The sequence below is a fragment of the Rhipicephalus microplus genome, chromosome 5, assembly GCF_043290135.1.
Source record: "Rhipicephalus microplus isolate Deutch F79 chromosome 5, USDA_Rmic, whole genome shotgun sequence".
Classification (NCBI taxonomy): domain Eukaryota; kingdom Metazoa; phylum Arthropoda; class Arachnida; order Ixodida; family Ixodidae; genus Rhipicephalus; species Rhipicephalus microplus.
Window position 1 is genome coordinate 79832219 of NC_134704.1, and position 122924 is coordinate 79955142.

Here is a 122924-nt window from a genome sequence, read left to right on the forward strand (position 1 = left end):
TTTAGTAATATAGAAACTCAGAGTTCATTCATATGCACCTGCATAGTGTGAGACGTAATTAAAGGTGCAGAAGAGGAAGCATTCAAAGACGGCTGAAATGGGTTGCGTATTTTTTTCAACTGTAGAAAATTCTTCTCGTAAAATTCACGTGTCCTGTCCTGCGAAGTTTGATGACGAAATATCCAAAGAAGAATATGAGCGACAACCAAGGATGAATTTTATTTGACATATATGTTTTTCTTCTCGATTCGAAAAAATTCTTTATATATGTTAGTGGATAGTAGGAAACCGCAAGAATATGAACGATTTTTTGTGAAGTACAACGCGGCTATTCTGCCTTTCTGGGATGCTTTGGAGGGCTAGAAATAAATATACAGTGGGAATTCATTAGGTACCTCTACTTTCTTCACACATGATCATCATCATGGGTGGTCGTCGTCTTTATCTTGTGTGGGAACTTGGCTTGCCTGCGTTCTGTGCCTCAGGTGTGCTCGCTTCATCGTGTCGCCTGGTGGGCCTAATAAATGATGCCTTCACCATTGCATCACATTTTCTTTCTTTCTTTCTTTCTTTCTTTCTTTCTTTCTTTCTTTCTTTCTTTCTTTCTTTCTTTCTTTCTTTCTTTCTTTCTTTCTTTCTTTCTTTCTTTCTTTCTTTCTTTCTTTCTTTCTTTCTTTCTTTCTTTCTTTCTTTCTTTCTTTCTTTCCTTCTTTCTTCCTTTCTTTCTTCCTTTCTTTCTTTCTTTCTTTCTTTCTTTCCTTCTTTCCTCCTTTCTTTCTTTGTTTCTTCTTTTCTTTCTTTCTTTCTTTTTTCTTTGTTTGTTTGTTTGTTTCTTTCTTTCTCTTTTTATTTCCTTTTTCTCAAAGAAAATATAAAGTACTAAACCTTACAAAACTACGCATGTACGTGTGTCTGATCGTCTATGAATGAAAGAGTGTGTGCGTGCGATGCACAGTGTGTGTGTCGATATATGTGAAATATAGTGTGCGTACGCTGGCTACAAGAAGCTTCTTCAGCGTCTTGTTCAGGACGAATGATTTAGAACAACAAAGCCAACAACAACAACAACAGCAATAGCAACAAAGACAGCAAATACAATGCAAAGAGAACGAGGCAATAGCTTACATTAGAAAAAGAGGAAGGAAGGCTAATAAAGAACAAGCTGAAAAGAGAACGAGAGCCTGTAACTAAAGGAGAAGTAAAGAACCACTTGTCTCTGGTTTTCGCGAACAACACGCCGCGCGCGTTTCCTCGATCGGTTATCGATCCCAGTTTGACAGCTTTCACAATTTACGGCCTTCTCGGTGACACTCACAGCGTCCCCCATTACTCTCGTTACAAAACAGCCCGCCTATCCGAATTCTTGCCTACACAGCCGCTAAGTAGGAACAAGCCACCAACGGTTACAAATACTAGGCTGTTTTTTTTTTCTCGGCTAGCACAACGAAAAGTAAAATGTTTTGAAAGGTAAGCGTGCAAGCTGCTAAGCTCACGTCTGTCGGTGAGCCTCATCTTTTTTTATTTTTTATGATGTGCTATATATGCGGAACCTAATTTTTTCAATATTTTTGCCGCTAGTCTTAGGCCAGGCGGAAAATAAGTTACCTGTTTTCTCGGCGTACAACGAATGAAATCGGTGCGACAGCTTGGCGTTTCTCTACACGGTGCTTCCATGATATGTGGCTCCTTTGTCGAAGGCCCACTCTCGTTTTATTTTAGTTGACTAACTCTTGGAATGGAATCTTGGGGATTGTTTTTGGAAACTCCCACCATAGGACAGTTTAGGCACTAAGATAGGGACCGTAAGAGCGGCTGGTAAAGCGAACGAAGCAGTGACAGATGGTCGCAGACAAATTCGGGATTGTACAAGCGAAACTTGGAATGGTGGAGGTGTGTCTCTGTGGCTCTCTTTTATTTTTGTCAGGGCCTTGCTTGATGGCTCACGTAGAGCAAATAAACGCAGTCGAAGCTATTGTACAGCGCTCGGAATGAGAAAAGAAAGACGATTCATGAAGACATACACAGAAACGTAGCCGCCACTAAGTGCGCATATATATATATATATATATATATATATATATATATATATATATATATATATATATATATATATATATATATATATATATATATATATATATATATATATATATACACGTTAAACTTTGGAAGCTCTCAGCCAAGTTTAGTATCATATTACCACAGACAGTTTGTCTTACCGGCAGACCAATTAAGCGACTGCGAACACATGCACCTAACTTTAGCTGCTTCTTTTAGCTTGGAACTGATGCTCTTACTTAAGGCCTCTGTGAAGGATGAACATCGCTGAGCTATGTGCGAAGGCTTGTTTTGGCGTAGCTGTCGCTTGAAACGGAATTAAATGTAGCTCTCACAACTGCTATTGCGACTAACATCGCCATGCTTGATGTAAATAAAAAGGCAAACTGCCGAACTTTTGTGCTCCACTGCAATCCGACCCATAGGTGGGAGGTTATGCGATGTTTGGCGGCTACCAGTAAGCTGATGAAAGGCTTTAGGGCAGTAGCTCTTCATGTCTTTCTTTCTTTCTTTTTCTCTTTCTTTCTTTCTTTCTTTCTTTCTTTCTTTCTTTCTTTCTTTCTTTCTTTCTTTCTTTCTTTCTTTCTTTCTTTCCTTCTTTCTTTTTTCTTTCTTTCGTTTTTTCTTTCTTTCTTTCTTTCTGTCTTTCTTTCTTTCTTTATTTCTTTATTTCCTGATTTCTTTCCGTTTTTCTTTACTTATTTCTCTCTTTTTCTTTTTCTTTCTTTCTTTCTTTCTTTCTTTCTTTCTTTCTTTCTTTCTTCCTTTCATTTTTTCTTTCTGTGCCAGTATAGAAAATGGAGCGAAAGCAAAAGGCTAAAAGCCTGACTAAGGGCCTTTGCTCCAGATGCAGTGAGGCAGGCAGGCCGTCATAAGAATTTTGCAGGATTCAAATGAAAAATAAAAGAATATACAAAATGGAAAAATAATAAAGGTACTAGTGCAAATTCCTTTATTTAACATATACAGCAATAAAAGTATTATTTCTAGTATGCAAATATATACACAACTATCGGAATGTTTTACATACCAATTAGAGTTTAGTTGCGATTTGTAATCGCTATGCGAAAAATATACAAAAAATAACAAAACACACATGGATGCTTGGGGAAAAAGAACACAAAAAAACATCAGATGCTAGATAGGCAAAGAGGAAACATAAAGTGATAGTCAATAAATTACATAGTTGTTTTTTATCAGTACCGTCCTGATCATGTCCTAGGAAACTGTGCAATTTTTATCTAGGAGGCTGCAGATGTTGTTTAAAAACGTGGGTATCTGAAAAGATGAGTGCTGTTGTCCGTATATCGTTCGAGTCTTCGGAGTACTTCGAGCGTAAGTACGAAAATCATACAGGGAGCTAACGTGGTTGCTTGGGCGAGTTGGTACGACATGATTCACATAAAAAACAGCGCCAATAACGAGAGACTAGAAAAAGAAGGAGACAGACAGCGGCACTGATTGTGATCAGTGCCGCTGTCTGTCTCCTTCTTTTTCTAGTCTCTCGTTATTGGCGCTGTTTTTTATGTGAATCATACAGAGAACCACGAGGATCCTGCGAACGATAGAGTCTATTACGTTTTATGTACTGAAATAACTTGAAATCGTAAATCTTGCTTGATTTGGGCATGCGATATTTCAAAAATAGCAGTTCCGTCCGCAAGTCACGTATAGGGCCACGAAAATTTTCAGATTCTCAGTACCCTTTTTCGCAGAATAACCAGTTTGGAATAGTTCGTTAGTGTTGTAGTCTTCCCCACAAGCATGCAGTAAGTAAGTCGTGAGTAGAAGTGTGTGTAATAAAGCATATTTTTTTAGCCACTGTTGTACGAAAGAGTTAAACCTTTATAAGGAGCCAATACTTTTACTTATATCTAACATTAACTTCGCTATATGCTCATTCCGAGATAAGTCTTCTTGAAACCAGACAATCAGGAACTTTTGGCTGTTTACTTGTTCTAATATATGGCCCTGGTAGCTAACAGTCATATTAAAATTTTCTGGCTTTCTTGGCTGATACGAAACGCCAACTTGCACGTGTAGTCCATCATGTAGAGGCCATCCTGCTTTAGACGACCTGAAGTACGTAGATACGGAATGATGTGGGTTATATAATGATCTTATGAAACTAAGCTTCATCCTGTTGGGTAAGGAGCAGGCACCGGCCTGATGCAGGATGTGATAAACCTTCCGAGAAAAAACGCAACCTCGAGCACCACGATTCATTCATTCATTCATTCATTCATTCATTCATTCATTCATTCATTCATTCATTCATTCATTCATTCATTCATTCATTCATTTTCGCACACACTTATAAGCGTGGTGATTTATTCGCTCGCATATTCATTTATTTCATTTAGTGAACCACCAATCATCTGAAGTAGCACGTCAAGGAAATAGACAGAGAACATCTCCAGCTTTTCATTGAAACATTTCTCCCCCTCAGTGACTTACACATGTCCCTGTTCACTCACGCCCTCCCTCCCTCCCTCCCTCCCTCCCTCCCTCCCTCACTCCCTCCCTCCCTCTTTCACTCACTCACTCACTCACTCACTCACTCACTCACTCACTCACTCACTCACTCACTCACTCACTCACTCACTCACTCACTGATGTACACGTTCAGGCAAACAGGTGCCAGTATGGACGATAAACGCTTTGGCGGTACGCTAGCCCATTTGTGCGCTGCATCTTTTAGCTCTCGTGCCCTGGCCGCCGATGGGCTCGGCGAAGCGCCCGTGCGAGAGAACCGCACGTCCGCTTTTCGCGCGTTACAAACTTATTGTCGCCAGTGCGCGTGTAGACATGGATGCTAGCTAGCGCACATGCGCAAATTGGCTCGTTCTTCCTAATCAAACAGAGCCCGTACCTCCTCAACGCCGGCGCTGGCTCAGCGCCGAGGCCGCAAGGAAAACAGCCGCGGTGATTTTCGCAGCGGGTGTAAACGCAAACGAGCGCTGGCATTAGCATGACGGCTCGCCGTGAGGCCCGCGGTTTTCGCACTCCTTCATAAACCTAATTAACCGCACGGTGCTCGCGCGGCACGACGACCTTCCCGGTTTTCAGTGTGCTGCTGTGCCTCCGTGTTCCACGTTGTTTCTCCAGGTGGGCCAGGTATGTTACTCGAACCGCCGAAACGTTCGCCTCTTGCCTCGAGGGCCCCGTTTGCGCTACGCTGAAGCCGAATGAGCAGTTTCTTTCATCCTCACAGGGCGCTGAAAGCGGAAGCAGAGTGGAAGGAGTCGTAGATTTGAGCGCTGCCACACTTGTTCTATTAGACAAGGCGTCAGGTTAGCTTTGCCAGTTGTGTCTATGGGTTATACTCATCTACCTCAAATGAACATATCAATTTGCGCAATACGTGTTGAGGTGCCTGTTTCCGAGGGGCTATATCGACGGAGCTCCGACACGTTCTGTTCAGTAAGCCTCCTTTCTAAAGATCGTAAAGGACCATGAGGAAACACACGCAAGGGTAGAGATGGTGAGAAGGAAGGAAAGGAAGAAGGGGTTGGCATTGCAAAAACATCATTAAAGTAACCACGGAGACTACCCTAATAACCTTGCAATAAACATGTCTTCAAAGTATCGTCTCTTTTCGTTTTCGTTGTTTTTCGAAGAAAAAGATTTTAAAAGTTTCGTATGTTGTCTGTGCAAGCACGCTTCTTTCTTACATACAGGCTGCAACTGTGCAATATATTATTAGTGCATTTTTTGTTGTTGTTTGTAACAACTGTTTACGCCAACATCCTGAAGGTGACCAAGACAGCCTGAAGCTTATTGATCAGCTTTTTTTCCCTCTAATGCACTGCCACAACACTATTGTTGTAAATAAATCAATCAATGAAATGTAGACAGGTATGGCGTAGTAAAGGTGCGAGAAAGGGAAGCGATGGGGCGGAGGAGAAGAAGAAGGAGAGAGGGTTAGAGCATCGCAGAACCATGTGTATGTCGGCCTGCTCATGTGGAGTGTGGTAGAGCAGGGTGTGGGGAAGAAAGTGGAGATAAATAGGAGTGATATGAGGGTGAGAAGAAAATGGAAAGGGTAAATCAAAGCATCAACAGTATAGCATAGGCGCGGGTAGTATAGTAATGTGAGTGGGAAAGGGTAGAGTGGGTGAAGAGAAGAAAAGACAAGGGGAGAAGGTAGAGCATAGCGTAACCGTATGTATCGCCGTAAAGCAAGAGAATAGGAAAGGAAGATGAGAGTGAGGAGCAGAGATGTGAGGGTGACGTAGAGAGATTAAAGGGGAAGTGAAGCTAGCATAGCTCTGTATAGAAAAGGGGGGGAAATGGAAATGAAAGGTACGAGTAGTTATGTGAGGGGGATGCAAAGGGTAAGAAAGAAGAGAGGGGAAGTCACTGCATCGAAACACGTTATGTTCTTTTCCTGCCATGCATGCCGAGTGGTTTGCACGCTTTGAACGCCAGCGCTCTCATGCGAGCGCGAGCGTTGCCGAAGGACTCACTGAACGCGATCTTCGCTGAAAAAAAGAAGTCTCTGCTCCTCGCTTTCTGCAGACATTACCATGAGGGAAACTTCAATTTCTTTAGTGTGTATTCTTTTTTATTTGCCATCCCCGCCACGTTGCACTTTTGAGTTACATTAAGTCAGATACCTTCCGCTCTCTGGTGGCAATAATGAATATGTTGCCGTTAACGTTTCGAACGAATGCTGTTATGTACTGGTGATAATTTTCGCCCTTTCGTTCACCAGACTCCTTTCGCGGGCTCGTCGTACTTGCCGCTGGTTTACTGGCATTCTTCGCGCCAAATACTCAAAACTCTAATTACAAGAATTCGACAAGTACACACGAGCGCATTATATAAGGCAGTAGAATAGAATATGTCTCCAAGCACGTGGCAAGCGTTTCCTTCTTGATTGATTGATATGTGGGGTTTAACGCCCCAAAACCAGCGTTTCCTTCTTCTCAACACATATTTTTTTTCAGGAATGTGGTACCTTAAGAAAAAAGTCAGAGAGCAAAATCTTTTCTTTCTTTTTTCTTTCTTTCTTTCTTTCTTTCTTTCTTTCTTTCTTTCTTTCTTTCTTTCTTTTTTCTTTATTTTTCTTTCGCTATCTCTCTATTTCTTTCTTTTCTTCTTTCTTACTTTCTTTCTTTCTTATCTCTTGACGCTCTCACTAGTCACACCCCGTTTCTTTGTCTCACAGACGCGGAGCCCCGCCGCGGTGGTCTAGTGGCTAAGGTACTCGGCTGCTGACCCGCAGGGCGCGGGTTCGAATCCCGGCTGCGGCGGCTGCATTTCCGATGGAGGCGGAAATGTTGTAGGCCCGTGTGCTCAGATTTGGGTGCACGTTAAAGAACCCCAGGTGGTCGAAATTTCTGGAGCCCTCCACTACGGCGTCTCTCATAATCATATAGTGGTTTTGGGACGTTAAACCTTACGTATCAATCAATGTCTCACAGACGCAATTCCGTATCGCCATGACGCTCTTCCTAATACCAGCACTAACGGCCGATGTAAAAGAAAACGTTACTTTAATTCAGAAGCATTTGATTCAGCGAAACACATTAGCGCTAGGTTGACCAAAGCGGCCAGTACCACGAAGTAGAAGTGCGTCATAAATCGTCTGCCCACCGAAGGTGACAGCAGTGAAACGGGGAAAGTAAAAGATAAAAAAATCCAAACTATGGCCGCAGGAATAGAGAGTTTTAGTGTCGAAAATCAAAGAGTGTAAGTTACAATGCTTGCAGGCACAAAACGAAAGAGAAAGAGAGCAGAGAGATGTAAAGCTAGCAGGTACAGAAAGCTCGGAACGTGAGCAACGAGGTGTGGTATACCTCTCTTGGGTGCGGTTATATACGAAAGGTGGTGCTGGTGGATGGTGGATGCTGAAAAAAAGGGGTTCTGCCAGGCTGGTTTAAGCGGTACCGTGGGCGGGCAACCAGCCGCGGAGGAAAGGAGCAAACGTGAGGCCTGTCCAGTGGGTCTTTGCCGTGCGTCCTCCAGATTTACGACTTCCGATGGCCCGACCGAGAAGAATGGCCCGACGCACGGCTGTCCCGCAGTGCAGACAGCGAGCAAGAAATATGAAACTAACGGAGCCGCGGGCGCTTCAGTCAAAAGCTGTATTTTTCTCTCATTTATCGTTATATTACGCAAATAAATAATGGAATATGGGCACCCAGATATGGCGTTGTCTGCTCCCCCCTTTTTTTTCCTGGAAGCAAAGCTGAAATATATTTTGAGTCGGCGTGACAATACAGCGGTCAAATGGAATGCTTTATGAAATGGCATTATAAAATGAAGCAATAAGGCGATACGGAAGTCAGCTTTCTATTTTGATAAGGATAGAGAGAAAAAAAAAAACGCGGCAGAGGTAGATATATAAATAGTTAGATAGATAGATCGATGGGTAGATAGAGAGTTAAATAGATAGATAGATAGATAGATAGATAAATAGATAGATAGATAGATAGATGGATAGATAGATAGATAGATAGATAGATGGATAGATAGATAGATAGATAGATAGATAGATAGATAGATAGATAGATAGATAGATAGATAGATAGATAGATAGATAGATCACTTTATGACCTCCGGCGTCGTCAAAAAGGATGTCATTGAATTCGCTTGACTCCCCGGGGTAAGGCGTCAGCTGTGCGCCAGAGGTTATGTGATCTCCCCCGGCCCGAAAAGCAATACTAACCGTCGCGTGGCGCAGTCAATCCGAGTTATGAACGGTTCTTTTCCGGCACGTGCATCTGTCCTCTCGACTGCAGCGCCTGGGGACGTCTTTGATTATATGTTTATTACGTGCATCGAATCAATTCACGTGGCCCATCGTCGTCAAAGCGCGTTCTCTGCGTGCCTCACTTCTCTGGTACTGTGCGTCCGCGAGATTGAGCGTCGCGACTGATGAAAACGGACGCCTTGTGGGTATGCGGAAAGCCCTTACGTTACGACAATCGTCACTCTGTGCGCCGGTGAAGCAAGAATCATTTAAGGTTTAATTGGGAGAGCAGATGTTGTATGCGTTTCCCTTACCAATGTTGCGGCATCGGCGGGAGAGCGAAGAGTGAGAAGTTGTTGATATAACGGCCTCGACGAAAGCGAGTGCTGTCAGGAAAGAGGCTCAGAGACCGGAACAGCTACGCCCAACGTAGAAGCTGAATATTTTGTCGTTGCTCTATACACCTGGAAGTGGAAAGAGAAAAATGTCCACCCATTTCCTCTGTTTGTTCTCATATGTCTGCGCATTCATTAACTACATCATTCAACTCTACTTTTATTGGCTACTACTAGGCACCAAAATTTTAATTAGTTTGATTTCCTCTGCTGAGACAGGTGAAGTTGTTCGCTTTGAAGCTCAAAGAATGAAAATCTTCGGTATGTAAATGGTAGTAACGCTACTAAAGTCACTAAATGACACATCTTTCTGCGATCACTTAGCGTTTTTTTTTCTTGTTTCCTGCAAGAGCTGCTTCATAATTAATAGTTCGCTTTACATCCGATCAGCGTACCCTCCTCGGTAGAACAGGGGTTGCGGATCTCTGAGCCGACCCAAAGGTAGCCCTTTCGATCCTGGCCGTGGCGATCGCATTTCGGTGGATAGTGAAATGCTAGAAGATCTTCCTTGGTACGATAGCAGTGCACGTTGAAGAAAATCCGACAATCTAAATTTCCAAAGACCAGCACTACGGGCTTCATATTAATGTCGTAAAACCACAGGTATAGTTGTTATTACTGCTGGTAAATGGTGCTTGGGCGTTCAGGCATGCTAGTATTGCTTGCACATTGGAACCATTGCACTTACTGACCGCACAGCCTACACTTCATGAAAATTTTGTACCGCTGCAAAGCCACAAGACATGTTTGTGTATGTGAGAAAGAAAGAAAGAGTGAAAAAAAAAACCTGCGCTTCAAGACCAGGGCAAGCAGTGATGGCAGCGAAATCAAGAACTTACAAAGTCTAAAAAACACAAAACAGCAACAAACGAGACGAATATTTCTGCGAAAAAAATCCTGGTTGCCGTGGTCCACTTCGGAGAGGCACCGACCGAGCTGTGGTAACAAGGCTGGCACACAAGCCCTCCCGGGTGCAAACAAGACCATACCACGCCGTACGTGTCCCAATTACAAGCGCCCCATCAACGCCCAGTGAAAGTCGTTGATTTCCCGTGTCCTACTCGCCGTGTTCTCGTAGAAAGCTCTAACGTCGTATGCGTAAGTAAGTAAACGGTTAATTAGACGAGACCAGTGCTAAAATTACCTCCATCCGCAAACATAATTTTTTTTTCAGGTGTTGTGTACGTGCGCCTTCCTTTACGCTTTATACGACAGTGGTTGGTTTAGATAATGATGATGATGTCTCCACTATGGCTCTTGCCTTCTAAGGGGGATTGGCCAAGAATGGAGGATATGAAATTTAAGGCCTTTCAAATGACACGTAATCAAAGATGCGCGAGTGTTTTCTTCGTTGTCTAGACACACGTGCACACTACATTTTTCAAAAGATTATAGTGTTGTTGTTGATGATAATGATTAAAAAGATGACAAAGAAACATACATTTCCTTCTGTGGCGAGAAAAAAAAGGGTTGCCGTCATGAAGAGTATGACGGGGGGAAAAAGTTAACCATCGTCTTGTTGAGGAGGCAGTCATGATGGTAGGGAAGACATGTTGTGGATGAAAATGAAGAAAAATGGTTTGTGATGGAGGATAATCGTCGTCATTATCATCAACCTTCGAAGAAAAAATCTTGATTTTCTCAATTTTAGTAATAATATCAGCGGACTGCGATTGAATACAGCGGACACGCATAACTATTGCCGGCCTGAATAATATAGAGAATAATACGAATTAGCTTCATACTTAGACCTGATTGACGGCAGGTGGTCGAATGAAAAACGTGTTGCTGGTCTTTCAACTGGACGCAACAACAGACTAGACCATTGAGGCTCTCAGAATTGTGCATTGACGTAAGCTTATGTTCAAGGCTTTTTGATTGGACCCACCGAGTAAGAACATACATTTCTTGTGATGACTGTCACTTGTCACACACACACACACACACACACACACACACACACACACACACACACACACACACACACACACACACACACACACACACACGCACGCACGCACGCACGCACACACACACACACACACGCACACACGCACACGCACGCGCACGCGCACGCGCACGCACACGCACACGCACACGCACACGCACACACACACACACACACACACACACACACACACACACACACATATATATATATATATATATATATATATATATATATATATATATATATATATATATATATATCTGTCTCTTTCTTGAGTGACCAAAAGCAGATTAGGAAACTGTTTCAAAGAAACATTAATCTGCATTTTCTCTTATACATTTGCTTTCATTTATTTCACTGGACGTTATAAATATCTAACATGATTGTATTCTATGCCGCGCCACCTAGCAACGGCTCGCTTACATAATAGTGGTGTACTGTGCTTTCTTCTTGCGCCGGCAGGGCTCGCTGACTCTCTTCAAAGGAATTCGGCTGATCATGGCGTTAACCAGCGCAGCCCAAGAGATGTCCAACCGGCCAGATCAACCACGCTCAACAACAGACTACGCAAGATGCTCGTTGAGGTCAGTGCAACGTTGTGTTCGTTTAAAACGTTCAAGTGCTTAAATAACCTCTGCGTACACCGGCTGCTTCGAAACGCTAAATAAGACTATGTGTCTTACCACAAACGTTTTGAGCACCGCTGCATATTTTATATATGACAAACTACTAATGTCAACGAATATGAACAGTCGCAGTTGTACGGAGTGAACCAGGCGGGTGAAATTGGCAGCCGAATTTCGTTATGCTTTTCACACCTGCCACATGTAAAGGCGTCCGTTTCGGCCGATTGCAGCCGAATCACGGGCACAAGCTGGCTGTTGTGAATACCTGTTTCATAGAAATGTACAGGTTTCTGTATGAATGGTGATTAGGGGGGGGGGGGAGGGTCGAGGTTTCACCTCGTAGCCCCCGCCCCTTGCCACCCTCCCTCCCGAATCCCTCCTATTGAAGCCCCTACAATGAGAATTCATTGCAAGGATGAGGTACTTGGAGTAGGAAGCGGTAAGCAACCACTCCCTCCTCCCATGTGCGCATGCCTTACACGCCATGGGGGTCTACTGGTTAAGGTTCCCTGCAGCTGACGTGAAGGTGCGGGATCGAATAACGGCCGCGGAGAAAGTGCTTGAAGCCCGTGTGCTCAGATATAGGCGCACGTTGAAGAACTCAAGGTGGTAGAGATTTCCGCAGCTCTCTAGTACGGCGTCTCTCGAAACCATATATCGTTGTATTGGGACGTTAAACCACAACAATTATTATACCTAAACTTTATCGTTACGTACAGAACAACCATTCTACTCTACTGTTTTCTTTTTTTTTGTTGTGACGTCGTGCAAGCTCTGACATCTTCTTTTCTTTTACAAGATTTGCTGCACTTTTCTCCATCTTTCGAGCAAAGCTGCTTCTCGTGAAATAAACGTGCCTTTTCGTTCAGGAAACGAGGTACGGTACAGGAGACTTGTATGTCCTGTTTTCATGACACAATTGTGTGAACGATACTTGAGTGTCTGAATGCTAGACGCTACGCAGCAACTACCCACCACGCTTCTCTAGACCGCCGCACATCAGCCATGCAGCTGGCCCACTGAAACTGTGCGTATCAGGTTCTGCACCGATAACGACGTAATGTAAACTAGGTGTAGAGTGAGGGAAGGTGCGTGGCTTCTCGAGCGGAGCTCCACTGGTTTCAGATAAGAAACGTTTTCGGCATGCCGGTCGGGCTCACCACACGGTAGGAATGGCGCAGATGTTTTGCAAGAAAGAGCTGACACATAAGTGCATAATATACAACACCGAAAGAGGTGTTGTATTAAAAAACACACAGAGGTAAGGTTTATTCAGCACTTTGCAAAGAATCCTTCCGGTGGTGAAGGTGCGTCTTCGCCAACTGGTGGTGGTTGGAGAACTTTTGTTATGAGTAGAGCCCACACACGCTGGCTTTCAGTCGGGAGCACATAGAGATAAGCGAAATTCGAAGCGGCAGTGAAATTTGAAGAAGCGTGCTTCCGTTTATCTTTGTTCCCTTTTTTCCTGCGTTCTTTTCTTTCTGCTGGACTCAGCAGTATTATAACGCTCAATTATTTTCGCTAGAGCTCACTCACAGCATGTGGCGGCACAGTCAGCAGTACAGGGACGACGCAAGGCAATACCCGAGTCACGCCAGGCGCAGGCACGGCACGTTGTCGAGTTCCTTCTTGAAGAATGGCCAGCAACATCTCCTCTGGCTTGATCTTGCGTTTCCTTTTATTTGTGCCCTCAATTCTATCAGCTACCAGCCTCGTCAGCTGGTAATTCTTTCTGCTTTGACGTCTTCCGTGCCCCGAAATAGTGTGGTTACTAACCGCAGGCGAGGAGGTTATCTGCCTGCAGATTTTTCCCGTATTTCGTACAAAAATTATAAAAATATTTGTTGATTGACTGCTACCTGATCAATGCAATTATTTTGTATTAGCACTTGATAGAGTGCCTAAAGGAACTGAAAACCAATATTTATGGTGCCATTTTTTTTGTGTACCAGAAAGCTTACTGGTAAGTGAGTCTAATCACGGAACGACGAAGGGGGAAACGCCGCGAAACATTTGTAATCAGAATTTTTTCTATCTACAGCAAACAGCAAGTCTTTACTCACATGCTGCTAACAGTTAGCCAGAGACTGGTTTGGGGTGAAGCGTGGTGGTTTACTGCGCATGCGTGCATTCGACGCGCATGCGCCGTGGCTTGACTTGGTCGACTGGTGGCTGCGACGGCAGCGCCGCTTTTCACCGAGCAACTTCTTGTACGTCGTAAGCAGCGCATGATTAAGCGGGGCTGCATAATAATATACACACTCTAACTCTGAGGATTGACGCGCATGACAGCCTCAAGATATACGCGGCTACGTACAAGATGGTGATCGACTCCATATTTCATAATCCAGCTTCAATTCTCCTCCACTAGGTAGCACCGCATGATGTTTTTTGCTATATTTAGGTACGATTTAAAAATAGAGATCCTACTCACAATGCGAGAAAAATATCGGTATCTGAGACTATATTTCATGGTCTTTTCATTTCTACTAGACTCTACATTTTCTGCCCAGTTGTCGCCCTCTTTGTTACGCGTTTTCGCTTCGTCAAGAGGTTCCCTATTTTTTTTCTTTTAAAATAAAGCAGTGTTTGTTCTTTTTTTCTATGGAGGGCACCTGTATTTATTCTAATTTATTATGGGTTGCGACAAAGAAGTAGCATTTTTATTGTTATAGTAACGTTTATATCTCTCTTGACGTCTTCCAGTTTATGCACGATTATTCGTACTCTCGAATAATCGCGTATAAACTGGAAGAAGGTAAGAGAGATATAAACGTTACTATAACAATAAAAATGCTACGCAGACATAAGGAATTGGTCATTCTAAAGCGCCAGAAAACAGGACCTACACGCAATGAATCACTGAGTGCGCATTACCCAGTTACGCCTGCAGCCCACACGACACTACGGGCCAACCAACCAGCTTGGACATCAGTTTTCGATCAGCTTGCTCAACGGATGGCCCTCATACAGGATTGCTTGCATCATGGCTATCTCTCTGCAGCAGCTGCCTCGTGACTGAATTCTTCAATGGAATTGTCGAGGCTTAAGCTCAAAGTTAGAAGAAATGAAAAGCAAGCTTGAATACAACAAGCTACATGTATGGGCACTACTTATTCAAGAGCATAATAAGCTGTGCTCTTTGTATAATTTTAATGCGTATCATAAACCGTCCATTACAGATAGGCGTGCTACGACTATGGTGTCGACTGCGGGAAAAGCCGCACTGTATGTGCCATCACGTATTCCTCATATAATGATTACTATGGCACCATGGTGCAGTGAAAATCAAGAAGTTGTTGCTGTTCTGACACGATCATTGAGGACTCCTGTCATACTAGTGTCTTTTTATGCCAGACCACAGCGTACACGTCTTAACTTGGAATGAATAGCACATCTGTGTTTTACGTATCCGGGGATTCCCATCCTCGTACGTTGAGATTTCAATGCAGCACATACAGATTGGGGATACAAGCACAACTGCCAACGAGGATGCCAGATTAAAAACATAATGACTGGTGCCACATTTACTCTGTTGAACCATCACGCCGTGTCTACCTGCTCTGTACGTTCAACATCGCAAACGCACGCTCCAGATCTCACTTGGTGGTTGGGTCGTGGGACGCTACAATGGCGAGTGGAGCCGGATACCTGGGGTAGTGATCATAAGCCAATAATTATTGGTTTATAAAGAAGATACATAAAGAAAATTCGACGACGTGTGGCAATCGCGAATCGGGATAAATTTCGGGAATCGTCAACTGATAAAGTTCCCACAGAGCCCACAGAAATTCTTCCCGCTTTGCAAGAGCTGCTCCGCAGTAACACAGTCGTGGCCACCGTTGACGAAGAACGACCTCAACCGGACCTCGCTCTTTTAAGACTCTGGGCGAAGCGACGTCAGGTGGAGCTGTATGCGTCGAGGAATTCAAATGCACAGGTAGCCGGCACATGCCAACCATATAGCAGCAAAGGCGCGTCGGCACGAAAAGCAGCTTTCTCGACAGCGGTGGCATGAGTGGTGTGAAAAACGTGGACCTGGCATGAGAAACAGACCCCTTTGGCGTACGTTCAGGTCGATGGAACGCGGTTACAAGCAACCTGACCCGGCAGCGAGCGTGAAGTTATCGATGCAAAGTACGCCACAAAAATTTGCAGAGCAGGCTGCAAGAGCATTTTTCCCAAAATATGATAGCACATCTTCTATAACCTGTCCTGAAATCGATGAGCTCGAGCCAAGTGCCAAATCCGATATATCTAGTCCTTTCTGCATGGCCGAACTAATAGCGGCGATTGAAACTTCTCACCAAAGAACAACACCTGGTCCAGATGGTATTCCATACGAGCTTTTCAAGAACATGGAAGGTGAAGCTCTGAATGCACTTCTGCAGGCTATTAATAAAGTATGGGTAACTGGGGACATGTCATCTGATTAGAAACGCTCAGTTGTCATCCCGATTCCGAAACCTGGAAAGTCTCCAAATAGCCTGAAATCTTTGCGCCAAATTTCATTGACTGCTACTGTTTGCAAGCTTGCTGAAAAGATGCTGGCCACACGTGTTTTCTGGTGGCTTGAACAACACAAGAAGTACCGTCCGGCTCAAATCGGGTGCCGTTCTCAATCGGGAACTGAAGACGGTCTTTCTATCTTGTCGGATGACATTTTACAAGTTTCTCCACACAGCCACGCAGTACGCACTGTAATAGCAACAGACGTAACGAAAGCTTACGACAACATAAACCATGACGTCATTTTATCCAACCTCATCGAGCTCGGATTTCCACTGCGGGTAGTAAAATTTATTTACTCTTTTCTTCACAACCGCACATTTGTGATAAGAGTAGACGGAAACCTGAAGGTTGCTTCATGTCCAACAGAGGTGTCCCGCAAGGATCCGTTTTGGCTCCTCTCCTGTTCAACATTGCTCTAATACCTCTAGCATGGCAACTACACCAAATTCCAGATGTGAGATTTCCGATATACGTTGATGACGTGAGTTCATGGTCTGTACATAAAAATGTCTGAAGACAAGCGCAACAGCTTCAGAAAGCCCTTGGCGTTCTTCAGAGCTACACTCGGAACGCAGAATTAGACATGTCCGCCCAAAATCATGATATGTTCAAGTATCTAACAAAGCAGGACGCAGAAAAATCAAGCAGTGCCCCTTTGCATTTACACTAGGTGCAGTGACCATTCCTGAGGCTTCGGAGGTCCGCATACTAGGTATTGATATTAACCAGTCCGGCAGTAGAGTGCACTGGCTTCAAAAAGTCAGACAGAGTTTCACAAAAAAACACTTCATCTGATTCGCCGCATCGCATCGAAAGCAGCTGGAGCTCGTACACATGTAGCTCGACAGGTCGTCTGCACAGTTCTGCAGCCAAGAATTCTATACCAGGCGCAATTTCAACGGTTTACTTTGGCCCAGTTGCACAGTTGGAGGCTATTAACCATGATGCTATGCGCACAATAACAGCGTTACCTCGCATCACTCCCATACCAACTTTACAGGAGCACGCCCAGCTTAACACAATTGCAGAGCTGGTGACGCAAAGAGAAAAAGCTCGTGAAATCAAAAGGCAGCTTGTACCGGTTGTTGCTGCGTTGCATGCTCACTTTCAATGTGGCTCTCGCATTGACAACCAGCCCGAGTCTATGCCTCCCTGGGAATTCACCATCATCACATCTAATAAAACAACAAAGTTACGGCGCTCCGATACATCATCTACAATTGGTGAACTCTCCATCATCGAGGCCCCACGCGCCAATAACTGCAAACTACAAGACGGCGGAAGGACATCATTCCTGAGTACTACGTATACTTTTGTCAGAGGCCACCAGCGTTATCTATCTACGGAAGCCACTCCTCTTGTGATGGAGCTTCAACCTATCCACGACGTAATCCAGGGTGCTACCTCTAAGCTGCCCACAATTAGGCAGATTGACGTATACACTGATTCCTTAGGAGCTATTAAGGAGCTCAAGAAAGTACACAAGGCGATGAAGATCTGCGAGGTGATTCATAAGCTGAACCATATTACGGCTACTTGCGTAAACGTACACTGGATTCAAGGTCATGCTGCGAACCCCCACAACATTGCTGCTGACCAGAAGGCGCACTGCCCTCCAGACATAGACCTTCCAGCCATTACCCTTCCACCTCAGCCCCTAAACTTACTCCATACCCGTAAAAATGTTTTCCTGCAGGATACACGTGCTCCCATTCCACCGTGTGTCTGCTCTCTCCCCACTCATCCTACTAGGGCGGAGGAAGCTGTGCTTAGGAGGCTTCGGGCAGAGGTGGCCCTTACACTGGCCGTTATATCGTCATCGAACTGGTCACATTTACGAGTTGGTGATACGTGTCCGTATCGTCCCACTCCTGCGATGCAAGCAGATACATACCACCTTTTATGGACATGTAAAGGGTTGCAGCCAGAACGCAGCCGTCACCTCGCTCAATCCGGCCTTCGCTACAGCGACACAGCCAGTTACAACCGCTGGATACATGAAAACAGATTCCACAAGACACTACACACACAACACCGGCCTAACAGCACGCATTTAGCACAAAAATATTATGTCTTAAAGGCAAGTGTCCGTCGCAATAAAAGAAAAACACAATTTTTGATGTTCGCATGCACAGAGCGCTAGATTGTATAAGAGGGACATGCACTAGCATGAAATATGTGCATAAAAATAGCTGAAGTCCAAACACTAGAGAAAATGGAGGCGGAAGGTCAACTACGAATTCCAGGGTTTCGCAGATAAGTGCCACATTTACCACATTGTCCGCCACTGTTCTTCTATATAGGTGATTGCCTGTCTTAGGTCATCTATTTATAATCCTCTCATATCTATGCTCAGAGGCAAGGTTGCTTGTTCAAATTTGTTTATGACGTGATAGGTACAGTGATTGGAGAATGAAACGCAATTCTCGAAGCGCGCGGCTGCCGGCGTTGACAGGGGCGGTGAAGGCTAGTGCATTCGTGATGGATGATGTCTGCATCCGGTAAAACGCCGTCTACTCTGTGGTTTTTGGTGGCACCGGTGGAGCGCTGTTGCCGCGGCTTCAAAACACTGCGTTCACGTGCCGCATCTCACGAAGCGGCTGTAGCTGGCAGGCGTGAGTTACGAAAGATTCCAGCGCATGGTCGGATCAACTGGGAAGCGTAGACGTCACGCTCGTCAACCGGATGCAGTCACCATGCGCCACGATCACTCTCACTCTCGCCGTCACCTATCGCCGAGCACTGTATTTGTCCCCCCCCCCCCTCCTCCCTTCCTTCAACCCACATCTAAGGAGGCCTTCCAGCGAAATCTCATTTACGTCAGCATTGGTGCTATTGTTGCTTCTATAGCGATACGTGTTGAACAACTAACAGCTAGTAGTCCTTACACCACCATTCCAGCAGGCCACAGAAATGGGTAATTATTCCTGCTCCAGACAGAATACAGCCACTGAGACAGATAGTGTCACCAACCACGTTCTCGCGACAAAACTGTGCCATCGAGGCATGAAGAAAGACCTAACGACAAACAAGGCAGTAGCCGAGTGGAGTGCCATGGGGTTATCGTCTCGAGCTCGCCCATCGATTGCCCTCCAGTTCCCTCTTCATTTCGGTAACTTCCCGGGGCCTCGGCCTAGTAAAGTTGGGTACCAAGGCCCAGACGTGGCCTACGCGCAAAGACGTAGGCCACGTCTGACGGATGCCCCTTCAACGAGAAGCCAGGTCACGTATCCGGAAACGGAGGAGATAGGAAACAAAGATACCGAGCCGCCTCGTTGCCGTCCAGATTTATATTCCCTAGGAGCCGCCAATAGTACAGTTTCCCGCCAGAGTCTTTATTATTCTCTCAGCGAGCTTACTTCCGAAGGGCTGTCTTTGTCTATAGCCTGCATTGTAGTGTCATTGTATGTTCTAGTTGCTACCCCATATCGCTATAAGGCAAGGATTGCCATCAGAAAAGAATAAACAAAGTATAGGACCCAGATTTGCCTACTCCGATTTCCTTTCCTTTCTAATTTTTATCTCCGACCTTCTTCGCATTGCTATTCCAAGATCGTAGTCAAGAGCACGCCATTAGGGAATAGAAATGCAGGGACCCCCGTTGTTGAATATCGCGTAGCAGAGCTGCCGCAAAAGCTGTAAGTTGGTTGAATTTCAACTTATCGTGAATGAAATATAAGAAATCGGGTGTTTCCCACTCTAGAAAATAATTTGAGGAATTTATAAAGAGCAGTCATGGAACGATGTGCAAGTGAAGGAAATGGTGAACTGCGCTCTTTAAAGGGACACTAAAAAGCAAAAACGATTTTTCGCGTATTAGTAAAGTACAATCTCACAATCACCAATATACCACACTTACCACGACATGACGCTTAGTAATCCAGAAAATGCTCGAAAAACAAATGAGGGTGCTGACGCCATCTTGAAATTCCTGCACCAAACGCCGCGGTGTGATAAATTTCGAAAGCGCCTGTTGGGTGCTACGTAGCTTCCTATCGATAAACATGAAGCACATCGTAATATGTGGATGTCATAGACTTAGCATACGAAGTTCCAAAAAATTTAATTGAGCCAATGCCACGGAAACCCGAAAATACATTATGAAATTTACTAAGTCACGTGAGTTTAGCACAAAATTTAAAAAACAAAACAAAACTTCAACCTTAATTTTTTCTGCTAATAAATAACTTATGACAGTGAAACATATGACATGAGAGTCCTCAGGATGCATTTTGTCAATCTAAACGAAGTCGCTGTTCTTCCTCTTTAAGGCCTTTTAAGGAGAACAGGAGTGCTTGCTTCAGCTAATGGGAAATGTGACTATGGGCTTCAATACCAGTATTAATATTGTGAGGAACTGGTTTATTCAGCCAGGCTCGAGCAAAATCATACTGGTGATGATATTTACAGTTGATGAAGATGTACAGGTGGTGATTATATCTAAAGAGAATGAAGAGTCATTCGCTTGTCGCACTCACACTAATTCTCCCACGTGGTGAAAGCGACCGCCTGGTCGCCTGAGAGTGTTATGAAATGTGTCACGCATAAGGCTTTAAACGAGATACGTGCACTATTTCTGTCCCTCTGCAAAGAAGATCAGGATTAGTGCTAAAAGAAGAAACGCGGTACTTTACAGATGTCTGTTCGACCACCATGTATGGCCCAATGAAGCGACCGATGGATTTGTCGCATAAGCCGGGGACGCGCAGTGGAGTCCATACAAGAACTTCGTCACCAGGGGAAAAACTCACAACATGGCGAGACGAGTCATAGCGAGATTTTCGAGTGTTTTGAGAGAGGCCGGTGTTAACTCGGGCAGTGTGCGAGACGAGAAAAAAATTCTTCAGAGAAAGGAGCCGTCGAGGGTGCAGGGGCCGAAAGGAAAGAGACGTCCACAGCGAAACTCGGCGAGCGACCATAGACGAGAAAAAATGAAGAAAAGCCGGTAGTGCTTTGAGCAGCCGTATTATAGGTGAATGTCACGAAGGGTAGAATTGCATCCAGTTCGTGTGGTTGGGGTGCATGTACATGGCAATCATGTCCGATAAGGTCCGATGAAAGCGTTCAGTCAAACCGTTAGCCTGCGGGTGGTAGCTAGAAGTGGTCTTGTGAACAGTGTTCGAGGCACGCAAAAGTTGCTCGACAATAGAAGAGAGAAAGACTTTGCCACGATCGCTCAGGAGAATGCGCGGAGCTCCATGGCGCAAAAAGATGTGGCGAAGAAAGAAATCGGCGACCTCAGTGGCAGTCCCAGATGGTATAGAAGCTGTTTCTGCGTAGCGGGTAAGGTGTTTGAAGGCCATGACAATACAGCTATTTCAAATGGATGATATAGGAAGAGGGCCATACAAGTCGCTTCCAATGACTTCATATGGCGAGGCGGGACAAGGAACAGGGTGCTTTAAGCCAGCCAGAGCAGCTATCGGTCGTTTTCGCCATTGCCTATGGACACAGGAGGCGACGTACTTAGCGACGGCTAAAGAGAAGCCAGGCCAAAAACAACGACTTCGTTTTTATCGCAAGTATTGTGATAGCTTAGATGAGTGGCGGTTGGACCATCATGAAAGGCTTCCAGAACTTCACGTTGCAGAGAACGTGGAATGACGGGTACTTACTTGTTGCCATTGATGTGGTAAATGAAGCGGTATAAAGAACCACCGACAAGCTTAAATTGTTTAAGTTGTCGACAAAGTCTGCCGTTTGGAGGAGTAGTAGAGCCGGTCAAGCGCTCAGCAATGGTGTGGCAGTATGGGTGGACACGTTGTTCTGAAACAAGGACGCATAGGGTGCCATGTGATGAACTTGGCGCTGCAATTGGAGAGGTACTGTTGTTTTAGAGTATTGATGGTGAGTGGCCTCCGCTGGGCAAAGGATAGTGTGATAAAGCATCAGCATCTAGATGCTTTTTCCAAGACCTATAGGCGACATCAAAGTCATACTTCTGCAGGCGAAGCACCCAGCGACCCGATAAGTTTTCGAGCGATGAAAGCCACCATAGGGCGTTATGGTCGGTAACGACTGGTAAAATGATAGCCGTGAAGATATGATCGGAATCTTTGCACTGCCCAAACAACACCAAGGTACTCCTGCTCGGTTATAGTGAAGTTCTTTTTTGCAGCGTTAAGAACACGACTTGCGGAAGCAACGACACGTTCGCGTGAGTTTTTGTCACGCTGCAAGAGTACCACACCTCGACCCTTACTACTTGCATCGGTTTGAAGGATGGTGGGTGTGGTTGAATCGAAGTGACGCAGTACCGGATTCGACGTTGAGGGCTTGCTTCAATGCCGTGAAAGTGCTTTCGCAGTCTTCGGACCAAACGAAGGTGGTGTTCCTTGCGAGGAGTTGATGGAGCGGAGACGCAAGTTCAGCGAAGCCATGTATGAAGCGCTGGAAGTAAGAGGATAACCCAAGAAAGCTTCGCAGGTCCTTTTGACGAAGTGGACGAGGAAAATTGACGACAGCAGCAAGCTTCCAGGGGTCCGGCCGAATTCCTTCTTTGTTGACGAGGTGGCTGAAAACCATGATTGTCTTGCTAGCAAAGGTACATTTCTTGGAGTTAAGCTATAGAACAGCTATTGCAAGGCATGTGAGGACTTCATCAAGACGTTGTAGATGCTGCGAGAACGTGGATAAAAACACTACTATGTCATCGAGATAGCACAGACACGTTTTCCTCTTCAAACCACGCAATACACCATCTATCATGCGTTAGAAGGTGGCGGGCGCATTACAGAGTCGAAACGTATGATGTTGCGTCGTAGCATGTCTGAGACGTTTTGCTCGATAATCTTTCGCTGCCTGAGACACGCGATATGGAAACCGATATGCAATACGAGAGCCGTCAGTCTGGATGCTGTGAGTAGCGGTAGTAGTCATGCTGAGGATGGGCAAGTTCACATCAAATAGAGAACGGTGTCTATTAAACAGGGTGAGCAAATCTTCAGTTTGAGCAGGTGTTAATCAGTGCTTATGGTTGCCGACACAGGTTTGGAAGAGGCATTGAATGACAGTGATTGTGATTTTGGGACATTGTTGTGGTTGTTGTTCGGAAGAGTAACAATTGTAACAGGCTCACTGTCAACCGCGCAAGATACTGTTGAGCCACATGGGAGCTGTACATACTAGGGGGTTTGATTTAGGCGGTTAGGTTGGTAGACCCATCGAAGAAGCGAATGAGCCCTGGTGTGATCACAATGCCCCTACGTAGGGTATGGCCGTAAAGGAGAATTAGTACGTCACCATCCACAACGTTGGTGCAAGATCACTTATAATTTGTTCAATGATGTCCGAAGTACATAACCTAACGTGGTGAAAAGGCGCATGCATCCATCGTGTTCAAGCGGCGAATAGTGAGTGGCATTTAGATGCAGGAGGCGCTCAAAACAAGATATGAAAGCGGACGCAGAAGACAAGAAATCCCACCCCAGAATGAAAGCGTAGGTGCACTCACGAAATACCGCGAAAACGATGTGATGACGAATGCCTTCTATTCAGACACGTACGGTACACTGTGCAAGTGGACGAATGAGAGCGTTGATCGCTGCACGGAGAGGTGGGCCGCCATAAGGCGTGGTGACTTTTCGAAAGCGGAAACAAAAATGAGCATGAATAATTGAAACGGCAGAGCCAGTGTCTAGAAGAGCCTCAACGCGTACACCTTCTACAAACACTACTATCAAATTCAATGGCCGCTCTGGAGGAATTGTTAGCTGTCCGGTAGATGCAGTTCCCCTCCGAACGCGTGAGCGTTCGTGAAATAGGAGGCGGGCCGCAGAGGCGACAGTGAACGGCGACCTCGCGAAGGCGAACTGCGGCGAAACGTACGGGAATTCCCAGGCAAGTCAATACGGTAGGTAGGAGACGGGGAACGGTAATAGGACGAGCGAGAGGGTAGTCGTAGGTAGTTCGTGGTCGGACGGAAGCTTCGATGTACTTCAGGAGCATAGCCGCGTTGCTTATCTTGTTGGCGCCTTTGACGAAACCGAGCGATATGTCTTCGATAGCCGCAGTAGTAATAGATTGGCCGAGGAGGGCGCTGAGGTGCGTAGTAAGGCGGTGCACGCACTGGCGGTGACAACGAAGCCACAGGAGTATGGTCTGCTGGTGTAGGCACAGAAACGGTGGGTGCGGCAGAGAGCGCGGAAACTTCTGCGTAAGCGGGCGTCTGGCGCACGCAGGGACCGTTGGAACACGTCGGACGCGATGGGGACGTGATCTCTTGTTTATTCAGGTCCACAAGCTATCTTTTGCAGAAGGGAGAGTAACTTCCGCACCGCAGGAAGAGCAGTGCCTGTGAAGCTCTTCCCGAACGATGTCACGAATATGCGCACGCAAGTTGCAGGCAAACGAATGTCGGTGGCATCGTAGCAGAGGCAAAGAGACTGAAGCTCGTCATGTCGCTGACAGATGGTCATCACGTCTTGGGTGGTTGTAGGATTTGGCGTGGCGAGGGCGTTAAAGGCGATAGTGTTGATGCCTTTAATAACGTGGCGTATTTGGTATTTCTGAAACATGCACACTGCAAGAACAACCTCAATATACGAGGTGTAAAATTCATCCGGCAACTATGTGCGTTCAGTGAGCATCTTTTTTGCTGCCTCAGCGTGAACGGTGGGGGCACCGAAAATTTGACGAAGTTGCTGCTCGGAAGTGTCCCAGTTAGGAAGATTCGGGTAATAGCTCCAGAAACAAGTTTTGGCAACATCGGACAAGTAAAATGCGACGCTGCACAACTTCTGTTGATTGTCCCACCTGTTCAAATCGCTGACGAGGTCGTAGTTCTTGATCCAATATTCTCTATCATCGCCTCGGTGACCGGAAAATACAGGTGGATCACGCAGGTGAATGTGTCGGTGGCTGCACTAGGACGGTGACGTTGGAGAGGCCAGGGTTTTCTTGGGCCGCCATGGCAGGGGGTTGTATGCGACGACCCGAGCGGAGCTCCAGCGAGAACAGGCGAGAGGACTTGGGGAAACGGAAAGCACCGCCAACCACTTGTGAGGAACCCGTTTATTCAGCCAGGCTCGAACTAAATCACACTGGTGATGATATTTACAGATGATGATGTACAGGTGATGATGATATCTAAAGAGATTGAAGAGTCATTCGCTTGCCGCGCTCGCAATATGACTAAAGTGAACTGCAAAGAAGAAGAAAAAGGCTGCTCTGGCTTTCGAGTCATTTTAGGAGCTTGTACAAATGACCCTGTGAGTTATTCACTATTGAGTTTTGTATCTGCTTCCGCGATGGTGGTATGGTATAGATGTTATGGTGCTCGTGTGCTGACCCGAAAGTCGCGGGTTCGATTCTGCTTCTATTGGTCGCATTTGGATAGAGACAAAATATTAGAGGCGGGGGCAATAAGCTGTGTCACTGCGAGGTAATGAACATTAGCTGGTTAGAATTTCCGTAGCTTTCCAGTACGACGTGCCACGTGATCACATCGTCGTATTGGCGCGTACAACCTCACGAATAGTTAATATTATTATCAGTTTTTGTGGGGGTGGGCAAGCTTGTGGGTTGAGTAAGCAGTAGTTGCATGCGTGATGCACGGTATAGTACGCTTTAGACTGATGTTCAATGGTGGTAGTTTGAGGCGTTTAAGAGCTGGTGACGAAAATTTTTTTCTGTACGCCAGGTATGGCAATGTTAATATTTGGCTGAAAAAGTCACAGGCCTGGCGGCAGGAGAGAACAATGTTGGAATAGATTCAGCATGTGCGGTCACTGTTGGGTACTAATATGTGCGTGAATGGTCCATACATATATACACTGACGGATCAGTTCTGCCGAATACCTGAACTGGTGCAGTCGCGACACGAAGGTTGGTCGCAACGATTAAATTCACGAAATCCCACGCAAAAACATCAATGGCAGCAGAATAGGCAGCCTTTCGAACTGGGTTACAATTTGTGATTGATCAACCTACATGCAAGTGGTCTATTTTCTACGACTTGAAGGCGGTACTGCAGTCTCCAGCGTCGGTCTTACGCCGTGGACCGTGCAAGCAGCTGCTACTAGGGATCGCTGAGGTTATACAGCACCTAGTTGAGACAGGGCACCAAATTAAATTCCAGTGGTTACCCAGTTACTGCGGTATTATCGGCAAAGAACGGGCCAATCAAGCTACCCGCTCAGCACACGCAGTAGATCATGAATTGCTGCTACCGCTTTCTAGGACCGATGCTGCACGGAAGCTTCACTGACTTGCTCGCCAGCAAAACACGTCACAATGTAATCAGCCGCACTTCAAGCATGTCCTACTGTACTCGTTTGACACTACGTTAAGTCTTGAAGTCCCACCGGGGTTCCGGCGAGCAGACGTGACCCTTCCATGTATAGGCTGTGGTTGGGCGTTGCGTTTACGAATGCATACGCTTTGCGCTTTGGGTGTCCGACAATGCTGCATGTGACCCCTGCGGTGACGAAGAAGCCATACGACATACATTTTGTGACTTCCTGTAGTATAGTGGAAAGTGACTATGCCTTCGCAATGAGCTCAGCTAATTAGATAATTAACCTCTGTTGAAGGAAAGAATTTGACAATATTGCCAGGATTCAACGTCACAGAAGAAGGTCATGGAAGCGCTACTGCGCTTTTTGCGATCGATTGGCTTTTCTGCACGGTTGTAGCCAGAACGACCTTCCTGCATGTGTGTTGTTTTGTTTTCTTCTTAACGCACATGCAGTTTTTCTCTCCCTTTTTGTCATTTTCTACGCCTTTTTTTTGCCCGTTTCCCCTACCTCGGTACTGGGTAGCAAACCGGATTCCAATATCTGGTTAACTTCACGGCCTTCCTCTTCTCTCTCGCCATAGGAGTGACCTTTCGTCAGAGTGTTTGCTTTGGTTCTTCGCGAAGTAGTTCGTACTAAAAATGCACGTACTACTTCGATCGTATATATTCATGCGAATGAAGTTGTACGTGCCCACGAGAGCCTTTTTGCTGAAATCACGTTTTGAATACCTCTCATGTGAATTTAGCAACAAAACCCTCCGTATTGCAAGGCTATCATCTTCACATTGGAGAACTGCGTATTCCGATGTTTCATTCAAACGAAAAATAAGTACAGTCAGATTTAGACACGTTCATTTACGGCTTTTATAAAATTACAACTATGTCACTTCGTTGTGTACGTAGAGCTGTATAAGGGCGGTTTCTCTGTCAATTTTTGTTTATAGACAAATAGTGAAGTACAGCTAACATGGATATCCTTCTGGCTTTGAACATTACACCTTGCCTTTACTCTCCCATTTCAATTTAATTCAACTCCACAAGTAATGCCATGACGTTATAATGCGTATAATTTACCTTCTTTTTGTCTTTATCACCACACAAACTTCCTGAAAGCAGTAGTTTACTTCGCAGCGTTACTGAGATGTTTGTGTTTTAGAAAAACTGCGCGTGTGTCTGTGTGTGCGTGCATTACGCCGTGGACTTTTCACGGTGAATCCTAACTCATTTCGCCGACGGTAGCTGGGAGACTGCACTCATTAACTTTACACAATTAACTCAATGAAACGAAACGAACTTAACAGAGTCCTTACACCTCGGAAATTAGGCAGGGTGCAAAAAAAAACATTAATTGCAACCGGATTAAGGACAGCGGAGGTGGTGCAAGTGCACGCGAACGGATAAAGGAGATGCGTGACATGGAACAGAGGCCAAGCAATCGATGTCTCCGAGAGGCTGAGCTGGAGAGCGCGAGAAGTGCACAGTCAGGACGAGAAATACGCAAGAGGGAAGAAGGGTCTCGGGTGACGCCACTGTTGCCTGTCGGCTATAGGATGAGATGGGTGTTTACGCTGACACCGCTAGGTGGCACGCAATCCTCGCGCGCCCGTTGAACACACCCTCTCAACACCGCTGAAGAACTCTCTGCTTTCGATCGTGCTCAAGGAAGCGAGGAATTAGCTGTTCCTCCTCGGAGCATCGCGTATACTCCCTTTGTGTTGCAATGAAGAGACCGAGACCTCTTTCTCGTACATGGTGTCTTACAATCCTTGGCTTCTTTTAACGCCGTTTACCGTGAACACACGAGTAGAGTAGGGTCGTGTCTTGAGTCTTGGGTTAACTCTGCGTGACCAAAAACACTACCCGCAGTCCGGTCTACTGTACACGAGATGTGAGAGAAGTTTGGATGGTTTTCATTCTGATACCTCTTACAGTAGCATGGCATGTTGTAATTCAGCTAATCTCTACTGTCTATCGAGACATTTTCGACCTAAACCCCCCCCCCCTCCCTCCGCCACTTCATGCCTTCATACTTCATAATGAAAAAAGGACTACGGAGAGGCTCTTATCCTCAGAATAGTTTCGCCTCAAGGTTTGGTTAATTCTTAAAAATGTTGCCTTGGGAAAATATCACTTTCACACCAAGTACAGGCGATATACCATTCGTTTTCTGCATGCCTGCTGAAGAACAGTGCGTTTCAAAAATGCTGGAATAGCAACGCTTTTAAGATACATTGGTTGTAGCTCGTTCACTGTCTTGCGGATGTGTGCTTCACAATGGGTATGCGAAAGCTGGAGGAAATGTGACGTCTGAAATGGTTTCGCTAGATTGTTTTGGAAACACTGAGGGTTCCATTCTCAACGAAGTAACAGTGTTTAAATCTGACAGGACGGAGAAGCACGTTTGCCCTATATACAACTGTCTGTCTTAGAGTAACAGATATAACCTCCGTAGTTTTGCAAAGCAAAATAATCCCATCCAGTTCACCTATCAATGTTTTCAGAGAAATCCTGCGGCTCACGCTCACCGGTTGGCGCTACCACCCTAAATTGCCTATGTAAGCATCACGTAAAATGTTTGCTTGCTTGCGAAAACCCAGTGTATCTTGATACTTCACCTATTAAGTGGCGGAGATACTGAGATTTTGCTCCAGGGCTATAGGGCGGCCCTATTTAGGTGTGTTCAAACAAGATGGTGACTAAATTACCGGCCCTGTAGTTCAACTGCCGCAGTTTTATCGCACGCGTCTGGCAGAGAGTGTAGATTTGGCCGCGACACGACTTGTGAGTCACTATTTTTTCCCATTATATTTATCCGTTATTTCTCAAAAGTCAGTCGATTTCTCGGGCGCAGTAAGTTGCTTCATTTTCTGTTCGTTCAATATATGATTCGTGTGCAAAAAAAAATTACGTTCCTTCATATTCTCAAAAAGTCGCTTCACGACAGCATGGTAACCTATTCATATACGTACGAAATTTCTCCCAGATGTCAGTGTATCTGATATGCATCTCTTCAAGCTCTCTGTTTCACTGCTGTCGCGTGAAAACATTTACTCATCCAATTTTCCCTCGCAACGCGATATTTGCGATCTGATTTTCTTTCTTGTACCAATATTACAGCGGCCTCCTACGCTTTCTTGTTTGCTCTCTTGCCCTGCGGGTGTGTGAAAGCCAACGCACGCAGGCAGTCTCTTTCTAAACGTAGACGTGACCTTTCGCAAACAAGGCTTGCGCATTCTGTGTTTGTCGTTTCGCTTTTGAGCGCTTCATCCCGAGCAACTGCAAACAATCTCACGTTGAGCCGAGTCCTATTTCTTTTTTCAATTAAATTCCAATGAACACTAGATGGGCTGGTGTGAAATAGGGATGCAAGAAAGCTCCGCAGGCTTGCGCGAGTAAGCAGCGCGCGTGAACGTTGGTAAAAAAAAAGCGTTGATCGCAAACGGGAACTTAATTCCGCACCCTTGCTGACGCACTTACTTTACGCCAATCATGAAGATTTGGTAACTGCATTCGCGTGTCATTGGCTCACTCCAAGAAGCGACGGGCAGGACTTCAAATAACGACGAATGCAGATTTATGTGTAAATTTCGGAAACATTTTTTTCAGTATGTTTTTGTTTTTACCACATACCACACTTGCGCATGTTGCAACCGAAGAAGTGGCACAAAAAGTTGCAGCGTAAAGCATTGGATGACGCGTTGCGAGCGTGTTTTAAAGCCTGTGCGAAATAAACAGAACAAGATAACGCATGCAGCGTAAGAAAATTTGCAGGTGCCACTTGTGTACATGTCCCTTCCCCACCTAAATTCATTTTCGCTGTTTTTTTTTTCTTTTTGCGCTTCGCATGCTCCTCCTGGTTGCATATGTAGATAGGACTCAGTGCGTTTTTGTAATTTTTTTGTGTGTGTTTCGTCTGTAGCCAACATTGCATAACAAGATCAAGTACGACTTTTGCCGATCCATATCGTCCTCGTGCTCTTTCGACCGTTAAAAATAAATCATGAGATGACAAATATTTTCTTCTTTAGGAATGCAGGCAGTCTTGTTTCCTCTAAAAGTAACAGCAGCAACAACAACTTCTAACAAAAAGCCAGCAAATACGACTCCCTCAGAGTGCAAATGAACGCCGCACAAATGAAATCAAAGATGTGCGTCGCTCTCTTTGATGTCAGAATGCAAAATAAACTCTCGCTCAGATTACCACCACGCAAAACCAGCAAAAGATGGAACGAAGAACGAAATAACGGAGTGGTGTCGCGATGTTGAGCGATGGTGGAGGCGCGAGTGCTTTGTCAGCTCCCGCTGAAGCAGGTATGTACTGAGAGCAGGCACCAGAGTGTAGGGGAGAGGGGGACATGTTAGGGGGCCAGGTTGCTTTTCGGGAAGCGGGGAGCAGACTGCATGAAGAAAGGGTGGTGGCAGCTTCGGGGACGAGTGAAACCGGCAGGGACAGTGACGCGGGGCGGTGACGACGCCGACTCGATGCAGATATTCCATTAGATGGAGCTCTGACCCTCAGGGGATCCCGAGGCAAATTGAAATGAGTCAGCAATCTGATTGAGGCTCCCGGCCACGATGTCGGGTAGAGGAACTGAGGAAGAAAAAGAAAACATTCTCGCGGCAAGAGTCTATTAAAGGACGTCGGAATAAGAGAGCGAAAGAGGAACCAGGAAAAATAATTATTACAGGTATGCGTCCGGCATTATAACCAAAAAGTGTTCGCCAGAGATTGCACGCACAAAGTTAATGAGAAGAGGCGTGAGCTTTAGGGGGACTGGGGGACTTCATTTTGGCTCCCGCGCAAGGAATTTTTTTTGTGTAGGTGATAATGGAAGGATGTAGCCAATCTACAAAGGTACGTCCATGACTGTCGTTGTTACGTTGGCTTTTCCTTGCCTTTCCTTCCGAGATAATGGTGAGGAATACATGCCTGCATTCGGTCGTTTTTTGAGCGCACTCACGCGGGAGAACGAAAGACAGCTGGAAACTGAAAAAAAGAAATAGGTTCTGTAGTCATCGCTGAAATCCTGGATCGGGGTGCGCCACATGAGAGAAACTGATTGACCATTAAGTTTTGCGGGCTCATTCGTACTTCATTGCTCAGCTACCACAATGTGGCTGGTCATGAGCGTCCGCAATGTGTGAGTCGAAGCTTGGAGCCCCCCTTTTTTGTCCCATTGCACTCCCGAAACGCAATTAATAGCAGAATAGGTAGATCGCGAGAGGAATGGAGATAGCCGCAGCTGACACCAGTCTTGCAACATAGCGGAGCCTTTAAGCTTAGTTTGCAGCGGCAGCATTCTTTCGGTTTTTCGTTTATATAAGGAAACCTAAAAATATTTTTTTTCTGAGTTGTCGACTGTCGCAAGCACGCTTTCGTCATTACAAGCAACGTGGCAAGAAACGATAAAAAAAAGAAAGGGCAATACGTTCACGTACGCCAGTGTGCTTGATCGAAGTCCCTGGCATTTTCGAAAGTTATATTCCAGAGAAGAAAGATAAAAAAATCATTTTTACTTTTCATAGAAAATTGGAGAAGGTATAGAGAGGAAGGTTTTGCCCCCCCAGTGTTTCAAACTAAGCGGTGTGCTTGTCATTTTTGTGGTACCCTGTTAGTTTGTGCAATAGTGTTCAGCGAGCATTGTACTATCAACACCAAAACTTCGATATTTGGGCAGCAGTATTGTGCGGGTCCCATCTGTCGTAGTAGATTAGCGACTGAGTTGTTCTGTTACGCTATATGATGCGGATACAACTTTCAGGCACAGTGGTCGTATTTGAAGAGGGTCATACTGTAGAGGCATCTGTCTACCTATATATGTATGAGCGTTAAAGAACTTAATGCTATGAAAAATAATTCGGTACTCATGACTACGTCGTGCTGCACATTATTATCGGGAATTGAGCACCTAAAAAACCAAATTAAAGCATTCAATCTTTAGCAAAAGTCTCGGCCATGTATCCAGTTTTTCTTTTTGAAATATTGCTTCCATTCTCATCAGTAACAGGAAAAGTGAAGAACGTCACTCCACCACAAATTTTCGCTTATAATGCATACATCTTACCGATCGTCACAACAAAGTTTAGACAAATAAAAATCAACCAATAGAAAAATAAAAATAATCTTCACGAGCATTAATGAGACCTCGATGTAACATGTCGGCCTCATACAGCTCGTTTTAGCGAGCATATACCGTGAGATCTTTACATTGATATGTTCTAATGGCGAGTCTTTGTTTAAGCTGTATCGCGGCTCTTAGCGCACTCCAATGTTCGTATCACTACCGCCTACACTGTAAGTTTCGATCTTCAAAAGCCTAATTTCGGTTCCGACAAGCGCGTCGCGAACGGTAGGAATGCTTTATGAATGAAGCGAGTTTCAAATGGGGACATGTCTTCGCAAACGAGACCTGTTTGCTGCGTGACCTTATAGGCGGCCGCTCTATGCACCAGTAAGTTTATCGGAACGCGAACACCGACAGCTCAGAAAGGCTCACCGTAGGAAAATTTCTGCGCTTTTCGAAAAACACTTAAGCCCCGGTTCAAACAGGGTCGAGTGTGAAAGAGCTGTGGATCTGGCGAAAAGGCTCATTACACGAGCGCGCCCTACGGTGGATACTGACGCTTTTAGAGTGCGTACAGGTCGACCTATAGCGAAGACACTAATTAGCCTAACAAGAAATCCTAGTGTTACCTTGTGAGAGCTTTCCCAATCCTAGTATTTGTCTCTATTCAGCACGGGCGTTTCCCGGTTGCTGAGTGTGTGTCTGTTCATTAAACGTGGTAGCTGCTTATTCCATGCTTTAATTTGTCATCGTCAGCTAAACCTAGATTATGAGTTCCGGTCCTACGTAGAAACATTCGTGCCTACACTCCCCACGCTCCATCTCTTGCTAATCTCCTTCGTTTTGGGGCCGAAGTAAAGCGGGGCTAGTTCACCTTCAGTGTCCGTTGTCACGACTACGTTTTATGGGTCAACACGCAGGTAACGTACGGTATAGTCGAAACATATTTCAGACACAAAAAAGGGTTTAAAGTATCAACCATGATTGTGACATAACAATACGAAACACCTGCAAACACAAACCTATTTTACTAGTCAGTGATTTCAACGTAGACATTATGAACCTTAAGACCCATCTTTGTCGGCGAATGTTTATTTCACTCAATTTACATTATATGGTGAAACGCTCGTTCAGTGTATGTTTACTCACTCATGCAATACTCAGAGCTTCGTCTACTCATCATGATCTACATCATGGAGATGCGTGGACGTTTTTTACACGCAATAGTTTTATGCCGGGGTCTACCACGGCTCAATTTACGTACTTCCGTCACGGGTAGTAAAATATAAACAGACTTAAAAAAAAACCGAGATAAAGCTCCGTCCCCAGGCGTTGAGTCTATGACCTGTCATTCCGCAGCACGTGGCGTGAAACCACTAGACCATAAAGTGTACGTTATTTAGCTCGCTGAGGCGAGCTACTTATATACAGCATATACCGTTGGTAATCCTCAGAGTTCAACAACTGTTTTTCAGCAATACGGCGCGAAGGATTCACTTTGTGCGCGCTATTTAGGTCATCGCCCCGCATGTTACGATGCGCGCGCACTTCTTCAGGGCGCGGCCCTCTCGTGCACGTGAGATTATCTCGTGTATGGGGCTCTTTGCAAGTCCTGCGCTTCCACCATAGGTTCAATTTGAAGTTATAATGACCAAGAAAGCATGATGGTTACCACACTTGCTGCTGCAGCCATGTTTATGAAGGAAGTGCGCTGCTCACACACCAATTAAGATTGTGACAGTTGATCGCACTCATTCTGTGTATACTTGTCGGTTTGTTTCATGCGTTTTCGTGTATGGGCAGTGCGCTTTAAGGGTGGAGCTGTGATAACCATTAGTTTGCGCCAGTACTCTGTATGCTAATTTCGTGCGCGCTTTTTCTTTAAGGTGCGCGCTGCAAGTTTCGAGCTGGTTGTTGTTCTTCACAAGACATAACAATTTCTTGCTGTAACATTCCTTCCTTCACCCTTGTGTCCCAACAATTCAGAACAAACACTTGACATCCTCTGTGAAGAGACGTTTCACTTTCGTTTTATACTGAATGCTAGACAGTGGGACCAGCCACTGTTATTCCCTGTATTACGCGATATTAGCATATATCAGACACTTCGTTTCCACTTTCGTTCGACGAGACTTTGTGAGTGACAAAAATACGTAGTTTTGTTTTAAACAATTACTTCATTGCATTTATTTGGACCAATATCCTCTCTAAAAAGATGCCCGGGACATGAGCTGAAAAGGTTCGCTCCCATCTCCTTCTCCTTGAAAGTAAAAGAGAATCAGCTACATCAGCTGTGTTGTGGGGGCAGTTCGAAATATTCATGGCTCCAAGTGAAAAACAATGTATATCAGTCACTGAGGTAGCGTCTGCCGTAGACGCTGCTCCAGTGGTTGGGATGGCGTCACTTCCGATGCTTACAGAACTAGAGGTGCGGATTACCAGTGCTTCTTGCGGAGACTACACTTAACTATGAGAGACCCCACTACTAAGCACATAGTAAAGGAGGCACTGTTTCAACGCTAATGCTGTCAGTGGAATCCCAAGGTAATATTGCGGCGGCCCCTTCTAATGACGAAGAAATAACTATAGTGTGTTTCTGTATTGAATGCAGCAGACAACAAAACTGCTGATATATGAACCGAGATGGTGTACTTGAACGTCGCAAAGAGGATGTTCATTCGAGAGCGCCCTTGATACGGTGTGTCTCGCTTACTGACATATGCTGAGTTCATACATAATATTCGCTTCATACTTTGCTAGTGGCAGCAACAAAAAAACATGCTCTTAATTACTGATATGATTGCGTAAGTCATAATTGTCTGAAAATTTGCCCATTAAATAAGTATTACTGTTTGATGGTAAGTACGCAGTTTCACACTGCCGCCAATTTTCTCACTTTTATGGGCGAAGCTCCTTAAAGGGGCACCAGTTCGTCCCTCGTAGTAGTGCGTAACATGTCTTACGTTTTGACCTGCAAGGTGGTGCCAGTGGGAGATTTGTCCTTTGCGTTGTTGAACAATAAAAAATTCGCAGCGTGCGCGTTATCTAAAAGATGAATTCTCCTGTCTCTCATTCACCATTAGCAGCCATTGGCATGTACATTGAGCATTATCTAACAAGAAAGGGTTGCTATGTTATACTCGCTGGGTGTAACCTCCTTAGATTTAGGAAGGTTTAGCTGGTGTTGAGCCGCAGTGCTATAAATACAATGAACTAGTATATACCATGAACTCGAGGTGGTTACAGGTGGGAAGTAGACCCGAAGCGCAAGCCGTAAGAAAGTGTGCGCGTACCATCTCTCGTTTAGTTCTTGGAATGTCCGCTGAATGGCGGTGCTTCTATATGCGGAATATATAATGAAAATATGCGAAATGGTGGTACTTGGAGTGTGGACTACATGGACGAACGGACACACAGACAGATGCATAGACGGACGCATGGATGGCTGCACGGACGGATGGACGCATGGACGGACGCAGGGGCGGATGCATGGGCGAACTGAGGGATGGACGCACAGATGGACGTGTGGACGCACGAACAGATGCACGCCAGGACGGACGGATGGACGCACGGACGCTCACACAGATGGACGCATGGACAGATGGAAGCAAGAACGAATGGACAGAGAAAGGTTTAGCGAACGTTGGTCCGCAGTGCCATCAATACAGTGAACTAAAATATACTATGAACTCGAGGGAGTTAAAGGCGGAAAGTAGACACGAAGCGCAAGCCGTAAGAAAATGCACGCGTGCCACCTCTGTTTGGTCATGCGAATGTCCGCTGGATGGCGGTGCTTCTATATGCGGAATATGTGATGAAAAGATGCGAGATGGTGGTACTTGGAGGGTCGACTAGATGGACGAACGGACACACAGACAGATGCATCGACGGATGCACGGATGGCTGCAAGGACGGATGGACGCATCGACGGTCGCAGGGGTGGATGCATGGACAAACGCAGAGATGGACGCACGAATGTACGTGCGGACGCATGAAAAGACGCACGCACGGACGGGTGGTTGGACGCACGAACGGTCACAAAGACGAAAGCATGGACGGACAGAAGCAAGAACGAATGGACGGACGGATGCTTCGCCCCACTCTCCATCATTCACCCTGTAGATATGCTGCCATTTTTTTCTGTACAGAGACGAAAAAGAGCAACTCGTGGCTTAGATAGATAGATAGATAAATAGATAGATAGATAGATAAATAGACAGATAGATAGATAGATAAATAGACAGTAACTTTTATTCTGTTCTAGAAAAATCTTTACCCCATTTTAAAGGAGCATGACTGCGGGCCGCTGCAACGTTGGAACAGGGAGGCTTGATTGCCTGAAAAAATGAACAGTGTCACATTTCAGGTGTCCATAGTGGTATAACGTGAATATTTGCCCGTCATAAACGTTCTCAAAACCACGTTTACGCACAGAAGGAACTTTCTCCTAACAGAAAGTATCTACAGAGCAGGAACATATTTACATTAGGAACGCTTTTCAGCACCATACACTACAAAAATGTACTCGGGTAAAAAGACTACACAGATATTTCGGCAATAGATAAAAACATAGCGATAAGAGCACCTGTGCCTTCAGTGACAATCAGAGAGCCAAGCAGCTTATTTTAGTCCCGTGAATTAGTGAGGTGAGCTGAACCCCACCGATAGGCACCAGCTAGAAAACCTGAAGTCCTGGCGACGCCTTTGTCTGGCCGGACAGTCCAAGTCCGTAGTTGAACTTCTGGAGCCTAAAAAGCCTGGTCTCCCACGGCCCCCGGTCCTAGTCTGCGACTGAGTTATGGGTATACCCGTGCCGACAAAACATCGCTTAGGTCAGCCCTAGCACTGAAGTCTCTTGTTTAATTTTACATATCAATAAAAACATAAGAAGGTAGGCTATAGTATAGCCTGATACTCCAGCAACACGACGCAAGAATAAAAAAAAAACGCTGCAATGAATAGGCAGTAAGAAAACAGACAAGTGATAAGAAGCACTAGGTACACATGCAGTATATGATATATAAAGAGTCAGCTGAGTCGGAGGGCACACTCTAGTACACTCTAGTAGTTTGTGTGTACGTAGGGCAGCAGGACACCGAATGTGACTGGGTGTAATTACATTCTAGTTCGTTACTGACGCCGTGCGACATGACATGACAGCAACTTTATTTGAACCCTGAAGAACTGAGATAAACACCTGACTTCAGTTGAGCCGGTTATCGAGGGGGAAGGTAGATCCCACTCGTTAATCTGCAATGTTGCCCATTTGATTTAATAATGATAACAATATTACTACTAATAAATAGCTTATTTACCGTGCCGAGAAACAGCCATAAGGTCTTTGTCTAGGCCTACGCCAAATACAACACTAAAAATAAACAGTACGATACAGTCTACAAAAAAAAAAACGAATAAAAAGAGCGACAACGCATAGACAAAAAGAAATAAACGTTAAAAGAGAATAATTAAAGACATCAACGAGGATCATAGAGTGGCGTTTAAAATGATAATAATATTAACAATATGTATGAATAGTTGCATTGAGCACCTCTTTAAAATTCGTACTGCCTCCAGAGGCAGCACTGTCTCTCTTGATCCCACTTTCCCCATCGCCTCTGCTTCACTCTGCTCAGCTTGAAGAGGAGCACCTTCGACCTCTTCGCGAGTCCAGCCGCGTTGTCGTGGTGCGAGGCCACAAGGCGGCCATCAGCCGTGACCTACCACTCATCGGCACCGTCCTGGCCGAACGCGGATGGCAACTCAGGGCGCCGTCGTGGTTTCGTCGTGCTCCGTCCAACACTGGCGGCGGTGGCAGTGCTCCGGCGAACTCGGTCTCAGGACTTGGATCAGCAGCCGCTGCTGCTTCTCCACTGGCTAGGCTTAACAACACTGCGGGCAATGACGGAGGTAAGAGAGCTCTCTCTATATGCAACAACTTAATTACAGAAAGAAAAATGGTAGGTGTAACCTCAAGAGACAAAAAGAGAGCAGAGTGGATTAGTGAACAACTAGGGGTTAAGGATATCATAGTTGAAATCAAGAAGAGGAAATGAACATGGGCCGAGCATATAGCGTGTAGACAGGATAACCGCTGGTCACTAAGGGTAACTAACTGGATTCAAAGAGAAGGCAAGCGGGTAAGGGTGAGACAAAAGGTTAGGTGGGCAGATGAGATTAAGAAGTTTGTGGGTATAAATTGGCAGCAGCAAGCACAGGACCAATTTCACTGGCGGAACATGGGAGAGGCCTTTGTCCTAGGAAGAGGCATTGATGGTGCTTTCTTTCGTATGTGCGGAACGGACAGCTAGTTCGGCCCATTCATCATGGACAATTCTATATAACGTGACGGCCAATGAAATTTAATGTGGTGCTATTTTTCTGTTATGTGGTGTAGCATTTCTGCCGTCTCAAAAAGCAGCTAGTCATGCGAACCGTGGCGTAGACTTCACAGAAGAGACTGCACTGCCGTCTTCCAGTCGCAGAAGATCATCCACCATTGCATCCTTTGGTAGTCAACAATTATTATCTTGTATACTTTTTTTGTACTGATTAGCGGCTGCTTTTCAGTAAGGTTATACGACATAAGGTTATTCCTAGGAATTTAGATGAGAGATTCCGTAGAATTATTCACACCGATGATGCCTACATGCTTGTTTTCTTGTTTTTCTGCTGGAGCACGTTGATAGTGTGTATTCAACCTGAAAAGTGTGCAACCAAACTATTGGCAGTTCGCACATGACGTCATGGACGCACAACATGGCTCCGACGACGTCAAGATAACCACGAGGCGATTCACTTGCTTCACTGTGATCACGACCTCTATGGAACGCCATTTGGCCTCTACGCATAAATGACGAAAGAACCAGCATGTTATGCACCGACAACGCTAACGAAACGTCACAAAGTACGCGTCCCACCATGTTAGTGCATTAACGTGGCTGTTTCAGTAACGTGTCAATGCGAGTTATGTGTAAACGTGTTGGCATAAAAAAAACTTTCGCAGGAGGCGCAGCGTTCTTATTGTAAGCGAAGGATAAACTTGCAGTCGAAGCATCATAGTTTCTTTTTCTGTACGCAGAAAATGTGACTCACTTAGAGGGGTTTTCCCCCTTCTTATTGTTCTTTTCAGGTAACATGTTGCAGCAGTCCTCCGAGTGGATGCTGCTATTGTGTTTGAGCTTCAGTGACGGGGACAACGGAGCATGCGTGGAGACTGCTGAGCTGTCTCAATACCAAGCGGTGAGTCGGACGGTTCAGATCAATGGAGAAACAGCATGCGGGGCAAGATCTGTTCATTGCCTCGAGAACATGTCGTGAAGGAGGTGTTATCAGTGTGGTACAGGTGCGCCTGCCCTTCATGCGCTTGGAATGATCGTCTAACGCAGTTAACATTAAATACGGTTTAAATGCCCGCATGGTTGGATGCAGTAAGGTAAAAATAAAGGAGAGATGTGAGTTGAAACCAGAGCATACTAGGAATACCAGCGCGAAAACAACGGAGACAGAACAGAAAGAAGGCGTAGAATAAGCGAAGTGTAATGACTAAATTTTTTAGCACAGCTTAACTACCTCAAAATCAATGCATTGCACGCGCAGGATTCTTGGTCCCGTGAAAATATTGTTAAGCATGTGTACAAACAAGTGGTTGGAATATGACACAACATTTCGGTGAAAAACACTTCCGCGAGTTCTCGAGTGAGGTACATGTGCTTAGAAAAGTTGTTTCACGTTACTTTAAAATCGTGCGTATGCATGATGTTAGTTTCTGTTGTGTTCAGCTTTGCTCAATAAATTGCAGTTGTCAGACGGCCCCCGTCTCGTGTCTTTTTATTTCTATGTGTCTCTACCCTCTTTTCGGCTGGTTTTCAAAATATGGTATTACTATGCCAAGTCGCTACAACGAAATCCCGTATAGAGACCTATCCCGAAGACGAGACATTGCCATTTATTCGCTCTTGTAGGTATACCTGCTGCAATCGTGTGGCTGTCAATATTTTCTTTTAGGGAATAGCACTAGGCTGCCTTACTGTCACATAGGCAAGGAGCAAGGTGACTGTTATCGAAATAGCTCTTTGGAGAGACCGGACGCAATCCTTCTAGATGGTGACGTAGATAACCCCGGTCCGTGATCTCGTCAGCGTGATGCCCACAGTACGGAAACAGCTCAGACCAACAAAAGTCGGCTGCCCCCCCCCCCCCCCCCCGCCTATTTTCTGTTGCTTGTTGCCACCATTCTGGTCTCATTTGTGCTAATGGTGTTTCTGGCTGGCACGGTCAAAAATATCGCATCAACCCACCTTCAGAGCCCTCCTCCCCGTATGGGCTCATGAGTTCATTTACTACATTGCTGATTGTTCGCATTTGCGCGTTCCTTTGTTGCCAGAGATTGCAAATCTCATTCGGCGCGTTCCCTTTTGTTCTGTGGCGCGGGAGAACGACGAACAAGCCTTTGGCTTTTTCAGAAGTCCACGCGGCGCTCCACCATTCGTCTTCAAGTGTTTTCTTCGTGGAGAGCCTTCCGAGGGAGGTCCGGAGTCGTTCTTGCGTCGAGGTGCTTTATATATACCCAAGACCAAAGAAAGGAGGCGATGCGTTTTCGAAAATAAACGATCCTTCGCCTGTCGAGTCTTTTGTGAACCACGGCTTTGCGGAACCCATTTAGCCACAGGCTTGTTTCGCTGTGCACGGCTTGTTGAAGCAAGTGAATGTTATTTTGTTTCTAAGAATGGTACATTTGTTGACAAAAAAAAAAAAAACGTTGGCTATACGAATGAATCTGTTCGCAATATTCTCGGTTGTCTCACATTTTACAAACACTTCGTCCGCTGATTATTTGAGTGTGCGGTGTGCTAGTACGTAGTCGTGGTTTGGCGGTTCCCCGTTGTATGTAGCACGTTGCTACAAACGAATGTAGCACTGATTTGCTGCGTATACATGTGTTGGAGTCTATTGGAGCCTTTTTGTTTTGTGTACCTCACAGACTGAATACTACTTTGTTTTTTTCTGTAGTTTTGTAGCTTAGTGATTTGATTTCTCCGCTATGCTGCAAACTGTTCGCGTTACCTTTGGTTGAAGGCTAATCCTGCTCTATTCTGGTTGTCTTATCGCCCGTCCTGCTTTCTGCTCCCTATTTTAACTATTATTTGAATGAGCTCTGTTTTTGTATTCCGGTTATCTTTTCAATCGGACGTTTCTAAGACCTTAGACGCCGTGTTGCTGTTGAAGCTCATTGCCAATCTGCTTGCTAAGGTTTATTTATACCTAGTAAATGTAGATACAGATAGACTGAACTTCAGCAGAAAACGCCTTGACAGACCATTTTCTAGAGCAGCGTCAAAGAATTAAAGTACAAATGCAGAGGTAGGGAAGATACAGTCGCATTGATATTAAACACATTAACATACTTACTGCGTTTGTAAAGCCGTGATCAACATGGCTTATTTGCGTTTAGTAAAAAAAAACAATTGCGCTCAGTAATTGTACGTGGGATTTCGCACGTGCATCCTCATTGTGTGGGGTTAAGTTCTAATTGCTCTGCATTTTACATGAAACACTGGCCAATATTATTGATTACATATAGTGAAATGCGTCAAGCGCCGGCACGTGAATTGTCGAGTTTTTTGTCTCTAAGCGTGGGAAAAAAGATGCAGTACTGAGAACATTTGTCTGTAATACTTGACTACAGTAACTTTCTTATCGCAGGTGAACAAGATACCTGGCTTGAAGAACGTTCTGCTCAAAAAAGATGCCTTCTGCAACACCATGAATGACGCTAGAAAGATCCCAGGTAGCAACACAAGACTTATTGATGTTTAAAAAAAAATCTGAATTCATTCATGGGTGAATGCTTTCAGGTGCTCAGCATACTTTACGCACCGACTACCTGCGACATCACATTTGGAAACTGAGACGCTGCACGTCTTATGTTTTAATGCTACACGTGAGCGATATTCATCATAACGTGACTTATTTTTTGACGCGTATGATAGAAGTTTTTAGTATATAATTGTTTAGAAATCGCAAAAACTTTGGCGATGAGGAATAATCTGGGCAAAGCAATGCACACAAAGAAACAAAAATTGAATGCTCCTGTATTAATAGTGAAATCGATACTACCTAGAAAATATTATCTGTACAAGAAAGCACTAGTGTCGAGAATTTATGTATTCTTTATGTACTTCTTTTCTGAGTACGTTGTGGTCTTTATCATTTCAAAACCCGCCATGTTTTCGAAAAAAGAAAAATATTCAAGGATTCTTAATATAATACAGTCACAACAATGTACGCGTACCGTGCTGCAGCTATACTCAGTATTCTCGGCCAGTTCAGTGCATTATTATGCTTCCGTATATGCTCGCATGTATGCAGTAAAAAAAGAAAATAAAATAGCCTATATATTATGAAAGTTCACAATCCGCATTATACGTAGTCAATGCGCTATGTGGAAACAAGTCGCTAAATGCTTCCTGCAGAGATACATATATTAATTTTAAGATTAAAAAGCGTATTGTTTCGTTCGGTATACTGAGGCGGCTTTTTACTGCGAATAATCAAAATGCTTCGCTCATGGTGTAAATGTGCCAAATAGGCTGTTGGTAACGATTATAAGTGATAAGTGGCTTCCTCTCTCTCTCTCTCTCTTTCTTAGCGATAATGAATAAGTAACCGATTTCACTGTTTTTGAATGGTGTGTAACACATAACAAAAAACAGAGTTAAGTGGGGATAAAATAATATCAATTGTTTGTAACTAGATAGAAAGCACCGTACCCGCACAAGAATTACAACACGATTGGTTTTGTGCACAGATTCATCGCGCTGCTTCCCTCCCGTGTATATCCTACACACCAACACAAAACGGAAACACGCTTATATCGCTGTGGGCAGGTTTGCAATGATTGGCAAGCTGTACCGCAGGAATCAGCGACTGCGTTCGGCTTTCATTTAGTTCGTTAATTACGCCTTGCAGAGAGAAGAGCTGTTTCGCAATAGTGAGTGCCTACTTGCGACTCAGGATGATAAATAAAGAAACAAATGGCGTCGAGGGACAATTACCGTGGTGCATTTTCGCGCTGTAAACTGTGCAAGAGTTGCATTTAGTGCAATAACAGGGCAGTAAAAGAAAGAGGGAGACCCCCTCCTAACAACGCACGTTCGAAAGAGCTGCAATGCCGAAACCTTCTGTCCCGCAGCAACATGGCACGCGAATGTCGCGCGGTAACAATCTTCTCGCGAAGAGACAGGGCCGTGCTTTCGGTGGGGACGAGTCGATTTGCCGATATTGCTGCTTCGCCCTGAGCGTGCGAACACGGCCCCTTTGCTTTTGTGTGAGCCTCTTCAATAAGCTAATGCACCGAGGAAGTTGGGGGCGGTTTTCTTTTGAAGCCGCGAGCGCTCTTCTCGGTTTGTAAGAGAGATAAGTGTCACAATGGGAAGCTTACTTCTTTATTTTTTTAGAGCTAGTAGTGCGCCGCATAGTTGCTTTTTTTTTTTTCAGGCTCTTACCCCCTTTTTTCTTCTGCGCTGTTGTGCCGATTGTTCAGGACTGTTTCAAACTTCCGGGCTCTCCCACTTGCCCGTTTTCTAGCGACGATGTTATACATGGAGGCGTACCACCTTTTGATCGAACGCGGGGGCCCGATATCTTGAGCGGAAAATAACGTGTGACAGTCGTGGAAATGAATAATGCGTACTACTAGGATAATTGGCTTCTGTGTCGCCGGATTGTGTGGTGCTACTGCCCTTTTCGAGATCTGAGTGTTTGTAAAGGAAACGAAAAAATATACACTGCCAGGAAAAACAAAGTCTTTTTCGCTTTTACGACGCATCGCTTTAGATTATTCAAACACTTATAATAATGAAGAACTGCCTGGCTATCCTGTGGATGCTTTTGAATCAAAAACTCAATGGCCCTTTTGCGGTTCTTTATTCCTGTTATCTACTTTAGAAATACAGTCCAAGAAAAAAAAGAAAATAGAAAGAATCAATAAAACATCATTGCAATAAAACGTAGTACTAGCAGCAAACGCGGGGTGACATCATGGAGCATTTAGTACGTTTGCCACGATGTGTGGAGCTGGCCACTACATGGTCCCGACGTTGTAGCGTAAGGCAAACGCCCGCCAAATGGTCCAACTATCATTGGCTTCAACGCAACTCTTTCTACCACTGTTACTGCTGTTGCTATTTTACTAGGAATATAAAGGGCGGTCATGGTTGAAAGACATTTATATGTCCAGGGTGCATTCGTTGTTTATGGCACCTGTTGTGGAGTTTGACCAGAATCGTTAAATTGGTCTGAACTCTGAAGTGGCTCTAAACTCCGAGTCAGGCTTATTGTAGTTTCTCATTTTCATATGGGAGTTTTTTTTCCAGCCACTGTTTCATTCAGTTAAGGCGGGGCTGCCCTCAAGAGATAGATGTATGTGTAGATGTCCAGAAGTCATGGGTACGTTATTTCGAGAATAATGTCCCAGAGCGTGAGACAGCTATAGGCAACTCCGGGCTTCAGACCATTGAGGACGCGCTATCATATGATCAACTAAAAACTTTATCTCCGTTGCCCCACATTGGCTTTTGACTAGTTAGCATAAACGATGTGTGAACGATGCAGTACGCGCGTGTTTGTTGACGGTAACTGTTTCACACTCTGCTTTAGTTTCAAGCTACCCATAGAAAAACTTTCCTTCTTCAAACAAAAACTTCATTTTAAAAGTAGAGACCGACGACCCCTCGTTTCTAAATTACCCTGTACGTGTACAATATTCTGCGTATTTGCTGTGCAGGCGTGATGAAGGCTTCTTTGGTGACCCTGTGCTTCGTGGTGCCCACTCAGTACCAGCAGTTCGTCAACGTGGCCGATGCGCCTGGCTACTCGGCGCACTGGATGCTCACACCGCTTGCCCCCGGGGCCAAGGAGAGTGCACCCGAGGCACTGGACATCTTCACTCCGCTGGGTAGAGCTCGCATCCAGCAGTGAGTTTTTGCGCCACTAGAACCACTAACATCAGTTTGTAGAACATACACGTGCTCACAAGCACAGTTCACTGGAGATGTGAAAAGAAGGTTTTGTGCCATTTTTAAAGCTAGACAGTAAAGCAGTAGGTTCTTTTAGATCAAGTCCGCTGACAATAGAAGCTTATAACAACCATTTATTGCCCCTCACCACAAGATCCTATCGTCCTCTCGCTACTGTCCCCTCGCCTTCGTCTCGCATCGCCCATGGTATCTTTCACAAGCATGGTGGGGCTCGGCGGTGGCACTTCACAACAATCATTGCGTCCCCGAAAACGGTAATCAGCTGCCGCAGAACGTGCAGCGACACCTGCGGGCTTACGTATTCGCACCATTTGAAGGGCTTTGACGTTTTTGTACTCTGTTGCAGTGACAGCCAGTGAGCTAAGCAATTTAACATTGAAAATATTGTAAGCATTTGGTGAAGAAAATCAGCTATTTACGGTCGCTTCAGTACAAACAATACTAAGTATTGAGGCATGGGGAGGGTCGTGTGCAGTACTTTTTTTTCTTTTTCAGGTTCGTGATACCTTCATATCTCGCAGAACAGCACAGACAAAAAAAAAAAAAAACGGACAGCCTTACTCGAGACATGCATTGGCCCCAGCTACCAAAATTAGCAGTTTAGCGTTGTTCTGTCTGATGCTATATGAACCGCTGTTTTCAATGTTATCGCAGAACCTCGCCAGCTAACAGTACTATTCTAATTTATAACAAAATCAAAATGCTAGACCAATTCTGAAATCTACATGGAACTAGTTCGTGTGAAAATATCTCAAAATTTCAGCTTTGTTCTCATGTAATGCAAACATTTACTTTCACCGATCGAGAGTTCGAAAATGAATGCTACTAAATTGGTTTTCTTAAAATCGCTTCATATAAACAGTGACCACTATATACATCAGCATTGCCACAACGTGTGTTTCAAGGAATTTTTTCTGTAAGGCTTAGGGAGATTTTTAGGCGCCACCATTCTGAAGCCTCTTGTACGAGGTAAAACAAAAGAAAAGGGAGAGAGAGAGATAAAGAGTTCCTCGACTCTTCTGAGTCCCTACTTGTCACGTATGTTAATCTCTTTATGGGGCCACGTTAACCCTCTCTTGAAAAAGCGTGAGGCCCTCGACTTTCTGAAGAGAATATAATCTGCGAAGATAGTTCATGTGTCTCTTTAAAGAGAGTCATTTATGTGTCACGTCCAGGCGAAAAAGTCAAACAACTTCTTTTTCTTAAAGTAAAACAGGGTTCGTGATAATATAGTCGTTGTTTACAGCTTGTCGTTTCAGTCGAGCCCTTACGACGTACTCTTCTTTGCTCTTTTATTGTCAGTTGATTCACTTAGACCCATAGTGGCATGATCTTCTCCCGTAACACCGACCTCCCTGAAGAACTCTCAACATTGCCATGGACACCTTGTATACGTACACGCCCTGGGCTCTAGCTACGAGCGAAAAGGTGTTAGCGTGGAGGAGTATTTTGCACGTTCCATTACGTAAGTGTCACCATGGGCTCCGATTCACTGAAGCAAAGTAACAAGCCACCAGGCGTATAAAACGGAGCATGGTCCGCGAAAAGCCAAGTCAGGATCATCAAACTCTGCGCGTAAAAAAAGAGTGCCAAAGCGGCGTTTGGTTCGCTTATTTATGAAATGCTCTTCTTTAGATTATTATGTTTTAACCTATTTCTTTAGCCTTCTTTTCTATCTTTCTCGCTGAGGACGTGTCAAAAATGACTCGCTTCATTGGCAAGCGTATGCCCCGCCGTGGTGGTCTAGTGGCTAAGGTACTCGGCTGCTGACCCGCAGGTCGCGGGTTCGATTCCCGGCTGCGGCGGCTGCATTTCCGATGGAGGCGGAAATTTTGTAGGCCCTTGTGCTCAGATTTGGGTGCACGTTAAAAAACGCCAGGCGGTGGAAATTTCCGGAGCCCTCCACTACGGCGTCTCTCATAATGATATGGTGGTTTTGGGATGTTAAACCTCATATATCAATCAATCATCAATCATTGGCACGCATACGCTCTGTCCTCTTAAACTAAAACACTAGACACATGTTTGGAGCCTCGTGAAAATACCTCTTTCGGTTGCCGGCCATGGCGGTCGCCTTTAAATGAGGTCCAAAAGGCAGCGAAATATGTGTGCCATCTATTGCATAGACGTGAAAGACACACCGGGACTTTGAAACTATTTCCGAATCTCAGCATCCCTCGCAACGCCGGTTTGCTTTTGGGACGTTTTGAAAATCACTAGTTGCGCTCCACGAGAGGTCCTTTCTCGAATTTTACGACAATAACTCGGTGTTGCACATGTGTGAGTAGCGTCAAGTGATTAAGCTATGTTATCCATTTTTTTGCTCTCTGTATTCAGGCATGAAACTTGTAGCATTAAGGGCCGTTCAGATAGCCCACGATGCGGCGGGAAGACTGAGCCTACCCGTCCCAACGTGGGAGAAGCCCATTGCGCGCTAGTCGCGTTTCTCAGGACTCAAACTAAAGTTCTTTCATACAGCCATCCAATGCGACGAGGCATTTAATGCTTGTATCCTACTTTTCTCTGTATGTTTTCTGTTATTTGGGTTGCCTATTGAAAGCTAAGAAGTACGGATTTACAACCATACACCTCATGAGTCCGCTTTGTTCGAATACCATCATCACTAACTAACTAACTAACTAACTAACTAACTAACTAACTAACTAACTAACTAACTAACTAACTAACTAACTAACTAACTAACTAACTAACTAACTAACTAACTAACTAACTAACTAACTAACTAACTAACTAACTAACTCACTCTCAGTTATGATGTCGCGTGTCCACCCCGGTGGTACAGTGGCTACGGTGCTCGGCAGCTCAGCTGAATGTCGTGGGTTCGATGCCGGCTGCCACGGCCGCCTCTCTAGGGAAGCGAAACGCTAAAGGTGCCGGTACTGTACGATTCAGTACACGTTAAAGAACACCAAATGTCAAAATTTCTGGAGCTCTCTTTCATGATGTGCCTTATAGTCATATTGTACTTCTTGCACGTTCTCCCTTTGTCTGCTTTCTTGCGCTTAGCACCCCAAAATTACGTCTTAAGTAATGAGGATGTGGGTTTGTCTTTCAGTCTTTGTTTCAGTAGTCGTATATTAGTGAGCACACTGTCTACCCTCTGTATGTGCGGAGAGCTTCGACAAGGCGTGCTGTGGTACAGCAAGCCCTCTCGGCTCCCTTGCTGGTGCACGGGCAGCTGGTGAGCCTGCGCGTGTTCGTGCTCATCACGTCTCCTCTGCGTGCCTACGTGCACACCGAGGGCATGGTGCGGCTGAGGAGCTACCGGACGGGTCCTGCCTCGGCGAAGATCAGTGACAACCAACAACGGTGGAAAGGTTGAACTTGTTGATTTTTTTTAGCTTAAAGATTTATCCATAGTTGAGGAGGTTAGAAGTAAGCGATAAACAAAGCAAAACAAAAATACATTGTAACAACTTGTGCGTAAGCAAAGAACGAAGAAAGCATAGCTAAGTCAACTACTGGTATACTTCGATACTGTAAGCTGCTTGCAAGGCTGTGGTCGTGTGCGCGAACTGTGGTAACAATTGTCGGCTTCACTTGGACAGCTCTAAGCGACCCTTCACGGTCTTGTGCGTTTCTTCGAGCACAGCTTTAGGTGTTTTTTATCGTTCTCTCTCTTTTTTTCTGTCTGTCTCTTTTCGTCATGCCTACATTAGTTGGCCGTCAAAGATTATGTTCATTTCGGAAAGTTTCAAAAATACCCACAGGTCTTCTACCGAATAAAAGGAAGAAAAAAAAGTGGCCCTCTATTTAAATTCCATCGAGGTGTTCTTACCTATTACAAAAAAGTGACATTCATAGTATGATGTATAGACTTCCACACGCGCTCTTTTTTTTTTTCGTTTTGTGTTACCGGCCAGCTGCACGTGAAGGTAATGCCTTGCGCGCACCGCGCCATATTGTTTGCTAATACTATTTAGGCTGTTAGACTGAGCACGCAAACGCGGACAGCTGAATTTATTCGAGCGTATGAGCCACCAAAAAGGCTAGAATGTTCGAAGTCGCATGTACAAACTCTTCGTGAAAAACTCACTGCGCTCAAAGGTGGGGACGAAGTAAGAAGAAACCAAAGAAGACAGTCGCTGTATTGACAAGCGTATAAATTCCTACGCACATTGCCGTGGATTTTATTTTCGACGGCCGACAACTGATCACGGCGCCATAAGTTTTCAGTGCGAATGGCTCTCATGTTGTAACTTCATTACTTGGGCAGCGGTTCACCCAAATAACAAGTTAAGCTTGAACAAGCTGAATGCTTCTCTTTTTCTCAGTATCCCAACCACGAAGCAATACATTACCTTAAATTAATATTGTGGTCTCACATGCTCGGAAGAAATGATGGTCACTGGAATTCACTAAGGGATGGTTGGTAAGGTGTCTACATTGGGAAGCTGTGATTCCATAGATAACAGTGGAATCAAGCCGGGCAGCTGCGTGGATATGACACGGCGACGCGGTGCAACAAACCGAGCTAACACCACTAGCCAAGCAAAACAATGAGCATGCAATCAAAGGTGGTCTCACCTAGAATTCGAGGCTGCAAACACGTATGCTGAACACGAAGGCTGAAACACAAACGAGAGCCAGAATCACCCTGGAGTGCGAACCCATACAGGAGAGTGTGGGCTGCTTTCTCCTCAGGAAAACAATTTGGTCGGGTGGGGCAGTCTCAACATTGAACTTGACCAAAGAGGACACGTGTTCTTCTGCAAGTGTGCATCCAGCACAGTTTTTAGACGCAAAGATGTTGGTCTGTCTGTCTGTCTGTCTGTCTGTCTGTCTGTCTGTCTGTCTGTCTGTCTGTCTGTCTGTCTGTCAGTCAGTACGTTTGTCTGTTTGTCTGCCCTTAACGGCACCCTAAACGGCACCTGAGTGGCCAAACAATACTCCAAACTGCTGACCCTATCCACAGCGCCCACCAATATTGCTCAAGGTTCAGTGTTTATATTTGTGCGATCTTCAATTAAAAGCAATTATTGCGCATATCTGAGGCACCATAACAACACGTCAATATTCTGTATGTGTGTCTCTTACTAGAAAAAGCATACATAAATAATTATAAGGACCATAGCGTTTATCACGTAGCGGTGAGCAGGCAACGCTTGCATGAGAAGGCAAGTGTTTTCAACGCTTTGCTAAAACGACACGGTGGTGGCACCTACCCGTCGCCTTAGGTTCTACGCCTTATCACCTCCGAGATGGGTGCGCAGAGCACGCGCGCTTCGTTTTCCAAGATAACTGCCAGATAGCGCTCATGTCTCAGGTATGACGTGACTTGATGCGCTCGTTCGCTTCCGCTGCACTCTCGAAGCACTCGACCGCAGCGCCTCCAGTATCCCTTCACCAATTTTTGTGCGGATAACATCAAATAAACGTTTTCTCCACTCTCTCAAGACGCAAGACTATCGTCTTTCGACGAGATTTGTAGTGTAGTGTAGTGACGAGAGGCCCACGGGACGGCGTTATTCTCTTCCATGGTAGAGTACCGAGTACTCTAAACTGTTAACCACTTTTTCTAAACACACATGCAGATATGGGACAAATTTTTAATGCGAATCATTTCTTAGCAAACTTCGGCGACATTGAGCGTATCTATCTGTCTAGCCGCCTACAACTTTCAGCTATCCTGACAGTTCCGATAATGGTATCCATACCAAACCTGGTATGGCATAACATGACTGTATGGAGAACATATGTGACTAGTCATAACACGAAAATCATGATATGTATGTCACGAATGTCATGATTTACATTTCAAGGTCCTGCAGATCTTGCGGTGGTTTCGTTCACATGACATGTTGCAAAACTGGTATGGTGTGGCATGATTGCATGGCGAACATAAGCAACACACCCTAACATGTAAATCATGACATGCGTGTCATATAAAAACATGGCTACATGCCACGCTCATGGTGCGCTCGCGGCCATTTGGCTAGCTTCACTTATACCAAATATGGTATAACGGTACGTGAATGGATGACGAAGGTATGTGACCGGTGCAAACATGATAATCATGAGATGCGTGTCATGTAACAACATGACTACATACCACGCTCATGACGCGCCAGCGGCCATTTCTCTAGCTTCACTTATACCGAATTCGGTATTACGGGACGTGAATGAATGACGAAGGTATGATACTGGGTGCAAACATCATAAACATGAGATGCGTATCATGTAACAACATGACTACATGCTACGCTCGTGATGCGCTGGCGGCAGTTTCGCTAGCTTCCCATGTACGAAACTCAGTATTACGTGACGCAAACGGACGACATAGGTAAGTGACACATCCAAACACGATAATCACCACATGCGTGTCATGTAACAACATGCCTACATGCCACACTCATGATGCGCACGCGGCCGTTTCGCTAGCTCCACATATACCGAATTTGGTGTTACGTGACGTCAATGAATGACAAAACATATGACTGGTGCAAACATGATAATCCTGACACGCGTGTCATGTAAAACATGACAACAAACCATGCTCATAGCCTTCTCGCGGCCGTTTCGCTAGCTCCACATACACTAAACTTGGTATCACGTGACGTGAATAGATGACGAAGGTAAACGACACATCCAAACATGATAATCATGACATGGAAGTTATGTACGGCATAATTTACCTCCACCTTGCAACGTTGCGCTGATTTTAAAGTCGCATATCAACATTTTTCATTCGTGCTTCCCACATAATTGATTCCCATTGTACGTGGAATGTGCCAATTTTTTCATTATGTACTTGCTCATGTGTAGTCCACAATGGTTTTGAACTAGTAATTGGTTTAAAGATAGATAGCAACTGGTTTGATAATCAAGAGATGACCAAAGATTGCACGAGCAATCACAGTGCCGAAACTGGGAAATAAGCTTAAGATAAAAAGTCACCAATGATACTCGCTGAAGTAAGGATAAATGGTAACAAAGATAACAAGAACCGAGGCTTGAGATGTTGGAAAACAGAAATAGGCAGACGATGATTTTATTTACCCGAGTTTCAGACGTGAAAATAGAATAACGAGTCAACATCGCGAAGTGGACGTTACATTTACTATATGCCCTTCATAAAGGCGACCAATGAAGCCTCTCTTCCGCATTCTGTTTCGCGGGAGTTTTGTGAACTTTAATATGATTTTTTTTCTTTCACAGGTGGCTGTTTCTGAAATACGATTATCCTTTGTCTTTTATTAATGTTCCCCATTTCACAAAACCAAGGTGGTAGCTTTGGGTGTTTACAGTTAAACAAAGAAAAGGGTTAAAAACAACTGCTTCAACGGTAAAAAAACCCACAGCTGCGGCAAGCAGGACGCTCTGACGCCAACTGCAATGACCATGCGTGTCACGCCTTTTTAAGCGCACGGGTGCCAAGCCCTCTAAACAACGAAGCGCATCAGAAAAACTTCAACCAAACATTTTCTCCGTACACGTTCTTGCACTCTGTCCACGTTTCGTGCCTTTCGGTGGATATCTCTCTTTTTTTTTTACTTTGCGCTGCGTGTGTGCCAGGGGTCGGAGATGTACAATGACGCCCAGTACCGTAAAGGCGCTCCTATGTCACCGAGCGTCGCCATTTTGTACGTACATACAGTTATGAAATTTCTTCCGAAAACGTGTTTTTGTTTTCCCTCCGAATTCTGTCTGTTAAAATTTGTAGAGCACAGCGACTTAAGCGAATGCGCGAAGATTTCTGCGACGTGTTCCTAAAAAACTGAGAAAGGAAACGTTTTTCGAGGGAAAGAGTATAGAAAACCTGCACTCTGTGTGACCAGTTCCGTGCAGTGTACTGAAAGCTATAGCTCGCACGTTCTACCTATAACAGAGAAAACAGAAGCTGCAGTCTACCTTCCCTGTCCGCTTGTAATAATTCGCCTTGCAACGCCCAGGGAATAGAAGCTTGTCTGCAGGAGTAACAGTGCAGGGCTAACAGGCTTGGCAGTTCATCTCTGTCACAACTGCGTGATCATTTGATCATCGTTGCTGACTCGCTGACGCGTGCCGCATAGTCTTCGCTGCGTGGAATGGGACATGTTTTCTGGGTAGAAGTGGAAAGTTGAGTTGGGACAGTTTATAAACGCACAGGCATGCGAGGCGACGATGATTTGGCTTGCGAGAAAACAAAGGGGTTGGAGGAAGGAAGAGGCGATGCAGAATCGCGAGGATGCGACGCAGCCAAACAGAAGCACCGAGGAGCACCATTTCGGGAAGAAAATGGGCTGGGATAGAAGCAAGAACAAAGCGTGTAGGTTAAGGAGCGAAAAAGCTTTGCTCGGAACGTGAGACAAAGGCGAGTGAAAGGCTGACGCCCAGAGCACCCCCCTTTCCTTGTAACGCCTACGTTGACTGTATACTCGTGGACCTGCGAAGGGAGAGGAAACGCCGTAAAGGGGCGTGCATTCGGCCTCAACGCGATTTGCCGACTTGACAGCGCAAATAAGTTCGAGCAATTGGTCCTGCTTGCTTGCTGTCTTTTAGGGCACTTATTGTTGCACTTATTCTTCCTCGCGTAAGGCGTCTCCTTGTTCCCACGAGCACAGTTTGTGCTTTGCACGCGTGCGTAGCGTTCTGACTCTTTCGAGTATCCCCGTTGCATCTCGTTCTTTCGACGGCTTCCCTAATGTTCTTGTCCCAATGCAGTTTCTTCTGTTTCTGTATTACGTGTCTTTCTACTTTCGCCGAGGGCTTTGCTGCACTGCGAGCACAGACGTGCAGCGTGTATTTGTGTGCGGGTCTAGCCTGTCTCCCGAATTAGCCTTCCTCACCCCTCGTGGCAACTTTTTTCTTTCTTTCACTCTAGGGACTCCTTCTCTTGCTTTTACTTGATATTCTACAGGCCCAGAGAACGCAATCCTATTTCATTCGCCGACGAGGACGAAAGCGGAGTGAGGGTTTTGCTTCTCATTTTCCTGTGGCCTCGCAGTGCACCGTTATCTGCCTTTAGCATATTTATTATGATCTGCCATCTTGCTTCTTTTTTATCTCTTATCATCTGACTATATACAACACTGCTGCGTACCTGACCAGGCTGAGACGCAGCAATACGTTTTTTTTTCTACCTTCTCGAACAAGAAAGTCTTGGTAACCGACTTGGCCACATTCGTGGCTTACGGTTTTGTACGGGAATGTGGATATTGGGCGGACGTTCCTTCTCAATGCGACTTTCAGAAGACCATCCGTTATGCAAAGATGAAGCGAGTGCTCTTAAGCGAAGTGTAACAGTAATAAAACGAAGTACGCTACGCAATTCAGTCGACAGAAGTTGGGGCGAGTGTGTTCGCGACAATCGATACTGTTATTGTCGGATGAAGATCGAAAGACGTGTTGGACGTGCGAGGCAATTGAGAAACAACGGAAGCTTCAGAGAGCCTATGCAAGGGCAGCAAATATTTTAGGAGAAGTGAGTCTTCAATGTGCGTGTCGGTAAAGAAAGCTGGCCGTATTGGATGCCTCGTCTGCCGGGCAAAAACGCAGCTCCACCAAGCGGTTAGGGCTGTTTCTGGCACTGAATTACGTGTTAAAGAAGGGATTAAAAGTTGTACTGTTCAGAAATATGATAAATGTGGCGCAATTTTAGGTTCAGTCGTTGCGCCCTTCCAACGTTGAAATTATATATATTCATTAAAAAAGGTTGTAGTACCAAGTTCGGTTTACTAACTACTTGTCACATATGTTACTCATATAGTTTCCTAATATACACTAGAGGAAACTCTGGCGCTAGTGTCTATAGGAGCTGCCATAGAGTTTCTCAAAATTAACTAGAGGGCACTCTGGCGCTGCGATCGTTCAGCGACGATGGGAATGATGGCTAGTACACACATTTGCCTAGTCTTCGTACTTGCGGGCGGCGAATTGTACTTGCGGCTTCGTTCATTGCTGTGTTTCGGTTTTTGTTTTGAAAGAAAGATTGAACCCTTTTGAACTTCGTGACCCAATTTGGAAAGGTAATTCGAAAAAAATAAGGTGGTGAAGCGCAATTGCTGAACATTTGCTGATTTTTGTTTTGTGAGAAAACAGTTTCAAGCCACACGAACACACACGGACCCAAAATCAGGCCAGAAGTACGAAGTTTAGACAAAGGTGTGTACTACCCATCATTCGCATGCTCACTGAAGCACCGTGCGTTGCAGCTCCCATAGACAATAGCGCCAAGTTCCCTCTAATGTATATTCGGAAACTTTATGGTAGCTGCAACGCACGGGGCTTCAACGAGCATGATATGATGGGTAGTACACAGATTTGTCTATTCTTCGTACTTTTGGCCTGCTTCCGACTTCGTGTGTGTTCGTGTGGCTTGGAGCTGTTTTATCACGAAACAAAAATCACAAATGTTCAGCGGTTGCGCTGCACCACCTTATTCTTTCAGGCTGACCATTTCGAATCAGGTCACAAAATTTAAAAAAAAAGATTGTTTTTTTTTTTCAAAACGAAATAGAAACCAGCAATAGACGAAACAGCAAGTGCGATTTTCCGCCCGCAAATACGAAGACTAGATGAATCTGTGTACTACCTATCATTCTCATGATCGCTGAACGATCGCAGCGCCAGAGTCCTGTCTAGTTAATTTTAGGAAACTCTATGATGTTGCGAACCGGTTAGTACGTGATGTTAGTAATGGGGAGGTTAGTAACTGTTACTGCCTCGAGTGTTATTAAGGCAGATCGTAATGGTTCCTAACGTAGGTTGTAATGGTTACTAAGAAAAAATGTACTAGCCGCGATCATTTCACCTCACGAATCACCCGTTTAACAACAGTCCCATTCGTGAGTAGTCATATTTCGACATATAACGGAGTAATTGATACATCAACGCACATAATGTCATAAATGAGAACGGCATACATACACAAGTTCACGTGACACGTACAGTCCCCAAGTGGTTCCAGGACCATTTATAGCCCTTACTACGGAGAAAGCTGGTGCTGGTGGGCGGATATGCTGTAAGATTGACAATTTAAGTTAGGCGTCTTTATTTATACAGCGTACAATTTCGTTAGGCGCACGAGTTAAGGCAGTGTAGGACTTTCGATCAAGCATATTATGAAAAACAATTAGTTAGATCTATTTTGCATAATACCGCCTCAACAAAGCCTAGTATACAAGACCTATGACTAGGGTCTAAGCTTACATATATTGCCTCAATGAAATTGAATGCATCCGTCAATGAGCTTGAATGCTAGTAAACAGGATGTTAGACGCTCGTAATAATAACCTTTAAGGTTTGTTCAACAAGTTCATTAAGTGTGTGCATGACGAAAGGTTGGTAACAGGAGGGCGCCAAACGTAGTAACCTTTGCAACCTTTAAGCGTCTGCTAAGGTTGGTTGTAAAAATGTCGCATAAAGTTAGTAATGGCCCAAGAAAGTTAGTAAAAGCTGCTAATACTAACTTTTTCCTCGTGCTTACAAGTTTGGGAGTACCTGCACCAAGTGCTGTATACCCGGGGCGAAACAAAGTGCGTTTGGAGGATGAGACGGCGGTGGAGAAATCGTGTGGCACTGTTACCCTGTGGTATCATCAGAATACCATATGACGGGTCTACGTTTTATACAGAAGGCCGTCCCATCGGAAAACTTCTAACGGGGAGTAGCAGAACGTCTCTTTGTGAGAGACGATGTCCCTTTGCTTTGCATGCGTATGCAAAGTTGCACTTCCTGGGCACACCGCCGAAGGACTTTTTCGAAGCAAGCAGTAGTTGCAGTGACTCCAAGGCAGCGAGTGTTCGGCGCTCAGGCACAGCGGAGTAAACGCATTTCTGAACAGGCCACACGCATGCACTCGCCAGAGTTCATTTGAAGATGTAAGTTCAGAAATTCTTTCCTTCTCACCATCTACTGTCGCCCCTCAACTTATTATTATTATTTTGTGTTCAGTCCGCAAGTACTCTCTGATTCATGACTTGGCAAGTGCATCGTAAATCAGGAAGTGCTCTCTATTCTAGAGAGATGCATTTCTCCCCACTCTGTTTCTCCCTCTTTCTTTCTTTCTTTCTTTCTTTCTTTCTTTCTTTCTTTCTTTCTTTCTTTCTTTCTTTCTTTCTTTCTTTCTTTCTTTCTTTCTTTCTTTCTTTCTTTCTTTAATTTTTTCTTTTTAACCTCAACGTGCACTGCGGGCTTCCTTCTCAAACTTGTGTGCTGCTCATCTATTCTCATCGCAGACTGCCTGTGCCTAGAGCTTTCCCACGTCGCGCCGTCCGAGCAACGTTCAATCTTGCGATCAATATATTCGTTCGCGGGCGTTAATAGCTCGCAAACGACTTTTCGCGGTCAGTTAAGCTGACGGCCGGAAGTCGAGTGCCGGAGCCCAGAGCGTCGCGCCCCTGTTGTGGTCCGCGCTTCGAGAGTTTACCGTCCGTTCGCGAATGCTGGGTTATTAGACAATGAATGGAGTGGCAGTATACTTATATCGGGTGATATGAGACGCAGCAGGGATGAAACGTGAAGCGACCACGGAACAGAAAGTCGCTCGCGTAGTGACATTTCTGAAGGATGAAACGCCGTAGGTTGTTACCCACAACAGTTTAAAGAACACGGAACAAATGTTGTACCACTGGCTCACTAAACCGACTGCTAATTTAAGGTTTCTTCTTTCCATTCCCCCTTTTACCTTCTCGCATCCATGCGCAGCCAAATTGATTTATGCGAAGTGCTGACGAGATATTTTTTTAATTGCAACTAGGCAATCATATCATGAAGTATGCATTCGGAAAAGCATATAGGCGTACCGTCAACTGTGCTTGTTCACCTCTCGTTGTGTAGTCGATTCCTTTCTCACGTGCAGAAAATCGAACCACCAGTGCAAAATTTCAAAAATGTGCAATAATAATAATAATAATAATAATAATAATAATAATAATAATAATAATAATAATAATAATAATAATAATAATAATAATAATAATAATAATAATAATAATAATAATAATAATAATAATAATATAATAATAATAATAATAATAATAATAATAATAATAATAATAATAATAATAATAATAATAATAATAATAATAATAATAATAATAATAATAATAATTATAATAATAATAATAATAATAATAAAAGTACCATTGAACAATCTTCAGGCTAATGAAGGCTCCTGCAGGAGTCATACACACACACATTTCTGCACTTTTTTTCATAAATTTATTCTGTTTCATAAGTTTCACTGTTTATTCATAAGTGCATTGCTTTGCCCAAAGGCATGTAAACGGGGGGGGGGGGGGGGATGATGGAGTTACAGCTTGGAATAAAACAAGTATTCGTCACAGCAGTTAACAACGCAGAATCTTCTGTAGGTGTTAGTAGCGGAAAAATTTCACGATGAAAATTCAATAGATTAGATGCGCAAGTTTTTGGCAACTAGTTCAAAGCAAGCGTAAACATGACTACAAAATATCTGTATCTTCATGATCAGGACAGCCAAGCCAAAGACGGAGAATTCGGAAAGGTATCCAAGAGGTACGGAGTAGGCAGAGGCCGTCCAGAGCTCGTGGTTCGGAGAACTTGAAGTGGGGTATGGAGTCTGAAATAGTAATCGTACTGCTGATTTTACTCTACGATATGGAATAGTCCCGCGCCACCTCTTTACATCAGTGTGATTATTATGGCGTTCATCTCTTGTATGTCTTCTCCTTGTCTTCCTCACATCGCTCATATCCAATACAGGGTATCAATGCAGTCGTCACAAAGTTTTTTCACTAATTTCTTTAGTTTATGAGTCACATAAACTAGAATCAATAATATGATGAACTAAATTAGGAATTATTTGAAGGAAATATTATAGCGTTTGAGGCATTAGCAATATATGCTTATAGACTTACTGATTAATTCCTCTATGCCTAGAAATATTTCTGTGATTGTAACCCAGAGTAGAGGCGCCAAAAGAAAAGATTCTAATAAGAACTGATTGTAATAGTTCCAGACCCTGATTTTGAAGAGCTGGGAGTGTAAGTTTTACCTCAATTACGTGAAACGGTGATAGGATAAAAAAAGATTACTAACCTATCGCTTTCGTTGACCTAATAACAGCTTGACACCCACTGTGGGGTAGCAGCTAAGAATTTCGTGGTTTCAGGAATAGATATACAACTTAAATTGGGCAATTAAATTACACAATAAAATGTTAAAAAAAGAAACGTTTTATTGCAAATAAAAATAATACATAGTAATAAAAATGGCTTCGTATCTATGTGCTACGCTGCAAATGTCTTTGAAAGATGACATTTTTCGGCCGTTTGGACTACATGAGTTTCGGTATCTTCCACGATAACCCGTGACGTTTTTTTTTCGCACCATTTTCATTATCACATAATAAATGCAATGAAGGTTTGGTTGAACAGATTTCATTTCACCCCGTTATCACTGCTGGCATGCCATGTGTTCTTACCTCCATGACATATCAATTAATGTTTTGGTCACGTGTGGTGCTTTAGAGCAAGGTAGTAGGTGAAAAGGAACCGTTTGTGAGGCGTGACTGTATTTTATTGCGTGGAAGGGTCAGTGGCCGGGCGCATGTACTACTGGTGCACCGAAGTAGACGCTGGCCGAAGGAGGTATCACCATATCATCGGCAGAGGGATTTTTTCGGTGCATAGCATGGCATTTTCAGCGCCACGTAGGAAACTAGGTTCTTCAGAATTACGCATCTACGTATTTATTAGTAAAGGACCACACCACCTAATATATACGTAACGGTGTTGTGTCTCAGATATGCGTAATATTTTCTTTTTGATCGGCAATGTTTAAAAGAATGAACGCAGCCACCAGTTCAGGACGCCTGAGCGTTTAGCGAGTGCTCAAACTTTGGCCAGATGTTACATCGTGTGACATACAGACAAGCCTAAGCAGACAAACAGACCGAGCAAAATTTCTGCGTTCAAGTTTTCCAAGAAACATGCCTGCCTTTTTTTAAATTCGGGAGCTGACCAATGCTAATTCACCAGGGCCGCGAAAGAAAACGCGCTGGAGAGGTCGGACGAATACCCCGTCAAAGTTTAGCCGCGTAATTTTTTCGGCTTTACTGTACTATATGGCTACAGTTAATGTATATCAACGCTCTCTACGAGAGAAGAGTTTCTCATAGGTTCGCCATTATGCTGAACGGCTGCGCAGTGAAGTTACTTGTCGCGCGCACAGAAAAGAAATACGGCACGTTGTTCCGGCGCGCCCCGCCACGGTGGTCTAGTGGCTAAGGTACTCGGCTGCTGACCCGCAGGTCGCGGGTTCGATTCCCAGCTGCGGCGGCTGCATTTCCAATGGAGGCGGAAATGTTGTAGGCCCGTGTGCTCAGATTTGGTCGCACGTTAAAGAACCCCATGTGGTCGAAATTTCCGGAGCCCTCCACTACGGCGTCTCTCATAATCATATGGTGGTTTTGGGACGTTAAACCCCACAAATCAATCAAATCAATTGTTCTGGCGCGGGTGACATGCTGCAGCCTTATTCGCACGCGCTGAGCGAGATTTCACTCTTGCAGCGAGTTCGTATATTGCTATATGTTCTAGCGAATCACGTCCACGAACAAAAGAAATGCGAACTACAATAATTTTACAGCGTTCGGTTAATGCGAGGGCAATGCAAGGCATAGAACGGTGACTGGCTACGCTCAAAAGTGTGAATTAAGTGGACCAAATGTCAAATAGAGTGAATCAAAGTTGGATGAACTAAAGGTGGCGGAGTTGTTAAACAATAATCAAACGACTGAAAGGTTAAACTGATTCTAAGGTTACCTAGTTGAACAAAATCCGCACAATTTATTCAGTAAAGCTGCATATGACCCCGCTTAGACCAAAAATACTTTAGTTCATCGAGTCGCGTTCACATAGAATATCGCAACAGAGGACTGTCCCAAAACCACAGCTTTCTGATGCGTATGCTGCGATCTAAAAGCTGAAAAGTTCGCTTCCAACAGAGCGGTGCCTTGAAACAAAATACGGAGCAAATATTTCCACTGGCTCACGACTTTTACTTGCTTAGCCGAAATGCGGTGGCTGTATACATGGCCGAGAATGAGTTTTGGCCGCCTAAATTAGCTGATCAGGAAACATTAAAAAAAGACCATCACGCTCACAGTAACGCTGGTGATCACTAGCAAAGTAACATTTGTCGTTGACAATCATTCAAAGCGGCTCTTTTGTTCGAAAAAACAAACAAACAATCGTGGTAGAATCGACGGAAGCATACAGAGTGGGAGCAGCACCGTGAGCGTAAAGTAAGTTTTGCCGCAGCAGCTTTCGACGTCATTTTGCACCACCTGACGGCGCTAACCAAATAGCAGTGCGAGCGGCGCAATGGAAAGTCGTGCGCAACTTTGCTACCTGCGGTTGCATATGCATCAACTCAGATATAAGGTAACTCAATGTGTAGCGAGGGCAAAGCGCCACTCCGTTGAAAGAAATCGTGCGCCGGGAGAACAACTCATTTCCATCGGCGCCGGCATCCCGGACCGCGGCGACCCGCTGTGCTCAGTTCTTCCCCAGAACTTTCGCACCCTTTTTCCCTAAATGACATCTTTACCGTTCTCTCCCTCTCTCTATCTCTCTTGTGTCATGCCGCCTCAAGGACGCAATTCTCGCTCGGCAGCCAACCCTTCCCTATTCCTCATCGCTTCCTCATGACCACACTTGACTTTCATGAGAAGAACTGCGAAGCGGCACAATATCGGCAGTGCAAAGCGACCCGCTGCCACACCCTTTGGGCCCTTAAGGCAGTCGTGGCCGTCGGAAATACGGAAGGAGGGATTTGGCGTGGCTCCGGCTGGCTGGGCCGGCTCGCTGGCCGTATACGCTTCCGCAGGAAAGGGCCTTCCGTCCCACTGCGCTTGTGGTATTATAGAAGCCTTGGGAGACTCGACTCAGATGCGCGAAAATAGAAGAAACGCACGCGTTTCGTATTTCTAAACGGATATGCGGCTCGTAAAGTGCGCTGACAACGACGGACGACAACTTATTCATGCCTCGCCATGGCGTGGATTATGCGTGGGGCGCGCTGTAATGGCCATGTATAAATGGACACAACAGTGCCACTGGCTTCGAAACTCCGGAGCCAGGGATCTCGTTTATGCGCCGGGTTGCGAAAGGAAGAGTTGTGGGACGCTGTACTTACGCGGCTATACTTAAAGTTTTATATTATATCTTTCTCATTTTATATCTTCTCAGTCGTGTTTGATCTCTTTTCTGTTCCATCCTTGTGCGGATGATAATTTGCGTTTACGTTAATGTTCTCTGACGTTGCTTTTCTGGGTCGGGAAACTCTAGAAGTGCAAAATTTTGCACTATGAAATGTTAAGGAAATGGACTCCGCCATTGTGTCATTTTATAAGGACTGGAGTGAAGATAACGGACAAAAATAACAAATAGGACAATATAAACGAGATACAACGGAGTACGAAATGAAGATCGGTTTGCGTGCTTTTGTTTGCGTGAGAGGAAGAGGAGACTTGGCGCTGGTCGGGATCAGTGCGCGGTATATTTTAACTCGCATGGTACGGGGATGATTACGAAACGATGCCCTAAATTGATCGGCCCAACGATTTTGCAGATTATTACACCATTGACATTTCAACTCATGTCCCAGAATGTGCATTTACCGTAGGTCAACTGCTCGTAAACTACAAATACTGATACCATTCTATGCATAAATATCTATAGAAGTAGGAAAAAGTTCATGCGCAGCCTACTCATACGGCATATCTCAGAGCTACCTCTCACCCCTTTGCTCCACAATTCCGAACTAGAACTGTGATATGTGCCAGGATCATTTCTCTCCAATCGATGCACGAAGATTGCGCCATCATTCTTTTGCTAAAGATACCCTTAAGAGATGGCAGGATTTGGCGTGTTGGTATAACATGATAAAGTGAAAACGACAGGAGGGGATAGAAGAGACGAGACAGAGCACTGAACTGCCAACGTTTTAAAGATATCTTCCCTTTTAATATATGAAGCGTTGTCAGTTGACAAAAGTTCAGGTTTTTATTTAGCGTGATGAGGTGTGCAATGTACAAGGTCTTTTGCTTCAGAGCCCACTTGCCTGTAAAGCTAATCCCCGTCGTTCTTTATTCTTTCTTTGTCCACGCAGCCCGGCATGCGGGTGCAGCCCTTGTCTCGCTTCTGGCGCTTCGTGGAGCGCAACTACGGCCGCCAGTCTCTGCAGACAGCGCTGGAGAGCCTCTCTGACGTTCTGGTGCGGACGCTCCTCGTAGCTGAGGCCGTGCTACAGTCGACCCCGGCCGCGCAGGGAATTCGTAGGTCGAGGTTCGTAACACAGCTCTTTCTCTGTAGTGGTTTTGGTGGTTGTATTCTCGTTTTGCTGATGGTGTTAGCCTCGCGGTAAACGTGGGCACTGATATTTTCTTTTACTAATGCCTGCTTTCGAAGACACGACGAGAAGGGCTCCTCACTACTGAACACTGTCAAATTCCACCGTACTGTCAAGTTTTGAGAAGGCGCCACTTTGAACCAATTGGAAAGGTGGTAGTGCGATGGTCTACAGAACTGTTACCAAGATCTGTTAAGTTTACAGTATACACCAGGAAAGTGACAAAACGCAACATTTGCTTGCACGTTGCGCTGTTTCCCTTAACAAATTGGGGAATTGTTCATATACGCATGATAAAATACGTATCCTCCTCCAGTTAGACAAGCCATTACGCAACGCGAAGTGGTTAAAATGGTTACACCTCCTGCGCTTTTCTTTTCACATTACTTGACTCGTAAGTGGAACTGTCGTACCCAGGAGAAAAAAAAGAGTAATCTACTCCCCTTGATATCGAAAGCACAGGCGGTGTCTTCGATAGGGAATGGACTCCACAGCACGTTTTTCTTACTTTATCTATATTAACACCACAGCTGCATTTGTACTTTTGAGGAGGCGGCATGATGCTCCATCTGCGGCCATTTAAATAGGGAAGGCTTCTTTAGATTGCAGAGTGAGCATGACTCGCAGTCATTGCTGGAGCCAGCAAGAAATAGTCTTAGCTTAAACACTGTCATGCTTCTAAACAATGCTATCCACGTTTTTAATTAGTTTGAATGGCTCATATTTCAGCTCTATGTTAACTTTATATGCCACTGAAGTTACTACAAGCCCATTATGATTTAACGTTTCTGCCGGACTTAGTCTCTTGGCTCTCTTCTTTCTCTGTTTGCATTCCATCATTGAAACACAACCTTGGATGCTGCACCTGAGCACTTTCAGCTAAGAGCTAGCAGATCCTCTTCAAGACAAAACAGACAGCACTCATGTCAAACCATCCCCTACTCCAAATAAGGGTAGCAGTCAGATGAAAAGTCATCGACCTCTTTGCCTCTCCTTTTTTTCTAATAAAAATCAAACTCACTCGATTCCTCACGAGAGTACGTCATACAGAGTAGTATTCGAATCAATAACCCGATTTCTATGACAAGCTGAATTAAAATGGCTGTTCCTACCCTGACCCAAGCAGGGAGAAAAATCAAGAATTGTCTCCTTCTCGTCTCTACTGCGCGTCATTTAGATAACGTACCTCACGTCTTTAAAATAATACTCATGTAGTATCCGGGAAGTGAAGGAAGCGTGCCATAATAAAATCAGTATGAACACCCTTGGTGGCAAGGCCTGGGGTACACATCGTTACTGCTATGTCCACTACAGTCTCTTTGCACCTTACCGCTTTCTTTCTTTCATTAGGTTTTATTTGCGCTCCGTTCGCATTGCTCAAAGCTTGTGAATTCTTTGGCGCTTGGCTTCGCTGAAAGGACCACTTACTTTGACTGGCCTCGAACCTCGAAAAAAAAAATGGCATTGTTAATTGGCGCCCTCCAAATCGCTAGGCCTCGTTCGTCTGACGCTGTTTTGGCTGGTCTGCTGCACTTTATTTTCATCCTCGCACAATCGAGTTCGAAAGAAGACGTGTAAAAACCGGCACCTTTATTTTTCTATTCTCAATCTCTTCTTTCATCTTTTTATGCTCTTTTTTCTCTCGATAGGAAAGTTTTCCGCAGCCCACGGGGCCTCTGCAGGGGACAGCCTCAGCCAGAGTCACGTTTTCTGCAAGTGCGAGTGGTTCTTTATAAGAACTGCCGGAGCAAATTGGCGCCAGAGAAATTCGTTTCCTTTCGGCACGTGCCTCTCGGCGACTCTTGTGCGTGGATGAGGCTCTATTAAGAGCAAAATGTTTTTCATTTTATTGTGGTGCCCACTGAAATGCCCCGACTCTTAATTATGTTACTATTTAGCTGGAATTACCTTTTTTAGTATGATAATAAATTACTTGAGGTACTCGTGATGTAATCGGCTAAATTATGAGAAGCACTCGCGCTTTTGATTTGTCAGCTGGTAATGTCTAGCCGCACTGCAGTGCACGCGGCGCCTGGTTTGGGTGCTTTCTTTATGTGGACTGTCGAAATGTGCAATAGCGATGTTATGAAATGGGACTATCTAACTATCTATCTATCTATCTATCTATCTATCTATCTATCTATCTATCTATCTATCTATCTATCTATCTATCTATCTATCTATCTATCTATCTATCTATCTATCTATCTATCTATCTATCTATCTATCTATCTATCTATCTATCTATCTATCTATCTATCTATCTATCTATCTATCTATCTATCTATCTATCTATCTATCTATCTATCTATCTATCTATCTATCTATCTATCTATCTATCTATCTATCTATCTATCTATCTATCTGTCTGTCTGTCTGTCTGTCTGTCTGTCTGTCTGTCTGTCTGTCTGTCTGTCTGTCTGTCTGTCTGTCTGTCTGTCTGTCTATCTATCTATCTATCTATCTATCTATCTATCTATCTATCTATCTATCTATCTATCTATCTATCTATCTATCTATCTATCTATCTATCTATCTATCTATCTATCTATCTATCTATCTATCTATCTATCTATCTATCTATCTAATCCACCTTGAAACGCGCTGCATTAAAGGTGGTTTCAAGTCAAGTTCAAGTGAAGTAGCATTTATGAATTCAGCGGTAAGTCTTTCTCTTTCATAGCACAAACTGTAGATGTAGTACCATATATCAGTGGCTTCAATGTTGTCAGTGCACAGAGTGGAAGGATGGCTCCTTATTTTTAGCAACCATGCAGGAATGTAGGTTGGTCTTTTTTTCTTTAATTCGGTACAGGAGGCTTTACTCGGTGAGTCAATGACTTTAATGACTGAAAGAAAGCATTGAATCACAAGGAATATGTTTAGTAATGTAACAGTATAAAACCAAAACCGATCAGTATCCTATCACTGGTGACTACGGGACACATGTTAATTAGTAAGCTAACCACAGAAATTTTACTTTTCCTACTGCGTGCAGGCTTCCCAAGTGCTTCCAGCTGCTCGGGGTGGACCTGACGCTGAACACGTCCTTCCAACCTGTGGTGACCGAGGTGAATGGGCAACCCAGCTTCTACCGGAGTCCAAGGGTGGAGGGCGAGCCGACCAACAGACTCAAGCAGCGGGTGCTGGCCGATGCCTTGAGCCTCTTGTTCGGCGCCCGGACCGTGGCTGACGAACTCGCGGAAGCCGTCGACGAGGTTTTCGAGAACCTAGGAATCATGGTTGGTGTTATTTAAAGGTACAGAAGCGTAAATAAAGAGGCGCAAATAAAGAGGCGCAAATAAATTCGCGCAAATAAAGAGGCGTTGGCGGTGAAAGTACATAGGGTGTACCAATGAAATTTTAGTGATATATGGAAAATTCCTTGCGCTAAAAACTAGACGTAGGTGAAGGGCCAGAATGTTGTTCATGTTCAGCGCTAGCGCAACACCATAATTCCTTAAAAGAGGTTAGCTTGGTGGGATTGCTGGAATAGCATTTTCCATACAGAAATTTGAGTGCGAAAGACGACGCAAGATGAAGTAAAACACACACCCCACAACACAGACCATAAGCGCTTGTGGTGTGTTTCTCTTCTTCCTCTTGCGTCATCTTTTGCGTTCATATTTTTTGGACAAGAACATTATTTCCTGATATCAAAAATAAGAATGAAAAAGAACTGAATTTATTTGTGGGAGAGAGAAACGCGGGGCTGTTTATGGTTATACTCTTAATGGTCAGTCTGTTCGTGTGCGTATCGGACGCCTTTGTCTTGTTAGCTGACTAGTTATAACTTTAGGGTGTCGTGATTTAAAAAAAAGTGGAATGGTGCAGGACTGATGATTACCGTCACAAATATGTGCCCCCTAATAAAAATTCAGTTCGAAGTTGTCGCTTATGTGTGTAGTCTTATTTTCATCCCTGTGTATGCAAGCCCCCCCCCCCCCCCCTTTTTTTTTTGTGGTAAAAAGAAGGCACGGAGAGAGCATGCACACATCCATATTGTGTCCTTCTCTTCTACCGTCTTCGTGTCATTATGACGCGATGTTTTATGTTCGACGTGATATTTTATGTGAGGAAGAACATAGATATGAATGATATTCAAGAACAATGAGTGATTTCTATACGACAGATATTTCGGGTGTTACTTAGTGCCTAGAATATTCGCTGCTTAGATGGAAAGGATACTGGTTTTACGCAGTGCTCGCATACGCAGCTGTTTAAGCCCAACATGGCAGTGTAGGAGAATAGAAGTGAACGTAGCTTGTGTTCTTCGTGCGCTATTGATTAAATTTAATAGGATTACACTATCAGAACTACACTCACATTATCTTTCTTCAAGAAGTAAAGGCATGATATGAATACATAGTACTTCACGATAGATAGATAACAAGGCTTTATTCAGTACCTTGGTTGATTTCACAGAATTCTATCCTGACTTAACAAGAAAGTAACTGCCAAGATTAAGAGAACTGTCATATTAGGCAAGCTGGCAGGGTTTTCCTTCATTATTCAACTTGTCCACAAAGTAAATTTTTAGCAAATTTTAATATGTTCACATTTCCAATGTTCGCGTTTCTTTCTTTAGTTACATTCTTACATACTATTCATTGTGCCCTCATCTCTGAGTAAAACTGTTACCTACTGCTGCTTTGGATTCTCACGCATGCGCACAATATATTTAACCTCAAAACAGATCGGAGAATGTTTTTTTTCCGTTAACTTTTCGTCGAAAATTACGTCTGAGCAGGCAAATAATGACCCAAACTTTGCAAAGATACCTCACGTTACGTGAAATATCTTTTATTACAAGCAATAAAATACGTTTCTTTTTGCTCTAATTAGAACGGATGAACAGATCTTGACGCACGTTACGTAAGATTCAAGACACCGCTGTTCCGGAAAAGACTTCGCTTATTTCGCCACATCTACTCCCATTTCGACGTGCCATATCGTATCGTTCATCGCAGGGCCTTAGCTGCCAGATCTCCCACGACCTGTGCCTTAGCCGTGAAGACCTGGTCTTTCTCATGGATACGCGAAGGGAGTCAGTGCAGACGGGAGGATTTCAGCAGGTGAGGAAATGGGAAACAAGCATGTTGGAAATGACGATGAAGGAGCGAATATAATTTGCTCTTAGATTACGCGATTCTTTTTGCATTGTTCTTGCTCGGGAGTCACCATTGTGTTGCCTCATGACGTTTCTGCCTATAGTTCGCGCACGACAGAGCTGGTCGGTGGATTCATCCCGACTCTTGCGCTGTGTGTTGTTCCTTTGGCTACGTATGCATTAAGGTCATAGAAGCTCAATTGCCGTTATTAGAGACGGAGACTAGTGGACTTCACAGATATTCGTGGGCTGTAGCATGTGTTGTACAGCGTGTTCACACCAACTGCTTTTTAGTTATTTTTTTTAACTTTGATTTTTGTTTGACACTATATTGACTGACCCCTATTCATTGCGTTCGTAGTATAGTACCACCACGGAGGCGCGTATATTGGCTAGAGATGGCTCACACTAACGTCACTAAAGATTATAGAAGCGTTTGTCATCAGCGAGAAGGAAAAAAAAAATGTGTCATTGTAGCGTTGGTCGCCTTATTCAGTAAATATATTGACTATTTGAAAGTAAATCTTGCGCATGTAGGCTGGTAACACGTGACCTTCCAGATGCAACAGAGCAGCTCAGAGTGTGACTATGCGCATGCGCTCATGTCCGATGGTTTTTGGCCTCTTCAATAAAAGATACGATGATGTGTAGCACCTGTCCTGTTTATGTGTTCCTTCTGTGTCTCCATCATATTCCTTTATGCGTTACGAATATGAAAGCAAGTGACGAGCGTCGCGATGGGCTCTCGCATGAAATAATGGTACAACAGCTCCGACTTGGTAAAGGTACAGGGCAAACTTCCGTGCCCCTTAAACGACCAAAATGATGGAGTGGGGGGGGGGGGGGGGGAGACGCTCTTTGGCCACTCGCTCGCTGTGTGCATAGCTACAGAGAAGTGGGGGGGAGGGGAGTTGGTGTGAACAAAAAGGCGAGAAAAGTAAGTCAATCCCACAAACTGTGCTTTGAGAGTGTGGTACGCAATAAAAATCTGTCGTTCGTCTGATCGAAATTCGAAAGTTAGCGCGCTGTTCGCTCAAGCATTATACCCACTGTCTAGACAAAAACACATCCGTTAACTAATAATGCTAAGGCGTGCGTCCCCGTAAATGGAACTTGTGGTTACGTATGTGGCCAGGTAAATGAAGACGCTAAATTTGTTCATAAAAGAGCAGGCTTAAAATAGGTTTCAATGGTGATAAAATCTCCATGTTATAATGCGATCACCATGCTGTCTCCCTTGTGTTGATTTGCTGGTGGGTTCGACTGCCGAATGACGACGAAAGCGTTTCAACGAAGGTGGATTAGAGAAGGGCTCGGCACCGAATCACACTAGTTACACGATATGCAAGCTGCCAAAGCACGAAGCAAACAATTGTCGTCTATTAGTTCAGCAACTTTTTCTCCAAAAGCCCTATATAATATGTTTTTTTGTTTTAAATACTGTAGTACGCACAAATGAATAACGCGAGAAACATAGCACTAGAGATCTTCCACGTGTATACGCCGATAAGTACGCGTGAAATTCACTACGAACACGCGATATATTTGCTCCTCGAGTGTTTGCTGACATTTTTTTTTAATTTGTTCAACGCTACTCAGAAGTTCAAAGAGCAGAGCAGAAATTAAACTTAAGGGAAAGTTGTGTGCGTCACTTTCAATACTTCTACCTCAAGCACTTAGAGCCTCAACCGAAAGCTCGAACTCTCTTTTATTGATTTTAGTACAGCATTTTCAAGCAATGAAAGCTTTTTTTTTTTTTCATTGATGGACGGCCAAACTTTCATTGGATGCACGACTAAAGGCTTGCTTCTTTTCCATACAGTTTCGTAACCCACAAGACTTCCTCGACGTTCATTTAATGCCAGCGACGGCGGTTTTTCGCGGTCTTGCACAAAATAAAACAATAAATCTAATAACGACTCCCCGCTGAGCCGAGAGACGTCTAGCTACCTCTACCTCCACCACCTCCGCCGCCTACCCTGCGGTATTTATCCCGAGTACCACAGAAATTGGTCGATTTTTAGAACCGCCTCAAGAAGAGGGAAGGGCGTACGATCAATTCGCGAGGCTGCGCCGACCACCGGAGCCTTGTTGGTGGTGATGTTCTATGAATTGCCTTTCGTAGCTTATGGTGAAGTTTTCTTTTCTTTCTATAGATTTTTGTTTCAAAACTGCGGTGCAATTTCACGACATCTCCGCGCGGCAAAGTGGAGGAGCGAGGCAATACTGGAGATGGTCGTTACGATGGTCATACCTTATATTTCTCCCCAACTTAAGACAGCCTCGATATGGGGCTGTCGATGTACGAACACTAATTTCGAAGGCATAATTCTAAAATTAGCAATCTCCGCCCCCGCGGTGCGTTCCTAATTACCCGCTGCCTCCTTATTTTTACGAATGTAAATGCCTCTCACTCATCTTTTTAACATCTTTTTAGTTATGTTTGTAAAAACAAATCTCAGCAGACATGAAACGTTTTGCTGGCTTCTTGCTTCGGACCCTCTTTTCAATTGGTGACCATTTATGGTGTTTAAATCTGTAACGGCTAACTTGCGACGAAGATGTACAAAGTTGCCTGAATATTACTGCATTTGTGGTTGGTCGTGAGTGCCAAAATAGCGGAAACAGAACGATTCGTCAGACTACGTGCACTCAACGGCCGGTCAAATACATTACGAATGATGCATTGTCGATGTGCTGCTGGTGAACAAATGCACAAACGTCGTCGCTAATATATTGTCCGTTAAATGCATTGCACTCAATGCGGTGGAGGCTACGTGAGACGTTCGGTCAGCAAAATCTATAACATCATACGTGTCAAAGCGATGTTTCACAGTCGTTGTAAGTGCTTGTGCGTGCATAGCATAGCAAAGACAAGCACGGTAAGTGTCTGGACGCTTCAAACCTTAAACAAACAAATGAAAACACCAATGCGAGGCAAGAAATATGTAAGAACATATTCACTACCTTAGTTCAGGGTTGTTTATCTCCAAGCCACGACAACTTTATTGCTCGACCTAAAACTGCAGAACGCCTCGGACAGTGCAGAACGGACAGTGCATAAGGCCTCGCTAGACAACTTCAGCGCCCAGACTGCGACGACGCGACGCCACTAAGCGACACTAAACACGACCATAACATTATATGCGCATCTTCTCCTTACTTCTGTATGTGGGTCTCATTGTCCCTGTCCCTATCTCCATTTATATCCCTCTTAATCCTCCTTATCCCTTTTAACCCGTCCTTACTGCCATCCCTCGTGAGCCACTGTTGAGGTGTGGCACTACGATGCACACAGTTACGGGGCTCACTTTGATCTTCTTTTCTCCCTTCTAAGAGTCACTTACACTTACTACATTAAATGCGCGAGGTTAACGAAAACGTAAAGGAAAAGATGTAGTCTAACGGATGCAAAGGCGGTGTGCACCCCCCCCCCTCCCCGTGCTGCTTCGCATCACCTCATGGTCTCCTTAAGTGGGAGGTGGTTTAATTTTAGGGACGAAGCTCCTTATGCCGTGGGTCGTGTGTCCGCGATGTATGTAGCAGTAGTATTAGTCGTCGTAGTAGTAGTAGGTAGTCACCTCTTGTTTAGTCCTTGGAATGTCCGCTGGACGGCGGTACTTCTATATGATGAATATGTGATGAAAAGAGGCGAGATGGCGGTACCTGGAGTGCTTACTAGACGGACGGGCGCACTGATGGATGCATGGATGAATGGACGCATGGACAGATGGACGCTCGGATGGACGCATGGATATAGGGAAGCAAGAATGAATGGACAGACTGAAGAGTGCTTCGCCCCACTCATCATCATTGAGTCCGTGGGTATGCTGATATTTTTTTTTGTGTGGTACGTGGTTCACCACCGTCACCGCCAGCGTTTGCCTCAGCCATTGCGCACAATAAAAAATATTAAAAAGCACAGCATATCCACGATGTGAATGATGACGAGAGGGTTGAAGCGGGCGGACGCATGGGCGAACGGTTGGATGGACACTCGGAAGCACGGATGGACTGATGGATGCTTCACCCAACTTATCATCATGCAATCCGTGGATATGCTGTGACACCGTTTATAATGCGAAGCATTTCTTAGCGAACTTCGGCGACTTTGAGCGTATCTATCTATCTATCTATCTATCTATCTATCTATCTATCTATCTATCTATCTATCTATCTATCTATCTATCTATCTATCTATCTATCTATCTATCTATCTATCTATCTATCTATCTATCTATCTATCTATCTATCTATCTATCTATCTATCTATCTATCTATCTATCTATCTATCTATCTATCTATCTATCTATCTATCTATCTATCTATCTATCTATCTATCTATCTATCTATCTATCTATCTATCTATCTATCTATCTATCTATCTATCTATCTATCTATCTATCTATCTATCTATCTATCTATCTATCTATCTATCTATCTATTTATCTATCTATCTATCTATCTATCTATCTATCTATCTATCTATCTATCTATCTATCTATCTATCTATATATCTATCTATCTATCTATCTATATATCTATCTATCTATCTATCTATCTATCTATCTATCTATCTATCCGCCTACAACTTTAAGCCCTCCCAGCCGTTTCAATAATGGGATCGCGACACCCAAATTGATATGGCATAACATGACTGTATGACGAGCATAAATGAATAGCCATAACATAAAAATTAAGACATGCATTTCATGAATGTCATGATTTATATTGAATGGTCCTGCTGCTATTGCGGGGGATTCATTCAAATGACATGTTGCAAAACTCGTATGGTGTGACATGACTGCATGGGGAACACAAGTGACAGACCCGAACGTGGAAATCATGACATGAATTCATGTAAGGCATGAGCCAAGCTCATGGTACACTCGCGGGCGTTTCACTAGCTTCACATATACCAAATTTGGTTTTACGGGACGCGAATTCATGACGAAGGTATGTGACTGGTGCAAACATGATAATCATGAGATTCATGTCATGTAACATGACTACATGCCACACTCATGATGCACTGGCGGCCGTTTCGCAAGCTTCACTTATACCAAATTCGGTATTACGGGATATGAATGGATCACGAATATATGATACTGGTGCAAACAAGATATACAAGAGATGCGCGTCATGTAACAACATGACTACATGCCGCACTCATGATAGGCTCACGGCCGTTTCGATTGCTCCACATATACCAAATTTGATATCTTGTGACGTTAATAGTTGACGAAAGTAAATGACACGTCCAAACATAAGAATCATGACATGGATGTCATGTACGTCATAATTTATTTCCGCCTCGTAACGTTTTGCTGATGTTAAAGTGACATATCAACCTTCCGCATCAGTGCTTCTCATATCGTCGATTCCCACTCTACGTGGGATCTGTGCAAATTGTTTTATTGGCATGGAATGTAATGCAAGTGACTACTACGACGACTACGACGACACGGGACATACGAACCACGGCGTAAACAGCTTCGCCCCTAAAAGCCTGGGTGAGACTACAATATAGGCTTAAACTTCTGCATGACACTCAAGTATTCTACAGCAGAGCCGCGACAGTGAGTGAAAATTACAGAAAAAAAAATGGCCGCGTATCTTCTTGTTTCGCTGCAGTAGACGTCGAAAGACGCTAGTCTTTTGCTTCGAGGCTTTTGCCCCGCCGCGGTGGTCTAGTGGCTAAGGTACTTGGCTGCTAACCCGCAGGTCGGGGGATCAAATCCCGGCTGTGGGGTCTGCATTTACGATGGAGGCGGAAATGCTGTAGGCCCGTGTGCTCAGATTTGGGTGCACGCACATAAAGAACCCCAGGTGTCGAAATTTTCGCAGCCCTCCACTACGGCGTCTCTCATAATCATGTGGTTGTTTTGGGACGTTAAACCCCACATATCAATCCCTCAATCAATCAATCAATCAATCAATCAATTATTCAATCTGCTTGGAGGCGCTGCGTGACATATATGACGCCATCTGGCAACATTGTGAAGAAACAAAAGTTTCCTCCATATAGTTTCAAACAATAATACCTAGAGGGCAATGTGACGCTAATGTCCGCGCGGTCTCCTTAAGCGGCACTTGTTTTGTTTCTTCCATATAGTTTCAAACAATAATACCTAGAGGGCAATGTGACGCTAATGTCCACGCGGTCTCCTTAAGCGGCGCTTTTTTTTGTACCCTGATGGGAAATTTGGGAAGTACAGGCTTCGGATCTGCTTCGGATGAATCGTGTTCTTGCGATTCTTGACGCTTGTTTGCAAAGTGTAAAACAAAGCGATATGAAGTAATGTTTAAATAAACGTGCTTCATTATATTGTACGTGAATTTTATTGTAAAAAGATTTTTTCTTTATTTGGTATAGATGAAACCAGGAAAAAGATAACCACCAGGGTATCCATTGCTCTGTCACTGTGTTCCTTAATTGGCATCAAGATATAATGAAATATTTTTTTACAACTCGTGAAAACAAATATTCTTGTTTCGCCCACGAAAGTACGCGTTATCTGTTTATGGAAATAGCAGTACAGTATTAAGTGAGAAACGCTTAACGATTCATCTGCTGCGATGCCAAGTGCGTCTGAGTAAGTAGTCTGCCACCAACGCACTTCTCATTTTGTTGTGAAGTCGAGTCAGAGGACCGCAATGGTGCGTATACTTCGGTTCATGGTCGTTTCGCAGCAGATTTAAACAATTCTCTAAAGATGCACTAAGGAAAAAAAAAAACTCGCAGATCTCATGCAGAGTGGAAATCGATGATATGCAAAGCACCAATGAGAAATGTAGATATGTCACTTTAGAATCAGCACAACGTTACTAGGTTGAGGTGATAGATGCCGTACATGACTTCCATGTCATGATTTTCATGTTTGGATGTGTCGTTTACCTTTGTCTTCTATTCACGTCACGTGATATATAAATGCTTAGATGTGTCGTTTACCTTTGTCTTCTATTCACGCTGTTGACGCGCACGCACGCTGGGCACAGTGACGCTATATATATATATATATTTACGTTAGCAAAACGCGAAGCATCCGTCGGCGCGGCCCGATGGCAACCGGCGCGAAGTGCGACATGCTGTATTTCGCACCGATGCGTTATCCAGGCAACACTGCGTCTCCCTCTTTTCGTGACAGAGGGACGCTGGACGCGCTGAAACGCGCATGCATCAAAGCAACGCAGCGGGGCGCGCGCCTGCGAGTATATGGCAGTACCGGCGCCTGGCGTGGCAACGCCGGCGTGACGTTATGAAATGAACGCCGGCAAGCATGCACACCATAGAGAAATAAAGAAAGGTGAAGAGTGGACACTCCCGTAGACCCCAGCGGCCCAGTCGACCCTAGCACACCTGGTGGTTGGTGAGAGCAAGTGGCGTGCGCTTCCTGTTTCGGTTTCACAGGCGCAAATTTTGAATTTTTATTTTTTTATTTTTATTTCGATTAAGTTATAATAAAGAGAGATGCTAGTGATAATTCACTGCGATTTTATTCATCGCGCTTGTTCTTGTTCTTTTGTTCACTTGTTCTTTTGGAACAAGTGATCAATGTATATATCAGTCAAAGAGACAGAGTATCCGCAATGTTTTATTCAAAGGCAAGGTAGAGTCTGAGAATATTAAAAGCACAATATGACGAAGGTAGACAACAAATGCATCTCGCCTTACAAATAAATTGTAACAAATATTGTAACAAATACAGAGAGAACACAGACAACGCACACATCGCTAGAGTTGGCAGAAGCCGAGAAGCTGGTGAAGTATGACACACCGGGCCCGTGGGTAAGTAAGGGTCTATGGCAAAAACACAGCGCACAATGCTGAAGAAGAAGGAAGAAGTGACATATACACAGCAATGAAGTCGCGAATCACGCCTGGAGTTAACCAAAATAATGCATAGAAAAAAAGAGTGCACAGAAACCACACGACACAATATAGCAGAAAGGCAAAGCTGCAGTGTGCTGGCTGTGCTTAAGAACAGCTAGCCCAAAATCAAAAAAAAAAGCAGACTTGATGCCTGCTTGTCCTCAGAAAGGTAGGGCTTTGCAGCTTGCTCACTACGTGAAAGACAAACTTTGTGCTACAACACTGGCAGGTCTTGTGGCTCTTCTTATCATCAAAAACTTAAGATCCCAAGTGATTTGCGTCTGGGTGTTGTTGTGACGCTTGCGAGCTAAAATAGATTGTAGCCATCACTTATCCAGAATTGTGGACCTTAATTGGTGTTACGATAGCGGTATTACGGGGCTAATAAATAGCAGAAGGAAACCACTTTGGCTCATTATTTTTCACAAAGGCTCTACATCGTACGTTATCACTCACAAGCTATATAAAAATAAAATGGCAGCGTCCGCAGCCCCATCAAACGCTACAAGTTTGGGTATTCTTTTGAAAATTTTGATGGGCGAGATGAGGAGGTTGATGAGAAGCTAAAATACAAAAAGCGTGATAACGTGAACTGTGCCCACTTCATACTGTGTTCCTTACCCGCTCGAAGACATTTCAACAAGCTGTTTTGTTATCGATATATTACTTGAGCTGGAGAGATAAAACATACACAGTGACCAAGCTACCCACAGTAAAGTGTACAGTTCGCCCGCATTTGCTACAAAAGTACAGACAGGATACCCAACATTCTTTTTAAGGTTATGCAAATAACTTCGAGCGAATACACAGTGTCCCTACTCCTCATAGCGGGTAACCAAAACAATGTATGCAACGAATGAGTGGTTAGTTTAGTGAGGCTGTCTCCGCAGTCTTTTGATAGTTTTCCGCTGTGCTGCTACTTTGGCTTGCAGATGTTTAATGGTTTGCTTTTACTTCATTGATGGAGACATTGTCGCTGGCACAAGGAACGCACTGCAATAAACAAAAAAATGGATGTAAAAGCGAAGAACAACTAATCCCATACGAGCACTTTGCTCGCTTTTTCAGACCCAAGGTGCACAACTTTCTGTGGTGCAAAGTTTTCGATTCCACTACCTAAAAACAAACCATTCACAATGTTGACAATGCACAAAAAAAATTAAAATCACTGAGAGCCCACCCTTACATTTTGTAAGTGCACACGTAGTGTCCTTTTGAGGATAGTTTCCTCAGAATGTCCTAAACATAAAATAGCACATTAAAAACAGCTGCAATAAAAGCATCGTCACCATTTTCTCTAGGGCACTCAGACGTGGAGCTGTTGGCGGAGACATCTTCTGGAGGGTCTTGTGAAGCTTGTTCAGTGCCTCGGACAGTGCTGTCGGAACAACCTTGCGAGCGACCTGCGGAAGTCTCAATATCAATCCACTCTGGTGTTGAAGTGAACATACAACTTACCGGTCACACAAGTTCCTTTCGTGACAGCTGAACGACTGGTTAAGGTTTTCTCCGGCAAGACGAAGTCAGCAGAAATTCTTTCACCAGCTACAAGGGAGCTGCCACCTGCAGAGGTTTGGTCAACGGTCAATTTGGGTAAAAAAAAAAAAAGAAATCGCGACACTGAACGCACCCTGTTCATCGGGGCACCTCAATGTGTGGGAGCCGCTTTTTGAAGCCTCTACCGCAGGTCCTGAAGAAATGAAATTACGACAATGTGTCAGTAAGAGGCTTAAAATAACACACACTGAAGCTCATCCGCACCTTGCAGTGCAGCTTCTGCAGTCATGTCACAGTCACTATTTGAAGCGACGCTCAGAAAATCTGCATATATGTGCAGTTGGTACAAGTTACAAAGCTTGTAGCATGGGGAAACTTAAACAACTCTTTCAAACGCATAAATTGGTAGAACGTGGAAGAAAAGAGAAGGCACCAACAAGGAAACAAGTAATTTGTGATTTTTGGAATTATCAACAGTGCCAGCTTTCACTGATGAAAGGTACAGATGCTCGCGTCCGTGGCAGACGCAGCACACGTCGCCTCGGCTTGACGCCGTGCCGCCTATGCTATACTGCATACGTTGCACAATGTTCCCGTCTAGCCGCCGCATAGAGCCGCAAACTTTCTTTTTATCGAACTTCCCCATCCTTACAAGCTACAGAAAAAGGTTACAACTGCGTGAATGAGACGCCACGTAAGAAACAAACTCGCACACACGAAGCGCAACGTGTGTGTGTGTGTGCATCTTTCTATGTTTGTTGCATGGTGTCTTATTCGCACAGGTGTAACCGTTTTCTGAAAAAATTGACCGAACAAGACCAACAACATGTCATTCAACAAGCTTCGCTTGAAAACGTGCCTCACCTGTTATCTCACGCTTGAAAACGCCGACGCAGCCGATGTTGACGAAAGCGACGACAGCTTCACGCTGTCAGTCTTGCATGGGCTTGTCGCTGGGTGGATGGTGTTTATGACAGTACGACTGAAGAAAAATAATCGCGTAAGGTGTGTTCAATAAATTGTTTTTATGTATAAAGAACATACTTAGTTTGGGCGTATAATTATTATTTTGTGAAAACAATTCTGTTGCATTGATTATAACTATTTTTTTTTTGCGCTTGCGTCCTCTGACGTTTGGTGAGAGCACTAGTTGATTACGTAATCGTGACGCACTTCCTAAGGCCAGGTTTCGCGGAGTGTCCTCTCTTGTCTTCTTCTTTCTCTATGTGCACACCGCGTCACGTTGAAATGTTTTGGCGCCTTGACTGTTTCATGTATTCATGTTCTCACACGACATGCATCTATCATGTTTGAACCAGTCACATACCTTCGTCATCCATTGGCGTCACATTATACCACATTTGGTATATGTGAAGCTAGCGAAACGGCCGCGAGTGCATCATGAGCGTGGCATATAGTCATGTTGTTACATGACACGCATCTCATGATTATCATATTTGTACCAGTCACATACCTTCGTTATTTATTCATGTACTGTAATACGAAATTTGCTATATGTGACACTAGCGAAATGGCCACGAGCGCATTATGAGCGTGGCATGTAGCCATGTTGTTACATAACATGCATATCATGATTTTCATGTTAGGGTCTCTCGCTTGTGTTCGCGGTGCAATCATGTCATACCATACCAGTTTTGCGACATGTCATGTGGACGAGACCACCGCAAGAGCCCCAAGACCATGAAATGTAAATCATGACATTCATGACATACATTTCACGATTTTCATGTTATTACTAGTCAAATCTGTTCCTCATACAGTTATGTTATGCCATACCAAGTTTGGTAACGATACCATTATCGAAACGGCCAGGAGAGCTAAAAGTCGTTGGCGGCTAGATAGATAGATAGATAGATAGATAGATAGATAGATAGATAGATAGATAGATAGATAGATAGATAGATAGATAGATAGATAGATAGATAGATACGCTCAAAGTCAACAAAGTTCGCTAAGAAATGCTTCGCATTTAAAAGACATGATCTCTGTGCATTATTCTGCGCTCAGAGATGAGACGCAACATCAATGCGCAACAATGAGTGAATGACGCTTCGTTTAAACTGCCATATGCATCCTGTAAAGCTCCAACGTCACAGCAAATCTCCAACCTAGTGGTCTTCAGGGTCCTTAAACAACAAAGGGGCTGTTCCGTGCTTTTCACAGCACCCCACTACCCACGCTGCGGAAAAGCAAAACTGAAACTGCAGAAAAGGCTCTGTAAATAGTTTGCTAGCTAGCGCAATCCAATCCGAATCCTGTACTTCCCATGATTTCCATGGGGTGCACGATGGCAGCGCCGAATTTCGCTCTATGTATTATTGTATGAAACTCTATGATTTTCTCGGAACGCATAGCTGCTGCTAGGAGGCAGCACCTGCTCGTTTTAGTGAAAGCCACTGAACTTTTTAGTTAAGCGTAGGAAACAATAGCTTTTTCCTTTAAAACGCCCATCCATGTGTTCGTCCATGCGTCCGTCTGTCTGCTTCGCCCCACTCTTCATCATTATTCTCGTGGATTTGCTCTGAATTTTGTCACTCATAGCGTCGCATTGTCAACGCAGTGTAATAAATAGTTCGATCTTTAGAATCACGTATGTATGCGTTTTCTAAATAAAGAGACACCGAGCCTAACACTTACGTATTCATGTTGCACCTCAAATATGCCTAAAACTTGCTTTTTGATTGACAATGATGACAAGTATTACCGCAGCCACTAGATAAAGTTGGTCCAGCTCTGAGCACAGGCTTGAACTTTCACCGGTTGGCTGATTCGTTGGACAGATACCAAAGAACAGACAGACTAATATTTTTGCGTTTATTTCAGATTCCAAGAAGACTGTTTAAAAGAAAACCCGCCAGGCCTGCGCTGAACGCGCAGCACAATCACAGCGAAAGCTAGAAGAGCTGACTTTAAGAGCCTTTTGTAAACACCCTTTGGGAAGCTGCTGCAAGCACACTTTCAGGATATCCATTACGCAATGAATCATTCTGTAGTAGGCAGGCATTGCCTATGCCATCCTTCGTCATTCTTCGAAGAAGCGTGGTACCTGCTGCACACTTGCAAGAGAGTTTGTGCTTTTTTTGTGTGCTGTGGTTAAAGACGTTGAAAAATTATATCAGAAGCTCTTCCAATCCCCACAATCCCCACAAGCACCGGCGTGGCTCAGTGGTAGAATACTGGGCTGGCACTCAGCGCACCCGCGATCGAGCCTCAAATGTTTTTACTTACTGAGTTTTTCTTCTTGTTTCGTGTGATACTGGTTATACGGACACCAGCGGTGGTGGTGGAAAACTACGGCGCTGTGCGTGACCCGAGTTGTAATCTAACACCTCTCGTATTAAGATTAATTATGTTGGATGAAGAATCACGTTAGTAGCTATTCATATTTCTTTGCATTGTAAACATAGTTATAAAGTGGCAGAGGACGTGATGAAAGCCCCTGTAACAGCTTGATAAAATAACAATGAGAACTAACAGACAATGATGCTAAGGTAAGCATAGGGGATGGGGTCAGTAGTAAATGTGATATAAATGTGAAGAAGGAAAAGTGAATGAAAAGATAACTTGCCACTGGCAGATGTCCACCTTGCAACTTTCGGATAACGTGCCCGATGCTCTAATAACTCAGTTACAGTGACGGTGATCCCCCTGCTCCTCGTGCACCTCATGGGATATAGTAGTGCATTTTGTTCTGTCAGTTCTAACTAATAACGCGTCTAAAAAGAAGGAGCCCTTAATATTCTACCTTTTTCGTTCATTCAAAAGCAGCTTCGAAAGCTTGTAGCTCCAGGTACTACATGGCAGCACCAAGCGGTTGACATGGCACAGGGTCTGTGCTTGATGGTTAACAGTGAGGTGTTTATCTGCACTACGACCACTATTCCACAACTGTTACAAACATAAGTGCAAATTAATATACAGTACAGATATATAAGGATGTATAAACATTCTATAAAATATTAGCATACAGAGTGTATAAATAAATAAATACAATAAAGCAGTATATATAAATATATAAATATATGAATACGTGTAAGTATTTAGCATAATAGAAGTGTAGAGTCGTGCTGGGAACCGAATAACACAAAGAATTGCGTCACAAGTGGGTTTCTTAAGGCTGCCTACCCGTCACAGCTGGCTCAGCCATAATCTGCGATCATCAGTCACACCATCTGGGACGTTTGCTAATAATTGGGTTACATATTGCCTTATAGACCGGTAGTAGATACTTACCCACTTCTCAAATTGGTGATGAATTAGAGCTAAATGGGCACGTCATGTTGTACTCACAGTATAGCCACCCTGAGATAGTGGATAACGGTCTTATAGGAGGCCACTCCTTCAGTTCACCCCATGATCAACAAAGCAGCAAGTCCCGTGCGGGTTTGTTGAAAAATGTATTATTTTAATCAAGTGGCCATGACACTAATAAGTCAAGTCTTCATCTCCAGTTTTTCAGTCACACTGTGAGTTACACTTTTGTTTCAATTTATTTTTCGAGAAGTAGTTTGATTTCTCAGTCACGCTGAGTCGTTGGAATTGCGGCCCCTCTTAGAATAGATTACGCTACTTTACCTAGGATTCAACAAGCAACCAGCTAAAGAAACTTGACTGAGAATGATATAGAAATGCATATAAAGGAAAACGCAGTAAAATGCAACTCATGTGTTACGCTTCACGTTATCACACATCCCTGTGCACTGACCCTGTTTCGGCTCCTGGTCTCCGGCCGCCTCGGCGCACTATCTCGAAGCTCAAAAAAAAAAAAAAAAGAGCTCTGCACTTTCATCCCGTTCCGCCATGGTGTGGCATCGGCAGGCTGTGCGCGCTGTATGTTTGCGTGTCGACGGCACTACGCCGAAGTCCGGACGTGTGAGTCGTTCGCTGAAGTGAAACTACTAGTAAGGGAAAAACAGGGAGAGAATGGTCGTGCGCTGAAGAGGAGCCACCATTGTGTGGAAACAGAAGAGATTGCTTCGGCCTTTTCGCTGCGTTACCCACTGTCTGCGGTAAGTGGCAAGAGGAGGAGAGGCTGCATTGAAAGAAGCAAAAAGAAGTGAGGGAAAGGGGAGTGGTAGGCAGGGGTTACGTGTACTCCTGCGAGTCTGCGTGTCTGGGTGCGGCGGCTTTTTGCTTCACGGTTAGCTGCTTGGCAATCTAGATAATGCACGAGCCAGATAGAAGAGAGAGTGGAAGAGACTCCGTCGTGCTTCAGAGACGCCGCGTTAAAAGATATATAAAGCGGTTGCTTAGTTTTCTTGGCGATGTGCTGTATCCTGTTTGTCGCTAGTCAAACCTCGGCACAAGGACTGCACCCAGATACCTACGGTAGAGGGAGAGGAGAAATGCGTGTAAACTTATAAGAATGGGCATTGTGTCTGTGTCAGGGCTTGACGTATTAGTGGCGTTAATAAGCGTTTTGGTACCCTTGGTTGAGACACATTTAAGTGCATTGCGCAAAGCATTCTGCTATGACCGACCAACACGTACAAACTGTCTTAGCGACATCGTATCGTTCGGAGGAACTTGTTTTGGTTGAAGTTTTGTACAGATTCACAAAAAGTGTAAGCTGGGTAAACTAACGACCACATAGACCAAACTCAAGGATCGCGCTTGCACTTGTGTCTGGTCTATTGTGCTATAGGCACAGTTTACACATTTTGTTAGAAACAGGAGATGGACAGAAGAAAAACGAAGGGAGAGCAGATGGACAAGCTTTCTATGTTAAAAAGGACTGTGAACTACGCTTATGCATTAACACATCGTTTATGGTGTGAGAGTTCATCAAAGCAGCGAGACTACTCGATGCAGTAAGACATTACAAATGAAAAATTTATACTTTATTCGTTCGTGGCATGAAGCTAGTTACTAAAAAAGACAAGCAGATTGAAGAGAAGTGAACGATTAATTACCCGAGGTATTAACTCCGAACCAGCCCTTTTCAGGGGTGTTGCCTCGTGCAAACGAGTCTAACGAGTGCAAAGTATGCAAACGAGTGAGATACGAATTTTATCTTTTATGAACTTTCCTTCAAAGTCCGAGCTTCCGCACATTTTCCTCAACACAGTGAGATACTTTTTTCCCCAGAATACGGGTAATCTACAGACATAAAGCAAATAGCATGGCGTGTTGCTTACGTGTATAGTTGCGTGTATTACGTCCAGCGCAGGAAGCTGCATGTAAAATTACTAAAAAAAAAACTACGAAGCGTAGCTGATGTTCTGGAACAGGAGAGGCGTCTTGCATACGCAGTTTCTTTAAGTAGTACTGGTTAGCAGAAAACACCCTGGCAAAGACCAACATGTATTAAATCGTATTCATAAGGAGCCATAAGCATATATCACTTCTAGGGTGATGACGTAGTCCGAAGCTTAGGTTAAGGATGTACCTCTATTTTTAAAGTTTGGCTGAAAATTTCCTTTTTACTTACCCTATCGAAAATCGCCACCAAAAATGAAGTTTCATTTAATTTTTTTAAAATGTACAAACCAAGTTTATCTTGTTGAATATGAGAACGAGAAATCACGAATACACATTGCATTTCACCCACGTTTTCTTCGCGTGCACCTACGGTGAATTCTGACATAAAACCTTAATGTGTTCGCAGTGAGCCAGCGTTAATTACGGTTGGAAGCATTAAAAAACAAAGAAATGTGAACGGAGGGAGAGAAAGGTGAATTACGTGCTCGCTTAATGACCAAGCGATATACCGCGCTTAGGGTTGCGGGCTCATTAAAACGTGATCTCGCATTTGGGCCACTACTTACGTAACTCTTTGCTAAAGACTGTGCACTGCATGCAGGAAGCTGAGTAGTCTTTCGTGTGATTGAGGGCAGTGAAGGTGTGCAGTCTCATCTGCTTAACTTCAGGACGGCGGGAAAAGCTTGATCACTCCATGACTTTACTGATAGGCTGTGCGTTTCATGTTTGAGATCCCCTTCAGTGGTGGTGGCTGCGTTTGTGTACGCTACTTCTGTATGCTAGTTGCGTCAACTTGTGGCCACAAAACAGCTGGACAGATTATTCTTTATATGAACTGAATAGTATGTCTTGACTTAACATCAGTGTGCCGCGTATGGCTGTAGTGGATGACTTTGGTGAAGGCACCACTGTATTCGACGTGCCGCCTTTCAGAACCAACGCCGAAAGCATTACTTCTCTTTTCCAGAAATGAATGTAATGAAAAACTAGTTGCACACAGATTGTGAACATAATATTTCATTCTTTTTATGCCAAAGTGAAATGTGACGCGTTGCAGAATGATGAGGTATTAAATATGTGGGAATTGAGGAAACTACATAATAATTACAATTAACTTCTGAAATGCACGCAAAACACCAGTTACTTCACTTTCGTTCCTGTAACGTAATATTGAGTGCGTTGGATTCATGTTTTGGGAATTCAATACATTCGTAAACTGTTCACTTAAATATGCTCCTGAAGGGAATATAAGTGCAAGAAAAGGAATCACTCTTGCTCCTCCCTTTTTTTTGTATTTGCGACTGCAGCTTCTACATTTTTGCTCCACAATCTTCTTATTATGAATGGCATGGCTGATATAACTTTTAAAAGGAGGTCTCCGTGAAATGACAAACTCGTTGATTTCAAGATATGCTTAGTTTTTTCTAACTAGATTTCAAGGTCAGGTATTTTTTGTGTACTCGGGAACATGTGTTCGTAGGCTAGTTTGTAAGACGCGTTCTGTAAACTTAAACTGCGTTCATTCTGTCTGATGTATATGGTGTCTCGTCTCAAACACTGTTTAAATTAACAGAATATGTATTGTGTAAAGCCTCTATTTTGTCACATCTGCATGCGAGTTGTGTAATTACCCATTTCAGTTTTTTTAGGTGTCTATACCTGTTCTTGTCATCCTGTGTGAAATTTCTCTTAGACCGTATTTTCTTGCATTGTCACAAACTGAGCGCTCAAAAAGGGCGCGCCGCCAAATTCTCGCGACGAAACGCCGGAGTGACGCCGTGAGGTCAACGATAAAAAGAAGAAAACAAACATCCAAAGACTCCCCGGGCGCGCGAATGTCCCCTCTCGGAAGCGTAGGTTCGCGGACGAAACCTCCTCGCATCGGCGGCCGAGCAAGGCCTGAAATTTTCTCGATGGAAAGGGGCGTGGTGATGCCGGGTTGAGTCATCCGTCGTGGACTGCCCCTGTATCGTCTCGCCCTTTCCCCCAGCCTTTGCTGCGTATCGCGCCGACGAAATGATGAGAACTTTCTGGAATCTCGCGCGGAAGGTATTTAATTGAGCAGCCGAGATGAGAGATCAGGAGAAGAAGGAAGTTAATGCCGGTGTGCGTAGGGTATCCCGCCGCGTCTGTCGGTGAAGGTTCTGTCCTTAGTGACAAAGCAGGAGAAGAAGAAAGTATGCGCCAGAGCGCGTAGGGTGTTCCGCCTTGTGGGCGAAGCCATTTGTCTTCCGTGACAAAGGAGGAGAAGAAGAGGATTTCCACTTGAGGGGTGAAGGCTCGAGCTACAGGCAAGAGTGTGTGACTACCGCTATCGAGCGAAGACGCGTGGCAACAGCTGCGTGTGTGAAGCCGACGTGTTTCCGGCGCAGAAGTTTGATGCTTGGAGAGTGGCCAATTGAAGACGCGAGGTTTCCTGGAAGAGAAACTTCGGGGGCAGCGGAACGACAACAACGCTGGACTTTGAGTGAGTGATTCTCGGAAGAGTATCATTCAGACTTTTGTTCCAAGAACTTTGGACTGAATAAGTTTTCTAACTCTTTAGTCTTTAAGTGTCTTGGTTGTTCGATGCATGCGACTGCATTGTAGCGCGTATTGTTGTCTGTGTCCGTTGTTTCGAGTGTGGCTGATTGTACTGTGTAGTACCTTGTTTGATTGGTGACACATTGTATTCAACAATTGTCGAGGGTGCATACTTGTGTATCGTTTTGATCGGCCATAACTGAGAATATAATTTTGTTTTGTTTATCAACTCTGGGCTCTGACTTGTTCTTTGGACCACAGCCGGCGTCCGCTGGCACACCAAATAGGACCACTTCTAAATTGTCCACGCTTTCGTGGTGCGGTTCGGGGGGCCGATACTTCGGCCCTTGAAATTAGCCCGGTGATCGCCTCCCGAATTAACGGGACCTGTGACATGCATACAACTCGTCTATGCATATAAACATTACCCCACACTACTAAAAATTACATTCCGCACCTGCCCCAGTTTAGGGAAGTGCAATGTTAAATCTACAATAAAATATACACATATAACTTCTTTACATAGCCCACATTCCTATTGTTTAGGCACACTTACCTGTTTCTTTCGGCGCGCGTTGTATACAAGAAAATGCGTTATAAAAGCATGTAAAGAAAGTCACAAGAAAATGCAAGATGTTGCATTTCATTTTGAACAGGGATCGCAAATGTTGAATTGAAACACGAAAGTAACTTTAGTGCTCGGACTCACTGTTGCAGCTGTACCCGACCTACAAGAGTGGACAGTACAAAACATTTATCGACGAGCTGGAACAGCTGCACTTGGGAACTCTTGAAGGTGGAGGAGGAGCAACCGAAGATATGCAAAGGTAAGCGCATGCACTAGGGAACTTGGCTTAGTTCATGTGAATACTTGCAAACACGTCAATACCAATCCACATATCTGAATTTTGTCTCCCCAATAAATGTTAGAGGCTTTTGAGACCGATCGAAACACCGTCTAAAAGGTGACCATGATTGTCCTAAGTGCTGAGAACAAGAGGGAGTCGGCCGCGGTCACATCAGGGCTGATGCAGCCGCCCCAGATGAAACCCTGAGATGAGTCTGGCAGGCTTCCTTCTGTTTTCAAAGCTTAAGAGAAGCTGTAAATGTCAGTGCGCTCCCGCAAGGTCTCTGGTTGAGGACATAGCCTCTGAGTTTTTAGGGTCCTTCGCAACGGGGAAATAGCCTTGTAAATGGTGAATTGGCACCAAATAAAAAACTTCGAACATTTTTAGTATGTTTAATATGTAATAATTTTTTAACCAGACACGCTCTCACTACTTCACAAAGGAACCCTTATGTTACTATCTCGCTGTCGGCGTTCTTGTCTTCAGCGATTCACTTAACCGATTTTCACGCATGCAGGAGTGGTAGCCAGCACGGCACCGCTGACATGCACCCGATAGTGGTGGCGTTGCAAAGGCACTTTAACCGGCATGTGGCTGACGACAACTACTCAGACCTCGAGCCAGAGCCCAGCGACGTTTGGTGAGTTCCTGTACGTTGTGTGCAAAGCCTCCTAGCGTACTCTTGAGCAAGACGGAGACAACGTACACGCGTAAAACGCGACGCTTCTTTCAAGCTTGCGAAATTTCTTTGAAACAGTGTTTTGCTTCCTTGAACAGTGGCAAGTGAAAAGAGCCCAGAAGAACGGGCAAATAAAAGCGGGTTAAACAGAGCACAAAAGGAAGTAATACTGCGAGACGAGGTAGTTGGTCTGAATGCATTATAACTTATTTTTATTGTACACTGACACACACACAAAAAGAGGGAACGACACCAACGCTACCATCAACAAGGCTTTATTCAAGAGAAAGAATATATATATATATATATATATATATATATATATATATATATATATATATATATATATATATATATATATATATATATATATATATATATATATATATATATATATATATATATATATATATTTATCAATGCTATTACCCCACTGTCCATGCACACCGTCGTAGTTTTGAAGTCTGGGGTTATCGCACCATATCTGCTGTGCTCCTTATCCGCCTCAGCAGCGGCACTTCTTTTTCCAAAGTAGTCACTGATGGGTGGCTCGTGCAAGGTGATTGCCTAATGTTAATGTGAAATTCCTCCGTGATCTCTCCTGTGCCTGTGGTGCGATCATGGTGCCTGAACAAAATGACTATTCGAGAAGCGTGCCTCGCACCCACACTACACACTTTGCACACTGTATGGCCAACTGCGGTAGCGGCCTGCCCTTTAAAGATGAGTCGGGCTCCTTTAGGCGTAAGTTTATGCAGCGACCAGTCTGCCCCACATACGCACGTCCACACGTCATAGAAATACAGTAAACATGGTTAGACGCCACGCATACGTACGTTCCTCCACATGTCATAGAAATACAGTAAACAAGGTTAGACGCCCACATACGCTCGTCCACACGTCATAGGAATACTGTAAACATGGTTAGACGCAGATGAAACAAAACTAACCTTCTGCTTAACTTTCGAACTTTGTTCGTTGATGAGATCACGCTTGGTTACACGCGAATAGGCGTATTTTTTACTTTTTATTTTTTCGCTATCATTTTTCATAACGTAGATTTCAAAACTAAATGTTAATAGCCACACCAGTTTTCGGAAATAAAAGCTATGAGAACTATGTTTCGAATACTTATTTTCGAAAAGCGCCATTGCGTGGTGAAGGCTGCCAATAATTCCTATGATTTGGATATTTTTGCGTATATAGTTTGCCTTCGCGATTGTAACATTCTCATTGGCTTAACCAGAAAGGTGGTTTGGAACTTTCAACCCCCTCCCTTACTCAAAAACCTTGAATTTTCTGTTCATTATATACACGCACAAATGCATATATAGTCATGTTCTTGCGTATTATACATATCATTATACGTTTTTATCATATATATTTTGATGTATGTTTCATACATATCGCGATATGCTTGGCGCATACATATCGTGGGTGTAGCCCGAAATGAATTTATCTAGGCCACTGATACTCCCAGTCTTTATACACGCTTATGTTTTTCGTCGAAGCTTGTTGCCGTACGAGAGGAACGGTATCGACAAAATGGGCAGCAGAGAGCTAGACTTTAAGAAAAAAAAAACGAAAACTTGGGACTCGTCGGGTGCATGCCGGGGAGCAGCTCTGTAGGGTCGCATACCTGCTTCGACCAGGAACACATACGTGGTCCCCTCGCGGCATCGATCTCATATTTCGGCTCATCAACTATTTACGTCAGATTCGCAAAATGACCCAGATGAAGAAATCATTACGGAGAGAAAGTAGGAGGCTCTGCTATAGAGCTTTCATGTTTGCCTCTTGGAGAAGGCTCGGATTTCAGGTTAGCTGCTATGCATAATTCATACGCGCCAGCTTGTTCGTTTGCACGTGTCTAGGTAGACAACTCCAGCACCGTGAAACGCGAGCACTCTGGGATGGCCTGACTCGACTTTTATCTTTGCTATCACTGAGTGGCTTTCAATTTTTTTGAAAAACACGACCAGTCCCATGCTTCTCCATTGCCCAAGTTAGACTATGTGTTCGTGACCGTATTTTACGCGGTCTCTATTTCCTGATAGGAGTTTAGGTCCGAAAGAACGATCTGATTCGCTTAGAGTTTGCTTAACGGCCCATGAGCAATAGGGAGCAAGATACTTTTCATATGTACATGTGGGTGATTGTTAGATAAATGTGTATATCCCTTACTTACATTCCTGATCAAGTTCTGGGTGATATGCTTGATATAGTCAGGAAACCAGACCTCTTTCGTCAGTTTTGCAGGCTATGGCCAGCAGTTTATCCGGGACATTATTAAGAGTGTAGGACGTACTCGTTAACATGTGTGCGTAGACGACAAATTCAGAATGAATAAGTGCTGCAGTGATTGGCCTAGGGGTATTGATGATGTGTCACGAGTGAACGTTTTTACTGGTCAGATGAATCTTGCGTAGCTGTGTTAATTTTTTAGAAGCAGTGATTTCAAGTACGTTCTATTGAGTTTTCATGGAGACGAAGAATTGAGTGATAAGAAAAGGCATGAACAATTACCATTCATTGTGAATCGATAAGTGTATATATAGCTGTGTGCCTGCAGGAGACGTGTTTTTTTTTTCTTATCAGTAACTTTTGAAAGGGGAAAAGGAATAAATAAGCGCAGTTCCGTTACTGCCTCTCTCACTATGAAGGGCCCCTCCACAGTTCTGCGCAGGGGATGGGGGTAACGAGGGATTAAAAAAGGATAGGGAGGATAGAAAGGAATTAGTTGTGTAGAGATTGAGAGAGGTAGGAAGAGAGAGAGGTGCAGGAGCAACCACATATTCAAACAAAGAGAAGATATGAAAGATGGACGCGGTCGCAGAAGTCCGAGGACGGGGAACCACTCAGCGAGAGCTCTTGTCGGCGTCAGGAAACGACGTAGGGTGAAGAAAAAAAAAAGCCAGTCGGCTAGAGCTGCGCTGTCGAAGATCGCGGGGTTCACAACCGGTCGTCACAAAATCCAGCGAGCGAGTACTGTTCTTTTTTCTCAACGCTGTCACTTCTGACAAGTGTGTGTTCATGAGCTCCGTAACAAGGAATTATTTGCTGGGAGGGGGGTGGGGGCGAAACTTGTTGAGGGTCTTAAGAATACCCATTTTCATTATTTATTCGGCGTAAAATACCCACCTACATCCTGAATTCAAAGGGGGGGGGTGGCTGGCGCACCCCCTCCCCCAACACAACTCCTGGCTATGGGCTCGTTATACATCTTGGGAGCCCAGACAGTTTCATATTATCTTTTACTGCTTGATGTTCTCCAACAGGCTCCTAGATCTTGCACATGGATGTTCTCGCATTTCGCTATTGCCGAGACAAGTTAAATAGAGATTATTGTATAACAAAAGGAGTTCAGCAGTGGGGCATCTACAAAGAATATTTTACTGCGGGCACAGTGGCAGGGGCGCACAGACACTTCACGTATAGAAGTGAACTGGTGCGGAGCGGAAATCACTTGATAACAGGAACTGGCGAGTTTGATATTGTCAGCTGAGCATTCAGGTAAGCATAAGCTGAGCAATAAAGAAGTTTATAACGGTGGTCCGCACGCGATTGTGCACTGAAGTAGTTTACGCGAGCACGTGTAGTTTGTCGATCCAACAACGGCACACTTCGCAGGAAAGGGACCAACAGTTCCTCGGTGCAGCAGAGTGAGAAACAGGAAGACGACTTCCTCGGCGGAAGTCAGGACTTCTACGGCTCGAGTCAACGTGAGTATACTCTACGCCCACCTAAAGAGGTATGATTAGGAACTCTTTAATTACTGCTTAATGAAATAGCCACATGTAACGTATATAAAAACAATTAAGAAAAAATAGGAGGGGGATTGAGAGAGACTTCTTTCATGAAGCACTAGGGAAAGCTGTTTCAGCTGCACCGATATTGTCAGTTATTTATTGGTGTAACTGTTTTCTTCCTCATTTTCGGTGAACCAGAGTTGAGTAACGGAATCCACCAATTTTTTTTTTTTTGCCACATAGCCGTCTATTGGTGGGCCGTGACTACATTAGTTGTCGAGAAAACGAGCTCCCAAGAGGCTTCGCCCCAAAAATAAATAATAAAGTTAATATCATTGTGTTAATTTAATTCGTAGCTCACTCATACGGTGTGCAGCCATGACGTCAAGACAGAGTTTGTGAGCGATAATATTTGGTTCGCATTTCTCATTGTGCAATCACTCATGTTTTTGAAAGTTATGTAAACAGTATAGAGCAAGTTCCATTTCTTTCACCTACACACGTGTGCACGTGCATTGACGTACAAATTAGTGCTGCTAGTTCCCAAATAACTTTTTTTTGCTCTGTGTTTCCGTGGTTAGCATTACCCGTGAGCGCACCTTGAGGTACAGGTATTTTATATAATTGCGGACGAAGGTGTGCTGGCAGATTAGTGTGTCGCCGAGGATATTCCGAGTAGGTGATCTTGGAGACCAATGCCTCGCAACAACAGAAGCGGTAAGCTTATATTAGGTGCTGGTGCTTGCGATGATGGTGGCTCTCAACACTGCTACACAAAACAACTTCAGCGGATGGCGACTAACTGCATTTTACGTTAACCCGACATGACAGGTGTATTATAGGAGTGCATATGTAATGTTTATGAAATTGGACAGCCAGTACTTAAACAACACAAGCATTAGGATATATTTGAGAAGTATATCGGAGGCCTGGCGTGGCTTTGTGCCGGAATACTTCAGTGCCACGCAAAATGTCAGTGTTCGATTACAGCTGGTACAATGAAATTTATTGTTGGAATTCGTGCAGTCAACGCTGCGTACGGTAACTTTTTCTTAACACCCAAGCGTTAAAGTTACCTATGTGTGTTCTCCCCATTCGTGGGTAGATATAACATATCTATCATCTGTGGCACATACCCGCAATGTGCCACATTTTTCGGAAAGTGTTTGATGGCGTATGAGGCGAGAATGTGACAGTATTTATGCCATGACCAGCGAGTCGTATTCGTCAAACCTCCTTACCCGCATGTACCGATTTTGGTGTACCCTAAGTTAAGGGGGTGATCATGACAGCACCCAAACATAGGCGGCTAGATTAGATAGATAGATAGATAGATAGATATATAGATAGACAGATAGATAGATAGATAGATAGATAGATAGATAGATAGATAGATAGATAGATAGATAGATAGATACCAAAAGTGGCTGCAGTATGCAAAGAAATGCTTCGATTCAAAAACACCCGAGAATCGAACCAGTTACTTCTCTCTCCTGAGTGCACTGCGTTAACATTTTGAACATTAACACTTTGAAACACTCTTGAACAGAGCATGTACTTTGTTCGGACTAGCGATACATGCTTTCCCTAAACATTGACGTGTCGGGTGGCTTGATCAATAAATGGGTGGGCTCACTGGAGCACGTAAAGTTGGATAAAAGGTGCATTCCGAACTGTCTCTGGCTTCACTTTCACTCTGAAATTATAGAAAAAAAATACTCGCATCAAGTCCAGGATTGTTCGAGAGTGTCTGGTCTTGTCGTGTCTGTAAGTTCGCTTCCCATCGAAAGGCGCACCGCCACTATCATCTTAGACAGACAAACTCAACTCGCTGCACCGAAAGAGTTGTCGTGACGCCGGTGCCGTTAGAAAATCGCACGGCTTCGTCGACGAACAGTGTACATCTCACCAGAAACACTGTGGACAGATGTCATGAACGTCTTGCTGCACAACTTCCGTGTGGTGTGCGTACACGATGTGCCGGTGATATGCTCACTGGAGAATTCAACGTTATTGTACTTCCACAGAATACCAGTGGCTTATCGCGTTTCTCAACGCCGAACTTAGACTTTTTGAATTGTGGGGCATCAAGCAGTCAAATATTCACAACATTATCTGTTTAGATGTTGTGGTTACTGCAGTACTTTGAATTGAAGCGCAATCGACCGTGTTCACTACATTTCGTATGGTTCATAAATCTCCCAGCCTTACTTCGCATAGCAGCCCGATATGTTGCTGTCGCATTCTTTGCTTTCTTTTTTCTAATTTATTTTATATCTCTCTGTCTCTATCCTCTTTCCGACCCTTACTTCCCCACCTCTGCACAGGGTAGCAAACCAGGTCTTCTAGGTTAACCTCCCTGTTTCTTCATTTTATTTATTTCTCTCGCTCTCTCTCTCTATCTGTCTTTGCTTCGGCCGTGTGCCGAAACTGTGACTTTTTTTAATGAGTCATCATGCAACAACCGCCGTCCCCCCCCCCCCCCCCCCCCAAAAAAAAAGCTAAGTAATCTGACATGCTTCAGGTTATATACCGCGTCGTACATCTTGGTTATTTGTTATCACTTCCCTATTTTTTATAACAATTCAGGTATGGCAGTGCGCCACGTTTCCTCACTTTCTCTCCGCAACTTTATTTGAAACAAATAAGGAGCCACACAAACCCGATTTCAGCCTGTCAATCGCGGAAAATTTGTGACTCTCTCCGCACTCTCTATAGAAACACACAAGCAGCAATGAAAAATTCCATCCAAGCACTCGACAGCAAACACTTCGAAAAAGAAAAAAATGTGCAACTTGTTGAATGTATACAGAATTTCCAGAGCGAACTGCGCAACATTGATTACTGCTCGCGATGTTTCGCCCGAAAAATAACCCGGTCGCGTTTTGTGAAGTGACATGTTTATATACTTTCTTATATGTATGTATGGTTCTCGTTTCAGCGACGTCAGCGAACGTGACTTGCAGTAAAGGTAAGTAAGACCGTGATTTATTCGTTGTTAGCGAGGTGACGGCACTGATGTTCTCCGAGAATATATGACTTAGTGTTTTTGTACGATGCGACAGTGCGTTCACGCATGCGTGCGCGCAACACGAAGGAGATGAAAATCCTGCGCGCATCTCCCGACAACGCTGGCAGAAGTCTTCGCCTGCTGTTCCTATAAATGAAGTGCCTGATTCGTTATGTTTTAAGAAAGTAAAAAAAAGCTACAAATTCAAACGCATCAACGTAAAAAATAAAACAATGGGTGAGCCGTAACTTCAGAGAAAATTTTGAAAAGTTTACAACGGAAACATGTTTACTTCGTTCGGTGAAGCGCAAAATGACGTCGAATAGTTTTTTTAAAGAAAAAAAAAAGACATACTCGTATAGATTTCGTTTCATGTTCTTTTACACTTTATTGTTTTCCTTACGGAGCTTATCTTTTGGCACGTCGTAAACATCAATTAAAAAAGATAAAAAGCTCAGGCCATTGTTGGTTCTGCCTCGTGAACCTGCATGTGACATCTTAGAATGGTTTTATGTAAGTTATGTCCGCAGGACCGTTAACCGCATTTGCGGCCTAAACGAAGAACGGTGTGATGGGAAAAATTTTTCGTGTACCGAAGGTTTTTTTGGCGTTACACTGTCGTTCACCGACATATGTTCTTAAGAGCTGTTGCAAATGAAATTTAAGAAAATGTGCCATAATTTACTCTAAAGGTTCGGTGACCAAATATTCATGAGTTATTATCTTATTAGAGATATTGCGTATTTTTCTCGCTCATATGTCGTCCGTAAATGAGAAACGCTGCATGAAGCTACCCCTTAGCAATTTTTCAGCGAAAATCGCGTTGTTTCGCAATATTTTCGCGCATTCTTCTCCTAACAAACATTGCGTGTAAGACTGTAAAGGTCCTGATTTCATATTAAAAATGTAATTGCAGTATAGTTGCATCGTAGACATTGATAGTTACTCTAATTTCCACTTTATGATACTTCTTCGTTGTCCCTTTTTTAGGCATAGCGCCTATTCGCGTGATGAGCTCATTCACTTTTGCTTTCACATACTGATCTACCACTTATCCCAGATAAGGTGCTTGTTTCACGCTGTAATTTTGATTTCAGCTCCGTACAAAGAGCATTGTCGGATTGGTTTACGCAGAAGATGAAAAGATAACTTGTCTTCGGCAGGCACTGAACGAATGTTCGAGTGCAGCCGCGGTGGTCACATTTCGATGGAGCCAAAATGGTAGAAGCCAGTTTGCTGTATGATGTCATCTACGTTAAACAACACCACATGATCGCAACTTTTGGAGCCTTCCACTACGGCGTCTCTCACAATTATATCGTGGTTCTGGGATGTAAAACTCCAGATATCACAAGAGTATCATTATTAAAAGACTTTTCATCAACTGGACCCCGACCTCGCTGAAACCAAATCGCAGACCCGTCCACGATGCCGTACCTGGCGCGAATCGTGACGGAGCCGTCGGTACGCCTTCAGCCGGCTTTCAAGCCTCAGCGGACCGAGTACTTCGCCAACGTCTCGTACGACCTGGTCCTCGTCAAGGTGTGGGGCCTGGCTCAGCACTGCGGCAGCCAAGTTCGTGTTGACGACAAGTACGGCCCGGCCAGGTAAGGAAGCGAAGGCGTCATCAGTTTCATTGGATGAGCGCTGTAACGTGTCTCGCTGACGTCACTTTCTGACGTGGCATTTGTTTCGTTTAGCGCCGTTGAACAGATCTAACCAAAAAGATATCCGCCGCGCCCCGCCGCGGTGGTCTAGTGGCTAAGGTATTCGGCTGATGACCCGTAGGTCGCGGGCTCGAACCCCGGCTGCGGCTGCTGCATTTCCGATGGAGGCAGAAATGTTGTAGGCCCGTGTGCTCAGATTTGGGTGCACGTTAAAGAACCCCAGGTGGTCTAAATTTCCGGGGCCCTCCACTACAGCGTCTCTCGATCATATGGTGGTTTTGGGATATTAAACCCCACATAGCAATCAAAATTTCCACCGCGCAGATCCAAAGCCACAGCTGGCACCGTGCCAGCGAGCGTTGACGGCCATGGCGACGGCGGGGTGCGAGCCAAAGCAGATTCGCTTTCAATCAAGAGGTCACGTTGTGGTCACGATATCGACAGATCACTCGGGAGCATCCGGGAATCTTCGACTGCATTTATGTGTTACCTGCGTCTTGCTTGCCTGCATGTGACAGCTGTGAGCATTTTAGCCAATGAACGCGTTCATATTGAAGAGAATAACAAAAACACAAGTCACAATATGGCAACTTGCTTTTTTACGTACGTTAACCTTCGGTAATGTTAATAGGCCCTTTCTTTCGGAGATGTTTGCAGGGTCCTAGTCTTTTTAGCAAACCACGCTTTGGAATTGACTTAGTAACCTCACCTTAATTTCAGAATCTATACAATTCAACTTACGCTTTTAAAGGTGCAAGTGCTACAAACACTAGATTTGTGTAATTTTTCTACGCAATCCTTTTGATCTGGTGAGACATTTTTGCTCTGGAAATCACTTTTCGGGTATACATGAATTGCACGTGCTTCTATGGCAGAGTATACCGCAGTCTCCCGTCCGACAACGCAATTGACGAATGAATAAATGAAACACAAAACTCTCGGGATCGTCTTTTCCTTTTTTCATCACGGTGTCCTTAAAACGGAAGCTCTCCAGCTAAATGATGACGCAGGCTAGTAGATCCTTCCATGTGGACATATCGCTCATAGCATATGATTGGAATTAGAGAGCCTGTATCCACAAGTGCAGGCTCCCTAATGGGAATGGTTTCACTTGTCTTTTGAATGACGAACATATCATTTTGGCGCCTTCACAAATTGTAATAAACAGCACGGCTTTGTGCCATGCAAATAGAAAGTTAGAGTTAAGATGAAGGTGTTATTTCTTGTTTTCATTAATATACTTAACCGAAGCGCTATTAAGGCTTGAACGTTTTATATGGAGTCCTTAAATGGCTCTGACAACTGCATGATTAGCAGTCCGAGATAGTGCTGTGGAGAGAGTGCTCGTGAATCACCACTTAATAAACCCACGCTGCTTTGTAGCTGCTCGTTATAATCTCATTTGTTTGTGGCTGCACGTGCTTCGCAGGCCGGCGAATTACACCTTCGGCGTGGGAGAGAACAAAGTCGTGTTGTACGTGATGGATGGCGGCCAGCCCGACCCGTGGGTGGTCAACGCATACACACTGCTGATTCGGCGCATGCCGCTTGCAGACGACAGCGTGGTATTCAGCCCTGCCACCCAACACCAAGTGTGCAGCCTTAAGCAGGTAGGTCAGGCCCCGCATATAGGTCATGGGATCGAATCCCGGTTGGGGTGGCCGCATTTTCATGAAGGCGAAATAGAGGGTCGAAATTACCGGAGCCCTACAGTGCGGCAACTCTCATATCACATGCTTGTATGCTTTTGAGACGTTAATCAATACAATTTTATTCAGTAATTCATTTAAATTGCACTGTTAACATATTACAGCATGATGTACTAAAGTTTCAGAGGAACCATTGGTTTATATCATTATTATGAAGCAGGTGGACAGATGTGCAAACTGCCATCGCTGAGAAATCCTTCTTCAAGCTATTTTACAAAGCTGTTGTAAAAAGGGTGCATCACAATAGCCGGATACAACTTCGACGAAGATTTTGAGCAATTTACATGTGCCACGCCGTTATTATATACTCGAGGACGCAGGTTTGATTCCCGGCTGCATCCACTGTGTACCCGAGGCGGCGTTTGTCGCCGGTATTACTCAGAAACCATGGACGCTGCAGGAACAGCTCGACTAACCTGAAACCTACGTGTGTGTGTGTGTGTGTGTGTGTGTGTGTGTGTGTGTGTGTGTGTGTGTGTGTGTGTGTGTGTGTGTGTGTGTGTGTGCGTGGTGTTGGGGGGCGGCTGCGAATCATCGGTGTTTCTTCTAATATGGACACGGCAATGCCAAAGCGAAGATAGCGTTCTTTATACAGAGAGTGTCGCAGACGTGTAGCGTACATCGCAGAAACAGAGCCTCTCATGTTATTCGCCACTCGGAGAGAAGGAGAGATTGAAGCAGGGTTGTATGCAAAAAATTTTTTTCAGGAAAGGACGGCACCTACTTGATCTAAGTGGGATTCGGGCAGGCAGATGGTCATTTTGCGATATGTATGCATGGCGAAAATACTTTTTTTTTGGGGGGGGGGGGGGGCGGGCCCGGCGGCACACTATTTGGCTACGTCACTGAGTTGAGAAGAGAAAGAGGCGCAGAGCCACTCGGAGCTACACAGGTGGCGTTGTCTCTTTGCGAGTGAGCACGCGTTCTCGCAAGTTTTTTCTTAGCTAAGGCACCGCCATATTTGACACTTGCTTTACGGTGACGGCCGATGACAGGAAACACCGTGATGGTCCACTACTACATGAGACGCCGACAGCCCGAGCGCGTAAAGCTGTATTCCCACGACGGACTTTATCGCAGACGGATCAGTCATGTGACATGTGGCGTGATTCGGATCCCTCCACAACTAGCATTCCCACTACAGCGGCGAATTTATGCTGCAAGCGAGGATTTTAGCATTGCTCCCCGAGGATCACAGCAACGATTCGCGCTTCCTTCGTTTCACGAACCGGTCCGAAGCGGGAACGCTTGAACGGCTGACGTACGGTGACGTAGTAATCAATCCGAACGCTCGAATCGCGATTTCGTTCATCGTGTGAGTACAGCTTAACGTTCTTCGTCCCTAAAAGTCTGTGGAGACCTCCCGCGCACGAACGAAGCGCTGCAGCAGATTGCCTCAGCGGCTAAATAAGTAATCCCGCTCATGAACTCGGCAGTGTCCTTCGAAGGCGAGGTTTTACCAGCCGTCCGACTCAAGGCGTCACGCCAGAGGGCACTACGATTCATGCAGGGCGTTGTGCATCTGGCAGAAAAATTGACGCGTACTCGCATAGTTCTTCAATTGTGGCTGTGAAGAAAGGTTTAATTTGCGACGTCAGCTGTGGGGACATTTCGGGAGCTTTCCAACATTCAAGGAGTGTCAACTCCGCTTTGGCGTGGATGTTTACAAATCATTAAAAGACTCCGCATGTACCTGTTAATTTTGAGTGTTTGTGTGTTTAGAAAAAGTGGTGAACAATATAATCTACTTAGTACTCCACTATATGAGAGCATAATGCGCGCCCCGTTGGAACGATTCAATACAAAACGAACGTGTGTGTTTAGAAAAGGTGTTTAACGATATAGGGTACTTGGTACTCCCCTATGAGAGAGTGTGTTTAAAAATGTGTTTAACAATGTAGAGTACTTGTTACTCTACTATGGTGGAGCAGAAAGCCTATAGGATTTCTTGGAGTGTTTTCACAACGCTAAAGACGACGCTATAATTTTAGAGGAGTAGCCCTCACCACCAACGTTGGTGTCAACGTTGCATTCAATAAACATTGTGACGTATGAGGCTTTATATAACTTCATTAAGATTATTTTTCTGCTGAAAAGCGCAATATGCGATTTCCTTTAGTACATGCATAATAAAATGGCATAAACTAATAAATGAGAAAGTGCGGTTTTGAGTTGTTACATATTACTTTCCCACCATGGTGATGTTCGTTGGCTTTATATATCTTGTCTTTTCTGCTAAAGTTTCTCCTAAAGTTTGTAATTTTTCTTTCTTATGGGCCTCGAGGACGTATTGCCGCGGCACCTAGGCAATGAAGTCACTCATAGGATGCCGGGTTGACTTTTCTAGAACAACGCATTTCCTGCGCTTTTGCTGTGGACACCGTGCGTCATGTCTCTTTGTTCTCAAGCTCAGTGCTCAAAAAAGCGGTAAGACTTGATAATACGAGCAAGCAAACTACCAATCGGTTCCCCGCGCGGCACTCTCGTGTCTAACTTGTATCGTAAAATTGCGACCAAGAGAACCGGTTCAGCCTTGGGGGACGATGCAAGTGGTGTCACGAAAGCAAAGATGCCATTTTTCGCAACTACGCATCTTACCTGTGTCAGCGGCACTCGAGCTCGCACAGCTGAATTCTCCGGCAGCGTTTCAATCTCCGGCAGCGCCTCCTTCTCCGGCAGCGTCTCCGTGCTTGCTCGGGAAACGCTGCACTGCGTTAATGTGGACTCCGAGCCCTGAGCGCGTCCACTCGACGCGGTTGCCCATTGGTTCAACGAACATTCAAAAAGCAAAAAAGTGAGCCTTCGAGCGAGACCGCATAGCAACGCATCGCCAGAGAGGGAGAACGAGCCGAGATTCGAGCCGGGATCGCAGAGCAACGCACCCCAGAGCGAGCCGAGACGCGTGTGGCGTCGGACGTATCCGATCGAGCTCCTGCACCGAGTCCAGTTTCCTTTTACATGTAACCACTGCCGATTCACCTGTAACTTAGCACAATACAGTTTTTCTTAAAATTTGAACCTTGCTTTGACTACATTCATTCGGACATCGCTGACATGGCGCAGCCGACAGGATGTGAATCGACCGAGCTGCATGCGGAGGAGAAAACGACGCCACGGGAAGGAGCGACGCCACGCCGTACATCGTCTCGGGACTCCGAAACGACCATCGTCGAAAGTGTGTTCACGACCCTCGACCACAGCAGGATGGCCAATGTAACGAAAAAGCAACTCGTCGACGAGCTGAGAGCACGAGGTCTATGGTGCTCCGGACGAAAGGACGAGCTCATCGCAAGAATCATCCGCGACAGCATCACTCGCCAAGCCCTAGAGCCGACGGACTTGTCAACGAAGGACCAGGCTGCCTACGACGACGACAGGCAGGCGCACCTGGAGACGCTGTCCGCCGACAACGCGAGGCTTTGCGCTGAACTGAGCAGCCTGCGAGCCCAGCTTAACCGTGCGACCACGAGTGAACGTGAGACGTTGCACGAAGCCCATCAGAACGCTTCACTGCCAACGGAACGGGTGACGACTCCAACCCTCGGGCTGCACCATTCCGTCCCTGCTGACATAACGATGTCTTTGCGTTCGACGCGGCCACCGTCACTGAACGACGGCACCAACGAAGACGCGGCACGCCCCGCCGCGCCGACCGTTTCAACGCACGAGGGAGAACCTTCCATGGCCCAGATCCTTGCCGCGCTCGTGAACACACAAGCCCTGCTCGCCAACACGCTGTCGAGAGGTCCACCGACGACGAGCCCGATCCAGATTCATTCCACAAGCGACACGTCATCCTCAATCCCCTTGTTCGATGGGACGCAGCAACAAAGTACTCACGAATGGATTACGCAAGTGGAGAGAATTGCAGCGCTCGTCCACTGGACGCCATCGCTGACGTTGGTGACAGCAGCAAGCCACTTGACGGGATCTGCCAAGGATTGGCACAGCGCCTACGGCTCACAGTATGACACCTGGGAGCAATGGAAGGAAGCGCTCATTCTCCGATTCAAACGAAAGCTGACAATGCCGGAGTTCCTCGAACTGCAGACGAAGCGACGCCTTCAGAGCCACGAGACCATCGTCGAGTACATGTACTCGAAGAACGCCATTCTGAACAAGGCGCCGTACCGTTTAGCAGAGGAAGAACGTATTTCCTTCATTCTCAGCGGCATCGAGGACGACACATGGGCCAACCTACTCGCAGCGCAGCTGTGTGGCACAGTAACCGAACTAATTGACAGAGCGGCTTTGCTCGACGCGAGGCATCGCACGACCGTGTGTGCCGAGAACGACAAGAAACCATCATCGTCTACAGCAAGCCGTGGTCAGGGTTCGAACCAGCGGGTGCCAGCCAGCAGCTCTGCCAACTTGCCGAAGGCCAATCCGCGCAGCGATTTCTCGGGAGCTCCACACCCGCGGCCCATCTCTGCTCGTTCGTGCTTCAACTGCGGCGACATCGGTCACCTGTCCCGTGATTGCAGAAAGCCGAAAACGCCAGCAACGATCAGAGCGGACGAGAAACGAGCGAAAAGGGACAATAGCAGCCACGAAACAGGGACTACGTCACCTAGGCAAGCGAACTGTTTTTTGCATTCGACGGGCGGCACATTACCAATAGTGTCCGGTACTGCTAACAACCGACCCGTCCGCGTGTGCATTGACAGTGGCGCCAACTTATCCATCATGAGTGCCAATGCCTTGACGGACGACATTCCCACGCACGCATGGGTATCGCGCGAGAACATTGAAGTTCTCAACCGCAGCATATGCCCAACTCTCGCTGCAACGCTTGATGTGACATTGGGCACCACGAATGTGCGACTCGAAGACGTCGTGGTAACGGAACTGCCCAGCGGCATCGACCTGATTCTGGGATCAGACTGGCGACGAGTCGCGAACGTCGACGTAACGTTTAACACGTCAAACGATGTGACTATCGTTCCAGTCGAGCCCTCCGGAAAACTTTCATCGTCCAAAGTGCCACCCCCGAAACAAGGCACACCACACCGCACCGGGGAAACGCTTATTGCGACGTTCTGCCGGCAATCGGACGAGAGTGTTTCCGAAAACGAAGGGTACGTGCGCCTCAACACGAAATGTCCCACACCCGACGAAGACTTCACGAGTCTAGTCGAAAACGCCACACGGAAGATAACGAAGGATGCCACCGAGGCAGAGAGGGAACAACTGCGCGCAATTCTGTTAAGGCATCACCAAGCGTTCACTTCCAAAGGCGACACTTTGGTAGTGTGTCCTCACACCGAGCACAACATCGAACTCAGAGACAATATACCAGTGTCATCGAGGCCGTACAGGTGCTCACCGGCTGATCGCAAGTTCATCCGAGAACAGGTGAATGACTACCTCTCCAAGGGCATCATAAGGCCGAGCGAAAGTGAGTACGGTGCTCCAACGATAGTCATCGACCAACCGCACCACCCAACGACTCCACGAAGAATGGTACACGACTATCGCAAGCTCAACGAGAAAACCATCAACCCTTCTTATCCAATGCCCGTCATGGAAGACGTTATTGACGATGTCATGCGCGACGGATCGGCTTACTTCACTGTGTTGGACGTGAAGACGGCATTTCTGACTATACGAATGAAGCCGGACGACGTACACAAGACCGCATTCGTCACTCCTGACGGAAAGTACGAATACCTTCGAATGGCCTTTGGGTTTTGCAAGGCCCCTCAGACCATGCAAAGAGTCATGCGTCGCACGTTCGATGGCTTACCTAGTACAGCTACGTACATGGATGATGTCGGGCAGGGAGCCACAACAGTGAGGGAGGCTTTGGGTTTGCTGAACGAAGCACTCAGGAGAGTCGTGATCAACGGCTTGAAGATGGATCTCCGGAAATGCCAGTTGATTCAAGACAAAGTATCTTTCCTGGGTTACGTGATCTCCACCGAAGGACGAACACTGGACGAATCCAGAGTTGCCGCTGTCGAGAAGTTCGAGCCGCATCGCAACGCAAAGAAGCTGTACTCCTTCCTGCAGTTCGCTAACCACTACCGAAAGTTCATACTGGAGTTTGCAAAGGTCACGCACAAGCTACGGCACCTTCTGGCGAAGGACGTTCCTTTCGTATGGACTGACGCTCATGAAGCAACCGTGAACGCCATAAAACACGCCTTGAAGAACCCACCGATTTTGGCGAGCTTCCGCCCAGACTGCCCGACTAACGTTCACGTCGACGCTTCGCAAACCGGGCTGGGTGCGGTGCTTTCTCAAACTCAAGACGGAGAGGAGCGAATCATAGAGTACGCAAGCAGATCACTAAACGAGCACGATCGTGGTCTACACTCTAATATGCTTGAGTGCATGGCGCTCCACTGGGCGATCACTGAGACGTTTTCGGTCTACCTGAGAGGAGGCCCTCGTTTTACAGTGTTCACGGACAACTTCAGCTTGTCATACCTCGTCCAGAAGGGAGCCAGCAACCGCAGATATGCGAGGTGGACGCTCGACTTAGCAGAGTACACCTTCGACGTCAAGCACAAGCCAGGACGCCAGAACTCCACTGCTGACGCACTCTCGAGGCAGTCGGGATCTGCAGAGGCTTTCGACCAGGGCGTTTCGACCCGAGATTTCCACTGCTACGCAGTAGTGGTCGGCAAACACAGTCGCCTACGCGAGTTTCAGGAGAGGGATACTGACTGCAAAAGATTTCGGGAGGAGGCCAAGCACAAATCTTCAGACTACGAGATCGAAAACGACATACTCGTGAAGAAATCTCTCGAGGGAGGACGGGTCCGTCGGAGGGTGATCATTCGCGCTGCCCTCCGAATCAGTGTGATGATCGTTTTCCACGACAACAACGGCCACCTAGGCGTCGAGAAGACAAGAGACCTGATCCAGCGAAAGTACTGGTGGCCGTCGGTGAGAAAAGACCTACGCGAGTATGTTCACTCCTGCCACACGTACCAGACTATCAACGCCCGCACGACACGGAATGAAGGTTGCCTCATCCCACACGATATTCCTACTGAGCCAAACGCGGTGATATCCCTGGATCACATGGGTCCGCTAAACGAGAAGGGAGACCACATCCTCGTGTGTATCGACCACGCCACGAGATACATGGACGCCATGACCGTACCGAGCACTTCGTCGACGCACTACCTTGACTTCATGACAAACCAGTGGATTCCGCGATTTGGAGTTCCCAGCGTCATTATTACGGACCAAGCCAAGGGATTCGTGAACAAGAAAACCAACCAATTCCATCGCAGACTGGGAATTGCTCATCAGAACTCCCAACCGTACTGGCCACAATCAAATGGACTGATCGAGCGAATGGCAGGAACATTGAAACAGGTGCTACGCAAAATGCTAAACAACAAGGACAAATGGCAGAAGGAACTACCCCGAGCAACGCTAGCAATCAACGCCACGAAGCATCGTCACAGTGGCCACAGCCCATTTCGACTCATGCACGGCTACAACCCAAAACTGCCAGGAGAGCTCAACCTCGCCTCAGTCGAGGGAAACATCGACGAGTTTCATAGACTACACGACTTGGCAAGGGGACGTGCGGAGACAAGAGAGAGGCTACTGCAGAGTCAGCGCAAAACAACGGTCCGATACGACAAGAAGCGGCGAACTCCGAGGTTCATAACGGGGGACCTCGTCCTGCTTGAGTTGAGCGCTCGAGGCACATTAGACCCTCGCTATGAAGGTCCGTTCGAGATAACGGCCCTCGTCGGAGGAAACAGGGCCGAGATCCAAAGAACACCCCACACACCGGGCATGATCAACAAAAAAATCGTCAACGTGGAGCAGCTTCGTAGATATAAGGAGCCGCTCCTAGAAGTTACGGAACCATCGCCATCTAACGACACGCACGCCTGAGGACAGGCGCAATTTTCGGGAGGGCCGTGTCAGCGGCACTCGAGTTCGCACAGCTGAATTCTCCGGCAGCGCCTCATTCTCCGGCAGCGTCTCCGTGCTTGCTCGGGAAACGCTGCACTGAGTTAACGTGGACTCCGAGCCCTGAGCGCGTCCACTCGACGCGGTTGCCCATTGGTTCAACGAACATTAAAAAAAAATTGCCCGCAGCTTCCCTCGGGGGAACACTGAGGAGGATGCGGAGCATATAGTTGGTTAACGGGGTGTTAAAGTGCGACTTACTTGGGTCGATGGCTAAATTGGTTAACGTGGTTCTGAAATGGGGTGTTAAATTGCGACTTACTTGGGTCGATGGCTAAATTGGTTAACGTCGTTGTAGGAGGGGGTGTTAAATGAGTGAACACGTACACACGTATGCGAAAGGGCGGCGCTGGTCGAAGGGACGTCGATCATTGTGTTTGTGGATTTGTTGGAATTCATTTTACCGCGACCTTGGACGTCGACGTGCCGTAAAAGCAACCGACGAGCGGCAACTGAGCGAGCGAGCGCCGACCTTGAGTATATATACAGCGCGACGGCGCATGCACTGTCAGCTGTCGAATGTTCGAGAAGGGGGAGAAGCGCAACGGCGCATGCGCGCGCGTCAGCTGCCGATGTTCTCGAAGCGCGACGGCGCATGCGCGCGCGTCAGCTGCCGATGTTTTCGAAGCGTGACGGCGCATGCGCGCTACATTATACAGCTAGCGAATGTTCGTGAAGAGGAGAAGCGCACGCGGTGTGTAGAGGAGGAAGGGTGCACAGATGGTGGAGGAGTGAAGCGCGCGAGGTGTGTAGAGGAGGAAGGGATGCACAGATGGTGGAAGAAGGAGGAGGAAGCTTGCGGACGGCGCCGCACTACAAGCCTCAAGTATTAGATGCTCCGCATCTAAAAACAAAAAAGTGAGCCTTCGAGCGAGACCACATAGCAGCGCATCGCCAGAGAGGGAGAACGAGCCGAGATTCGAGCCGGGACAACACCGACTAAATTCCAAAGCCGAAAGGCTGCCGCAGTGACGTCAGAGGGTGGAGGCCCAGTTACGCCGCGAACGATGCGGAAAGCCGGTGTTTCGTTCGCGTTTTAGGAGAACAAACGCTCCCGCTCTCGCAGCTGCTGCGGCTTGATTGGGCCGAATAAAAGATGTGGAAAAAAAAGTTTTACTGAGCATGCTCAGTTGGGTAACTGGGCCTCCAACCTCCGACGTCACTGCGGCAGCCTTTCGGCCTTGGAATTTAGTCGGTGTTGGCCGGGACCGCAGAGCAACGCGCCGCTGAGGGAGCCGAGACGCGAGTGGCGTCGGACGTATCCGATCGAGCTCGTGCACCGAGTCCAGTTTCCTTTTACATGTAACCACTGCCGATTCACCGGTAACTTAGCACAATACAGTTTTTCTTAAAATTTGAACCTTGCCTTGACTACATTCATTCGGACATCGCTGACACCTGTGACGTCATAACGATCGCAGCACTGGCCTCTCTAGTGGAGGCCCTCGCGGCCAGTATTACCACAGCTTCATTTATGAAATATTGCGTCTGCTGTCCTATAGCCTCTGGCCCTCGACGCATTGAGTCACCAAAACTCACAATGGTGTCTTCTTTTCTGTTTTTTCTATTTTTCACAAAAGTAATGGATAGGGGGATAAGGAAAAGTATGAGTAGACTGTTCGGAGTCGGGTGTCTAAGCTCGTGGCTGCATCTGCGCAGAGCCGATAGACGGAGTGGAGGAGGCAACAACGACTTAAGGCAACATTTATGTATTGTATAAGCAGGGGCGTTACATATTTGGCACTGTGGCCGACAGCTTATTGGACTCGCACCAAGGTGCTACGATGACCCGGGATATTTTCGGTCACTCTGTCGTCTTCGCGCAGCTTGGTTCTTTTGTAGCCCTTGAGGATCCCATGCATCAGCCAGTAGTTCGAAGCCTCCAACCAGGAACCCCCACTGGGCGCTGTATGGAGTCGGACACCTGGGGGAGGGTGCTTGTCATGCATTGCGTGAGATTTTGCCGTCAGTGAGGTAAGGCGCACCGCGAGAGATGCCGTAGACTGCATCAGACTCCCGCCTTGATTGACGCCCGTTGCATCAGATAACTTGCTGGTTGCATCAGACTATCAATGTTGACGCCGCATGCATCAGACGATACCAACTTGAATACTTTGCCGAAGCGATGCCGTTTGGGTTGGGCTCCCAGACATAACGAGACAGGACGGGAGCAAGTAAGCATTTAAATATGATGTACAACAAGTGAGTTCTGCGGAAACCCGCAAGGCGGCGGATGGGTTAAGAAAGGGAATGAAGACATCCACTCGTTTGTAGCACGAAATATAAGGAAATACACATGGATTTGTCAGAAAGAAAAGCTTTTTAGTTGTCAAAAAATTCGTGCTACAGGGTTAGAACCTGGCACCAACGCCTTTCTGGGGTTGTCGCTCTACCAATTGAGCTTACCAGGAAGGAATTGACGGTGCGAGAGAAAATTCATTGACAACTCGAAGCATATGGACACCCTTGTGCACTTTGCTCGAAGCACTTGGCCCGTGTGTTGGCTTAAGTGAGGCTGTCTTCTTTCCCTTTCTTAGATAGGATATACCCTCAATATTGCCAGTAGTTCGTTGTTGCTAGATACGGTACTGGGAATAATTAGCACGTCAGTTTTCGTAGCCACACATTCTATCTTACATTTAGTTTGCTTGCATGGTGTGGCCCGTGTGTTGGCTTATGTTTACAAGCGTAATACTCAGTGCTCGCTCACAGGGCAGTACGCAGTGTGCTATAAACAACATACCATTAGCTTGTTACAGATGGAACCATTTACTGCTTGCGAACACATATGGTGGCATAGTAACGTTCATGTCTAAAGGCACATTAGAGCATTTAAATAGGTTCCGGTTGTGGTATCTCACGTTAACCTGCGTTTATTTCGTAAACATCTCGCTTTTAAATAGACTATTCTCGGTAGCTCATATTGGTGGACAATTTCCTTAGATGGCCGTCCCGGGCTCAATTTCCAGATTAGGGCGAGTGCTTTTTCTACAAAACTTCCTTTCTCCGAATTTCATGCGATGTTCGTCGTGGCTTCGCGCTATCGCCAGAGCAGCCAAGTGTAATTTCTGCGCCGACAACTTGCACCATACCTTGCACACTGTCAGCAAGGACCTGTACCTTTGATGGCCAAGTGCTGTACATTTCGTTAGATCTAAAAAAAAAGAAGATAACTTGAACCTTGACGCGACTTTTGGCCCGTCTTTTGGAAGTGCTGCGTAACTGATTTACAAATAGGAGGAGGAGTAGAAGTAAAAAAAAAACTGTATTCAATACTCTCCCTAAAACGGGACGAACGCGTTTTCACTAATAATTTTGTTTTTCTGAACACCCGCAATATTACGCCACTTCTGGTATCTTTAAAGGAATGCGAAATGCAAGTCGCACCAGGGGAACCTTGTGGCCTCTACAGCGAGACGTCAGTGGATTGGCCCAGCTACCTGGAAAAGACAATCAGGCTGCCAGTCTGCAAGGATGGTAGCTCCCAAGGTATTGTAAATTATTCCTTCACTCTGAAAGCACTCTACCGTCAAAAAATGGCCAAGTTTTGTAAATCCACCTTTTAGTATTTCCACCTAATAATTGACAATAGCTCATAAAATACTTGAAAAAAAAAGCCTGATTACTAACTACATGTAACTTTAGAGTTCACCAGCGGGTGTTTTTTGTTCCCAACATTATTGCCAAATTGCAGTCGATAATACTGCGGTGGTATAATAGTAGAATTCATCATAGGCAGACGTAATTTACTGTTGAATTTTGGCATTTCTTGATCGGTTTCATAAAATCTGATTTTCTCCGGACCACTTCATTACCCATCTGTTAGTATTCCTTCTTTCCGCCGAGATGTTTCTGTGCAAACACGTGAAAGGGTGGCAGCTTTCAATGAATAAGTGAAAAATCCCACGTACAGTGGGAATCGATGATATGTGAAGCACGAATGAGAAAAGTTTATATGTCACACTAAAACCAGCAAAACGTTACGAGATGAAGGTATATGATGCCCTACATGACTTTCGTGCCATGATTATCAAGTTTGGATGCGTCGTTTAGCTTTGTAATTTATTCACGTCACCTGATACCAAATTTAGTATAAGTGGAACTAGAGAAACGGCGCGAGCATGCTATGAGCGTGGTATGTTGTCATGTTCTTACATGACACACCTGTAAGGATGATCATGTTTGTACCAGTCAAGTTATTCTTCATCGACTGACGCCACGCAACACTAAATTTGGTTTATGTGGAGCTAGCAAAATGTCAGCGAGCACATCGTGAAAGGCTCAATATACTCTAATGTAGCGTTGACGCATGCGCACTCTGGGCACAGCGACGCTACGTTAGCAAAACGCGAGCGCTATATAGTCTGACGCTAGGCGCTACCCGCACGACCAGCGTCCGTGGGCGCGGCCCGACGGCAACCGGCGCGAAATGCGAAATTCTGCTTGTCGCGCCGATGTGTTACCCAGACAACACTGCGTCTCCCTCTCTTCGTGACGAATGGACGCCGTATGCGCTGAAACGCGCATGCGTCAAAGCAACGCAGCGCGGCGCGCGCCTGCGAGTATATGGCGTCACCGGCGTCTAGCGTGGTAACGCCGGCGTGACGCGACGAAAACAACGCCGGCGAGCACGCGCACCACGTCACGTTGAATTGTATTGGCACCTTGACTGCGGAATGTAGTCATGTTCTCACATGACACGCATCTCATGATTATCATGGTTGCACCAGTCACATACCTTCGTCATTCATTGACAACACCTAATACCAAATTTGGCATATGTGAAGCTAACAAAATGGCCGTGAGCGCATCATGAGTGTGCCATGTAGTCATGTTGTTACATTAACCGTATGTCCTTATTATCTAATTTGGATGTGCCATTTACCTATGTCGTCCATTCGCGTAGCGTACTACCGAGTTTGGTACATATGAAGCTAGTGACACGGCCGCGAGCGCATCTTGAGCGTGGCATGTAGTCATGTTGTTACATTTATTTACAAATACTGCTGTCTCACAGTTCGAGACATTGCAGGAGTGGGTCCATAACAGTGAATACACACTAAACTAACAAAACACATGGTTTGGTAGTTCATTCAAAAAACTATTGGTAGGCAACTTTCGGAGAGAAACATCCAGATTATTCCACAATTCCACTGTGAAAGGAAAAAATGAAAACTTAAAACAATCTAGAAATGGCATGAAGGGTGTGATGTTAATGGGGTTTGACCTGCGAGTGTTTGCAACGGAGTTGGCAAAGGAAAAGGGCATGTCAATGGTGATTATCTTGTTCACGATTTTATGTAAAGTGCCGATACGCTCGCAAGTACGTCTGTGTTCAAGTGATTTGAGTGATAGACGTACAGCGTGTGACGAAGGCGAAAAATTGTGATCAGAACGGTGATATATGAATCTTATTGCTTTTTTTTGAACACCTTCCAAGTGTGCTATGTCGCATGCGCAGTGAGGTGACCAGACAACGGAGGCGTATTCAAGGACAGGCCGTATCAGGGATTTGTATGCTGTTAGTTTGCATTCGTGAGTTGCATCTTTTAACGTTCGCTTCAAGAAGCCCAATTTTCAATGACACACATCTCATGATTATCATGTTCGCGCCAGTCACATTCATTGGTCATCCATTCATGTCCCGTAATACCAAATTAGGTAAAAGTGAAGCTAGCGAAACAGCCGCCAGCGCACGATGAGCGTAGCATGTAGTCATGTTGTTACATGATACACATCTTATGAATTTCATGTTAGCGTCTGTCACTTGTGTTCGCCATAAAACCATGTCATACCATAGGAGCTTTCCAGCATGCCATGTGAACGGAGGCACTGCAAGAGCTGCAGGACCAAAAAATGTAAATCATGATATTTATGATATACGTTTAATAATTTCCATTTTATGACTAGTTAAATAAGTTTTTCATACAGTCACGTTATATCATACCAAGTTTGATATCGATATGATTAGCGAAACGGCCAAGAGAGCTAAAAGTCGTAGGTGGATAGATAGATAGATAGATAGATAGATAGTTAGATAGATGAATAGATAGATAGATAGATAGATAGATAGATACGCTCAAAGTGGCCGAAGTTTCCTAAGAAATGCTTCGCATTTAAAAAGGGCTGACTTGTGGAAGAACTTTTGTTTTTTGACAGATTTTGTTACCTCGACTTGAACCTCGCGGCGACCAAATGAAATGGATGTGTTTTCCTTCCCATATGACTTTTTTTAAAGGCCGCTGGATGGTCCCTTGCGAGAAGTGCGCCGCCAAGGAGTCCTGTTACTGGAAGGAAGCCCGCTGGCAGCCCTACCAGTGCCGCTACGTGAACTTACCGCAGAGGACGCTGGCGCGGTGCATGGCTGGCAAGAAGGTAGCCTACGCTCCATGCGTCACGAAGAGTTCACGCGTGCACCCAATGTGCCTGTAAGCGGATTCACTGTGTGAATTTCGCTGACAACTTTAGGCAGACATCCGCTTAAGTGCTAAATGCACTACATTAGTTCAGGACCTGTTGAAATGTCATCTGCTATTTTTTTGTGGAGTCTATCGTGGCTGGGGTCGGCTATAGGGGCGGTACAGAGATTTGATGATAATGTTGATGATAGTGACGATTGTGTTTCTTATTTTTCTAAAGTGAGCTCGTCTGGCTTGTATGGTTTAAATAGTTTAATAAACACGTTCATTAAAGCATCCTTCCTTTCTTGCTCAATGGTGATCCTATATCTCTTCATGAAATCAGTTTTTCTGTTTTGCGCGTTCATGTATGCATCTCTAGGTTCTGTGATCTTTTTCAATTTTCTCTGTTAGTAGACTAAACGTGCCCCTCTCATCTCGGCTAACTACCCGTCCGTCCTTCCATCATCACTGAATATTAAGGTGTCTGTATGGCGTGGTTGAAATAGAGAGCTTGATGTGAGTGTACCATGACGTTACATAACGCAACCAGAAGAGCTTCGTATAATATATATGAGAGCTCTTGTAATCACAAGCTAAGAACTTTTAAAAGAAATGAAAATAGTTATTCTCGTAATGTTTTCTTCATGTTTATATTTGTTTGCCGATGTGAATCTGGAGGGCCTTCGGTTCTGCCCTACATACAAAAGAGACGCTACTGTGTGTTACAAGACGACATCCTTTCTTATGCTTATCAATGGCTCCCGCAGTTGCTGTTCATTGGAGACTCGACCAACCGGGGCATGATGCACTACGTCATGGAGCGCCTCAACGGCTCCCTGCAGCATTGGGACAAGACGCACGACCTGCGCGTGTACGCCAACCTGAACCGCGGCGAGACGGCGGTGGCGTTTGCGTACTACCCGCAGTTCTGGCTACCGACTAGCCAAAGACCCGTCTTCGACAAGGCACTATACCAGCTTATCGAGAGGTATGTCTTCGAACGCTTCGTAGCTCGTTCGCTAAACGTTGTGACTGTACTTCGTGGATTAGTCTTTGAAGCGTGGAAACCTGCTCAATTTGGTAAGACATAATTCAATATTATGAATAGAAACAGCGGAACAGACGACGATAAACGAAGGTACCACGCAAAATGCTGCGTGTGTTACCTTTGTTAGTGCTCGGCTATTGCACTGTTATATTTTATAGTGGATTAGTCTGCTTTGAAGCTTGCGTACGCACTCATCGATACCACCTGCTCTATAGTCAGAACATTTTGCCTTTTACCACAATCGCTGTCACGTGTTCGTGATATTAAAGACAGTCAACACAGCCGGTAGAAATGGTGCGCTTTACGGGGCGAACTCTTGGCTGGTAAGAAAGGTAACACTCAAAGGGAATCAATAGCGGTTAGCATAAAAATAAGTCGTTAGTAATCTGATCATCGCCGGAGCGCGTCGTGCTTTATGCGATAGTTATCAAAAGAGCTAACGCTGTACCGATGATGCTCTCGTGTGCTCCCGAAGTAACTTGACTACTCGGCTCCTGCGCATAATCTTAAAAGAGCATTCTTAAAAAATCGCTCAGCTTCCGAAATATGGAGGTCTGGGCCGAGCAGTTCTGACAGTTGTTGTGGCCCGAATATATGAAAATGAAGAAATAAGGAGCGCGTGGCAGTCCCTACACCCGTACTTGGAATGCTAGCACGCGCGTAAGCACTAACACAATATACCTACGCTGCAACCTTGCCGACACCACAATGACAAAGCTCTAAACGGTTTACCACTAATGTTGTGCTGGATGGAACGTCGAGGGCAATGTCAAAGGCGTGTGTCTCGATACGAGCATTCCGCGATTTTCGCCCCCAAAAATCTTCTAAAGAATGTTACTACGACCGCGCTTTGTTACATTTCTCACATAGGGTATTAAAACGCATTGCGAAACCGGTGTTTTGTTCTGGTTATTAATATATAGACATGATGTGTGCTTAAATACACTTTCGGATTATTTGTCAGATTACCACGTTACTGGTACTTGCTGTGGAAAGGTGGTGGATCACACTATGCATGGTGTCCCCAGGTTTGCTTAGCTTTCGAATTGACGTACTTCCCGTATCAGATGGAATTTCCCTCCTGACAATGACGCTCAAACTCTGTGAAACCCATAACAAAAGTTGAGCGATTGGTTACTAACTACAATTGCATTGATGAATCATAATGTTCGCTTTGCTGAGCCTCATGAGTTGGTGGCTGTTCACTTTAGAGCACTGAGCCCCTTCTAAGTGTTTCGCTTATTCATGGCTCTTGCGTCCTAATTCAGGTCGAAGCCACTACAGAACAACTCAAACACAGTACTCATCGTGGGAGGCGTCCACTGGCTAGCGACTCAGCACCTGGACATGCTGGTCAAGGCACTGCGCGGGTAAGTAACGCTTTCATTCTCTAACACCCTCCATAGCTGGGCATATGTGCCAAGAATTTCGCCATGCTTTATGTATGACTTTCGCACGTAAAATTTCATAAATTAATAATAACAATAATATTAGTAACACTCCTTATAGCAGCCTTAGATATGTGTGACCCATCTATTATAACGCCTGTGTGCCGCAGTATATGCCGCTTTCGCTTAATTTCTGAAATATAAACTGTTTTAACGCGACACCTTTAACAGCTCGTTTGGCAGAAGTTCCAGTGTCGGCGCCGGAGTGGGAGTCGTTGGTTGTGAGCGAAAACTATCATCGAGTCCATGACCGAAAAGTTGAGAAAATGAACGAAATTCGGCAGATCCCACGTACCATGAGACTCGAGGTCTCGCGAGGCTGACTGTAGTGTTTTCTTTTGTTGTTGTTGTTGAGTGAAACGTTGCGAAATGACGCTAAGCATACGTACAAATAGTATACGTCTGGCTATGTATGTCGAATAGCAGCACATGTTTCATATAGCCAATCGTTTCCAGCAGCGTCACGATGTGACGGGCGACATGAGCATTAACAATATCACAAGCGGTAAGCTGAAACGTAGCGCTCGCTTGCGAGGATGGTAACCTTATAGAGAGTGCTAGACATACGAACTTCAGTAGACGGGGCCTTCGGGATGTGATGGCCGATTGCGCTATCGTGATGTACTCTTGAAGATGAAGCTCAAGCGTCCTCAAATTATCTAATGGCCTAAATGGCCGCTTTTTCGGAAAGTAGACCAATAGTATTATCGGGTCAGATAAAGCACCACTGTACGTTGCACATTGTACATAACAATATTTGTTACGTTTTTCGCATTGATTGATTTGTGGGGTTTAACGTCCCAAAACCAACATATGATTATGAGAGACGCCGTAGTGGAGGGCTCCGGAAATTTCGACCACCTGGGGTTCTTTAACGTGCGCCCAAATCTGAGCACACGGGCCTACAACATTTCCGCCTCCATCGGAAATGCAGCCGCCGCAGCCGGGAATCGAACCCGCGACCTTCGGGTCAGCAGCCGAGTACCTTAGCCACTAGACCACCGCGGCGGGGCACGTTTTTCGCATATACAGTACGTATTCTGTGCAAGCGTATTTACAGTTATTTCGTCTTTGTCACTACATTGGCTTCCCTTTCGTTCCCTCTTCTGTGTTATGTTCAAGGACCACCTTCAAGGTATCAAGCTTATCATCAAGACACTGGGAGCCGGGTTTCACCAGCCCGTCGAAAGAATACACTGCCTCAGTATGGTAAGCGTCGCACTGGTTACAATAACCACTGCTGCGTATTAGTTCTTGGGCAGTGACTCAACCTTTCAGTTTTGAAAATCAATATCAAGGGAGATGTTTGTTCTTATGAAGCGCAGACCTTAATGAAATAGCAATGGACGCCTCATTGTTTCGTTTCATGTTTATTTAAAACGATCTACGTTAATTCTAAGATGCTCCCCGCAGGGGCGCCTGTGAAAGCAGGCGTTTGGTGTGTAGCGACACCACGGACCCGAGCTAACGGGGGAGTTTCTACTCCCTCCCACGCCTAGCCGTGCGTGGCTTTGCCGTGTCCGGGGAAAAGGGGATCCTGGGGGTTGAGCCGACGCTGGGTGATTGGACCTTTAAGGCCCCCCGGCAGAGGCAACACGCCCCTTTGGCCCCGGCTTCACGTAGACGGCACCCCTGGGCTGACCCATCCAGGGGAAATCGGCAGTCGCCTTTTCCTATCTCTCTCTTCCTACATCTTCGTCTGTATCTCTCTCTTTTTATCTGTCCTGTCATCTTCTCTTTTCCGTTTACTTCCGAATTTCCTGGCGGCGAGGGTTAACCCTGTGTAGTTACCCAACCTTGGGTAGTTATATTCGGTTATAGCGGCGATGCATGGCTGGCGTCTCCAAGTGTTCACTAGTCAACCTTGTAGCGTCCCCTTGTTGGGCTCGGTGGTGGGTGGCCACCATCGCCGCCGAACTTTATAGTATTTTTATGGCAAAAGCTTTTCCCCTCCTTCCTGATCGCTCCCTAAAAAGGTGGCGCACCGATGATACTTTCCTGCTAAACACACCAAAGCCGACATTCCCAAAGTACCATGTAATCCACAGTCAAAACGAAAACAAGACAGTCCGAGCCATTTCACCTTTCCTCGTTTCCAAAACTCTCACAGAAGCAATAGGCCCAGGTTATAAAGTGACAAAGATGGGAAGTGGCGATCTTCTTTTAGAGGTACGTGACAAAGCCCAGTATGAAAAGCTGTCTAAGCTTGTAGCCTTTGGGGAAACCCCTGTTTCGGTGGGCCCACACAGGTCCATGAACACTGTCCGTGGCGTAGTTTCTGATGATGACCTTACTGAGCTTTCTGAAAGTGAGCTGCTCGAAGGTTGGCAGGACCAGAACGTGGTCAAAGTCCAACGAATAACAATAAGGCGCAACAACAAACTTACCCCTACAAAACACGTAATAATTACCTTCGGAACAAGTGATCTACCAGAATCAATCGAAACCGGCTATTGTAAGCTTCGTGTAAGACCATACATTCCCAACCCTCGTCGATGTTTCAAGTGCCAACGATTCGGTCATGGATCGCAGAGTTGCAGAGGGCGTGCCACTTGCGCAAAGTGTGCATCCATTCAACACATATCAGACAACTGCACCTCAGAAACATCTCATTGTTCGAACTGTGAGGGAGATCACGCTGCCTACTCACGATCATGCCCCGCATGGAAAAAAAAAGAAAAACAAATAGTAGAACTCAAGGTTAAATTCAATCTCACATTCCAAGAAGCACGCCAACGTTTCGCAATACACAACCCATCTTATCCCTCCTTTGCAGATGTGACGCGCCGGGGCGCCGCGCCACATGCCTCGGCACCCGCGAATGTCACACAGTGTGTGGCCGCGGTCGTGCCGCCAGCGCCCCCGGCTGGAGCAGCCTGTACTGCTCCGCCACCTGACAAACAGGGCCGGCAGACCCCGGTGTCTGCCGAACCTGGGACCACTGCAGGCGCAGTTAGGTCCAAAAGTTCAGTGAATGTGCCTGCCCAGCAGGCACCATCCACCACCTCACAAGAGGTGATGGATACAAGTCCCACTCCTCCGGCGCCTCAGACGCCGAAGGATAGGCGCAACTCCTTAGAGCGCGCCAAAAAAGAAAAACCTCGAATCACGGGGCCCTCAAAAGGCCCTGTAAGCTAACGCAACACCTCTGTACACACAGCACCACACTACATTAAAATGACACAAATACTACAGTGGAACGTCAGAGGACTGTTGAGAAACCTCGACGATATCCATGAACTTTTACACAAACATACACCTAAGGTGCTGTGCGTACAAGAGACACACCTGAAACCTAAACACACCAACTTTTTACGTCGTTACGTTATCTTTCGGAAAGACCGGAATGATGCCATAGTGCCATCCGGTGGTGTTGCCATTATAGTCAATCAAGGGATTGCATGCACACACCTACCACTACAAACATCCCTTGAGGCGGTGGCTGTTCGAGCAGTTCTTTTAAATAAGCTCGTCACCATCTGCTCTTTCTACATACCTCCGCAACACCGTCTTGAAAAGCATGAATTCGAGTCCCTCATAGAGGAACTTCCAGAACCTTATATTCTCCTGGGAGATTTCAATGCACATAGCAATCTATGGGGTGACTCTCGCTGCGATGCTCGAGGTCGCCTGATTGAACAGGTCCTGTTTTCTTCCGGTGCGTGCCTGCTGAATCGGAAAGAGCCAACATATTACAACATCGCTAACAATACGTACTCAGCAATAGACCTCAGCATAATATCCCCATCACTCCTGCCTCTACTTAAATGGGAAGTCATTGATAATCCATATGGTAGTGACCATTTTCCTATCATTATTAGCACATCAATAACAAATACATGTCCTGCACAGGTTCCCAAATGGCTCACCGACAAAGCCAATTGGGAAAAGTTTCAAAAAATGACTTTATTATCTTGGACTGACATGGCGACATTGAGCATAGAGGATGCTGTATGCTACTTCACAGCTTTCTTGGTTGATGCAGCAACAAAATGTATTCCCCAAACATGTGGACCGTCAAGCAAACGACGAGTACCATGGTGGAATAATGAGTGCCGTGATGCTCGAAAAAAACAAAATAAGGCATGGAGGTTGCTTAGATACTCGCCCACAGCCGAGAATCTTGTAAACTTTAAAAACGTTAAGTCGCAAGCAAGGAGGACGCGCCGACAGGCGAAAAGAGAAAGTTGGCACAAATTTGTGTCGGGAATTAACTCATACACAGATGAGTCGAGAGTCTGGAGTATGGTTGGTAAGGTGGCAGGACGAGGAGCACATTCTCTTCCTCTAGTGAACACCCAAGGCGAGAGTTTGGAAGACCAGGCAAACACTCTCGGAGCACACTTCGAACAGGTCTCCAGCTCAACACACTATAGTGAAGCGTTCCGACGATACAAAACCGCAATAGAAAAACAGAGATTAGAGCGCAAGCCCAGAACACATGAGGCATACAACGAACCTTTCTGTTTGGCTGAACTGCAGGCCTCATTTGCCTGCTGCAATAAATCTGCCCCAGGCCCGGACCGTGTGGCATATGAAATGTTGAAACACCTGCCCACTGAAACCCAGAAAGCTCTCCTTTCTTTCTATAATGCGATATGGTCTTCTGGCGAGCTACCCTCAGCCTGGAAGGAAGCTATCATTATCCCGATTCTAAAACAAGGCAAGGACCCGGCCTCAGTTTCCAGCTACAGGCCAATTGCATTAACCAGCTGTATTTGCAAAGTCTTTGAAAAAATGATTAACAGGCGCCTGATGCACTTCCTTGAAATTAGTGGCCTACTTGACCCATACCAGTGTGGGTTTCGAGAGGCTCGGTCCACCACTGACCACCTTGTCCGTATCGAAGCACAAATTCGCGATGCTTTTGTTCATAAGCAATTTTTTCTGTCTGTGTTCCTCGATATGGAAAAGGCATATGACACTGCATGGCGCTTCGGCATATTGCGAGACCTGTCACATTTAGGTGTGCGGGGTAGAATGCTGACAGTTATCGAAAGCTACCTGTCCAATCGTACATTCCGTGTCCAAGTTGGCACCGTCTTCTCTCGAGTATTTGTCCAAGAAACAGGAGTGCCACAAGGAGGTGTATTGAGCTGCACACTTTTCATAGTTAAAATGAATTCCTTGCACCTGTCTCTCCCACGAAATATTTTTTACTGCATATATGTCGATGATGTGCAGATTGGTTACAAATCGTGCAACATCTCAATGTGCCAACGCCAAGTTCAACTAGGGTTGAACAAGGTATCTCAATGGGCAAAAGAGAATGGTTTTATACTCAACGCGCAAAAGAGCACTTGTGTCTTGTTCAGCCGAAAGAGGGGCCTCCATCCTGACCCAGACATTGACCTGCATGGTCAACCTCTGTCAGTGAAGACCGAGCACAAGTTTCTTGGTCTCATATTAGACACTAAGCTAACCTTCATCCCACACATCAAGTATTTAAGGGACAGGTGCTTAAAAACAATGAACATTTTGAAAGTGTTGTCACGCACTACATAGGGTAGCGACAGGAAATGTTTAATTAACTTATATAAAAGCCTCGTACGCACACGCCTAGATTACGGTGCTATAATTTATCAGTCGGCAACACCATCAGCCTTGAAAATTCTCGACCCTGTCCACCATCTAGGCATTCGCCTCTCTACGGGTGCTTTCCGCACCAGCCCTGTGGAGAGCCTGTACGTGGATTCGAATGAATGGTCGCTCCACCTACAAAGATGTTCCTTGTCCTTTCTGTACTTTTTGAAGGTGAAGGCAGACAAGAAACACCCTTCCCATTTCATAATTAATGATTTGTCTTGTTCTGGCTCGTTCGAGAACCGTCCTTCGTTTAGGCAGCCCTACGCGCTGCGTGTAAGGAGCCTGGCCGAAGAAACAGGTGTGCCTCTTCTTGAACCCAGTTTGATGGCTCCTGCAACATATCTGCCACCGTGGCAGTGGCAGCTTATAGACTGTGATATCTCTTTTGTTGATGTCACAAAGCACGCACCACTAGCACACATACATACATTTTTCCTAGAACTACAACATAAATACACATGCCCCGAGTTCTTTACCGATGCGTCAAAGTCAAACACTTCTGTGTCATATGCAGCGGTAGGCCAATCCTTTTCCGAGGCTGGCGTTCTTCATCCTAATGCAAGCATTTTCACAGGAGAAGCTTACGCAATACTGGCGGTCGTAAAACACATTAAACAGATAAAATACAAAAGGCGGTAATATACACAGATTCCCTAAGCGTGGTCAAAGCCCTGAAAACTCCTAAAAAACACAAGAACCCCGTGCTGGTGTCACTCTACTCACTTCTGTGCACACTTTACACATCAAAACAGCATGTCGTTGTCTGCTGGGTTCCAGGGCACCGTGAAATACAAGGAAACGTTTTGGCCGACAATCTGGCTGCTTGCGCCAATGTCCTACTGCCAATGCATCAACACCAGTCCCTGCACTTGACTTAAAACCTTTCATAAAATGAAAGCTCAGGGAGTATTGGCAGAGGATGTGGGATAAACACACAGATAATAAACTACATGCTATTAAGCCGCAACTAGGTTATTGGCCGCCACTATCAAAATCACGACACACAGAAGTAATACTAACAAGGCTTAGAACAGGACACACACATTCCACACACTCATTTCTTCTGTCCACCGGTGATCCACCATATTGTGAGAGATGTGGAGACCCCCTTACGGTTCTCCACATTCTCGTCCAGTGCAATGAGCTAGATGCTCTAAGAAAAAAGCACTTTTTACTGCCCTACCGACAGCAGCTCCCTCTACACCCTGGGATGCTCATCGGTAGGGATCCGCTTTTTAAACTGCATGCACTTTTTAGGTTTTTAAAAGATGTGCAAAGCTTTCACCCGATATTTCGAGGTCATCCGTAGCACGACCTCTATAGTGTGGTCGTCGCTGCGGTGACTATATCTTTATCATGGTTTGATTATCAAGACAATTTTGCCATCAGCTATCACCACACATATGTCACGCCACTGTCATAATTTTATTACTTTCATGTTTTAACCCGCGTTAGAGCGAGGAATTTTAAGGCCCCTTTACAGCCACGCACCATATCATTGTTCATATCTGTAGTCAATAGAAATGGCGCTCTTTGGCCATCAATTGGCCCTTGCGCCACTAAAATCTACTCATCATCATCATCAATTCTAAGATGCTGGTAGCATCTGCCACCTATTCAGCTATACAGAGCATGAAATAAATTGAAAGTTTCGTTGCTTAAAATACTTATATTGCTTTGGTCTTTCCAC

The 122924-nt window shown here is 45.2% G+C and overlaps 1 protein-coding gene and 1 long non-coding RNA gene across 2 annotated transcripts; one reads left to right on the forward strand and one right to left on the reverse strand.

The window, feature by feature from the left end:
- Positions 1-11566: 11566 nt before the first annotated feature.
- LOC142817506 (cadherin-like and PC-esterase domain-containing protein 1) lies at positions 11567-115574 on the forward strand. Its single transcript, XM_075894524.1, has 20 exons — positions 11567-11688; positions 38178-38451; positions 39674-39783; positions 42247-42331; positions 45329-45518; positions 48717-48849; positions 63681-63856; positions 66919-67162; positions 68891-69018; positions 69135-69153; positions 87863-87972; positions 88511-88633; positions 92303-92394; positions 95363-95392; positions 96849-97038; positions 98528-98708; positions 110117-110240; positions 112990-113126; positions 113920-114140; positions 115469-115574. Exons 1-20 carry the CDS (start codon positions 11677-11679, stop codon positions 115572-115574), a joined length of 2685 nt encoding a protein of 894 aa, XP_075750639.1. The 5' UTR covers positions 11567-11676.
- LOC142817844 (uncharacterized) lies at positions 77965-78962 on the reverse strand. Its single transcript, XR_012895384.1, has 3 exons — positions 78534-78962; positions 78362-78466; positions 77965-78306 (listed from the first exon to the last, which is right to left on the reverse strand). It is a non-coding gene; the product is annotated as an uncharacterized LOC142817844 (long non-coding RNA).
- Positions 115575-122924: the final 7350 nt, after the last annotated feature.

Coding starts and splice junctions, on each gene's coding strand:
- LOC142817506 (XM_075894524.1), top strand. Junction 88,634..92,302: donor CCAGAGCCCAGCGACGTTTG/GTGAGTTCCTGT, acceptor CACACTTCGCAG/GAAAGGGACCAACAGTTCCT. Junction 113,127..113,919: donor GGTGCATGGCTGGCAAGAAG/GTAGCCTACGCT, acceptor TGGCTCCCGCAG/TTGCTGTTCATTGGAGACTC.